The sequence below is a fragment of the Melospiza melodia genome, chromosome 30, assembly GCF_035770615.1.
Source record: "Melospiza melodia melodia isolate bMelMel2 chromosome 30, bMelMel2.pri, whole genome shotgun sequence".
NCBI lineage: Eukaryota > Metazoa > Chordata > Aves > Passeriformes > Passerellidae > Melospiza > Melospiza melodia.
This window is the reverse complement of record NC_086223.1, coordinates 751,276-887,296: the sequence shown is the minus strand read 5'-3', so window position 1 is coordinate 887,296 and position 136,021 is coordinate 751,276. Positions and strand designations below refer to the sequence as shown.

Here is a 136,021-nt window from a genome sequence, read left to right as displayed (position 1 = left end):
CAATTGCAGGCGGCTGAATGACAAAGTGCTCCAATTACCCCGCGCTGCGAGGCGGCCGCTCCCGCTCCCCCTCCCCGCCAGCCCGCCCTGGCAGCGCCTTCTTCCAGAGCCCTTCTCCAGAACCCTTTTCCAGACCCTTTTCCCAGAACATTTTCCCAGGCCCTTTTTCCAGATCATTTTCCCAGATCCTTTTCCCCAGCCCCCTTTTTCCAAACCCTCCTCCCAGCCCCTTTCCCAGAACATTTCCCCAGATCATTTTTCCAGCTCCTTTTCCCAGCCCCTTTTTCCTTTCCCAGAACATTTTCCCAGATCCTTTTCTAGCCCCTTTTCCCCAGCCCCTTTTCCCAGGCTCTATTTCCAGCCCCTTTCCCCATCCCCTTTCCCCATCCCCTTTCCCAGATCTTTTTCCCAGCCCCTTTTCTCACGCCCTTTTTCCAAACCCTTTCTCCAGAACACTTTTCCACCCCCTTTTCCCAGTTCCTTTTCCCATTCCAGGCAGGCAAGGAGGGATTGGAATACGGGGAACCCTCCCAGCACCCCAAAATGTCCCCTGGGAATGGTTTGGGGTGAGGCAGCGCCCACACGTGTGGGGCACATTTGGGGTTTTGGGGCCACGCTGGGCACGGCCCATGCCGAGCTCCTCCGGGGCAGCTCAGAGATCCCTGGGATGTGGTTCCAGGGGCTGGGAATGGGGCTGGGTGTGAGTGGTGATGGCGCTGGGCCATGGGGCACCCAGAGCATCCCATGATCCGAGGGATCCCAGAGCATCCCACGGTTCCAGGGATCCCAGAGATCTCACAGCTTTCCCTGATCCCAGAGCATCTGGCTGGTCCCAAAGCTTCCAGAGATCCCAGAGCATCCAAAAACCCCAGAGCTTCCCCGGATCCCAGAGCTTCCATCAATCCCAGAGCTTCCCCTGATCCCAGAGCACCCAAAGATCCCAGACCATCCCGCAATCCCCGAGTTCCCAGGGATCCCGGACCTTCCCCTGATCCCAGATCTACCTCCAACCCCAGAATTTCCCCCGATCCCAAATCTTTCCCCCGAATCCCGGATCTCCCATCTCCCCCACAGCTGCGAGCTGCCCCCTTGGGACGGGCCTGGCCGGGCCACCCGGTCCCACTCCAGGCCCACCCGCTCCCATTCCAGGCCCACCCGGTCCCATTCCAGGCCCACCCAGTCCCACCCGGTCCCACTCCAGGCCCACCGGGTCCCACTCCAGGCCCACCCGGTCCCGTTCCAGGCCCACCCGGTCCCTCTCCAAGGCCACCTGTCCCCTCCATCCCGGCGCCCCCGCCCACGCTCCCTGCGTTAGAGGCGATTCCCCGCTCCAGGTGCCGCGGGGCCCCCTCGTTCCGGGGGTTCCCTTCGGGGCTGGGGGCTCCGAGCCCCCCCGAGCCCGGCCAGGGGCACCTGGGCCGCCTCGGGCCGCGGAAACGCCGCGTCGTGAGCGCGGCCGGCGGCGACAAAGGCGCGGAATGAACGCCGTAAAGCATCCGGACAGCTGGCCCGGCCCCGAGGGCGCGGGCGGCACCTCTGGAAGCTCCGAGCGGCGTTTGGAGGCGGCTCGGGGGGGCTGAGGCCGGGCAGGCGCTGCGGGTGAGGACGGAGCCGCTGCGAGCGGGACTGGGGAGCTCTGGAGCGGCCGCACGGGGCAGGGGATGCTCCAGCCGGAGCCGAGACCCGAGATCCGAGACCCGAGATCCGAGATCCGAGATCCGAGATCCGAGCCAGCTCTGCCTCTCTTGGCCGAGCCCGCTCTGGGAGAGGCCAAATCCCAAATCCCGGCTCCCAAATCCCCGCTCGCAGCGATCCCCGAACTTTGGGCAGCTGCGGGAGCCGCGTCCGAGCCCCGCGGCTCCGGCTGGACCTGGAGGTACCGAGCGGGGTCCCGGGGGGTCCCGGGGGGTCGCGGGGGGTCGCGGGGGGTCCCGGGGTGCGGGCACAGCTGGGGGCGCACAGCCGGGTCCCCGATGTCCCCCCCGACACTCGCAGCCCCGAGGGGCAGAGCCAGCCCCGGAGGTGACCCCGGACCGGGCAGTGGCGATCTGGGGACATCCGCAGCGGCCGGGGGGGGGCGGAGGGCGATGCCCGGGGCGGGGAATGGTTGGGATCCATCCGGCCGGGACAGCTCCGATTTTGGGCACCCCGATGCCCAGGGGGTGACGGGGGGAGGAAGGGGAAAGGGGCCGTGCCAGCCCCGCTCCGCTCCGCAGCCCTGAACTCCGCCTTTAATACCCTGCCCGAGGGGTGTCCGGCTGCCTGAGAGCCCCCCTGGGACCCCCGGCAAATCCTGGCCCCCAAACAGCCCCGATCCTGCCCCAGCTGCGGGTCTGGACCCCCAAACAGCCCCCAGACAGCCCCGATCCTGCCCCAGCTGCGGGTCTGGACCCCCCCGGCCCCTCTCCCCTCTCTGCTGCCCCCCTGCCCTGCCCTGCCCTGAAGTTTTTTGTCTGGAGCACACAGCGAGGGCTCTGCCGGGGGCAGAAGGGGCTGAGCCGGAGCTCCGGGGCCGTTCGGAGCCGGGAAAGTCCGGGAGAGGTTCGGGGGTGCGTGGGGGGCGGCGATGGAGGTGCTGGGGGGGTTCTGTCCCCGCTGCCCTCGCCCGGGGCTCCGTCACCCTTTGCAGAGCCAGAGCCGGGACAGCGGCACCGGAGGGGCTGCGGGACCCCCATGCCCACCCAGCTCCCTCCGCACCCCGAGAGCTCTGCCCGGCTCTCTCCAGCCCCGCTCGGGGTGTCCCCATTCCTCACCCATCCCGGGACCCCCGAGCCCCCCGTGTGAAGCCCCCGGGCCCCTCCATCCCTTCCCCGCCCGGTGCCGCCGCGGGGACTCCCCGTGCCCCGGAGGCTCCGGTGCCGCTCCGGTGCCGCCGGGACGCTCCATCCCCTCCCCGCGGGGCTCGGGGGCTCCCCGGGCGCCGCTCCCGCACTCACCGCCCGCAGCAGCAGCAGCAGCAGCAGCGGCAGCGGCAGCGGCAGCAGCCCGGCCATGGCGGGGCAGCGGCGCCGGTGCCGCCCCCGGAGCGGAGCGGAGCGGAGCTGAGCGCGGCCGGGCTGCCCGAGCTCTGCCGCTCTCCGCCGCGGCGGGGCCAGAAAAGGCTGCGAGTCCCTCCCCTCCTCCTCCTCCTCATCATCATCATCATCACCATCCCCGCCCCCGGAGCATCACGGAGCGGCCGAGCCCGCACCCTCCGCCGCCGCCACACAAAGCCCGAGAGCCCCCGGAGCCTCCGAGAGCCCCCCCGGGACCCCCCGGGACCCCCCGACACCCTCCGGTCCCCCCGAGCGCTTTTGGGGTGCGCTCGCCCCGAGCCCTTCAGCGCCTCCATCGCTTTTCCTCCTGCGCTGTCTGTCCGTCCTTCAGCCCCTCTCCATCCCCGCCTCTCCCCGTCCGTCCGTCCGTCCGTCTGTGCGTCTGTCCGTCTGTGCGTCTGTCCGTCTGTCCGGGTCCTTGTGTCCCCAGCGGGGAGGGGTCGCCGATGGCACCGGGGTGGGGGGAACCAGCCCTGCTCCAGCCGCAGGCGACAGGGGACGAGGGACAAGGGACGAGGGACAAGGTCCCCACCCTGGGGACACCCCAGGCCTGTCCCAGCCCTGCGGGTGACACCGAGAGGCCCCAGGGGTGGGGGGGACACGGGCGGGGACTGAATTAAATCTTTGTATTTCTGCCCTCCGCAGCAAAGAAATGCCATCCGGACCCTGAAAGGTCCCCAAGTGCCACCTCCTTTGTCCTGAAATGCCAGGGCTGGTTCCCTGTCCCGGCTCTGAAATGCCAGGGCTGGTTCTGTGTCCCACAGCGCTGTGTCACCCCTGGCACGCTCTGAGATGCCAGGGCTGGTTCCCCGTCCCACAGCTCCATGTCACCCTGTCCCTGCTCTGAAATGCCATCCCACAGCGCTGTGTCACCCCTGGCACGCTCTGAGATGCCAGGGCTGGTTCCCCGTCCCACAGCTCCGTGTCACCCTGTCCTTGCTCTGAAATGCCATCCCCACAGCGCTGTGTCACCCTGTCCCTGCTCTGAAATGCCATCCCACAGCGCTGTGTCACCCCTGGCACGGCTCAGCGGGGTCACCCATCAATGCCAGGGGGTCACTGGTGCCACTGGGAGCGGCCCTGACCCGCTGGCACTGCCCCAGGGTGGCTCCTGTGGCTCCCGTGGCCGCGGCCCAGCGGATTTGGCCTCGCGTCCGTCCAGCTCCAGGTGTTTCCTGCCCGCTCCGGGCTCTGCAGGTGCTGCTGGGGCTCCCCAAACCCGGCAGTTCCCGGCCCTGCAGCCCCAGGTCCCGCTGGATTTCTGCTGGAAAAGCCAAATCTGGAGCCTCTGAGGAGCTCGGGGCCGGCTGCTCCCGGCTCGGCCTGGGAAGGGCTGCTCGGAATTCCCTCCAAATTCCCTCTCAGTTCCCTCTCAATTCCCTCTCTCACTTCCCTCTCTCAGTTCCCTCTCTCAGTTCCCTCTCTCAGTTCCCTCTCTCAGTTCCCTCTCTCCAGCTCCTCCGCGCGATTCAAGCCGAGCCAAGGCTGCCGTTTGTTCTCCGTCACGGGCGGAACATCTGCGAGCCACATGGAGCCGAGTTCACAGCCAGGAACGCCACGCTGGGGCCAGGTGGGACCGTTCTGGAGCTGCCCGGGGCTGCCGTGCCCACCCGGGATTGGGATGCCCACCCGGGATTGGGATGCCCACCTGGGTTATTCTGGGATGCCCACCCAGGGTGTGGTTGGGGTGCCCACCCAGGTTTTTTTGGGATGCACACCCGGGTTTTTTTGGGGATGCCCACTCAGGATTTGGTTGGGGTGTCCACCTGGGTTTGGTTGGGGTGCCCACCTGAATTATTCTGGGATGCCCACCCAGGGTTTGCTTGGGGTGCCCACCTGGGATTGAGGTGCCCACCTGGGGTTTTTTGGGATGCCCACTCAGGATTTGGCTGGGGTGCCCACCCAGGTTTTTTTGGGATGTCCACCCAGGTTTTTTGGGGATGCCCACTCAGGATTTGGTTGGGGTGCCCACTTGGTTTTGGCTGGGATGCCAGCCATAATCCCAGCGTTTTAACGGGGTTTTATGGGATCACTGATGGCACCGCAGCCCCAGCAGGATGGGAAGGGGTGACAGGACTGGCAGGGGACAAGGGCCACCATCCCTGGGGACATTCCTGGAGCAGACAGTGACAGGACTGGCAGAGGACAAGGGCCACCATCCCTGGGGACATTCCTGGAGCAGACAGTGACAGGGCTTGCAGGGGACAAGGGCCACCATCCCTGGGGACATTCCTGGAGCAGACGGGAGGCGGGGCTGGCCCAGCGGGGGAGCAGCCGCGGGATCCCACAATTAATTTACGGCAGCAAGTGGCAAATCCAGATGTTCTGCTCAGGCCCTCGCATAAATCCCCCCTCCTCCTCCTCCTCCTCCTCCTCCTCCTCCTCCTCCTCCTCCTCCCGTGCTGGGGACACCGAGGTCACGGCCTGCTGTTCCCGAGCCCCATCCCTGCCACCCCCGTGCCCGGTGCCAGCCTGGGAACCATCCCGGAAAATTCCCCAGCTCTGGAAGAGCCCAACCAGGTCTGCCCCATCCCACTGATCCCATCCCATCCCATCCCATCCCTGCCCTGGATGCAGCCTGGGGAAAGTGGGGAGTGCTCTGGGAAATCAGTTCCAAGGGGAGATTTTCCCACTAGGGTGGGGCTGTGATTCCTACAGGGATGGGGTCAGTTATCCCATGGAAATGGGGCTGTGATTCCATGGAAATTGGGTTGTGATTCCCGTAGAAATGGGGTCGGTTGTCCCATGGAAATGGGGCTGTGATTCTTGCAGGAATTGGGGCTGTGATTCCATGGAAATGGGGCTGTGATTCCCATAGAAATGGGGTCAGTTGTCCCATGGAAATGGGGCTGTGATTCTTGTAGGAATTGGAGTTGTTACTCCATGGAAATGGGGCCCAGCTGTTCCGTTCCTACAGGGATGGGGCGATTCTGGTGTGGGTGGAGCAGGGAAGGTGAATTGCCATTGGGATGGGGGATTGGGGGACTTGGGGCACATGGGGGACTCAGGGGACTCGGGGGACACGGGGGACATGGAGGACACAGGATTGTCCCCCCCGGTGCTGCCCAGGAGCTCCCAAGCTCCCACTGGCTTTGGGATGTGCCCCCAAATCTCCAAGCACCCCAAAAGCCCCAGGACAGGAGCGACCCAGCTCTCCCCAAACCCACTCCCATCCCCTCGGAGTGTTCCCCGTGTCCCTGCATTTCCCTCCCTGATTTCCAGGCCTGCAATTCCTCCCTCCCCGTTCCCTTTTCCCGTTCTCCCCGCGTTTCCCAGCCCATCCATCACCCTGCCGGCAGCCGGGGGGTCCGCACGGATCCTCGGGCCCTTATAAGGCGAGAGCCGGGCCGGGCTGGGAAAAACAAACCCCGCAGAGAAAGCAGGGCCGGGCAGCTCCCAAAACCGCGGGGAGAAAAGCCCGGGAGCGGGGAACGGGCACGGAGGGAGGACAGGACCACACCCAGCAGCGTTATCGATCGTTATCAGTGATTGATAACCCCTGCGGGGCCGGCTCTGCTTTGGGAGCCCATTGATCCCGGGGCTGCTGCTGCTGCTGGATCAGGAATTTCGCTGCCCGGAGGAAACGAGCGAGTGTCAGCGGGGATGAGCCGGCCAAGAGGAGATTTTTTATTTTCCTTGGCTCAGGGCTGCGCTTTTCGCTGCGTTTGTCTCTCGTTTGGGGGTGGGGATTGGTTTTAATTGACTCAGAGCTCGGCTGGAGGAGAACGAGATAAAGGAGGAACGGGAGGGGGATGAAGAGGAGGGAACAGAAATGAAATAAGAGACGAAATAGAAATTCAATAGGCAAAAAAAAAAAAAAATAGAAATAAAATAGGGAAAAATTAGAAATAAAATAGGGAAAAATTAGAAATGAAATAGGAAAAATTAGAAATAAAATAGGAAAAAAAATAGAAATAATTTTTAATTAGGAAAAAGATAGAAATTTATATTAGGAATGTAAATAGGAATAGAAAATAGGGAAAAAAAAGAAATAAAATAGAAATAAAATAGAGGTGAATTAGAAATAAAATAGAGATAAATAGAACAGAGATGAATGGAATGGAATGGAATGGAATGGAATAGAATATTCCCACTGGAAGGGCCCTAAAACAAACCCTCCAATCCCACTGTGCAGCCCAGGGCAGATCCAGTGCATTTCTGGGCAATTTCAATTCCAGCTGCTGGCTCAGCCGTGCCTCAGTTTCCCCCGTGGAAGTGGAGGTGGGAATTTCGCCTCTCCTGAGCCCCTTCCCAGCAGTGCCTGCCGCAGGAGGAGGGAGCTCTTTCCCCAGCCCTGATGAGGAAACTTAATTGCCGCCTTCATTACTTATGCAAATGAGCGGCGAGCATCGTCGGGAGCGGCGCCCCGGCCCCGCCGCTTCCACCCCCCCAATTACCGGGTCTATTTTAATTACCGCTTTCCCGGGGCAGCTCTGGGGGGACTCTCGGTGCGGGAAGGGCCGCGGGAGGGGCGGGTGAGAGTTTGCCAAGGGTCGGGAGGCGGCATCGATCGGGCCGGGATAATCGGATTGGGCCGGGCCCGCTGGAATTCTCCGAGCCAGCAAACAGCCGGGAGGAAATTGGGTAAAAGCAATTTTATCCTGGCGTGAGGGAGGGATTTGATGAGGGCCGGGACGTGACAGCGACGGGGAACGTGCCCGGGGGGCAGCGATCCAGGCGGAGAGGGGAGAGGCTCCTGGAGCAGCCGGGGCTGTCTGGGGGTTCAGAGAGGGATCCCAGGCTGGATCCATGGGGAGATGGATCCCTGAGAGCCCTCAGGGTGTGCACGGAGCTGTGGGGACGTGGAGAGGTCCCGTGATGGGCTGGGGGGGCTCTGCCTGCCCCATGGAATTCTCTGTCAGTGCCATGGAATTCTCTGTCAGCCCCGTGGGATCCTCTCCCAATGCCATGGACTGCCCTCTGATCCATGGATCCATCATCTATCCATGGACCCATCCATCATCCATCCATCATCCATCCATCATCCATCCATCATCCATCCATGGATCCATCCATTATCCATCCATCAATCATCCATCATCCATCCATCATCCATCCATCCATCCATCCATCCATCCATCCATCCATCCATCATCCATCCATGGATCCATCCATCCATCCATCCATCCATCCATCATCCATCCATCCATGGATCCATGGATCAATCCATCATCCATCCATCATCCATCCATCCATCATCCATCCATCCATCCATCCATCCATCCATCCATCCATCCATCATCCATCCATCCATCATCCATCCATCCGTCCATTCATGGATTCCATCCATCCGTCCATCCATCCATCCATCCATCCATCCATCCATCCATCCATGGATCCATGGATCAATCCATCATCCATCCATCCATCCATCCATCCATCCATCATCCATCCATCATCCATCCATCCATCCATCCATGGATCAATCCATCATCCATCCATCCATCCATCCATCCATACATCCATCCATCCATCATCCATCCATCCATCCATCCATCCATCCATCATCCATCCATCCATCCATCCCCATTCCCCCCCTGTCCTTTCCCGGTTTTCCCCTCTCCCTGTCCCTCCCCACCCAGGATAATCCAGGTCAGGCCCTGCTTCCCTTCCGTGGGCTGTGACCCCCAGATTCTCCATCCCGGTGGGCTCCGGGGGTCTCTCCCTGCCCGCTTTCGCCCCCGGGCCCTCCCGAGCCGCGCCCCGGCAGCGACGGCCGGGCCGGGGGCGCTGCCCTGCGGATCCCCCGCTCCCAAAGCCGCTCCCAAAGCATCCCAGCTCCCAGGCCGCCAGCGCCGGGTCTTTTACTGAGGCCTCTCGAGGTCCCATTTTCCCTGGAACCCATTTCCACGGCATGAATCACCGGGCGGAATGAACTCAATTAGTCCAGACAGAGGCAGCAGATAAATCAGGGTCCCATTAGGAAACCTGCCGGGTAATTTATGGCCCCGGGCGGCAGCGCTGGCTGTCTCCCTTCCCTGCCCATCTGCAGCCGGCTCCGGGACCGCGGCTCCCTCTCGGGACCGGGGATGCTCCGGGGATGCTCCGGGCCGGCCCTGCCCTGCCCGGCTGACCCAGATCGGATCGTGCTCCTTCATTCACCCTCCCTGCTCATCCATCCCGCGCCGGCTCGGGAGGAACCCGGAGCCTTCCTGGAAGTCTGGGCTGGAATTTCCCCGGTTCCCGCTCCTCGGGGCTGCTCCGGGGGCTCGGATCCCCCTCAGCCGCCGGGGATGAGGGCAGGGGGCCGGGAAGGAGCTGGGTGGGCTCGTTCAGGGAGGTCAGCCCGGATTTGGGGCTCTCACCCTTCCCTGGGGAGGTTCTCGGCGCTGGGCAGGAGCCGGAGCTGATTTAATCAATCGTTATCAATGGTTTATCAATCGTCATTACCGACCCAGCGGCTCCGGGCTCCTTGCAGTCAGGGAGGGACCGGGAGCTGCCGGGGACGGTTCCCGGTGCCAGGGACGGTTCCCGGTGCCGGGGACGGTTCCCGGTGCAGCAGCGGCGGCTCCATCCCCGCCCAGGGCTCGGGGGGCAGCGCGGGGGCTCCCCCGCATCCCTCAGCCAGGATTTCCCAATGGGGCTCAAAAAGGAATTTTTGCCTCCCGGGCAAAACCCGCGCCCGGTGCTCCAAGGGCTGGGAATGCCACAGCTCCTTCCAAAAAACGTTTAAAAAAAAAGGAAATGTCGGGGGCTGCCTTTCCCCGGGGACAGTTCGGGTGCGGGGCTCGATCCCCTCCAGGTGACCGGAGGTTTTCCCGAGGCTTTCCCTGCAGCCAAGGGCAGATTTTGGGGGACACAAACCTTACCCCATGGAGCCCTCCCTGCACCCCAAACTCGCTTTTTCACCTTTCCCCCCCTCGATTCTCCGAGCGCGCCCGGATCCATCCCGCCCCCTCCCACCCTAATGGGAGTCAGGGGGGATTTGGGGGATCAATGGCCGGCAATTAGCGCGCCCCGGAACCGGAGCGGGGCCGCCCGGGAGGCTCCCGGTGCCGGGGAATGGCAGCGCTGGGACGGAGCCATGCGGGAAGTGACGCCTGGGGAGCGCTGCGGGCGCATTTGGCACGGGAAGGGCCCGAGAAATGGAAGCGCCGGGGGGGCTCAGACGGGGCTGGGGCGGGCAAAGCCCCCCTGGGACACAGAAACCCCGCAGGCAGCGCGGGCCGGCTGCTGGAGGAGGAGGTGTGATGGGGATGGGGGGAAACAGGGGGTGGGAGCCCCCCAGGAGTGACCCCCGGTATCTGTGAGCCCCAAAGTCTGTGACACCCCGAATGTCCGTGAGCCCTGTTATCTGTGACCCCGGTATCTGTGACCCCCAATGTCCGTGAGCCCTGTTATCTGTGACCCCGGTATCTGTGACTCCCATTATCTGTAACCGCCCGATATGTGGGACCCCCAAAGTCTGGGACCCCCAAAGTCTGGGACACCCCCATTATCTGTGATCTCTATATCTGTGACCCCCCCCCAATGCCCGTGACCCCTGTTATCTGTGACCCCCATGTCTGTCACCCCCATTATCTGTAATGTCCCGTTATCTCTGGTCCCCCCAGTGTCTGTCACTCCCGTTATGTGTGACCCCCAATGTCTGTTACCCTCGATATCTGCGACCCCCTTATCTGTAACCTCCCGTTATCTGTGACCCCGATATCTGTGACCCCCCAATGTCCGTGACCCCATTATCTGTGACCCCCGATATCTGTGACCCCCCGTTATCTGTGACCCCCCCGTTATCTGTGACCCCCCGGTCCCTCCCTGCCCGCCCCGCCCCCGTTCCCAGCCGAGGGCCCCCCGCTGTCCCCCCCGTCCCCCCGGGGCCCTGCCCGAGGCACCGGAGGCACCGGGGGCTCCCTGACCCCGGCCCGGCTCCGGCTCCACAAAGCTCGGGATTGTTCCCCCCTGCGCAGACACAGGAAAAGGGGCGGGGGGCGTTCGCGGGCATTCCTGCGGGGCCCGGGGGGGCTGCGCGTCCTGGGGGGGGCACAGCGACCCCGTCCCGCCCCATTGATCCCATTGATCCCGCCCCACTGATCCCATCCCGCCCCACTGATCCCATCCCGCCCCATTGATCCCATCCCATCCCATCCCATCGATCCCATCCCGCCCCACTGATCCCATCCTATCCCATCCCATCGATCCCATCCCGCCCCATTGATCCCATCCCATCCCATCCCATCCCATCCCATCCCATCCCATCCCATCCCATCGACCCCATCCCGCCCCATTGATCCCATCCTATCCCATCCCATTGATCCCATCCCGTCCCTCCCGCATGGGAATGAGCAGGGAAACAGACACACGGACAGACACACGGACGCACGGACAGACACACGGACGCGGTCCCGGGGCGGGGCCGTGCCCGCGGCTCGGTGCTGAGCCCGGACTCACCCCTCGATCGATCCCGAGCCTCGGAACGGCACCGGGAGGGACCCTCCGGGCTCACCTGGGGGCTCACACACACCTGGCACTAATTGCGCGGAGTTAACGAGCAAAATTAACGGGCGGCACCGGGAGCCGCGGCACGGCCCGCACCGGGGCGGCGGGAACGGCTCCGGCCCCGCGGGCAGCGGCGGAGGCCGCACTGAGGGGGCTGCGGCCGGTGGGGAGGGGACTGCGGCCGGCAGGGCAGGATTGGACCCGACCTGGGCAGGATTGGACCTAAACCGGGCAGGATTGGTCCCAAATCGGGCAGGATTGGACCCGACCTGGGCAGGATTGGACCCAAACCGGGCAGGATTGGACCCGACCTGGGCAGGATGGGACCCAAACCATGGGCAGGATTGGACCCGGGGGTGGGCAGGATTGGACCCAAACCATGGGCAGGATTGGACCCGGGGGTGGGCAGGATTGGACCCGACCTGGGCAGGATCGGACCCAAATCGGGCAGGATTGGACCCAAACCCTGGGCAGGATTGGACCCGGGGGTGGGCAGGATTGGACCCAAACCCTGGGCAGGATTGGACCCGGGGGTGGGCAGGATTGGACCCAAACCCTGGGCAGGATTGGACCCGGGTCAGGCAGGATTGGACCCGGGCGTGGGCAGGATTGGACCCGGGTCAGGCAGGATTGGACCCAAACGGGGAAAATGGGTGATTTTGGGGGATTTTAAGGCATTTTGAGGGATTTTGGGGGTCCCCCCTCCGGGCCTGGTTTCCCAGCCCCTGTCCCCACTTTCTCTCCCCTCCAGGACATTGAACCCGGCATTAAACCCGGCACTAAACCCGAGCCCAACTCGGGAGGAAATCCAAAGCTGCGCAATCCCAGAGCCGCGGCCGGGCCGGGGCAGAGGCTCGGGCGCTCACGCAGGGGATCGGCTCAGGATTCATTAAGTTCATTAACTCCCTTTTAATTGCAGCCCTTGCTGAGGACGCCGCGTTACCTGAGGGGATGTGGAGTTTTGCGGGGGAATGGGGGGTTTGGGGAATGGGGGGTTTGGGGAATACGGGGTTTGGGGAGGATGCGGGGTTTGGGGAGGATGCGGGGTTTGGGGAGGATGCGGGGTTCGGGGAATGCGGGGTTTGGGGAGGATGCGGGGTTTGGGGAGGATGCGGGGTTTGGGGAGGATGCGGGGTTTGGGGCTGTGGGTTTTGGGGGGCTGCGCTTTTCCCTGACTCAGCCCCAATTTCCTTGGCGCTGACAATTCCCAGCTCCGGGAATTTTCCCGAGTAACGCGGCCGGTTCCAGATGGCGGAGTAAACCCGGTTTAGGGCCGGTAGACACCGGGGAGAAGCCCCGGCGAGCGGCGGGGACCCCGGGCCGGCAGAACGGGACGGTCCCGATCCCCCTGCGGGCACGGCACTGCCCGGCACGGCCCAGCCCGGCACGAGGGGGTTCAGCTCGGGGCTGTACCGGGTCAGAGTCACTCTCTCTGGGCTCCGGGACAATCCCGCTGCTCCCCGAACCCTCCGCGATCCCCCAAACCCAAACCGGGGCCGCACCGGGTCAGTCCGTGCTGGGATCTGGGACAATCCCCGAACCCCAAACCGGGGCCGCACCGGGTCAGGGTCAGTCAGTGCTGGGATCTGGGACAATCCCCGATTCCCCCGCGATCCTCAAACCCAAACCGGGGCCGCACCGGGTCAGTCCGTGCTGGGATCCGGGACAATCCCCAAACCCAAACCGGGGCCGCACCGGGTCAGTCCGTGCTGGGTTCCGGGACAATCCCCGATCCCCGTCCCCAGCCCGGGGCTGCCCGGTGGTCCCGGTGCCCCGGGGGTGTTTTTGTCCCCCCGGGCGGGGCAGGCTGGCCTTACAGCGCGGTAATGAATTAAGCCGCGCCGCGGGGCCGTGCGGACGGAGCCCAGAATGCGAACAGCCCTAACTCGATTTCTCTGACTTGCAAATCGCGGCGGGCGGCTCGGCCGAAATCACATTAGGGCCGTTTCCACCGCGGGCCGCGTCCTCGCTGGGCTTTAATGCAGTTTCGCTAATTGAATTGAAACGCTCCTTGAGCCTGGTTCGGGTTTGTGCCGGGCGCGGCGCTGGGCTGGGACCCCCGGGAAGGGCTGGGACCCCTGGGCTGGGCTGGGACCTCCGGGATGGGCTGGATTGGGACCCCCAGGATGGACTGGGACCCCCAGATTGGGCTGGGTTGGGACCCCCAGGATGGGCTGGGACCCCTCTGGCTGGGTTAGGATCCCTGGGCAGGGCTGAGACCCCCAGATTGGGCTGGGGCCCCCGGGAAGGGCTGAGTTGGGACCCCCAGATTGGGCTGGGCTGGGACCCCCGGACTGGTTGGGACCCCCTGGAAGAGCTGGGACCCCCGAGAAGGGCTGGGCTGGGTTGAGACCCCCAGGTTGGGCTGGGACCCCCAGATTGGGCTGGGTTGGGATCCTTGGGAATGGCCGGGACCCCCAGGAAGGGCTGGGACCACCGGGAAGGGCTGGGTTGGGATCCCAGGGCAGGGCTGGGACCCCCAGATTGGTCTGAGACCCCCGGGCGCGGGGCTAGGCTGGGACCCCCTGGGCTGTCCTGGGACCCCCAGGTTGGGCTGGGACCCACAGGTTGGGTTGGGACCCCCTGGGCTGTCCTGGGACCCCCAGGTTTGGGTTGGGACCCCCGAGAAGGGCTGGGAGCCCCGGGAACGCCGGGACCCCCGAAGGATGGGGTGGGTGGGAGTGGGCTCAGCGCCAGCCCCACACCGGATCCGGGGTGGCGCCCCCCCATTCCTGGCACCCCCCGGAACCCCCCCGGAACCCCCCCGTTCGTGCCGCGGTTCGGGAGCAGCGGGGGGAGGAGAAGAGGCCGCGCTTTGTTCCCGTCCCTTCCCAGCCCGGGGGGCACAAAGGGCCCTTCTGGGGCCGCCCGCGCTGCCCGCCAGGAAACGCCCCCCAAAAACGGCACCGGGGGCTGGGGGGGCTCGGGGAGGGCTCGGGGGGTGCAATCCCACAGCCACCCCCAGTAACGGGGTTCCAGTTCAATTTGGGGTGCAATCCCAGAGCCACCCCCCAATAACGGGGTTCCAGCGCAGATTTGGGGTGCAATCCCACAGCCAGTCCCCAATAACGGGGTTCCAGTTCAATTTGGGGTGCGCTTCTGCTTCCACCCCCCAATAACGGGGTTCCAGCCCAATTTTGGGGTGCAATCCCACAGCCACCCCCAGTAATGGGGTTCAGTGCTGGTTTGGGGTGCGGTTCTGCTGCCACCCCCAGTAACGGGGGTTCCAGCACCAGTTTTGGGGTGCAATCCCAAAGCCACCCCAATAACGGGGTTCCAGCACAATTTTGGGGCGCGGTTCTGCTGCCGTGCCCCGGTAATGGGGTTCCTGCGCGGGATTTTTTCCCGTTTTTCCCCCGTTTTTCGGCACTGCCGGAGCCAAAGGGAGAGCGCTGCTTCCCTCTAGCGGCTCCGGGCACGGGAGGGGACACGGCCGGGAATGTCCCGGTGTCCGCGGCCCGGGAACGACAAGGAGCTGCTGGAAAGGGCCCGAAAATGATTTTGGGGTGTGGAGCCGCTCGGGTGAGGAGAGAGAGGGAGCTGGGCCCGGTGAGACTGGAGGAGGGAAGGCTGAGAGCGGGAATATCCTAAATTTCTATGGAAATATCTGAAATATCCGTGGGGATCTGTCACTAGAGAGATTCCCACCGACGCATGGAAATAGCTCCGATATCCATGGAAATCTCTCATTTTGGAGAAGGGATCCCACCAATACATGGAAATAACTCAGATATCCATGGAAATCTCTCATTTTGGAGAAGGGATCCCACCAATACATGGAAATAACTCAGATATCCATGGAAATCTCTCATTTTGGAGCAGGGATCCCACCGACGCATGGAAATAACTCAGATATCCATGGAAATCTGTCATTTTGGAGAAGGGATCCCACCAATACGTGGAAATATTTCCAGGAGGTGTCAGACCCTGCTCAGCGGTGCCAGCACGAGGAGCAATGGCCAGAAATCAACCACAAGTGCCACACCTGGGCAGGAAGGAGGCAGAGCTGTCCATGGAGGGTGGCCGGGACAGGTGGCCAGGAAGGGTCTGAGGGGTCCCTTGGGCATTCCAACCCCACCCGTGTCACCTGCTCCAGGTGACGCTGCCTGGGCGGGTGACCCTGCCTGTGTGACCTTCAGAGGTCCCAGCTCGTCCTGGCGTTCTGGGAGCGGGCAGCGCTGCCCCCACAATGGTCCCCGTGTCCCCCACGTGTCCCGTGTCCCCCACGTGTCCCGTGTCCCCCACGTGTCCCTTGTCCCCGCACGCTCCCCACGTGCCTTCCCCCGCCGGGACTACATCTCCCAAGAGCCCTTGCGCGCAGCGCGCCGCCCCAGCCAATAGCGCGCGGCCTTGCTCAGCCAGCGGGGCGCCGCGGGGCACACCGGAATTCGTAGGCGGGCCGGCAGCGGGCGCGGCGGCTGGGAACTACATATCCCAGAGAGCCCCGGGCGGCGCGGGCCAATGAGGAGCGCGCGTCTTGCAGCGGCGCGCAGGCGCGCTGGAGGGGGCGGCCGCGGATTCATGTGGAGGTCAGCGGCGCGGCGGGAGCGGCGGCGGGAGGGAGGGCGGCGGTGGGTCCGGGAAAACCGGGGAACCGGGAAAACCGAGGGAAACCGCGGGAGCCGAGCCGAGCTGCGGCCTGAGCGGGGCGGGCAGGGTGGGCACAGCGAGGCCTTGGCCCTGGGGTGCCCGTGCTGGGGGCTAGCGGCCTAGGAGGGAGCGGGGAGGGGAGGCCTGGGGAGCGTGCGGGGCCGGGATGGGCGGGAGACCCGGGGGTGTGGGGGCACGGGAGAGCGGGGGAAGGCCCTGCAGGGGTCCGAGCCCGGGGAGGGTCACGGGAGGGAGGCCCCCGGGGCTGGCGAGACCCCGGTGTGGTTCGGGGCTCTGGGCAGGGGTCGCAGCCCGGCGCGGTTTTGTGGCCTGGGGCTCTGGGCAGGGGTCGCAGCCTTTCCGGTGAGGTTTGAGCGTTCTCTGGCTTTGCAGGAGGGCTCCGGAGCGGGGGCTGCAGCGCTGAGATGGCTGCCAAGGTGTTCGAGAGCATCGGGAAGCTCGGCCTGGGCTTGGCTGTGGCGGGGGGAGTCGTCAACTCCGCTCTTTACAACGGTGAGTGGGACAGCCCTGATCTCTTAGTGTTGTGTTTCTGTCCAGACCCCGACCTCTCAGTGCTTTTACTGCCCAGTACAAACAGACTGGGAGGTTCTCCGTCCAAAAGTCACGGAGCTGCTCTGTGAGGAGTAGACTGGGTTTGTTGTCCAAACCATGCTGTTAATTAAGCCGTGCTGTTAATTAAGTCCCCAAGCCCCAGGGCAGCAGCGCAGCAGCCCTGAGCGCTGTTTCTTTGCCCCGCAGTGGACGCAGGGCACAGAGCTGTGATCTTCGACCGCTTCCGGGGCGTGCAGGACGTGGTGGTGGGCGAGGGCACCCATTTCCTGATCCCCTGGGTGCAGAAACCCATCATCTTCGACTGCCGCTCGCGGCCCCGCAACGTGCCCGTCATCACCGGCAGCAAAGGTGGCTCTGGGGGCTCTGGGGACACCGGGACATCCAGGGGCTCCAGAAACGGGGACACTGGGTCTGGGGGCTCTGGGGACACTGGGACATCCAGGGCCTCCAGAAATGGGGACACTGGGTCTGGGGGCTCTGGGGACACCGGGACATCCAGAGGCTCCAGGGGTTTGGGGACACTGGGGACACTGGCTCTGGGGGCTCCAGCTCTGGGGACACCGGCTCTGGGGGCTCCAGGGTTTGGGGTTTATCCTTCTGCCCCAGCAGCTGTGGTCCCAAGGGCCAGACCCCAGCTCGTTTTCCATGGTGGGGGGGTTTCCTGGGAGCACCCCCTGCCCCTGCAGCTCCCTGAGGGCGCTGTGCTCCCCCTGCTGCAGACCTGCAGAACGTGAACATCACGCTGCGCATCCTGTTCCGGCCCGTGACGGCGCAGCTGCCGCGCATCTTCACCAGCATCGGCGAGGACTACGACGAGCGCGTGCTGCCCTCCATCACCACCGAGATCCTCAAGTCCGTGGTGGTGAGCACGCCCTGGGCCCCGCTGGCACGGAGCGCCCTGGAATCCTGCACTTGCAGCCTGGCTTGGGTGGGAGGCAGCTGGGGGCTCGTCCAGTGCCAGCCCTGCCGTGGGCTCCCAGCCTGGCCTTGGACGCTGCCAGGGGTGGGGACTCCAAACCTCCCTGGGAGGGTTTCCCTTTCCATGGGGAAATTCCTGCTGCTGTCCTCGCTGGCGCAGCCTGGGGCTGTGTCTGGTCACCGCCTGCTCCTAGCAGTGCCCATCCCATTCCCACCTGTTCTCAGCAGTGTCCATGCCCTTCTGAGGTGTCCGTCCCCTTCTGAGGTGTCCGTCCTATTCCATCCTGTTCCCAGTGGTGTCTGTCCTGTTCCAGCCATTCCCAGCAGTGTCCATCCCGTTCCATCCCATTCTCAGTGGTGTCCATCCTGTTCCGAGGTGTCCATCCCATTCCATCCTGTTCCCAGTGGTGTCCAGCGTGTCCCAGCTGTTCCCAGCAGTGTCCATCCCATTCCATCCTGCCCCATCCCATTCCCAGCAGTTTCCACCCCGTCCCACCCCGTTCCCAGCAGTTTCCACCCCATCCCATCCCGTTTCCTCCCGTTCCAGGCGCGCTTTGACGCGGGCGAGCTGATCACGCAGCGGGAGCTGGTGTCCCGGCAGGTCAGCGAGGACCTCACGGAGCGCGCGGCCACCTTCGGCCTCATCCTGGACGACGTGTCCCTGGTGAGCCCTGCAGGGCCCCCGGGGACAGGGGGGCACCCCTGGGTGGCCAGAGCGTGGTGGGCTGGACACTTGGACACGTGTGGCTGTGTTTGGAGGGACATCGTGGTCACAGCTCTGCTGTCGTCCCCGTGACCTTGGGCAGCCCGGTGGCCTCTGGGTGGCCTCAGCCCTTCCTGTGCAGGGTTTTGTCACCCCCCAGGAGCTGCTGAGGGGGATGGATCGGGCTGCAGGGGCTTTGGGGTTGGGGGCAGCTCCACAGGCAGCCCTGGAAGCACCACGAGGGACAATCCCCACTGGGACAGCAGGAAATCCCCACTGGGACAGCAGGAAATCCCCTCTGGTTCCTGTGCTGAGCTATCCAGGGAGGGAGCTCAGCCCTCCCAGCTCCCTTCAGAAATGAAATCGATCCTGCTGGGAGCAGAGGGTGGGCAGGAAGCCTCTGCAGAAGGTGACTTTGTTTCTGCCCAAGGGGACTTTGGACACTTTGTTTCTGGAGCTTTCCCCTCCGTGGGTGTGGGATCCCGGTGGGATTTCCTTCAGGGATCCCGGTTGGTTTCTGTGCCTATCCCGGTGTGGCCGTGGCACTGTCCCTGCCGTGACCCGGTCTGGGTTTGGTTTGTGCCCCCAGACCCACCTGACCTTCGGCAAGGAGTTCACGGAGGCGGTGGAGATGAAGCAGGTGGCGCAGCAGGAGGCAGAGCGGGCCAGGTTCATCGTGGAGAAGGTACCTGCTCCTTCAGGAGACTGGGGATCACCTCTGCCCTCCCCTTCCCTCTCCAGGGGTTTTTCCTTTAATATCCCGTCCCAGCCTCCCTGGAGTGCTGACCAGAAATGTTTTTTTCGTCAATATACAACACAAACGCAGCTGGAGAAGGCTTCTCCTTGCACCCCTCAGTGCTGATTGCAGCCATGCTCGCTGTTTGCTCCTGGCTCATCCCTGCTTGGATCCACTCTGGGTCATCTCTGGAGTGTCCAGCAGCACAGTGGGGTTTTCACTTCTTGTGTCAGCTCAGGTTCCAGCTGACTGCAGGCTCTGGGTTTGGGAGCTGCCAACGAGGATCTCTGGGTGGGACGGAGAGGCCGAAAATTGTTGTGGTCTTATTTCAAAAGTTCCACAGCTTCTCAGTGATTTCTCACGGACAGCTCCTCACAGCACTGACTCCTTCTTCATCACAGCACAGCCAACAAACTCCAACTCTAACCTCAACCGCCTCCCCACTGTTTTGTAGCACTCTTCTTATTGCTGTAGCTATTAAGGGCAGCCCTGTTCCTAATCTTTGGCAATGAGTGCAGCTGGAGCTCCTCAGGTGTGAGACCTTCTGCACTACCTTTATTTCCTTACATCCCATCCCTGCACAGAAAATCACCAAAATTCAGCTCGAAATTGCCTTTTTTTTCCCTTTTCCCACAGCAGGCAAACAGGTTATTTTCAATCCCACGGTTTAAAACTACAACCAAAGCCCTTTCACCTGCCCTGGCCGGGGGAAGCCCCGCGGGGCGGCGACGCTCTGTCCATCTGTCCGTCAGTCCGTCCATCCGTCCATTCCTGTTTCTCCCCCGCAGGCCGAGCAGCAGAAGAAGGCGGCGGTGATCTCTGCGGAGGGCGACTCCAAGGCCGCGGAGCTGATTGCCAACTCGCTGGCCACGGCGGGGGACGGGCTGATCGAGCTGCGCAAGCTGGAGGCGGCCGAGGACATCGCGTACCAGCTGTCGCGCTCGCGCAACATCACCTACCTGCCCTCGGGACAGTCCGTGCTGCTGCAGCTGCCCCAGTGAGCCCTGCCCGCCCGGGGAGCGCCGGCCAACGCAGGGGGCAAGAAATCAGTGCAATTTCCTCGCGGAGGAAACGGAAATTCGGAGATTGTGGAGGGATTTTTGGGGTGGTTTTTTTTTTTGGATGGGTAATCAAATAAAAGTGAACGCTCGCGACGCCAGGCCTGCGGTTCCTCCCCTGCGCTGCCCTCGGGGACTCTCTGAGTTTGGGAGTTCAGGAAAATTTGGGGATTCGGAAGGTGAGATTTGGGAATTGAGAAGGTGAGGTTTGGGAATTGAGAAAGTGAGGTTTGAGAATTCAGAGAGATTTGGGGATTCAGAAAGAGAGATTTGGGAGTTCAGAAAGTGAGATTTGAGAATTCAAAAAGATTTGGGAGTTCAGAAAGTGAGATCTGGGGATTCAGAAAGACATTTGGGGATTCAGAAGGTGAGATTTGGGGATTCAGAAAGAGAGATTTGGGGATTCAGAAAGAGAGATTTGGGGATTCAGAAAGAGAGATTTGGGGATTCAGAAAGAGAGATTTGGGGATTCAGAAAGAGAGATTTGGGAGTTCAGAAAGAGAGATTTGGGAGTTCAGAAAGTGAGATTTGAGAATTCAGAAAGAGATTTGGGGATTCAGAAGGTGAGATAAGGGGAGCTGTGAGAGGGTGAGATTGTGTAACCAGCCCTCAATAAATGTCACAGTCCCAAGGCTGGCACCCTGGCTCCTTGGTTTTCTTTGTGCTGCTGTCTCAGGAGAGGTGAGGGTGGACTGGGTGCTGGCAAAGAGAGGGAACAATCCTGACACCTGCAGAGCCTGGGGTGTGAGTCTGGCTGGATTTGTCATCAGGTGAGAGCACCTGGGGCAGCCTCTGGGGCACCTGGGGTCTGCTGGGCACTGGGACGGGCACCTGGCCCTGCTGCAGCTGCCCCAGGTGAGACAGGGACCAAACCCGGGACAATTCCTGCCCTGGAGGGAGCTGGAATCATCCCCCGGGTGAGACAGGGACCAAACCCGGGATCATCCCTGCCCTGGAGGGGCTGGCAGCTCAGGGAGAGCAGGAGATGGGGAGGAGTTTCCTCGCCTGTGTGATGTTTGTGCCCAAGGGGATTCAGCACAAAATGTCCTGGGAAAAACAGAGCAGGGATTACGTGGAAAAGAGCAGGAATGACATGGAAAGAGCAGGACTCACGGCCCAGGTCAGGCTGGGAGATGGGCAGCGACCCTCAGGGCCAAGCTGTCATTTAATGATTGCTCCAGCACGGACTTTAGAACTTCCCTGTGAGGAATCTGTACTTTGAAAAGGCAAAAAAAAAAAAAGCACAAAGCCGAGTCTGGCCAAAGGGGGATTTAATTTTTGGTGTTTTGTGCAGGGGCTGCTGGCTCTGATGGTGCAGTGGTGAGAAGGAACAGCCCCAGATGGAGCTGCCAGCGCTCCCCAGCACCAGGAGATGCTGCCGGGTGTGAGCTCGCTGCCTGCAGGCAATTAATCTTTAATTGTGCTTTTGCACCGGGAAAGGGAACAGGAATTTCCTCTGCAGCGACACAGAGGCCTCAAAGCCTCCGTGGTGGCTCCCAGGGCTTCCTGTGGCAGCACCCAGCAGGAAAATCCCTTTGTTCCCCTTCTGCTTCCCCTGCCGCTGCTCCAGGGCATGCTGAGCAGGTCTGGAGATAAACCTGGGGCTGCACGGCTGGGGCTGCACGGCTGGGGCTGCATGGCTGGGGCTGCACGGCTGGGGCTGCCAGCACCATCTGTGCCTCAGTTTCCCTTTCCAGGATCTTTGGGCGGCTCCGAGGGCTCTGCTCCTTCACCATCTGTGCCTCAGTTTCCCTTTCCAGGATCTTTGAGCGGCTCCGAGGGCTCTGCTCCTTCACCATCTGTGCCTCAGTTTCCCTTTCCAGGATCTCTGAGCAGCACCGAGGGCTCTGCTCCTTTGGGGACGGAGAAATCGTCCCAAAGGTGTCATGTCCAGGCTGTGCCCAAGGCAGCACTGACAGCGTCGGGGGGCCTCACAAATCACCAGGCACGGGGTGAAGGGCCAGGGATGGATGCTCCAGGAGGTTTCCCAAGGGTTCTCCTGTCAGATTTGTTCATTTCTGAGTGAGAAGATCTGTTCTTCTCTGAGTGAAGGGATCTGTTCTTCTCCAAGTGAGATCTGTTCATTTCTGAGTGAATGAGATCTGTTCATTTCTGAGTGAGATCTGTTCATTTCTGAGTGAATGAGATCTGTTCTTCTCCAAGTGAGATCTGTTCATTTCTGAGTGACATTTGTTCATTTCTGAGTGAATGAGATCTGTTCATTTCTGAGTGAGATTTGTTCATTTCTGAGTGAGATCTGTTCATTTCTGAGTCAATGAGATCTGTTCTTCTCTGAGTGAGATCTGTTCATTTCTGAGTGAGATCTGTTCATTTCTGAGATCTGTTCATTTCTGAGTGAGATCTGTTCTTCTCTGAGTGAGATCTGTTCTTCTCTGAGTGAGATCTGTTCATTTCTGAGTGAGATCTGTTCATTTCTGAGTGAGGGGACCTGTGCCCCTGAGCGAGATCAGCTCCTTCTGCGGGGATTTGTGCCCCTCACGTGAGGGGATCTGTTCATTTCTGAGTGAGATCAGCTCCTTCTGCGGGGATTTGTGCCCCTCACGCGAGGGGATCTGTTCATTTCTGAGCAATCCCCTCTCCCCCCAGGCGCTGCTGACCCCAGCAGAGCTCCCTGCGCCCCAGCAATGCCCCGAATCTGCTCCCTCAGCAGCCCCAGGGGCTCTGCCCGCCCCGCAGGTGGGGGCAGCGCGTTCTGCTGCGTCTGCAGCCCTCGGCCCAGCACGTTCTCCTGCTTCTGCTGTGCTTTTTCCAGCCTGACGGGCCCTAAGCTGCTTGGACAAAAACAAAACCTGGCTCGTAGGGGAGGCCAATGCCACCCACAGCTGAGGGGCTGAAGGGGCTCGGGAGGAAATGGAGATTTGTGTCACCTTTACCTGGCGCAGGAGGGGTTTTTAACTCTGGAGAGAAGGACCCCAGGGCCAGAGGTGAGCCGAGGAAATGGGGCTGACCAGGACCTGTGGCTCTGGGGCAGGAACTGTTTGAGCAGAGCTGCAGGGGCTGGGTTGGTTCCCCTCTCTCTCACTCAGGGATGGATGGGAAGATGAGTTCCTTGTTTTCCTCATGCCAGGAGCTCCAGGATATTTGTACCTGCTGCCGTTGGTGGCTGTGGTTGATGGCTCTGTGCTCCTTTGCTGCACGCTGTCCCTCAGATCCCACATGTGGAAAAGGGGCTGTCACTGCTTCTTGTGCATTCACCTCCCAGGGAACAAAAAAATCCCCAAGATTCTTCTTCCTTCCCTCTCCAAGGCAGGGAATCCCAGCACATCCTCACCCAGAGTTATCCAGCAGCAGCAGCAGCACCTGCCCCAACACCATTTTCCCTGCGGGAGCTGCACTGCACGTTGGGCTCAGATGGAGCAGTGTCCAGGCACCCCAAGGTGAGCACGTCCAGCAGAGACTGGGACAGCTCCCACTGGGTCAGCGCGTCCCCTTGTGCCCCAGGAACAGCTGGGCGAGGAGGAGAGCGGGGAGCATTGCTCTGCTCCCGCCCCGAGCCTGCCCTGCCCCTTTAACTCCATCCTGAACTTTGCCTCCCTGAGCCCGATCCCCGCTCGGCACGGGCAGCTCCGCTCTGGGCTTTGTCCAGGATCCAGAGCGAGTCAAACCCTCTGGAATTTGGCATTTGCGACGCCGGGGGAGCGAGGCCGCCGAGGTTTTTTTTTGGCAGAATCTCAAACCCGGCGCCCTCCGCTGCTGGGGGCGTTTGCAGGTGAGGAAACAAACCCCAGGTGGAGGTGGTGGTGGAGTGAAGGGTTTAGGAGAGGAACACGAAGCTGAGAGCAGCCCTCGGGAAACAGCAGCGCTGCCCTTCCCCCTGTGGGCTCCCGCCGCTCTCGCTAATTCCTCCACGGCTGCCAAACCCAAACCACAGCAGCGCTGTCCCCTCCTACACAGCCCCAGCAGCGGTTTTGGGGCTGCGGCCGAGGCTCGGCAGCTTCCCAGGGCAGCTGGCACCTGGAGAAGGCAGTGCCAGCCTGGTAAGGACAGCTCCGTGTCCCCCCATGTCACCCCACACCTGCCAGCAGCTACCTGCCACAGGTGCTGCTCCTTGTCACAGCGCTCACCTCACTCATCAGGGTGTAATCACCAAACCGCAGGCTGGACTCAAGTAGTTATTAGCGTGTTAAGAGGAGAGAAAGTTTGAGCAAGCGGCAGCTGGGGTTTGGCACTGACTGGTCTGGCTCCTGCAGAGCGCTGAGGGGCTCAGGGCTTCACCTGGGCCTGGCTTAGGGGCTTCAGAGCCTCACCTGGGCCCGAGGGGCAGCTCTGAGGGCAGGAGCCATCCCCGCCAGCCCTGAGAGCCCCGGGGCTCCGTGAGGGCTCGGCCCGCCTCACCTCGGCGAGCTAATTAGATCGGGCTCGCTAATTACCCGCGCGGAGCAATGGGCGGGATGGCTGAGGGAGAGCCGGGGCGCCCCCCGCTCCATCAACCCCCTCACACAACAGCTTTACCCCCGCAATCACCGCACCGCACTAATTAGGGTCCGGTCGCTAATTACCGGCGCTGGGTACCGAGCCCGCTCCCCTCCCCGCGCATGCGCACCCCCCGCCCGCCTCACCTGCGCCCCGCGCGCCGCCGCCTCAGGTGAAGCAGCGGCGGGAAAGGGGCGGGCGCGCGGGAACGGGCCCCGGCGGCGCATGCGCACAGCGCCGCCCCCTTCCCCCGGTCAGCGCGCGTCCCGCGGGTGCCCCCGTTCCACCCGTGCGCGCTCCCGCGCTCAGTGTGTGTCACCCCGCCGCCCGCCGTCACCCGTCCCGTGCGCGCTCCCGCACCTGCCGTCCCCGCTGCCCTCGGCCTGTGCTGCGGGGTGTTTTGCCCCCCTCCTTCCCCCCCGCCCCACATCACTGTCTGTTCCCTCCCCGCCTCCGCGCGCTCCCGCACACGCGCATTCACACACTCACTATACACCCCCCCCACCAAACCTTCCCGGCCCTTCAACCGCGGCCTCGGCCCGCGCGCGCTCCCCCGCCTGCTCCCCTCCCCCAAGCCCCCCGCGCGCGCGCGGTCCCGCCGCGCACCGGTCCGGGCACGGGGCGCGCCCCCGCCATCCTCCCCCCCCCCCCCCCCCCCCCCCCCCGCCTTAACGAAACCCGCGCGCGCGCGCCCCCGCGAGGACCGGCGGCGGCTGCGGCGGCGGCCACGTAGCGCTGCGGCGGCGGCGGCCGAGGGGCAGCGGGAGCCGCGTCCGCCCGCCCGCGGCGGCAGCGCCTGGGCCTGAGCGCCGGCCCCGGGCCGAGGCAGCGGCGGCGGCGGCCACCGGAGCGCGGGGGCCGAGCGGAGGGGCCGGAGGGAAGGCAGGGAGGGAGGGCCCGGCCGCCCTGCCCTCCGCCCTCCGCCGCCGCGCCCGCCCGCGCCCCCCTCCCCGCGCCGCCCGGCATGGACGGCGGCGGGGGCGGCCCCGAGGGCACCGGCCTGGGTGAGTGCGGGGCCGCCCGCGCGGCCGCCGGAGCCCCTTCCCCGTTCCTTCTCCCCGGGCCTGGCGGCGCAGCCCGGCAGCGCTAGGCCCGGCCCGGCGGTGGGCGGCGGGGGGAGCGGGGCACGGGCGGCTCTCGGCCCGGAGGGGAGCGGGGGCACCGGGGGAGCCCCGGGCAGCGGGAGCGGGCGGGCGGGCGGGGATGGGGCCGGGGGACTCTGCCCGGGCCGGGGGGTTCCCCTGGGGCTGGGGTCTCTGTGCGAGCTCCGGGGGCTCTGCCCGGTGTCCGGGGCTCTCACGGGGGTCGGGGGTCTCTGTGCGGGGTCCGGGGGCTCTGTGCGAGCTCCGGGGTCTCTGCCCGGTGTCCGGGGCTCTGCCCGGTGTCCGGGGCTCTCCCGGGGGTCGGGGGGCTCTGTGCGAGGTCCGGGGGCTCTGCCCGGGGTCTGGGAGTCCGGAGGTTCTGTGCGGGTTCTGTGCCGGGTTCGGGGGTTCTGTGCCGGGTCCGGGGATCGGGGGGCTCTGCCCGGGGTCCCGGGGCTCTGTGTGCCCTCCCGCGGGTACCGGGCCCGTGTCACCTGCCCGGGGGAAAGGAGGGAAGGTGAGATCCCGCAGCCGAGCGGAGGGAGGGCGGCAGCATTCCTGCAGGAGTGGGCTTTGCGGCGCGTCCCCTCGGCCCCTGCCCTGTCCCCGCCGGTGTCACCGCTCGGCTCGGGCCGGTGCCGTGCCCCGGCTTTGTGAATTCGGGAGGTTTCTCTCAATCTCAGCCTTTTCCTCCAGGTGTTTTCCCCTTCCCCGGCTCGCGGTGCGCTGCGGGCGCCCCGGGGTTGGGATTTTGGGAGTGATTTCTGAGCGCCTTCCGCGCAACTTTGTCAAGAGCCGAGCGGCTTCTCCTGGGGTTCACCAGAATTCCTTCAAGACCTTTAAAGGCAGGCGAGTTCGGTGGAAGGGAGAAATGCGAGGAACGGGAGTTTTTGGCTGGCACAGGCCGGGGATGATGGCGAGAGGAGCTTTGGGAAGCACCTGGGCTCTGCCCAGATGGAAGTTCTGTTCTGCTTCCCTCCCTTCGCCGCCTGATCTGTGCTAAAAAAAATGGATTTTTGAGATGGTTTTGTAAGGGCTTCGGGGCTGCCAAGCGTGATTTTCAAAGGGCTTTGTGTCTGTGCTATCCGATAATTTCCCTCGTGTTTATCAGATCTGATAATTTACCTGGCTTGGGCGTTCTCGCTCTGGTTTTACCTCTCCACCACCCCTACCTGTGTGCCAGGTGCGTTCCCCGCTGCTTTTGTGGCTTTTTACCCATCTCCTGCAGGGATGCAGAGCCTCATCCTGGGCAGGCAGCGCAGGAATTCCAGGTGTGACCCCAAAATCTGCGTGCAGCTGCCCTGGAATCCCAGGTGTGACCCCAAAATCTGGGTATGACTGCCCTGCAGTTCCAGATGTGGCCCCAAAATCTGGGTGCAAACAGCTCTGAGAGCTTTTCCAGAGGCTGTGTGTAGGAAAAGTGCAAATTCCTGGAGGCTTTTTGGGTTTTCCAGCTGTGTTTCCTGGGCTGCCAGGGGGTTGAGGGCTGGTTTAGAATTTTATAATTTTTATTTTCTGCGGGAGGAAGCTCAGAGCTGCAGGAATGGGGATTTGGGGCCGTTTGTTAAAACACCTTTGGAGTATTGATGTGATCGGAAGGGGCTTTGGCAATGGAGGTGACTGTGAGTTTTGAAGGGTTTAATTGACTTTATTCACTAATAATGATACAAGGAACCTTTAGCTGACGTTTCCAGAGGAAATCTTGCAGTGGGAAGGGAGGAAATTGGGGTAAATCATCCAAAACCAGAAGATATCGGGGTGCTGCCCCTGCAACCACAGAATGCGGAGATTTTACCCCAAGAGCTGCAACCTCACCTAAAAATGTGAAGTTTTTATCTCTGCAAAGTCTCTTGTTGTGCTCAGAGCAGGAGATTCCCTGTGGGGACGCCTTGGGAAGGGTTCCCTGTGTCTGAGGTGGATTTTTGCAGTAAACAGGAGGAGCAGGGACGTGCCCAGAGCACACCTGAGATGGCACAGGTGCATTTCAGGTGCTTACAAAACTCCTCTCCTCACTGACCTATTTCTCTCTGCAGCTCTCAGGGCCCTGGCCAAAAAAAAATAAATTAAATTAAATTTATTCCTGGTTCCACAAAAAAAAGAAAGAGGCAGAACTGAAAGGAAGCAGCAGGCAGCTGAGGAGAGGGAGATTTCTCTAATATTCTTGAATAATTATTATATTAAAAAATTTTATAATATATACAATATATAGCATCATATACAATATTAAATATATATGTACTGTGTATATATATATATTATATATATATGATATATTCATATATAATTTGATACATATATATATTATGTATCCCACACTATATACTGTATATTATAAATATACTATAATATACTATAATATACTATAATATACTATACTATACTATAATATAATATAATATAATATAATATAATATAATATAATATAATATAATATAATATAATATAATATAATATGTATTATTTATAATATATTATATTATATATGACATATAAAATTCAATATTTTATTTCTCCTGGTTCAATTCCCCAGCACAGACTCTCAGCCCGCTCTGCTCCCTCCTTGCCAGACCCAGGCATTCTAAAAGTCAATTTTAAAAGATAATTTCACTTTTCAAAACAGCATTCATTTACATTTTGCTGAATCTGCGCTGTTTGTCCTTTCGGGATTTTATTAAGTCGTTATTTGGGGGTTTCCCCCCCACAATAATGAGGGAAAAAATGGGAATTTTTTCTGCAAAGTTCATTTCATTCTCACAAAGTTTCACCCTTGAAATGTTAAAGCAGATCCAGGTGAGATCTCCCTGCTCAGTCCTGAGCTCCCTCGGGTGAACGGTGGCTGAATTTTTCCAGTGTTTCCCACCAAAAATGTGGATTTTTTAACCCGTTCCTCCCTGGATCCCAGCTGAAATCTCAAGGCCTTAAAATCCTTTTCAGCAGCTCCTGGATTGGAGCAAAATTTAAAGAATCTGCACCCCAAGGTGTGTTTTAGTGGGATCTGTCACGGGTTTGATGCCTCAAAGAGCTTTTTAATCAAAACCTGATTTTTTTAAACACATCCCCATGGAAACGAGGCCAATTCCATCCCAATTTGTGCCTTTTCAGGGAGTTTTCCCAGGATTTCGGGGCGGAATTCCTGACATTCTCCCCATCAGCACGGCACAAGAGACAGATTTCCCCAAAACCCCAATTCCCGAATTCCTGTTGTTTCCCAGCTGCTTTTGGACCTGGGATTTTGTGAGCTGCTCCTCCCTGGATTAAAAAAAAAAAAAAAAAAATAAAATAAAAACAGGGAGTGAAACCTGGCAGGTGCCAGCAGCAGCAGCAGCTCCTGCCCTTCTGACACCCTTCCCTCGGGAGGTTTCACACTGGGACTTCTCCCAGCAATTCCCAGAGCTTTTCCAGCAACTTCTGCTGGGCCTGAGCTCTTTGGAAATGGGATTTTTTTTCCCCCCTGGAAATGGAATTTTTCCCCCCTAGAAATGGGATTTTTTTTCCCCTTGAAATGGGATTTTTTTCCCCCTTGAAATGGGATTTTTTTTTTCCCTGGAAATTGGATTTTTTCCCATGGAAATGGGATGTTTTTTTTCCCCCTGGAAATGGGATTTTTTTCCCCTGGAAATGGGATTTTTTCCCCCCTGGAAATGGGATTTTTCCCCCCTGGAAATGGGATTTTTTTCCCCCTTGAAATGGGATTTTTTTTTTTTTTTTTCCCTAGAAATGGGATTTTTTTTCCCCCTGGAAATGGGATTTTACCCCTCCTAGAAATGGGATTTTTTTCCCCTCTGGAAATGGGATTTTTCCTGCCAGGGAAACTCCAGGTAGGAATTCCTAGGTGGCTTTGGGACAGGATATTCACACTTCATTTACACCTCTGCATATCCAAGGACACAGAGACACCTCCGGGGCCTCTTTGGGTGGAAAAATGCTAATTTCGGGCAAGAGATCTTGATGACAGATTTCCTTTTTGGGGTTTCCACAGTTCCTGGACCTCGGGGTCAGTGGTGCTCAATGGGAAATGCCTTTTTTTTTTTTCCTACTTCAAGAAAAACGTTGAGTTTGTGGCTGTTAGGTCTTAAACTCCTTTAGATTCAATAAAACACCCCAAGTTTATTGCAAAATCCGAGGGATTTTAGTGCTGAATTCCGAAATGAAAACCTCTGGAATGGATTTCTTCTCGTGGAGATAATGCTTGACAAAAATCCAGGAACCGCTGGCTGGAAAGGCTTTGTGTCTCCCAAAAATCTGGACTCAGCCAGATCGTCCCTCTTGAAAAATGGGAAAAGCCTGAGGCTTCTTCCTCATGGATTTTCAGTTTTAGTGGCAGGATTTCACAGATACATTTCTGGGGTTTGGGAATCTGATTTTCCATGAGCTTGTGGAAGACTTGGAGGGAAACTGCCAGCTCCGGACAGAGCTTGGGGGGGAAAAAAATAGATATATAAGTGTGCTGGGAATGGGAATAGGGTCGTTAGCAGCACTCAGCGCTTTGTTTTACATTTATTTTGCATTTATTTTGCATTTCCATGGGCTCAGGCAGCTCCAGCACTTCCCATGGAAATGCAAAAGCACCTGGATGTGCGGAGGCTCTAGGAGATAAAACTTCCCCACTTAAAAACAGATTTTCAGGGCTTTTTGCACCTAAAGCACAAGAAAGAAGGGATTGAGAGCTGAGGGAAATAATTGAAATAATTCCCTTCAGATGTGTTTTCCCACTGTTTGGGAATGGCTGGGCCTGTTCCAGGCACCTGTGCTTCCAACCGGGAGAGTTTATTGAGGCTTTTTTATGGCAATATTGCAGATTTATTGAGCTGTTATGGACCCGTTTGTGGAATTGTGGAATATCCTGATAAAGGGACCCTCAGGGGTCGAGGCCAATTCCTGCACAGGACACCCCAAAATTGTCATTTTAGCTCTCACTTTGTGTTTTCCTGGTGCAATCTGTGGTTATTCCCTGCTGGCTCATTCTCCAGAATTCACATGACCTGGGGATTTCAGAGTTTCAGTGGGAAAACATCTTCACACCCTCAGCTTTTCCTGAAATCTTTAATTTTCCTCACATCTTCAGTCAGTTTTTCCCTCACATCCTCAGTTTTTCCTCACACCCTCATTTTTCCTCAAATCCTGCTTCCCTCACATCCTCACCTTCTCCTGAAATCCTGTTTTTCCTCGTTTTTTTCCCACTTTTCCCTCACTTTTCCCTCACACCCTCAGTCAGTTTCCCTCCAGTTTCCCCCTCACACCCTCAGTCAGTTTCCCTCCAGTTTCCCCCTCACACCCTTAGTCAGTTTCCCCCCAGTTTTTCCTCTGTTTTTCCTCAGTTTTTCCTCACATCCTCATTTTTTCCTCAGTTTTTCCTCACACCCTCATTTTTCCTCAAATCCTGCTTCCCTCACATCCTCGCCTTCTCCTGAAATCCTGTTTTTCCTCGGTTTTTTCCCACTTTTCCCTCACTTTTCCCTCACACCCTCAGTCAGTTTCCCTCCAGTTTCCCCCTCACACCCTTAGTCAGTTTCCCCCCAGTTTTTCCTCTGTTTTTCCTCAGTTTTTCCTCACATCCTCATTTTTCCTCAAATCCTGCTTCCCTCACATTCTCACCTTCTCCTGAAATCCTGTTTTTCCTCGTTTTTTTCCCACTTTTCCCTCAGTTTTTCCTCACTTTTTCCTCCGGGCCGGCCCCGCTCCCCCGGGCCCAGGCCGGGCCGAGGCCTCCCCGGCCAAGCCCGAATCTCTCTATTTTTAGCGCCGGTAACACCAAAAAATGCGGTTTTTCTTCAGAAGCTCGGTGTGAAGTTGCTCCCACACACTCACCAGCTTCCTCCACCCACTCTTTTGTCTGCAAATTGTGCTTTTTTTTCTTCAGAGTTCGAGCTTTTCATGTCGGAGTCTTTGCAAACCTTTGATTGCTGCAGATATTCCCCAGGTTTGGGGCTTGATAAGCATCAAAAATCGCTTTGAAACTCTTGTTTCCTTTTTACATCTTAATCACGGCCTGCATCTCTCATTTGGCAGCGTGACTGGAATTTGTTCTGTGGAAAAATCTGCCTTGACAAAATTAAATTCACCTTTAAAACAACAAAAAGCGCTTGGGTGTTTTGGGATTAAAAACACCCAAACCTGCTTTGGGATTAAAAATTTAAAAGCGAGGGGGAAAGGTGTTTTAAGAGCGTTTTTAGGGCAGTATTTCAGAGCTGCTGTTTGTGCTAAATGGCCAAGGAGGTCTTTGCTTTTTATTTAAATAATGGTTTTGAAAGTTGTGGGTCCCTTGAGGGTGGCAGTGAAAGGTTCAAAGCCACAGCAGCCGCTGATGCTGCAGAGTGAAGTGGTTTCAGAGCAAACAGCTTTGATAATTCAGAATAAACCCCACTGTGGCCTTGATTTGAGGTGATTCCTCTTGATGAAAAGGGTTTTTTTTACACACAATATCCCATTAGAGAGCAGAGGTGAAATATTGGCAGGAATTTTTTGCCGTTTGGTAAATGGTGGAAAAGGTGAAATTTCCTTTTCCTGGCAAGTTGGTGCAGTGGAATTCCTGATTTCCTCCTGCAGCTTCCTAGAGATGCTTAATATGATGAGGAAATAATCAGGTATTTTCTACGTGGAACTGGGAATTTCCTGAATAATCCTGAGTAATCCATCCCACTGCAAAGAAAAGCTAAATTGGGATTCATCCTTCCCACAGCTTCCTGGGTGTAGTAGCGTTGGGAATTCCAGCTGGCCAAAACAAGTTTATTTTATATTTTTTCCCTCTGAATGTGAGTTGTGCCCACAATCCAGCATTAACAGCCCATCTCTGGGATTTCCTGTGGGGAAATGTGAGGATGGAGCAGTGGGAATGGGCCCTGCTGTGGTGCTGAGGCTGCAGTCCCTGCCAGGCACCTCCAGGAAATTAATTTGGAGTAATTTGGGAACCCCGGAGAAGTGCTTGAGTATTTTAATGAAGTTCATCACCAAACTGGTTATTTTTCCCTTTCTTTCCCCGGTGTGGCACTTCACAAAGATTCCCGTTATCAATATTAATAATTAATATTACTTATTCAGGCACTGGTTGCTTCATCTCCTGCCCAGTTAAAATGCACTCCAAAGGGGGGAAATTCTGGTGGAACAGAAATTATGGAATTCCCAGGCCAGGCTGGGATCATGGAAAGTGTCCCTGGGTGGGATTTGCTGTCCCTTCCATCCCACACTGGGATGGCTCTGTCCTTAATTCCCCTCCCCTGCACCCTCTGATCCCAGGAATTCCTGATGGCATCGGCCCAGCCCAAAACCTCAGGGAAAAAAAGGGAAAAAAAAAAAAAAAAAAAGAGAAAAAAGAGAAATGTGAGGGATGGATTGCTTTGTGTCCATGAGGGACCACGTGGCGCTTCCTGCAGGAGGAAGTGGCAGCAAAGTCCGGGCAAATTCCAGCTTGGAAAAACCGCGGGGGAAAACGTGGATGGGCAAAGTGAGGTTGTGCCGTGGGGATTGAAGGGAGGGAGAGACAGAGGAAGAATTAATTCCTCAAATCCCTCAAAATCCAGCATCTCCCGGGCTGGCTTAGTGCTGCCAGGTGAGAACTGGGAATTCCTCAGTGGAGGAGTTCCCCCGTGGCTGGAATGCGGCTCTGGAGCGTGTGAGGGTGGGCTGGGGGAGAGCTGGGGTGGTTTGTGGGGGCAGAGCAGAGTTTGGGGCCGTCGGTGCTCCCAGGAACCCAGGAGAAACAGCTGTGGTGGGTGGAGAGCATCCCTTGCCTGGATTTCCATTCCCTGGGAATCTCTGCTGGGAATTCTCCTGGTGCCTGCTGGTTTTGGGGCTGACAGCGCTCCCAAAATTCCAGCAGGAATGGTTGATGGGGAGTATTCCTTGCTGGATTTCCATTCTCTGGGAATTCTCCTGGTCCCTGCTGTTTGTGGTGCCATCACTGCTCCCAAAAATTAGAAATGGTTATGGCTATCTCTGGTGGATGGAGAACATCCCTTGCTGGATTTCCATTCCCTGGATTTCCTTCCCAGTCCCTGCTGGGAATTCTCCTGGTCCCTGCTGTTTTGGGGCCATCACTGCTCCCTGCTATTTGTGGGGCTGTCAGTGCTCCCAAAATTCCAGCAGGAATGGTTGATGGGGAGTTTCGCTTGCTGGATTTCCATTCCCTGGGGGTCTCTGCTGGGAATTCTCCTGGTGCCTGCTGGTTTTGGGGCTGTCGATGCTCCCAAAATTCCAGCAGGAATGGTTGATGGGGAGCATCCCTTGCTGGATTTCCATTCCCTGGGGGTCTCTGCTGGGCATTCTCCTGCTCGCTGCTGTTTGTGGCTCCCTGTCCCCCGAAAGGCTTCCCCGGGCCGGGCTGTCCCCATCCCCATTCATTCCCCACTGATTCCCTCTCTCCGCAGATGCGATGCTCGAGATTCCCTCTCTCCCTCTCTCCGCAGATGCGATGCTCGAGGGCTCCGCTCGGCATTCCCCACTGATTGATTCCCTCTCTCCCTCCCTCTCTCCGCAGATACGATGCTCGAGGGCTCCGCTCGCCGCCCGCGATCCCTGCCCGCCCTGCCCCTGCCGTGATCCCGACCCCGCCGCAGCCGCGCCCGCCAGGACCGAGCCGCGCCCGCCGGGCTCCGATGGAAGGGGCGCCGGGCCCGAGCAGCGCCGCCGGCAGCGAGGGCGCCCCATGAGCCCCCCCAGATGAGCCAGGCAGGCAAGGGGGAGCCCCCCGGGGCCGGCATGGCGCAGGAGGGGCCGCCCGCCTTCTACCCCGGCCAGGAGCTCGACCTGTCCACCAAGGTGTACAAGAGGGAGTCGGGGAGCCCCTTCTCGGTGCTGGTGGACAGCAAGGGCGGCAAGGGCCACCTCCACGAGAGGGAGGAGCAGCCGTTTTTCAGGGAGAGCAGAGCGGTAGGAGAGGTCCGGGCTGTGAAAGAAGACAGGGAAAACTCTGACGACTCTGAGGAGGAGGAAGAGGAGGAAGATGAAGTGACTTACAAAAGGGAGCAGATTATAGTGGAGGTAAACCTTAACAACCAAACCTTAAATGTGTCCAAAGGGGAGAAGGGTGTCCCCTCCCAGTCCAAAGAGACTGCTGTCCTTAAGAGCAGCAGTGAGGAAGAGGAGGGTGACAGTGGGGAAGAGGAGGCCACGGAGGACAGCAACGACTACGAGGAGAACGAGAGGCAGAAGAAAAAGGAGAAGAGAGTGGAGAAGGGCAGCGTCGGCCAGAGGAGGAGCAGGAGAGCCGCCGCGGCCGCCGCCGCCTCCCCGGCGCCCCGAGCCACGCGCGGCCGCAGGAAGGGCGCCGAGCCCCCAAGCGCAAGAAGAAAGCTGCCAAGGAGCCCAAGGCGCCCGTGCAGAAGCCCAAGTGCGAGGAGAAGGAGACTCTGACGTGCGAGAAGTGCCCCAGGGTGTTTAACACGCGCTGGTACCTGGAGAAGCACATGAACGTCACGCACAGGCGCATGCAGATCTGCGACAAGTGCGGCAAGAAATTTGTGCTGGAGAGCGAGCTGTCCCTCCACCAGCAAACTGACTGTGAAAAAAACATCCAGGTAGGTCTGCCGGCCTGCTGGCCAGGTCCCCACACCTCCTGGCGTGCCCTGGATCCGCCTGGTGGACGCTTCACAGGGGGAAAAAAAAAATCTCATTTTGCACGGCCCCATGTGCTGAGGCGGGCCCGGGCTCTGCCTTATCCCGCGTTTTGGGGTCTCCCAAAAGGAGGGGATGGCAGGGAAGGAGAGCTCAGCTGCTCTGAGCTGTTACTCCAGGAGTAAACTGTGAGTTGGGAGCGCAAAGCTCCTTCAGCAGGGTCAGAATCTGGAGGAAATGGTCCCAAAAATGTGAAGTTCTGTGGTAAATCCTCCTCCTCCTGCTCCTCCTCCTGCTGAGCGCCCGCAGCTCTCACTGAGTTTAGAATTCCGGGGGTTTCTGTGTCCTGAAATGCAATCCCACAGTGTGGAAAACCAGGTGAGCCTTCCAGGGGAAGCAGAATTCCAGGAGTTCCCTGGGATGGGCAGTCTGTGAGATCCCAGAGGCAGCAGCAAAGGATCTGAGCTGGGTTAAACCGGGGTTTAAACCCCTCTGAGACCACGAGAATTCCCAGAATGGTTCTGAAGGGCTGGAATTCACACCTGCACCCCCTTCCCGGCAGGAAACCCCGCAAATCTGCCTGAAGACACCAAAATCTCCATTTTTTTTTTTTTTTCTCTCCAGAAACCCTCATTTCCCCCAGCAATGGGAGGAGGAGGAGGCTTTGGGAGCTGTGGGAAGAGCTGCAGAATTCCTGCTCCCTCTGGGGCAGCTCCGTGCCAGGGAATGGGGCACTGCCGCCTTCCCTGGCGCCCCAAATCTGCTGGTTTTGCCTTATTTTCACCCTCCTCCTCCTCCTCCTCCTCCTGGAATCCTGGCTCCCGTTGGAGTTTTGGGCAGCTGGAATTTGTAGGGCAAGGAGGGTTTGTTGTGTGAGGGTTTGAGCACAAGAATTGAACGTTTTTCATTGTTTGTTTGCTTTCGGTGCTGGGCTGGGTTGGTGCTCAGCTCCCACTGTGTGGGAGACGTGGAATATTTATTGCAATTTCTCTTTTTCCCAGCTCTGGGTAACTCTGGGCTGTTTTTTTGGTTTTTTTTTTTCCTTAAGTTTCAGCTCAAGGAAGGATTTGTTAATATAAATTTAATTTTTGCAGCTTTGAAAGAAATGTTTTAAAAGTTCAGTGCAGCAGGGAGGATTTAAATGGGAATGTAAGAAAGGCCCCAGCAAGCAGGGGGTTCATTCACAGCATAAAATTTAAGCAGGAGTAAAAAAATTAAGGAATCAAAACAGGAATTTAAATTTAAGGAGGAATTCCTAAATATTTTAAACACATAAAATGGTGAAATATCCTGTATCCATCTACGCATGCGTCCAAAAGTGATAAGAAAAGGAGAAATTATAGAAATTATGGTTTAAAATCCGGAGGAATCTGGTCCAGAAACTTGCCAGTGCCAGCAGCACTGGGAGTCACCTCCATATCCAGGAATAAATCCAGCAGTTCTTGTTCTGTCCTGCCTTTGGGATGTGTTTTCCAGCTGCCTGTTGCTGTGTTTTTATTCCAGTTGCCAACAGGATTGAGGGAAAATCAAAATTTCCCTCAGTTCAGGGTTCGGTGTGCTGAGGGGGAGCTTTGTGCTGGCATAAAACTGGTTTGATTTTGGACTGAAATGAAAACCGAGGCTGCTCCTCCCAGTGTTTTCCTCCTGGGGACGGAATAAATCTGTTTTTCCAGGTAATTTCTGCTTTTTCACCCATCACAGCCGGCACCTTCAGGGATTCCTGCCCCGCTTGGGCTCTGCGTGGTTCGGAGTTTGAATCCTGGATTCTGGTGCGGCCTTGGCCCCTCCAGGGGCTCCTCTCTCTGTCAATCCAAGGATTTTGGGGTCGTTCCATGGAGTTTCTTTGCTCTCCAGGGTTTTTTTCCCTGCCAAGGGGGGATCCCAGCGGGTGCTGTGGGGGCAGAGCCCCCTCGGTGCCTGCAGAATTCCAGGTGGGAATTCCCAACCCTGCAGAGATCCCAGCGGAGAGAAAACGCGCTCCCAAACGAGCAGGACTCGTTAATTTGCTCATTAATCAGCGCCCAGCCCTTCTGAACGATGGGGAAAGATGGGCATTGCTGGGCTGGGAGCTGGAGACATCCCAGAAAACCCCAAAGATCCCAAAAAACCCCGGGACAAGGCGCGGTTCCTCCGAGCTGAAGATGGTTTGGTTTCCTCGCGCTCCGGGATCTCCACACGGGAATTTTGACTGAAGTTTTTGGGAAGAGCTGCTGGAAAAGAGGAAGAGCTGCCTGAGATCCTCGAGGGGATGATTGCCTGGACATTCCACACAGGAGTTTGGGGAAGGAATTCTCAGCCTCCGAGCGATACTTTGGGCCTTCCACGAAGGAAGAGAGCGCGGCAGGAGCGTCCAGCGGGATGGGAGCTGCTCCCCATGGAGATCCAGAGGGATGGGAGAGCCTGGAGGGGCCACACCTGGGTTTGGGGAGGCAGGAGGGGCTGGACGGGGCTTTGGGGGTTTATTGGTGTCGGCCTCCTCCAGCTCTGCTGGGTCCTTCCCTCTCCAGGAGTTTGGATTCTTATCTCTCCAAGGGTTTGGATTCTTATCTCTCCAAGGGTTTGGATTCTCCCTCTCCAAGGGTTTGGATCCTTATCTCACCAAGGGTTTGGATTCTCTCACTCCAAGGGTTTGGATCCTTATCTCACCAAGGGTTCGGTTCCTTATCTCACCAAGGATTTGGATTCTTACCTCTCCAAGAGTTTGGATTCTTATCTCACCAAGGGTTTGGATTTTCCCACTCCAAGGGTTTGGATCCTTATCTCACCAAGGGTTTGGATTCTCCTCTCCAAGGGTTTGGATCCTTATCTCACCAAGGGTTCGGATCCTTATCTCACCAAGGGTTTGGATTCTTATCTCTCCAAGGGTTTGGATTCTCCCTCTCCAAGGGTTTGGATCCTTATCTCACCAAGGGTTCGGATCCTTGTCACCGAGAATGTTTGGATTCTTTCCGCTCCAAGGGTTTGAATTCTTCCCTCTCCAGAGTTTGGATTCTTTCTGCTCCAAGGGTTTGGAATTTTTTCGGCACCGCGGTTTTGGATCTTCCCTCTCCCAAGGGTTTGGATTTTTCCACTCCGAGGGTTTGGATTCTTTGCCCTCCAAGAGTTTGGATTCTTCCCAATTCCAAGGGTCTGGATTCTTCCTGCTCCGAGGGTTTGGATCCTTCTCGCTGAAAATGTTTGGATTTTCCTGCTCCAGCAGTTTATATTTTTCCATTCCAAGGGTTTGGATTCTTCCCTCTCCAAGGGTTTGAGTCTTCCCTCTTCAAGGGTTTGGATCCTTCCCTCTGCAAGGGTCTGGATCCTTCTAACTGAAAATATTTGGATTTTGGCATCAGGAGGCACCAGAACACCATTACACACTTCCCTTGGTGTAATCCCAAAATTCGTATTTTCACTGCTTCCATTCCCCTCAGGTGTAATCCCCAAATCCACATTTTTACTGCCTCCATTCCCCTCAGGTGTAATCCCAAAATTCACATTTTTACTGTCTACATTCCCCTCAGGTGTAATCCCAAAATTCACATTTTTACTGTCTACATTCCCCTCAGGTGTAAATCCCAAAACCCACATTTTTACTGCCTCCATTCCCTTCAGGTGTAATCCCAAAATCCTCATTGTCACTGCCTCCGTTTCCCTCATGTATAAATCCCAAAATTCACATTTTTGGGCACCTTTTTCACTGCCTTCCCTCCCCTCAGGTATGAATCCCAAAATCCTCATTTTCACTGCCTCCCTTCCCCTCAGCTGTAAATTCCAAAATTCACATTTTCACTGCCTCTGTTCCCCTCAGGTGTAATCCCAAAATTCACATTTTTACTGTCTACATTCCCCTCTGCTGTAAATCCCAAAATCCACATTCCCAGACACGTTTTTCACCATTCTGGGGCCTTTTTTTTTGCCTCCATTCCCCTCAGGTATAATCCCAAAATTTTTACTGCCTCCATTCCCCTCAGGTGTAAATCCCAAAATCCACATTCTCACTGCCTCTGTTCCCCTCAGGTGTAATCCCAAAATTCACATTTTTACTGTCTACATTCCCCTCAGGTGTAAATCCCAAAATCCACATTGTCACTGCCTCCATTCCCTTCAGGTGTAATCCCAAAATCCTCATTCTCACTGCCTCTATTCCCCTCAGGTATAAATCCCAAAATCCACATTCTCACTGCCTCCATTCCTCTCAGGTATAAATCCCAAAATTCACATTGTCACTGCCTCTATTCCCCTCAGGTATAAATCCCAAAATCCACATTCCCAGGCACATTTTTCACCATTCTGGGGCCTTTTTTTTTGCCTCCATTCCCCTCAGGTGTAATCGCCAAATTTTTACCGTCTCTATTCCCCTCAGGTGTAAATCCCAAAATCCACATTCTCACTGCCTCCATTCCCCTCAGGTGTAATCCTTAAATTCACATTCTCACTGCCTCCATTCCCCTCAGGTGTAATCCTTAAATCCACATTCTCACTGCCTCCATTCCCCTCAGGTGTAATCCCTAAATTCACATTTTCACTGCCTCCATTCCCCTCAGGTATAAATCCCAAAATCCACATTCTCACTGCCTCCATTCCCCTCAGGTACAAATCCCAAAAATCCACATTCCCAGGCACGTTTTTCACCGTTTTGGGGCGTTTTTGTGCCAAACCTCCCCCCAGCCCAGGCCCCCCCTAACCCGGCTCCCTCTGTTTTCCCCCCAGTGCGTGTCCTGCAACAAATCCTTCAAGAAGCTCTGGTCGCTGCACGAGCACATCAAGATCGTGCACGGCTACGCCGAGAAGAAATTCTCCTGCGAGATCTGCGAGAAGAAGTTCTACACCATGGCCCACGTGCGCAAACACATGGTTGGTGAGTGGCTGGGCACGGGGGAAATTGAAATTTGAATTATTGGGGAAATTGAAATCGTCGGGGGAATTGAAATGTTCAGGAAAATTGAAATTATTGAGGGAAATTGAAGTATTCAGGGGAATTGAAATTTTTATTAGGGAAATGAAAACATTCAGGAGAGTTTAAATTATCGGAATTGAAATTATCAGGGGAATTGAAATCATCAGGGAAATTAAAATTATTGGGGGAATTGAAATATTCAGGGAAATTAAAAATTTTTATTAGGGAAATGAATATATTCAGGGGAATAAAAATTTTTATGAGGGAAATGAATATATTCAGGGGAATTGAAATTATCGGGGAAATTAAAATTATTGCGGGAGTTGGAATTATTGGGGAAATTAAAATTGGGGGTATTGGAATTATTGGGGAAATTTAAATTATTGGGGGAATTGAAATATTCAGGGAAATTTAAAATTTTTATTAGGGAAATGAAAATATTCAGGGGAATCGAAATTTTCAGAATTTAAATTATCGGGGGAATTAAAATATTCAGGGGAATTGGAATTATTGGGGAAATTAAAATTGGGGGAATTGAAATTATCAGGGGAATTGAAATTATTGGGGGAACTGAAATTATTGGGGGAATTTTAAATTATCAGGGAAATTAAAATTATCGGGGGAATTGAAATTATCAGGGGAATTAAAATTACTGGGGAAATTGAAATTATCGGGGGGATTGAAATTGGGAGAACTGAAATTATTGGGGGAATTTTAAATTATCAGGGGAATTTAAAATTATCAGGAGAATTTAAAATTTTGGGGAATTGAAATTATCAGGGAAATTAAAATTATCAGAGGAATTAAATTAATCCTTGAAATTGAAATAGGAGAAATTGAAATTATTGGGGCGAATTGAAATCATAGGGGGGGAATTGAAATAATACGGGGAATTGAAATCATGGGTGAAATTGAAATCACTGGGGGAAATTAAAATAAATAATCCGGGGGGAAAAACAGGGCTGGGAGAGCTGGGAATGTTCCCCTGGAGAAGGGAGGGATCCAGGGAGGGCTCAGAGCCCTGAATTCCTGTGGCCACCTTCAGCTCTCAGCATCACTTTCAATATCCTGAGTTCAATTAATTCCATCCCTGATGGGGACGGTTCGAGGCGTCCCTGGGAACGGATCCCCAGGGTCCTTCCAGCCCCAAAATTTGGGGATTCCGTGGAACCCAGCGCCGTTCTTGGCCCCAAACCCCCCCGGGCAGAACAAGGAGAAACCCAGCCCGTGCTCCCCAAGCGCCCCAGGAGCCCTGGCAGGCAGGGATTGTCAGGAATGTCCCGGTTTTCCTGGGTTGTGAGCCCTGTGTGTGCCGCAGCCCACACCAAGGACATGCCCTTCACCTGCGAGACCTGCGGCAAGTCCTTCAAGCGCAGCATGTCCCTCAAGGTGCACTCGCTGCAGCACTCGGGGGAGAAGCCCTTCCGCTGCGAGGTGAGGATCCGGGGGAAATCCATGGGAACGATCCTGGGAATGGGAATGGGATGGAATGGGGTGGGAATGAATGAGGGGCAGGAATGATCCTGGGAATGGCCCTGGATGGGGTGGGAATGAATGAGGGGCAGGAATGATCCTGGGAATGGCCCTGGATGGGAATGAGGGATGGGAATGGCCCTGGATGGGGTGGGAATGAATGAGGGGCAGGAACGATCCTGGGAATGAGGGATGGGAATGGCCTTGGATGGGGTGGGAATGAATGAGGGGCAGGAATGATCCTGGGAATGAGGGATGGGAATGGCCTTGGATGGGTGGGAATGAATGAGGGGCAGGAACGATCCTGGGAATGGCCCTGGATGGGGTGGGAATGAGGGAATGATCCTGGGAGTGGGAATGGCCCTGGATGGGGCAGGAATGATCCTGTTTTTGGGAATGGCCCTGGATGGGGTGGGAATGAGGGAAGGATCCTGGGAATGGGAATGGGATGGGGTGGGAATGAATGAGGGGCAGGAATGATCCTGGGAATGGCCCTGGATGGGAATGAGGGATGGGAATGGCCCTGGATGGGGTGGGAATGAATGAGGGGCAGGAACGATCCTGGGATTGGGAATGGCCTTGGATGGGGTGGGAATGAGGGGCAGGAATGGAATGGATGGGGTGGGAATGAGGGAAGGATCCTGGAAATGGGAATGGATGGGGTGGGAATGAGGGGCAGGAACGATCCTGGGATTGGGAATGGCCCTGGATGGGGTGGGAATGAGGGGCAGGAATGGCCATGGATGGGGTGGGAATGAGGGAAGGATCCTGGAAATGGGAATGGATGGGGTGGGAATGAATGAGGGGCAGGAACGATCCTGGGAATGGGAATGGCCTTGGATGGGATGGGAATGGGGGGCAGGAATGATCCTGGGAATGGGAATGGCCTTGGATGGGGTGGGAATAAGGGATGGGAATGGCCCTGGATGGGTGAGGAGTGAGGGATGGGAATGGCCCTGGAGGGGAATGAGGGATGGGAATGGCCCTGGATGGGTCGGGAATGAGGGATGGGAATGGCCTTGGATGGGGTGGGAATGAGGGGTGGTTCCATCAAAGTTTGAGAATTCTCAGCATGGGGAAGTCACTTAGGGGTCTCTGGAGAGACTGAGGCGTTAAATCCATGGGGTAAATCCATGGGGTAAATCCATGGGAACGCTCCTGGGAAGTGGGAATGGCCTTGGATGGGGTGGGAACGAGAGGCGTTTCTGTCAGAGACGGGGAATTCAGATCACCGAGGGGTGGTGCCAGCACAGGTCCCTGCTCAGGGGTCTCTGGGGGGATTGAGGGATTAAATCCATGGGGTAAATCAATGGCATAAATCCATGGGAATGCACCCAGGAAGTGGGAACGGCCTTGGATGGGGTGGGAATGAGGGGTGGTTTTATCAAATTTTGGGAAATTCGAGTCACCAAGTGCTGATCCCAGCACAGGCCCCTGCTCAGGGGTCTCTGGGGGGATTGAGGGGTTAAACCCACAGGGAGCTGGTGAGGAGCTGGTTTGGAGGGAGGCAGAGTCCTCTAGTGGAGAGAGGCCGGGACACCCACAGAAATCCATTTTTGCTGGAATAAAAACCATTTTTACTGGGTTGGGGTCCTGGATCTGCTCTCCTGCTGCCCCTGTCCCTGCCAGGCTTTCCCCACTCGATAATTCCAGCTTTCCCCTCACAATTCCAGCTTTCCCCACTCACAGCTTTCCCCACTCGATAATTCCAGCTTTCCCCACTCAATAATTCCAGCTTTCCCCACTCAATTCCAGCTTTCCCTTCACAATTCCAGGTTTCCCCACTCAATAATTCCAGCTTTCCCCACTCAATAATTCCATCTTTCCCCACTCAATAATTCCAGCTTTCCCTTCACAATTCCAGCTTTCCCCACTCAATAATTCCAGCTTTCCCCACTCAATAATTCCAGCTTTCCCACTCAATAATTCCAGATTTCCCCACTCAATTCCAGCTTTCCCCTCACAATTCCAGCTTTCCCCACTCAATAATTCCACCTTTCCCTACTCAATTCCAGCCTTCCACCCTTCGTTCCTTCTCTCACAAATCCTTTCAATCCCCCTTTTTCTCTGAGGCGTTTCTGCCAGGGCCCAGCTCCCTCCCAGCCCCTGCAGGGCTCATTCCCAGCTTCCCAAAGCCCCCAAATTCCCGTTTTTTTCTCCCCTGCAGAACTGCGACGAGAGGTTCCAGTACAAGTACCAGCTGCGCTCACACATGAGCATCCACATCGGGCACAAGCAGTTCATGTGCCAGTGGTGTGGCAAGGACTTCAACATGAAGCAGTACTTCGACGAGCACATGAAAACCCACACTGGTGAGGGCTGGGAGGGCATTCCCAGGGAATTCCCTCGGGGTTTGGGGTGTTCTCCAGCTGGGACAGCTTCCTTCCCTGCCTTGGCTCCCTGTCCTTGCTGGTGGGGCAGGCGGAGCTGGGGAAATGGAATTAATGTCTGGGTGTTTGGGGATGGAGAGCCCCTGGCTGGAGCCTTTTGGCCCTAAACCAAGCTGAGCCAGGATTTCAGAGCCTTTTAACCCTAAACCCAAGCTGAGCCAGGATTTCAGAGCCTTTTGGCCCTAAACCCTGAGGGGAGCCAGGATTTCAGAACCTTTTGGCCCTAAACTGTGCCAGGATTTGAGAGCCTTTTGGCCCCAAATCCAAACTGAGCCAGGATTTCAGAGCCTTTTGGCCCTAAACCTAAACTGAGGCAGGATTTCAGAGCCTTTTGGCCCAAACCTAAACTGAGCCAGGATTTCAGAGCCTTTTGGCCCTAAACCCTGAGGGAGCAGAATTTCCTAAACCCCCATTTGATCTCCAAAGGCAGTGGTGTTTCCCAGGGATCAGGTGATTATTCCAGTGGTTCTCCATGGCTCAGGGGGTTCTCCATGGCTCAGGTGATTTTTCCAGTGGCTCTCCATGTCTCAGGGGGCTCTCCATGTCTCAGGGGTTCTCCATGGCTCAGGTGATTTTTCCAGTGGTTCTCCATGGCTCAGGTGATTTTCTCAGGGAGGTTCTCCATGGCTCAGGTGATTTTTCCAGGGGTTCTGCATGGCTCAGGGGGTTCTCCATGGCTCAGGTGATTTTCCCAGTGGTTCTCCATGGCTCAGGGGGTTCTCCATGGCTCAGGTGATTTTCTCAGGGAGGTTCTCCATGGTTCAGGGGTTCTCCCAGGTCTGAGGTGATTTTTTCAGGGGGTTCTCCATGTCTCAGGGGGTTCTCGGGGGGGGGGGGGGTGGGGGGGGGGGGGGGGGGGGGGGGGGGGGGGGGGGGGGGGGGGGGGGGGGGGGGGGGGGGGTCTCCCAGGTTTGAGGTGATTTTTTGCATATGGTTCTCCACTGGCTCAGGGGGTTCTCCATAGCTCAGAGGGTTCTCCATGGCTTGGGTGATTTTCCCAGGGGGTGTCAGTCTCCACGTCTCAGGGGTGTCCCAGGATCCCTGACCCCCGTTTCCCGCGTGTCTCCGGCAGGAGAGAAGCCGTTCATCTGCGAGATCTGCGGCAAGAGCTTCACCAGCCGGCCCGAAGAAGCCAGTACGGCCGGTGCGAGCCGTCGTTGGCGACCGTGCGACGTGTGCGGGCAGCGCTTCCGCTTCTCCAACATGCTCAAGGCGCACAAGGAGAAATGTTTCCGCGTCACCAGCCCCGGCACCAGCCCCGGCCCCGCCGGCGGCGCCGCGGCCGCTGCCCGCGCCCTGCCCGGCCCTCCGGCCGCGGGGCTGCGCGCTGGGCTGGCGGCGCCGGCGCCGCCGCGCCCCGTGCCGCACCCCTACGGAGCGCTGGCGCTGCCGCCGCCGCCGCACGGGCACCACCACCACCACGGGCAGCAGCAGCAGCAGCAGCACCTGCCCGTGCCCCCCGTGCCGCACCTGCCGCCGCCGCCGCCCGCCCTGTTCAACAAGAGCGAGCCGCTGAACCACCGCGGGCACGGCCACGGGCACGGGCACGGCTGGGGACGGGTTCCTGCGGCACCTGGACAAGGGCGGCCCCGCGCAGCCGCACTGACACCACCCGGCACCTGCATCCAGGTTTGGGAGCTGGTCATGGAGCCGGGAGGGGAGAGGGAGCTGGGAGGGGATGGAGCTGCTGGCACCACGGCCGTGGGCACGGGCACGGCTTCCTGTGGCACCCGGGACAGCTGCACTGACAGCGGCTGGCACCTGAGAGCCAGGTGCCTGGAGCTGGGATTGGATCAGGCATGAAATTGGACCACCATGGTCGCGGGCACGGCTTCCTGTGGTGCCTGGACAGGACCAGCCTGGCACAGCTGCACTGACACCAGCTGGCACCCAGGCTGGGGAGCTGGCACCCAGGTTTGGGATCTGGGATGGATTGGGACTTGGGCACGGCTTCGTGCAGCACCTGGGCAGGACCAGCCTGGCACAGCCACACTGACAACAGCTGGCACCTGGGATCCAGGTGTGGGATCTGGGATGGGATTGGACTGCCATGGCTGAGGGCACGGCTTCGTGCAGCACCTGGACAAGGCCAGCCTGGCACAGCCCCTCTGGGATCAGGGGCTGGCACGGAATTGGGCTCTGGGGTGCAGGTTTGGGCTCTGGATTCCCATCTGGGGTGCAGGTTTGGGCTCTGGATGGCATCGAGACCCTGAACCCCACAGCAAGGGCTTCCTGTGGCACCTGGTGAGCCCAGCCTGGCACAGCACACTGACACGGGCTGGGGTCAGGGACCTGGCAGCCAGGTTTGGGATCCTGCATCTGCTCTCCTGCCGCCCCACGTCGTGCTTGGGGTCAGGGTTTGGGATCTGGGAGGGGATGGAGCCCCAGAACCACCACGGCACCCCTGGACAAGGCCGGGCTGGCACAGCCACACGGACACGGGGTGGGATCAGGACTGGGGTCGTGGGTCTGGGATCTGGGATCCGGGATTGGGATCTGGATCTGGGATCTGGGCTTGGGATCCAGGATTGGCATCTGGGCCTGGGATCCAGGATCCAGGATGGGATCTGGGATCTGGGATCTGGATCTGGGCTTGGGATCCAGGATCCAGGATGGGATCTGCCCTTCTGCAACCCATACCGTGCTTGGGATCTGGGTCTGGGATCCAGGTTCCAGCTCTGGATCCACTCTGGCTCTGGGATCCGGTCGGGCTCTGGGATCTGGGTTCCAGCTCTGGGATCCGGTCGGGCTCTGGGATCTGGGTTCCAGCTCTGGGTTCCACTCTGGCTCTGGGATCCAGGATCTGGGTCTTGGATCCAGTTCTGGGACCTGGCTCTGGGATTCAGGATCCGACTCTGGGATCCAGTCTGGATTTGAGATCCATTCTGGCTCTGGGCTCTGGGTTTCAGCTCTGGGATCTGGGTTCCAGTTCTGGGATCCATTCTGGCTCTGGGTTCCAGCTCTGGGATCTGGGTTCCAGTTCTGGGATCCATTCTGGGATCTGGGTTCCAGCTCTGGGATCTGGGATCCCTTCCAGCTCTGGGATCCATTCTGGGCTCTGGGTTCCAGCTCTGGGATCCATTCTGGCCCTGGGATCTGGGTTCCAGCTCTGGGTTCCAGCTCTGGGATCTGGGATCCAGGATCCAGCTCTGGGATCTGGGATCCATTCTGGGATCTGGGTTCCAGCTCTGGGTTCCAGCTCTGGGATCCATTCTGGCTCTGGGCTCTGGGTTCCAGCTCTGGGATCTGGGTTCCAGTTCTGGGATCCATTCTGGGATCTGGGTTCCAGCTCTGGGATCTGGGTTCCAGGATCCAGTTTTGGGATCCATTCTGGCCCTGGGATCCCCTCCCACCTCCCACCCCTCTCCTGGCCCAGCTCTGCCCCCTTTGCCCCCCGGGTCCCCCCTCTCCTCTCGAGGACCCCCCAGGACTGAAATGCCCAATTTGTGTTTTCCCGGTGACTTTTCTAAACCCCGGCCGGCCGCCGAGCCCGGTGGAATTTTCTAATTTCATATCAGCTGACGAGGTTTGCTTGGCTTTTATATCCTGGCCCTCTCCTCAAAGAGGAGGCGGGCCCGGGCTCTTTGTACTAATGGGAAAGGCTGTGAGTTAATTAATACAGAGCATTAATGATCACTGTGTACGTAATGATTCCTTTCAGCACCCCGAGCTCGGAGCGTTCACCCAGAAAAAGCAAAAAAAAAGGAAAAAAAGCAAAAAAAAAAAACATAAAAAAATCCCCTCCCGTTGTTTTTGTGTAGCTCTCCTAACACACTTCTTTATTTTACTACAGAAATTATTTTAGAGGTTTTTGTATAGATCCTATTTAGTAGAGTCTGTTTCTAAAACAAAAAAAGCCAAAAAAAAAAATTGATGATGATGATAATAATAATAATAATAATTGTATTTCCATAACGGTGTAATTTTTTCAGTGTAGCTGCACCTCTGTTGTACAATAGAGAAATTTTTATAATCAGCCCCAATGTGATTCCTCAAAGATGCTTTTCCCAAATTCCCCAACCCCAGGACTCCAAGGTGCTTCGGAGAAGAGAGGAGGAAAAAAAAAACCCAGAGGTCTCTGGAAAATTCACCCCAAACCCGGTGAGATTTCTGGATTTAATTTATTTTTTGGGCTTTTTTGGGGGGTATTTTTGTTATTTTTTAAACTTTCTTTGCCTTTTCCCCGTTTTCTCTTCAGCTGTCGGGGTCAGATGTTCCTGCTGGATGTGGATCCAGGAGTGAATGGACGGAAATTGGATTGGGAGGGAGATTCTGTCCTGCAAATTGGGGGAATTTGGGAATGGGAGGTTCGGGAAAAAAGGGAGATTCTGTCCTGCAAATTGGGGAAATTTGGGAATGGGAGGTTCGGGAAAAAAGGGAGGTTCTGTCCTGCAAATTGGGGAAATTTGGGAATGGGAGGTCCGGGACAGAGCGGGATCTGCCAGCAGGGGGAGGCGGAGGCTCCGATGAATCTCCGGATTTAGGGAATTCCTGGGATTCCTGAGAGGGGAATGCAGTGGGATCAAGGAATTCAGGAATTTCTGGAATTCCTGAGAGCAGGGAATGCAGTGGGATCAGGGAATTCAGGAAATTTGGGAATTTCTATAGAGAGGAATGCAGTGGGATCAGGGAATTCGGGAATTTCTGGAATTCCTGAGAGCAGGGAATGCAGTGGGATCAGGGAATTCAGGAAATTTGGGAATTTCTATAGAGGGGAATGCAGTGGGATCAGGAATTCAGGAAATTTGGGAATTTCTATAGAGAGGAACGCAGTGGGATCAGGAAATTTGGGAATTCCTCGGAGCAGGGAATTCCAAGGGAGGATCAAGAACGGGGAATTTCCAGAATTCCCGGAATTCCTGCCCATTTTTTGGCACATTTTGGGATGGAGCTGTCCCACAGCCCCGGCTGTTCCCGGGCAGCTCCATCCCAGGAATCCAGGATGGTTTTTGGGGCCAGAATTGGGGATTTTGGGCTGGGACCCCTCGGGACCCTCAGGTTGGATTTTCTCCCCCCTGGATCCAGGAATTCTCTCCCCCTGCCAGAGCAGGGCCCAGCAACCCCCAAATTCCTGGGAATTCTTGGGAATTTCTCCTTTTTGTGCCGCTTTCCCACCCCAATCCCACCAACCCGGGGATCCCACAGGGAGCTCTGCCCTGCTGGTGGATTTTGGGGTTCATTTTCAGCCAGGAAAGGCGGAATTCTCCCCCAGGACAAAGCTTGGGTTGGTTTTCCATAACACTGGAAATTCCAGGCCCGTTTTGGGCCCAAACCCTCGGTTTTGGCTGAGCTGAAAGCCCCTCCTGATGAAAGAAATGCCATTTTTAAACCATTTCCTCCTGGATATTTAAATCCCCCTCTGGCAGGAAAAAATTCCAATCCTGAATTCCCAACGCTGCAATTCCCTGGAATTCTCTGCGTTCCCCCCTGCAGCCTCCAGCGGTGCCACAATTCCCTGCCCAGGATAATCCAGAATAATCCCATTTTTAAACACTGAAAAACCCCCAAAATGAGCCGCCAACAATTTGTGTTTCTGGTTTTCCAAAGCCGTTTTTCCTCCTCAATAAATCCTCCAGCGTTCCAGGCCGCTCTTCCAAGGATTTCCAGAATCTGGGATGGTTTTTTTGTTTTCTTTTCCTGCTCTTCAGCTCCGCTCTGTATCGGATCATTCTGAGAATTTATGAACTTCCTTTCTGTGGAAGAAGATTAAAAATTCCAAACCCCTCTTGCCGGTCTGGCCGTGCCGTGAGATGCTGGGATCCTTTCCAAGGAATAAAAAATGCGGGGAAAACGGGGGAAATTTGGTTTAAAGGGCAGGAAAATCAAGGCTGGGGTTGGTTGTGGTTTTTAATCCCTCGATTTCAATTTTTGCTGCACCCACGGAATTCCACAGGGAGGGGAAACTCCAAGGGTGTTCCCTCCTTTCTGCACCTGTCAGTTCTGCTTTATTCTCCCAATTCATTTCGCTTTCTTCTCCTATTTTATTTTGCCGCTTTTTCCCCCCGTTTTATTTTGCTTTTCCCCTATTTTATTTGGCTTTATTTTCCCACTTTACTTTGCCTTATTGTCCCCATTTATTTTGCCTTCCCCCCCCCCATTTTATTTTGCTTTTTTTCCCTGTTTTATTTCGCCGCTTTTTCCAATTCTATTCCTCTGTGGAACCCGCGCTTTTCCCGGGAATTCCTCCCCGAGAGTTTGGGATTTAACCCGGCAATTTGGGATTTAACCCCAGCCTTTGGGATTTAACTCGAGAATTCGGGATCTAACCCGAGAATTTGGATTTAACCCCGAATTTGGGATTTACCGAGTTTGGGATTTAACCCGAGGGTTTGGGATTTAACGCGGGAATTTGGGATTTAACCGAGCCACGTTTTAGGGAGGCGGAGCCGGGAGAGGGCGGCGGAGCTGCCAAATCCCAAAATCCGGGACAAAGCTGGAGCCAGCGGGGCTGGGAACGGCTCCGGTTTCTGTCCGGGACTGGGAACGGCTCCGGTTCCTGTCCCGGGGCTGGGAACGGCTCCCGTGGGTGCCCCGGAGCTCTCAGGAGCGCCCGGCCCGGGAATCCGCAGGAATTCCCAGAAATTCCTCCTCTTTGTGCCGCTTTTCCCTCTCCAATCGCACCAAATCCAGCGATCGGTCCTCGCCTGCTCCCCGGGGGGGAAAATCACCGGGAGCGTCCCTGCCAAAAACCCGGGATGGGCCCGGGTGGATCCGGGATAATCCCGGGATGGATCCGGGATGAGTCCGGGATAATCCCGGGATGGATCCGGGATGGATCCGGGATGGTTTTGTCCCGGTGGAAGCCGCAGGAGCCCCCGGGGCAATTCCCCCTTTGGATTGTCCCGCTCGGAGCGGCCCCAGGGCGGGGAAATGTCCGGGGGGAGCCGGAGAGTCCCGGGCTGGGGAGGGGGAAGAGGATTCCCGAAAGGAATTCCCTGACAGGATCCCCTAAAAGAATTCCCTGACAATATTCCCGAAAGGATTCCCTGACAGGATCCCCGAAAGGAATTCCCTGACAGGATTCCCTAAAAGAATTCCCTCACAGGATTCCCTGATTCCCTGATAGGATTCCCTCACAGGATTCCCTGATTTTCTGGAGGGATTCCCTGACAGAATTCCCTGACAGAATTCCCTGCAATGATTCCTTGCAATGATTCCCCGACAGGATTCCCTGACAGAATTCCCTGCAATGATGATTCCCTGACAGAATTCCCTAAAACAATTCCCTGTCAGGATTCCCCGACAGAATTCCCTGCAATGATTCCCTGACAGAATTCCCTGACAGGATTCCCTGCAGGATTCCCTGCAATGATTCCCCACAGGATTTCCTCACAGAATTCCCTGATTTTCTGCAGGGATTCCCTGACAGAATTCCCTGTCAGGATTCCCTGACAGGATTCCCTGCAATGATTCCCTGACAGAATTCCCTAAAACAATTCCCTGTCAGGATTCCCCGACGGAATTCCCTGTCAGGATTCCCTGCAATGATTCCCCACAGGATTTCCTCACGGAATTCCCTGATTTTTCTGCAGGGATTCTTCCCCGGCGTTCCCCGGCCCGGAGGGACCCAGGGCAGGTCCCGGATGGCCCCGAGCTCCGCTCTGCGACACAAATTCACCAAAAGCGGCAAAAAATCCCCGACTTTGGGGCTCGGGACAGCGCGGCACGACCGCGGCTCCTCCCGGCCGCTGGAATCGCGGCCGCGCCTCTGCATTCCGGGACGCTTTTCATTAAAAACCACCCGAAGCGCCGAGCGCTGTCCCGCCGGGTTTGGCTGTCCCGGGCGGTCCCGGTGTCCCGAGGTCGCCGCCCCGGTATTTTTGGTGGTTTTTGCTGATTTTGGTTTTTTTTTTTTTTTTTTTGGTGTTTTCGGTGTTTGTTTTATCTCGGCGGCTCCTGCGGCCCCCCGATAGCGCCGGGGCCCGGGCGGGGCAGCGCTGGCACCGCCACCCTGCAATTCCCGGCCCGCTCCCCGCAATTACCGGGGGGCCCCGCCCGTGCCCGCCGCTATTTTGGGGGACAATCCGGGCGTTTTTCTCGCTCGGCGCCGCTCCTGGTTTCGGGGGCAGAACCTCCCCCTGCCCAGACGGGCTCGGTTACACAAGCCCGGAGCGGGCCCGGGGGGGGCACCGCGGTTTTTGTTGCTTTTTCCCGATTTGGCAACTTTGGGCAGCTCCCCCCGCCCCTCGGGAAGGGGGCGCGGCCTGCGCTGGCCCCGCCCCTCCGCGGCGGGGAGGCTGCGCCGCCATTGGCCGCGCGGGCGATGACGTCGGCGCACTGCGGCGGCTCCGCGCGGCCCCGGTGGCGTCGCTTTAAAGGGGCCGCGCTCGCGGCAGCGCCGGCGGCGGCACCGGCCCCGAACCGGCCCCGGAGCGGTCCCGAACCGGCCCCGGAGCGGCCCCGAGCCCGGGCTGCCCCCGCGCCGCCCCCGCACTCTCCGGCACCGGGGCGGGCCGGGCGCTCCCGGCAGGTTCCGACCCGGTAAGGAGCGAGAGGCGGCACCGCGGCGGTACCGGGAGATGCCGGATCCGCAACAGCTGCTGCCGGTACCGGCGGGTGTCCCCCCGGCTGGACCCTGCCGGGATGGGATGGTGCCGGTACCGGGATCCTGCGGGAGCCGAGCGGATGGTGCCGGTACCGGGATGGTGCCGGTACCGGGATGGTGCCGGCAACGTTGGACCTGCCGGTACCGGGGCGGCTCCTGCCCGTACCGGGGAGTCCTGTTTCGGTTGGACCCTGCCATGACTGGGGCCGATGGTGCCGGTACCGGGGCGGTCCCCACCCGGTTGGACCCTGCCGGTACCGCTGCGGCCGCTGCCGGTACCGGAGGTGCCACCGGGGCACGGAGCGGCCGCGATTCAGCCCCGCCGGTACCGGGAGGAGCCGCGGAGCTCGGGGAGGGGCCGTGCCGGTACCGGAGCCGCTGCCAGCCCGGTGGCACCGGGGGATCCCCGGCGGGATCCGGGACCGGGGCTGGATCCCCCGAACCGCCGCGCTCGGGGCCGAACCGGGGCTGCGGTAACGCCGCAATTCCCGGCGGCAAAAACAACCCCGGTGAAGCCGGAGCAGCCCCGTTACCCGAGGTGACCCGGAGCGCTCCGCCCGTGCCCGAGCCCGGGAACTCGGGGGGGACCCGGGGCTGGCGGGACCCGCTCCGAGCGCTCCTTACCGGGAATTCCCGTTAATTCCCGTTCATTCCCGCATTTCCCGCTCTTTCGGGTTCAGTTCCAGCGGCGGCGCGATCGCGTCCCGGTCCCGGTTTCCCGGGAATTCCGCCCCGGAGCTGGAGCTCGCTCCAGGGCAGGAGTCGGGTCGGAGTTCGGGAAAGACGCGAACGTTCGCGCACCGAAATTTGGGGTTCAAACCCTCCGGAGCGGGTACGGGCAGAGGGCGCCGGGGGCAGAATTCTCCCGGTATCCCGGCACGAACCGCACCGGGAAACGATCCCGGCATTTCCCGGCGGTGAAACCTCGGTCCCTGAGCCGCTTTCCCGTTTGTTTCCCGCGTCCCTCCGGCTGCGCTTTTCGGGGGAAAACGCGGCCGCTTCGCTTCCCGGGGAGCCCCTTTCATTCACGGGAAGGCGCTGGCGGCTGCCCCGTCCCGCACCGAAATTCGGGATTCGCTCCCGCCGGGATTTCCCTTGCCGCACCGAAATTTGGGATCTTCTGCGACCGGATTTCCCTTCCCTCTCCCCAATCCCGCACCGAAATTCGGGATTTTCTCCCGCCGGGATTTCCCTTCCTTCTGCCCCATTGCAGTCGGGAATTGCAGAACCCCTGGCCGAGCTCTGCTTTGCTGGGGAGGGATTTCCTTGCCCGTATCCCGAGGATTTTGGGGGTTTTTGGGATACCCGGAGCCCCCCCAGCCCTCCGAGGATTTCAATCCCGAAATAACCCACGGGAACCCAATCCCTAAATAGCGCTGGCTCCGCTTCTGGGGCCTGTTTGGATCCCGTTCATCGCCAGTTTGGGACAGGTTTGGGGCGGGTTTGGGATTGGTTTTGGGACAGGTTTGGGGGCTGATTTTGGGGTGGTTTTGGGCCGGGTTTGGGGCTGATTTTGGGGTGGGTTGGGGCCGGTTTTGGGGTGAGTTTGGGGCCAGGTTTGGGGCTGATTTTGGGGTGGTTTTGGGACAGGTTTGGCACTGTTTTTGGGACAGGTTTTGGGCTGATTTTGGGGTGGTTTTGGGACAGGTTTGGGGCTGTTTTTGGGCCGGGTTTGGGGCTGATTTTGGGACAGGTTTGGGGCGGTTTTGGGACAGGTTTGGGGCCGGTTTTGGGACAGGTTTGGGGCTGGTTTTGGGCCGGGTTTGGGGCTGTTTTTGGGGCCGGTTTTGGGACAGATTTGGGGCCGGTTTTGGGACAGGTTTGGGGCTGGTTTTGGGACAGTTTTTGGGCCGTTTTTGGGGAGCAGCTCCTGCAGCCGCATCTGGGGATGCTCCGAGCTCCTGCCCCTGGAACTTTTCCCAATCCCTCGGGCCCAGAGGTTTTTTGGTTTTTTTTGGGGCAGTTTCTCTCCCCGTGCCCACCCCAGTGTCCCCAGTGTCCCCAGGGCTCTGTCCCTCCCTCCCAGCACCACAGACCCTCCCTGAGCCTTCATCCCCAATTATTTCCTCGCTGCTGGCAGTGACCAAAGCAGTGACCAAAATTCCAGTTCCTCTTTCCTGTTCAATCCCTTTTTAAATTTTTTTTTCCCTTTGGAAGCCGCTCCCAGCCCGGCTGTGGCGTTTTTTTGGCTCCAGATCCTGTCTGTAAATAAACCCTGCAGTTCTGATGGGCTTTTTTTAGCAAATAAACACGCAGCGTGCGGCTCCAGGCCTCACAAAAAAGGGATTTTTCCACAATTCCCAGCCCGGGCTCCGTTTCCCTGTGCCAGGTGCCGCAGGGTTTCTATTGCAGCCGAGTCACGGATGGAGTTTGTGCCCGAAATAGCCGGGAGCGGGCCGGGCTCCAGCGCAATGCCCACAGATCCCCTTCCCGCAGAGCCCCGCCATCCTCCCGGCCCGGCAATTCCCCGATTTCCACCCGCAAAGTGAATTTTGGGAAGGGCTCCCTCGCCGGGGACCACCAGGGGTCGGCAAAATTCCGCTTTGGTTTCACTCCCGGAGAATTTCTGCGTTTAGGAATTACCCCGGGAGAAAATCGGGGTGGAGGGGGGAGTGGAGCAGGGCCGCTCTTCCTGGGTTTTTTGTTATTCCCAAGTTCTTTTTTCTTTTTTCTTTTTTCTTTTTTCTTTTTTCTTTTTTCTTTTTTCTTTTTTCTTTTTTCTTTTTTCCCTTTCCTTTCCTTTCCTTTCCTTTCCTTTCCTTTCCTTTCCTTTCCTTTCCTTCCTTTCCTTTCCTTTCCTTTCCTTTCCTTTCCTTTCCTTTCCTTTCCTTTCCTTTCCTTTCCTTTCCTTTCCTTTCCTTTCCTTTCCTTTCCTTTCCTTTCCTTTCCTTTCCTTTCCTTTCCTTTCCTTTCCTTTTTTCTTGCAGTTTTTCTCTTCCCGTTTTTATTTTCCTGCCGTTCCTCGCTGCCCTCTCGGGCAATCAGGATTTCTCAGAGATTTTAGTCTCCCCTCGTTCCCCAGGCTGGACAGAAGCTCGGGGGCTCGGGAATTGCCCGGGATTGATGGAATTGCCCGGGATTGACGGAATTGCCCGGGATTGACGGAATTGCCCGGGATTGACGGGATTGCCCGGGATTGACGGAATTGCCCGGGATTGACGGAATTGCCCGGGATTGACGGAATTGCCCGGGATTGACGGAGTTCCCTCTTTCCCGCAGCCCTGGGCCCGGGATGGTGCCAGCATGAGGAGGTGCTGCCAGGCCGTGGGGCTGCCGTGCCTGTTCAAGGTCAGTGCCACCGTGCCCGGGTCACCGCTGCCACCTCGGGGGCTCCCCAAATTCCACAAGAATTCCGGAATTCCGGCCTGGAGCGGCCGGGAAGGGCTGAGGGGAGCGGGGGGTGCCAGGGCTCATGGGGTTCGTGATTTGGGGTCCCCAGGGTGGCCCAGCCCTGCTGGACACCCCAAAATCCACCCCGGGCACCCCTTGGGCCTTGGGAGCGGGAACATTCCCCGCCTTGTTCCACCCTCTGGGGCAGGAACGGTCCCTAAAATGCCCCTGGGACCCCTCACGCTGTCACCCCTGTCCCTGAGGTGGCACTGGACCAGGCTGGGCTGTCCCTCTGTCCCTCCCGTCCCCCTGTCCCAGCTCAGGTGTGCCCAGGTGTCCCCCCTGTCCCAGAGGTGGCCCTGGAGGAGCAGACTGTGCTGTCACCCCCTGTCCCCCTTGTCCCCCTGTCCCAACCCAGGTGTGCCCAGGTGTCCCTCCCTGTCCCAGAGTTGGCACTGGACCGGGCTGGGCTGTCCCTCTGTCTGTCCCTCCCGTCCCCCTGTCCCAGCCCAGGTGTGCCCAGGTGTCCCCCCTGTCCCTTAGGTGGCCCTGGAGGAGCAGACCGTGCTGTCCCCCCCAGGTGTCCCCGCTGTCCCAGCCCGGTGTCCCCGGTCCGAGCCCTCCCCGGCTGATCCCGGAGCTTTTCCCAAGGCCGGAAATTCGCTGATCCCCTCCCGGCACGGTGACCCGCGGTGCCCTCGGGCCGGATTAGCCCGGGCCGATCCCGTTACGGGCAGGATGAGGCTTTGGGGCCGGGCTGGCACGGGATTAAACCCCTCCCGGCCCGGGCTCGGGGTGGGGCCGCCGGGTCCCGGGGCCAGCGGGGTTTGTCCTGCCTGGCAGGGACTGGGAACGGACGTGACAACAAGAGCCAATGACAGCGGGGTGTGTCTGTCTGTCTGTCTGTCCCACACCCCAATGACACCGGGGTCTGTCCCATACCATAATAACACCAGGTTCTGTCCATCCCACCCCGAATAACACTGCTGTCTGTCTGTCTGTCTGTCCATCCCACACACCAATGACACCGGGGTCTGTCTGTCTGTCTGTCCGTCCCACACCCCGATGACACCAGTGTCCATCCCGCCTCCCAGTAACACCGGTGTCCCTCTGTCTGTCTGTCCATCCCACACCCCAATAACACTGCTGTCTGTCTGTCCATGCCGCACCTGAATTACACCACCGTCCATCTGTCCATCCCACCCCCACCGACACCGCTGTCCGTCTGTCCATCCCACGCCGCAATAACACCAGGTTCTGTCCGTCCCACACCCCCAATAACACCGGTGTCTCTCTATCCCACTCCCCACCGATACCGCTGTCTGTCTGTCCGTCCCACACCGCAATAACACTGCTGTCTGTCTGTCCGTCCCACACCCCAATAACACCGGTGTCTCTCTATCCCACTCCCCACCGACACCGCTGTCTGTCTGTCCGTCCCACACCACAATAACACCGGGTTCTGTCCATCCCACACCGCAATAACCCCGGGTTCCGTCCATCCCACACCGCAATAACCCCGGGTTCCGTCCGTCTGTCCGTCCCCGCGCAGGGCGTGGGCGCGGCCGGCCCGCGCGCGCGCCGCGTTTCCTGCTGGTGTTTGACTTCGACGAGACCATCGTGGACGAGAACAGCGACGACTCGGTGGTGCGGGGCCGGGCGCTGCCGGAGCGGCTGCGGCAGAGCCCCGGGGCCGGCGGCTACAACGAGCACATGCGGCGCGTGCTGGCCTTCCTGGCGAGCAGGGCGTGCGCCCCGCCGAGCTCCGCGCCGCCTACGAGCGCATCCCGCTGGCGCCGGGCGTGGCCGAGCTCTTCCAGCTGCTCTCCAAGCACCGGGAGCTCCTGGAGCTCGTGCTCATCTCCGACGCCAACACCTTCGGCATCGAGGCCAAGCTGCGCGCGCGGCCGGCGCCCGCTCGTCGCTCTTCCGCAAGGTCTTCAGCAACCCGGCCGGCCCGGACCGGCGCGGCGTGCTCACGCTGGGGCCCTACCACAGCCACGAGTGCCCGCGCTGCCCGGCCAACATGTGCAAGGCCAAGATCCTGGCCGAGTACCTGGCCGAGCGGGCGCGCGAGGGCGTCGAGTTCCAGCGCGTGCTCTACGTGGGCGACGGCGCCAACGACTTCTGCCCGGCCGGGACGCTGACGGCGGCGGACGTGGCGTTCCCCAGGAAGGGCTACCCCATGCACAGGCTGATCCAGGAGAGCCAGGAGAAGCAGCCCGGCGCGTTCCAGGCCGCCGTGGTGCCCTGGGAGTCGGCGGTGGAGGTGGCGCGGTACCTGCAGGAGCTGCTGCGCAAGAAGTGCTGAGCGAGGGAGGCGGCTCCGGGCCCGGCTCCGTTCCTGGGACGTTCCTCTGCCTTTCCCGGCTCTGTTCCCGGGATGTTCCTCTGCCTTTCCCGGTTCCATTCCCAGCTCCGGGCCCGGTTCCGTTCCCGGGATGTTCCTCTGCCTTTCCCGGTTCCATTCCCAGCTCCAGGCCCGGCTCCGTTCCTGGGATGTTCCTCTGCCTTTCCCGGCTCCGTTCCTGGGACGTTCCTCTGCCTTTCCCGGCTCCGTTCCTGGGACGTTCCTCTGCCTTTCCCGGCTCCGTTCCTGGGATGTTCCTCTGCCTTTCCCGGTTCCATTCCCAGCTCCGGGCCCGGTTCCGTTCCTGGGATGTTCCTCTGCCTTTCCCGGCTCCGTTCCCGGGATGTTCTCCCGCCTTTCCCGGCTCCGTTCCTGGCTCCGGGCCTGGCTCCGTTCCTGGGACGTTCCTCTGCCTTTCCCGGCTCCGTTCCCAGGATGTTCTCCCGCCTTTCCCGGTTCCATTCCCAGCTCCGGGCCCAGCTCTGTTCCCAGGATGTTCCTCTGCCTTTCCCAGCTCCGTTCCTGGCTCTGGGCCTGGCTCCATTCCTGGGATGTTCCTCTGCCTTTCCCGGGATGTTCTCCCGCCTTTCCCAACTCCATTCCCGGGATGTTCTCCCTCCTTTCCCGGCTCCGTTCCCGGCTCCGGGCCTGGCTCCATTCCCAGGATGTTCTCCCACCTTTCCCGGCCCTATTCCCGGCCACTGAAGCACTTTCTGCCGGCCCTGGCCCTGCCCGGCCCCTGCTCCCTTTGCCGACCTGGTGGGGATTTCTGGTGGAGTTTTTTTGCTTCCTTCCCCTTTTGACCTCAAAAGAATTCCTAAATATCCAGCAGCCACCTCCCCACGGGCTGGGCACGTCCTTGCTCCTGCCATCCTCCCCTGGCCGTGGGCTCTGATCCCACTGGGAATTCCACCTGGGAAATCCCTGCTCCCTGGGCTCCTGTCCTGCTCCTGATCCCATTGGGAATTCCATCTGGGAAATCCCTGATCCATTGGGAATTCCACCTGGGAAATCCCTGCTCGCTGTGCTCCTGATCCATTGGGAATTCCACCTGGGAAATCCCTGATCCCACTGGGAATTCTGCATGGGAAATCCCGGATCCTGGGGGCCCCTCCTGCCCCAGGGAGGGTCAATCCCCCTGACCTGGGCACCCCCGAGGTGCCCCAATCCCCCCGGGGTCACTTCTGGCACCGGGTCCCCAGAGGCCAAACCCTCCCCTCCTTCCCACCGCAGTGTTAATTAATTAATTAATTCCCCCTTCTAATTGCACTCTTCAGGGCCACCTCCAGGGGCTGGCTCCTCCTGGATCTATCCCGGGTTTATCCCGGGTTTATCCACAGCCTTACCGGCCCCCGAGGGCGGCCCTGGCTCCCCCCCAGACCCGGCAGGGATCGACCAAAGCAGCCCCGGGTTTGTTCCTCCCCCCTCGGACTGTGCGGAACTCAAAGCCATGGAATTAAAGACACGAGTCTGTGTGAGACGGACAGAGCTCTGTATTGCGGACAGACAGACAGACAGACAGGAGCCTGGCTGGGACACAGCTCTGAGCTGCACCGAGGGGGCTCCTGCTCTGGATCCTGCTCTGGATCCCAATCCTCGGGCCCTGGAGGTTGGGGGATGGCGCTGGAGCGGCAGGGTGGGCAGGGCACGGACAGGACACAGACAGGGGATGCTCTGGGGTGGAATTTTGGGGCTGGAGCATCCCTGGAGCAGCAGGGTGGGGTTGGGGATGAGCAGAGGATGGACAGGGGATGCTCTGGGGTGGGGTTTTGGGGCTGGAGCATCCCTGGAGCAGCAGGGTGGGACAGGGGATGGGCAGGGGATGAACAGGGGACGCTCTGGGATGGGGTTTTGGGGCTGGAGCAGCAGGGTGGGGTTGGGGATGAGCAGAGGATGGACAGGGGATGCTTTGGGGTGGAATTTTGGGGCTGGAGCATCCCTGGAGCCCACGGGGACAGCGAGCTCTGCTCTGTGCCCAGAGTTCTGTTCTGGGTTGGCATCCAGGGTTGGGATCCAGAGTTGGGATCCAGGGTTGGGATCCAGGGTTGGGATGTAGGGCTGGGATCCAGCACAGGGATCCAGGGCTGGGATCCAGCACAGGGATCCAGGGTTGGGATGTAGGGCTGGGATCCAGGGCTGGGATCCAGGGTTGGGATGTGAGGCTGGGATCCAGCACAGTGATCCAGGGTTGGGATCCAGGGCTGGGATCCAGGGCTGGGATGCAGCCCGGGGATCCAGGGCTGCCCCCAGGATCAGCTCCCTCCCTGCCGCGTTCCCAGCTCGGTGTCCTCGGTGTCCTCCTGCCGCGGGTCGGGGAGCGGGGACACCTCTGTGGGATGGGGACACGGACATGGAGCCACCTCTGGGGACAGGGACAGGGACATGGAGCCACCGCTGTGGGATGGGGACACGGACATGGAGCCACCTCTGGGGACAGGGACACGGACATGGAGCCACCGCTGTGGGATGGGGACACGCACACACGGAGCCACTGCAGGGCTCAGGAGTGGCTGTGGCACCGCTGGGCATGGCAGGGGCTGGGCCAGGGGGGACCCAGGGGCTTTGGGACCCTCTGTGTCTTTCTACAGCGGTTTGGGACCCCCTGTACCCTTCTTTGGGGGTTTGGGACCCTTGTACCCCTCCCCAGGGGTTTGGGACCCTCTGTACCCTTCTTCAAGGATTTGGGACCCTCTATAAGGGTTTTGGGACCCCTGTGCCCCTCTCCAAGGACTTAGGACCCCTGTACCCCTCCCCAGGGGGTTGGGACCCTCTATAAGGGTTTTGGGACCCCTGTACCCCTCCCCAGGGGTTTGGGCCCCCCTGTACCTTCCTACAGGCGGCTCTGCGGGGCCCACGGGGGCTCCTCTGGGTCCGGTGGCGGCGGCAGGGCCGGGTCCCCAGGGTCAGGCTCGGCCGGGGGCGGCGGTGGCAGCTCGAGGTCGTCGGGGGCTGCGAGAGCCCAGAAGGGGTGAGGGGCTCGGGAGGGACGGGGACGGGGCACACGCTGCCCCCCGAGCCCCCGTCACCCCCCCGGGCACCGGGCACTCACCTGGGGGAGGGGGCAGCAGGTGCCCAGGGAGGGGCGGCGGAGGGGGGATGGCAGCGCCAGGCGGGGGGTGGCACAGGAGGGGACGGTGCCATCGAGGGTGGCACAGGAAGGGACGGTGCCATTGGGGGTGGTCCTGGAGGGGACGGTGCCATCGGGGGTGGCACAGGAAGGGACGGTGCCATCGGGGGTTGCCCTGGTGGGGATGGTGCCATCGGGGGTGGCCCCGGCAGTGGTGGCGGGGCAGGAATTCCGTCCCCAGGAGCTGCCGGAGTCCCGCTGGAGCTGGGGGGGGAAGCAGCAGGGTCAGGGTGGGGGTCCCTGTGTCCCCACCCTGAGCACAGGCACTGACCCGTGCCAGGACAAGGTGGCGCCGTGTGGCACCTGCAGCTGGGCAAACCCTTCCCCATCCCCTGCCCCATTGCCTCCCACCCCGTGCCCCATTTGCTATCTTTCCCGTAATTTCTATAATTCCCACAATTTCCCATCATAATTTCCCATCATGATTTCCCATCATAATTTCCCATTATTTCCCATTGTTTCCCATAATTTCCCATTATTTTCCATCATTTCCACTGTTCCCCCTGTCCCTAAAGGACATCCTTGCCCTGTCAGGGCAGCAAATCCCCCAAACCCCCGTTTTTCCCCCAAACCCCGTTTTTCCCCCAAACCCCCGTTTTTCCCCCCAACCCTGTTTTTCCCCCAAACCCCCATTTTTCCCCCAAACCCCGAGCACGGGAGCCGCCCCGGTACCTGGGGGGCAGCGGGGAGGAGCCGCAGGAGCCGCTCGGGAGCTTCCCCGCGGGAACCACGGGCGGCTGCACCGGCTCGGGGACACGGCTGCTCCTCCTGAGGGGGTCACTGGGGTCAGTGGGATTGATGGGATGGGATCGATAGGATCAGTGGGATGGGGTCAGTGGGGTCAGTGGGGTCAATGGGATCAATGGGATCAATGGGATTGATGGGATGGGATCGATAGGATCAGTGGGATGGGGTCAGTGGGGTCAATGGGATCAATGGGATCAGTGGGATCAATGGGATTGATGGGATGGGATCAATAGGATCAGTGGGGTCAGTGGGGTCAGTGGGTTGGGATCAATGGGATCATTGGGATCAATGGGATCAGTGGAATGGGATGGGATGGGATGGGATCAGTGGGATAGAATCAATGGGATCCATGGGATTGATGGGATGGGATCAATGGGACCATGGGGACCCATGGGATCAATAGGATGGGATCAGTGGGTTGGAATGGGATCAATGGGACAAGATGGGACAGGACGGGTTGGGATCAGTGGGATGGGATCAATGGGATCCATGGGATTAATGGGATGGGATGGGATCGGTGGGATGGGATCAATGGGATCAATGAGATCCATAGGATCAATGGGTTGGGATCAGTGGGTTGGAATGGGATCAATGGGATGGGTTGGGATTGATGGGATGAGATCAATGGGATGGGATCAATGGAATCTATGGGATCAAGGGGATTGATGGGATGGGATGGGATGGGACGGGATGGGATGGGATGGGATGGGATGGGATGGGATGGGATCAATGGGATGGGATCAATGGGATGGGATGGGATGGGATGGGATCAATGGGATGGGATCAATGGGATGGGATGGGATGGGATGGGATGGATGGGATGGGATGGGATGGGATGGGATGGGATGGGATGGGATGGGATGGGATGGGATCAATGGGATGGGATGGGATCGGATGGGATGGGATGGGATGGGATGGGATGGGATGGATGGGATGGGATGGATGGGATGGGATCAATGGGATGGGATCAATGGGATGGGATGGGATGGGATGGGATGGATGGGATGGGATGGGATGAGATGGGATGGATGGGATGGGATGGGATGGGATGGGATGGGATGGGATGGGATGGGATGGGATGGGATGGGATGGGATGGGATGGATGGGATGGGATGGGATGGGATGGGATGGGATGGGATGGGATGGGATGGGATCAATGGGATGGGATGGGATGAGATGGGATGGATGGGATCAATGGGATGGGATGGGATGGGATGGGATGGGATGGGATGGGATGGGATGGGATGGGATGGGATGGGATGGGATCAATGGGATGGGATGGGATGGATGGGATGGGATGGATGGGATGGGATCAATGGGATGGGATGGGATGGGATGGGATGGATGGGATGGGATGGGATGGGATGAGATGGGATGGATGGGATGGGATCCACACCACATGCCACCACTCCCTGGTGACCCAGCAGTCCCAGTCTCACCCCAGTGTCCCCGCAGCCTGGGCCGAGGAGGATTTGGTGCTTTTGCGAGCCAGGGTGCCGGTGCGGGACAGCTGCGTGCTGGTGTCCTGCGGCACGGGACACGGGGACACACGGACACGGGACACACGGACATGGGGACACATGAACACGGGGACACACGGGGACAGGGACACATGAACACGGGGACACACGGGGACATGGGGACACACGGACACAGGGACACACGGACACAGGGACACACGGACACACGTGGGTGCCATCCCTGCCCCAGCAAGAGGCACCGGGGCCCGCAGGAGGCACCGGGGCGGCCCCGAGGCGGCAGCGGCACCGTGGGAACCGCGGCAGCGCCCGCCCCGAGGCCTCCGCGGGGTTTCCGGTGTGGGGGAGGATCCGTGGGGCTCAGAGGCCTCTGAACCCTTTTGTGGGCACCTTTCAGAGCTGGCAAAGGCTCCACGGGGCTCTGAGGCTCCCAAACCCCTCCTGTGGGGTTTCCAGAGCTGGGAAAGGCTCCATGGGGCTCTGGGGCTCCCAAACCCTTCCTGTGGGGGATTTCTGCAGTGGGGAGGGTCCATGGGGCTCCCAAACCCCTCCTGTGGGGATTTCTGCAGTGGGGAGGGTCCATGGGGCTCCCAAACCCCTCCTGTGGGGGTTTCTGCAGTGGGGCAGGGTCCATGGGGCTCCCAAACCCCTCCTGTGGGGTTTGCAGAGCTGCCGAAGCCTCTGTGAGGTGCCAGGCCCCCAAAGCTGAGCGGGCACGGACAGACCCCATTTCTCCATGGAGGAGGGGTCAGAGCCACCCGTGCCCCCCTCAGGGGACACTGGGGACACCAGGGACCGAGGAACGCCACCCAAGGGCGCCCACCTTGACCCCGTGGCCCACGCCGTCCAGCGCGCTGAAGTTGAGGGGTCTCCGGTAGTAGGGCTCCGGCACGGGGGGCTCCGGCGGGGGCAGAACCTTCTGGAAGCTCAGGCACCTCCTGGCGACGGTCAGGGCGCCGATCTCGCGCCGCGACACCTTCTCCTTGTGGATGTCCACGCTCTGCCGAGGCGACGCTGTCCCCAGAGTGCCAGCCCGGGCTCGCCCCCCAGCCCCGGGTGCCACGGGGCCCTCGGCAGCGTCACCAAGCTCAGAGTGCCCACAGGACCCCTCAGCAGCGTCCCCAAGCAGTGTCCCCAAGTTTTAGGTGTCCACAGGGCCCCGCAGCAGTGTCCCCAAGCCCTGGGTGCCCATTGGGACCCCTCAGCAGTGTCCCCAAGTTTTAGGTGGCCACAGGGCCCCGCAGCAGTGTCCCCAAGCCCTGGGTGCCCACAGGGCCCTGCAGCAGTGTCCCCAAGCCCTGGGTGCCCATTGGGGTCCCTCAGCAGCGTCCCCAGGCTCTCTGTCCCCAAACTCCAGGAGCCCACAGGACCCCTCAGCAGCGTCCCCAAGCTCAGGGCGCCCACTGGGAGATTTGGGGACACTTTGGGCCGGGCGGGTGTGACAGGGAAAGCCCCGAGGCCGTTCCTGGGGCTGGCCCCGCATTCCCAGCGCTCGGGGGGCTCTGCAGCCCCTCGGAGCCGCCCACAGCCCCCGTGCCCAGCCCTGCCCGGTGCCCTCGGTCCCACCTGTGCCACGCAGGCGACATCGGCCTCCAGCTGGCGCAGCTGGGCCGCCTGCAGGTCCATGAGGCGCAGGAAGGCGCGGGCCAGGCTGCCGACCTGGTAGGTGACGCTGGCCAGGGACTGCGTGCTCAGCGCCATCGTCTCCTGCAGCGCCCGCCGCTTGTCGCCGGCCTGCGGGGACACGGCCCGGGGCCGTGGGACGAGGAATCACCGCCGAACCCCGGGGATGGACACAGCCCGGGGCCGTGGGACGAGGAATCACCGCCGAGCCCCGAGTGGGGACACAGCCCGGGGCCGTGGGACGAGGAATCACCGCCGAACCCCGGGGATGGACACAGCCCGGGGCCGTGGGACGAGCGCTCGCCGCCGAAGCCCGAGGGGTTTCCTTCTGCTTTCCAAATGCCTCAACTTCCCCCGGGCCCGGCGGCGGGGGATGCGGGGATTGCCCGGGATCCCACCGGGAATGAGGGCCGGGATTGCACCGGGAATGAGGGCCCGGGGTCCCACCGGGAATGAGGGCCCGGGGTCCCACCGGGAATGAGGGCCCGGGGTCCCACCGGGAATGAGGGCCCGGGATCCCACCGGGAATGAGGGCCCGGGGTCCCACCGGGAATGAGGGCCCGGGATCCCACCGGGAATGAGGGCCCGGGGTCCCACCGGGAATGAGGGCCCGGGGTCCCACCGGGAATGAGGGCCCGGGATTTCCCGGGATTTCACCGGGGTTCCACCGGGAATGAGGGCCCGGGGGCTCCAGGGGTCCCCGAGTGCCCGGCTGAGCCTCGGGCCAGCCCTGGGGAGGGGGCAGCCAGAGAGAGAGGCTGCGTGTGGCACGGCCGGGGCGGCAGCGGCAGTGCCAGGGCTCTGAGCCGTGCTGAGCCGTGCTGAGCCGTGCCGGGGCTCTGAACCGTGCCGGGGTTTGCTCTCAGCCGTGCCGGGGCTCAGCTCCCGAAATAGCTCCGCTCATTTCCCCTCGGTTCTGCCCCGCCGCCTCGGGGCCGGCAGGAGCCACGGCCCGGCCCGGTGGGCACACGGGGAGCCCTGCCCGGCTGCGAGGGACAAAATGGGCATTTTCCTCCTGATTTCATCTCCTAAAATCCTGTTCCGGTCCTCGGTGAGCCAGGCAGGGTGAGGAGGACGAGGAGGGCAAGGAGGATGGGGATGAGGATGGGGACGGGGATGGGGAGGAGGAGGAGGAGAAGGAGAAGAAGGAGGATGAGGATGAAGAGGACAAGGAGGACGAGGAGAAGGAGGATGAGGAGGATGAGGACAAGGGGAATGGGGATGGGGATGGGGATGGGGATGGGGATGGGGATGAGGATGGGAAGGATGAGGATGAGAATGGGGATGGGGTGAGGATGAGGATGAGCACACCAGCACAGCTTCACACTCGCCCTGCACGCACAGGCCCCGCCAGGTGCCCCCTCCCAGCCCCTGTGCCCCCCACCCGTCCCCAGCCCCCTCCCAGGGCTTCTCCAGCCTTGCCAACCCCCCAGAGAATCCCCCTGCACCCCAAACCCGCCGGGCGCTGCCGGGGGGGGCACAGGAGCAGCCGGGGCACCCAGCGGAGAGCGGCGGGACCGGAGCCAGGGGATGCTCGGGGCAGCCGGGCCCCGCTCCAGCACCGCCCCCGGCCCGGCCCGGCCCAGCACGGCCCGGCTCGGCCCGGCCCTCACCTGCAGGTAGTTGCTGTGGCAGTACTCGGCCACCCTGAGCAGGTTCCCGTGCTGCTCCCGCAGCCGCTCCCGGCCCGCGGGGATCTCGCTCAGCCGCAGCCGCTCCAGCTCCGACATCGCCCCGGTCCCGGCCCGGCCCCGGCCCGGCCCCACTTCCTCCCGGGCGCGATTTGAAGGCGCTGCCGGTGCTGACGCAGGGCCCGCGGGCGCCGCCGTGTCCCCGTTCCCCCCCGGGACACCCCGCCCTGCCCGGGACAGCACGGGAGGGCGGCGGGGAGGATGGGAAGGGTGTGAGGCACGGGAACCGGCATGGAGCGCCGGGAGGGAGCCCACGGGGATCCCGAACCCAAAAGGATGCGGACCCCTAAAGGATCCCGACCCCAGGAGGATCTCGACCCCAAAGGGACCCTGACCCCAAAGGATCCAGGCTCCAGAAGGATCCAGACTCCAGAAGGATGCAGATCCCAGAACGATGCAGACCCCAGAGGCATCCAGAGCCCAAAAGGATGTAGATCCCAAAAGGATCCCGACCCTGAAAGGATCTTGACCCAAGAAGGATCCTGACCCTAAAAGGATCCAGACCCCAGAAGGACCCCGACCCTACAATCACCCTGACCCCCATCTGTGCCACTGGTGAGCCCCGGTGAGCCCCACGGTGCCCGGTGAGCCCCAGTGGGCCCCGGTGAGCCTCAGTGAGCCCCGGTGGGCCCCGGTGAGCCCCTGTCAGGGCACAGCGCGTCCTTGGCCGGGCGCGTTCCCATCCCCGCAGGAAATTGGCGCTCGGGAAGCCCCGGCGGCCCCGGCTCCGCTCCCGCCCCGCCCCAGGTGCTGCCCCGGCGCCTCCCGGGCTCCGGCCCAGCCCCGGCCCGGCCCTTCCTGAGCCCATCCCGGGGGAAGTGATGGATTTCCTGCGATCCCGCTCCGATCCCGCTCCGAGCGGCACCGGCGGCTCCCGGCCCGAACCCCGAACAAACCGGGGGGAACCGCCGGGACCCCCGGGGTCAGTGCGGGGTTAATGCCGGGGTCATTCCCGGGGTCATTCCCGGGGTCAGTGCCTGGGTCATTCCCGGGGTCATTCCTGGGGTGAGCCCTGGGGTCACTCCTCTGGTCAGTGCCTGGGTCACTCCTGGGGTCACTCTCAGTGGTCACTCCTGGGGTCACTCCCAGGGTCACTCCTGGGATCGTTCCCAGGGGTCACTCCCGGGGGTCATTCCAAGGGTCATTCCCAGAGGTCACTCTCAGTGGTCACTCCAAAGGTCACTCCCAGAGGTCACTCCTGGGGTCATTCCCAGGGATCACCCCGTGGTCACTCCCGTGGTCACTCCCGTGGTCACTCCCGTGGTCACTCCCACGGTCACTCCAGTGGTCGGTCATTCTCAGTGGTCACTCCTGGGGTCACTCCCAGGGTCACTCCCGTGGTCAATCCCGGGGTCACTCCCAGGGTCACTCCCGTGGTCAATCCCGGGGTCACTCCCGTGGTCACTCCCGTGGTCACTCCCGTGGTCACTCCCAGGGTCACTCCCAGGGTCACTCCCGTGATCACTCCCAGGGTCACTCCCAGGGTCACTCCCGTGGTCACTCCCGCCTCTCGGGCAGCCCTCGGCCACTCCGCGGGCAGTCCCGGGGGTCTCCCCGTCTGTCCCGGCCGGACCCCCGGCCCCGCTGCCCCCCCGGCCCGATGATCAGGCCGGGCTTTGTGGGCCGGGCCGGGCTTTGGGGCTAATTCCCAACACCTGACCGGCTTAGGCCGCTGAGTCCATTATCAGCTTAGCGGCAAAGACATCTGCTGCCGGTACCCGGAACGGCAGAGCAGCGGCTCCTGTGCTCCCCTGTCTGTCTGTCTGTCTGTCTGTCCTGTCCCCTCCCGTCCCGTCCCTCCATGGGGCTCTGAGCGGCCCCGGCGCGCACAGGGGCGGCCCCCGGCCCCCAGGTGAGTTCCTCTGCCCCTCCAGGCCCATTTGGGCACCAGGAATTGCCCCCTCCTGGGTTTGGGGGCTCCGGGGCTGGCGGTGACCCCAGGGATGGAGAGGAGCACGGGGCGTGGGTCCCATGGGGGGTTTTTTTTTGGGAAGAAGAGTTGGGTTTTCCCAAATTCCACGATCCCAAAACTTCCAGGGGAGTGCAAACAATGAAGGAACCGTGCTGTAAAAAGCCGGAGGAAAGGAAAGCTGCAATGTGTTTAATTCCTCAGGAAGGTTGGGAAGTGTGCCAGGCGCTGCTCAGGGACACTGGGGGGACACAGCCCCCCTCAGCAATAACCCCAATAACCGGCTGTGCCCCAGTTCCAGGGCACCATGGCCCAGGACATGACCGAGAAGGAGCTGCTCAAGATGGAGCTGGACCAGCTGAAGAAGGAGGTGAAGAACGAGAGGCAGATGGTGAGTGCCTCACTGCGGCCAGGGCAGGACGGCCGTCCCTGGGGGAGGGAGAGAACCCCAGGCACTGAAATCCACCCACGCTGGCCCTAAAACGCCGATCCTGCCCCTAAAGCCAGGCAGGAGCACTCACACACTGCCCCTAAAGCTCTGGGATAACCTGAGACACTCCGGGGCTTATTTGGGATGCTCTGGCACAACCCAGGGGTGGTTTTGGGGTTTCTGGGACACCCCAGGGGTGGTTTAGGGATGACCCAGGGGCGGTTTAGGGGTGCCCCACCCCAGGTCCATGTCCTGCTCCCCCGCCCCAGCCCCAGGCTGGCCCCAGTGCAGATCCCCTGGTGTGCATCCCCCCGGTTGGGTCCCCCAGGGCAGATCCCCAGGGTTGGATCCTGGCTGGGCATCCCCCAGTGCAGATTCCCCAGTGTGGATCCCCTGGGGTTGGATCCCCAGGGTTACACACCCAGTTTGGATCTCCCAGTTCAGATCCCCGGGGTTGGATCCCCCGTTCAGATCCCCAGTCCAGATCCCCAGTTCAGATCCTCAGTTCAGATCCCCGGGGTTGGATCTCCGGTTCAGATCCCTGTTTCTGTTTCCCCAGTTCAAATCCCCAGGGTTGGATCCCCCGTTCAGATCCCAGGTGCAGAGCACCCGGTGCAGATCCCTGGTTTAGATCCCCTGGTGCAGATCCTCCTGTTCAGATCCCTGGTTCAGATTCCTGGTGTGCATCCCCCGGTTCGGATCCCCGGTTCAGATCCCCAGGGTTGGATCCCCCTGTTCAGATCCCCAGTCCAGATCCCCAGTTCAGATCCCCGGTTCTGATCCCCAGTTCAAATCCCCAGGGTTGGATCTCCCAGTTCAGATCCCCAGTTCAGATCCCTGGTTCCAATCCCCAGTTCAGATCCCAGGTTTGGATCCCCCAGTTCAGATCCCCAGTTCAGATCCCCAGTCCAGATCCCCGGTTCAGATCCCTGGTGCAGATCCCCAGTTCAGATCCCCGGTTCAGATCCCCAGTTCAGATCCCCGGTTCAGATCCCCGGTGTGCATCCCCCGGTTCAGATCCCCAGTGCAGATCCCTGGGTTTGGATCCCCAGTTCAGATCCCCGGTTCAGATCCCGGTGTGCATCCCCGGTCCAGCTCCCCTGTTCGGATCCCCGGGTTTGGATCTCCCAGTCCAGATCCCCGGTTCAGATCCCCCAGTTCAGATCCCCGGTTCAGATCCCCAGTGGAGATCCCCAGGGTTGGATCCCCAGTCCAGATCCCCAGTTCAGATCCCCGGTTCAGATCCCCGGTGTGCATCCCCCGGTTCAGATCCCCAGTCCAGATCCCCGGTTCAGATTCCCGGTTCAGATCTCCAGTTCAGATCCCTGGTTCAGATCCCCGTGTGCATCCCCCGGTTCAGATCCCCGGGTTTGGATCCCCAGTTCAGATCCCCGGTTCAGATCCCCGGTGTGCATCCCGCGGTCCAGCTCCCCTGTTCGTATCCCCGGGTCGGATCCCCCCGGTTCGGATCCCGGTTCCGTTGCCCCCGCACTGTCATTATGTGCCCCGGGCAGGTGTCCAAGACGGGCAAGGAGATCAAGGAGTACATCGAGTCCATGGCGGGCGAGGACCCGCTGCTCAAGGGCGTGCCCGAGGACAAGAACCCCTTCAAGGAGAAGGGCGGCTGCACCATCAGCTGACCGGCACCGCCGGTTCCTCCCGCTTCCCCCTAGTCTGACCTCGGGCAGCACCGAACCGACCCTAGCGCCAAGAAACGGGACAAAAAGGAGAAATTTTAACAAGGGAAAAAAACCACCCAAACCCCACCCCCGCTGCCGCCGGGGCGCCGCGGCTGAGCTTCGGGTTCCCACGAGCAAAAAAAAGCGAAACTTCTGCATTTTCAGCAGCCTGAGCGAGAGGGGGATGGGGGGGAGAGAGAGCCCCGAGCCCGGATTTGTCCTTTATCCCAAAATCCCGGAGCTCCCTTCCATAGCAATTCCGGCTGGGATGGGCTGGGGAGGATGGAGATGGCACCAGCACCTCCTCCAGGTCTCTGCCCCTGTGGAAAACCTCTGGAAAATCGGCTCGGTGTCACCCGGAGCCATCCCCGAGCGCTCCTGCTGCTCCCTTTTGGGTTTTTTTGGGGTAAATTTAATCCCTGCTTGACAGGAAAACCCCGAGGCACAGCCAGCTCCTGAGTTCAGCGGGGTGGGTTTGGCTGTTTGGAGCTGTTTTGCTCTTTTAAAAATCCAATCCAGGATTTGTTTCTATTTAATCTCGGGGAAAACTCTCCCAAAGCTGCCCCAATGCCACCGACCCCAAAAGGGAGGCAGCAATAATTTGAATTTTGGAGTCCCTCGGGGTGATGTCTCCAGCCATGTCCCACTCCTCCTCTCCTCCCAGCCTGGTTAAATCCCAAGGAAATCCCTCTGGATCCCATCTGGAGCATTTTTCTACCCCCAAAATCCCAAGGAAATCCCTCTGGATCCATCTGGAGCATTTTTCTACCCCTAAATCCAAGGAAATCTCTCTGGATCCCACCTGGAGCATTTTCCTGCCCCCGGATCCCTGCTCAGCCTCACCACGGGGGCAAAGGCGCTCCAGACGCCCTAAAAACGGGAGGAGAAGACGGAAAAATGTGGATTTTCCTCAAGCAGGGAGGCCCCCCTGCAGCCAGAACCCCCTCCCTGCACTCCCTGGCCCCCAAAAACCCCAAAACTCCCCCAAAAACCCCAAAACAGCCCAAAAATCGAGGTGGTTTTGTTCTTTCTCGCAGACGCTCAATAAACCCGCCAGCACCACCACGGCCTCTGCTTCTTGCAGGAAATACTCTCCAAAAAATAGAATTGATGGGCTTTATTTTCACTCTAAAGTGGATTCTTATAATTTATTTTATTTTATTTTATTTTATTTTATTTTATTTATTTTATTTCAGACCTCACAGTCCCAAGAGCCGGTTTGTGACTGACATTATTCTTTTAATGCTCCAATACTCTTTTTTTTTTTGCCTTTAAAACACACGTGCTCAGTGGGGCTGAATCCTGCTTTTTGGTGGGGTTTTTGATGGTTCTGCCGGGATTTTTTTGGATAGAATCCTATTAGGATTTTTTTGGGTGGGATCCTATTTTTTGATGGAGTTGGTTGGTGGGGTTTTTTTGGGGGGTGATGGAGCTGAATGTGAGGTGCTCCATAATTAATTTGGAGATTAAGAAGCAACCCAAAGGTGCTGCTTCTTCTCCTGGCCACAGCTCCATGACAAATCCAGGCTATTTAGGTTAAAAAAATAAAAATAATAGTATATTCTTGGCCTTGAGGCAATCGGCTCCTCCGGGGCCTGAGCTGCCCCTAATCCGGGGCGATAACCGGGCCGCGGCCGGAGGGGATTGACCCGTTAATCGATGTTAAAGGGCTGGGAACGTGCGTCAGAGCCGGCTAAGCGGCCTCTGAGGGGATTCGGGACGATGCCGGCCCCACAGCGCCTCAGGGGGAGCGCCCTGAGGGCTCAAACCCGCCATGAGAGCTCCGCCATGAGGGCGCCGGGAGGCGGAGGGGGAGGCGGGCCAAACTGCGCTCTCAGCCAATAGCAACGCGGGATTGGCAGAGTGACATCCGCTCAGCCAATCAGCGGTGGAGAACGGAGGGCGTGAACCCGCTCCGGGGGGATTGGTGAAGTGGGAGGGGGCTACAAAGGAAGGTTACAGCCAATAAAAATGGAATATTGGGAGAGTGACAGCAGATATAACCAATCAGCGATGGAAAACGGAGAGCACAAAACCCCCTCGGGATGTACGGATTGCGGAAGAAGGAGGCGGTGCAAAGAGCGCTCTCAGCCAGTAAAAATAGGAGTTTATGAGAGTGACAGACCGAACAGCCAATCAGCGTTGGAAAACAGAGACGGCGAGTCTCCCCGGAGGGCTCCCGGCCTCGCCGGTAGAAGGCGGGGCTAAGCGCGGAGCCAGCCAATAGAAATACAGGATTGCCAGAGTGACGTCCTGCTCACCGAATCAGCGGTGGAAAACGGAGAGTGCCCTCCGGCTGCCATCAGCCGCCTTTCTCCCGCGCCTGCGCCGTGAAGCGCGGGAGCCCACGCACAAAATGGAGCGCGGCGAGCTCCGGTGCGGCCCCGGCGCTCTCGGTGCGACCCCCGCAACTCTCACCCTCATTCGGTCCTTTCCTGTCCCCTCCTCGGCCCCGGGGCGGCGGCGGCAGGCAAAAAGAAACACGAGGTCCCACCGAGATTTGAACTCGGATCGCTGGATTCAAAGTCCAGAGTGCTAACCATTACACCATGGGACCGCTGGGTGTAGCGGGAGGCGCCGCGCGCCCTCCCTATCCCTCCGCCCGCGGGAAATAGTCCCGGAGCCGCTGCCCCGGAATTCCGGGAATTCGGGAATTCGGGAATTCCCAAACATCCCCGGCCCTCAGAACCGCCTGGAACCCCGGTACCGCCGCCCTTCCACCCGCTGGGCCAGCCCCCAGCCCCGCCGCTCTGACTTCCGCCTTTACTTTTGTGTTTTTAAACTTATTTTTGGATTTTAAATTTATTTCTGCCTTTATTCCTCTGCGGTTTTCTCCTTACTTCTCCCCCTTTCTTTCTCATTTTTCTCTATTTCCCACTTTATTTATTTTCCACTTATTAATATGTTTTTCCTCTATTCCGCCTTTCTTTCTCTGTTACCCTTTTATTTCTCCTTTTCCCACTCACTTTCCCCTTATCTCCTTATTTTCCTTCTTTTTCCCTTTATTTCTTTTCCCCTCTCCATTTCCCTTTATTTATTTAATTTTCTCTTTTAACTTTTCCCCATTTATTTTTCCACTGCTCCGTGTTCCCCTTAATTTCTCTATTTCCCTTCCATTTTCCTCTTTATATCCCTTTTCCTCCTCTAGTTCCTATTTATTTCCCTATTTATCTTCTATTCCCCCTTTTCTTCTTGCTTCCCCTTATTTTTTCCCTTCTTTTTTCCATTTTTCAGTTTTCTCCTCTATTTTCCTTTATTTCTCTTCCATTTCCCCTCTATTCCCTAATTTCCCCCTTTTATTTGTCCCTTTTCCCTTTATCACCTCCATTAGTTCTCTTTCCCCTCTATTTTTTCTTTATTTTCCCCTCCATTTCTTTTTTTGTAATTTCTCCTTTTATTTTTCTTCATCCCATTTTTCCTTCTTCCCTTTATTTTTCTTCTTCCCCATTTCCCCTTTAATTTTCCCCTTTTCCCATTTCTTTTCCTATTCTCCCTCCGTTTTTTCCTCTATTTTCTCCCTTTTAATTTCAAATTCCCCCTTTATTTTTTCTTCCCTCCTCATTTTTCCCTAATTCCTCAATTTCCCCCTTTTCCCCCTCCCCAATCCCACAAATCCACACAAACACTTGGAAATTTTTTTTTTTGCTTCTTTCTCTGTTTTTGCTCTTTTATTTTTCACAGCGAAACAGTGGAAATAAAGCAATTTATGGCCCAAAAAAAATTAATAAAATAAGGAAAACCCTCCTCCCTGGAAAAAGAGCAGAGCCCACATCCATCCCAAATCCAGGACAAGGGAAGGACGTGGATCAGGAGAGGTTAGAGGGGCAAAAAAAGGTGAAAACAACTCAAAAAGGAGGCAAAACAACATCCCAGAAATCACGATTTTTACCTAAAGAGCCTGAAATTTCCTGGGAAAAGCAGCGCCTTTGGATGCTCCCAAAATTCAGCTCCATCCCCGCTCCCCCCCTGCTGCCATCACCCCCCAAAAAAAAACCCCCAAACCGTTGGAAAAATAGAAAAAAACCCAAATTTTAAATGTGGATTCCCCCAGCCCTGAGGGGAGGCCGGAGGGGTGAGAGGGAAGGAGGAAAAATCCAAGGAAACAAAAAAAAAAAAAAAAAAAAAAAAAGGAAAATTGAGTAATAAAAATAAAAATAAAAATAAAAATAAAAATAAAAATAAAAATAAAAATAAAAATAAAAATAAAATCAGTCACAGCCCGAATCTGGGGCTGGTGAGGTCTGGAGCTTTCAAGGACTCAAAAATCACTTTCCTCAATGGAAAGCAATCCCATAAATCCTATTTTTTTTAATCTTTTTTTTATTTTTAATCCTATATTTTTGTAAAGAACGTTTTCTTTGGAAAAGTGTAAATTTTTTCATTTTTTCTTTTTTTTTTTTTAAACATTTTAAATTTTTTTTTTTTTTAATTTAATTTTCCTTTCCTCCCTAAAACTACGCCCAGGGGAGTCGCCCCTACCTAGAGTCACCTATGGCTAAGAGGTAGATCAAAAATCGGGATTGGGTGGGAATGAGGATTCCTGGGATCGCTCTTGGGATCATCCCCAGGTCCTTCCTGGGATTATTCCCGGGATCATTTTCGGGATTGTTCCTGGATCATTCCTGGATCATTCCCGGGATCATTTTCGGGATTGTCCCTGGATCGTTCCCAGGATTGTTCCTGGATCAATCCCGGGATCATTTTCGGGATTGTTCCTGGATCATTCCTGGGGTTGTTCCAGGATCATTTCTGGAATCATTCCTGGGGTTGTTTGGGATCGTTCCTGGGATTGTTGCCACGGTCATTCCTGGGATCATTTTCGGGATCGTTCCTGGGATTGTTCTCAAGATCATTCCTTGGATCGTTCCTGAGATGGTTCCTGGGATCGTTCCTGGGATCATTCTCGGGGTTGTTCCAGGATTGTTCCTGGGATTGTTCCTGGATCGTTCCCGGGATTGTTCTCAAGATCATTCCTTGGATCATTCCTTAGATTGTTCCTGAGATCGCTCCTGGGATCATTCTCGGGGTTGTTCCAGGATCGTTCCTGGGATTGTTCTCGAGATCGTTCCTTGGATCATTCCTGGGATGGTTCCTGGGATCGTCCCTGGATCGTTCCCAGGGTTGTTCCAGGATCATTCCTGGGTTCATTCTCAAGATCGTTCCTTGGATCATTCCTAGTATAATTCCTGGGATCATGTTCGGGACCATTCCTGGATCATTCCCGGGATTGTTCCTGGGATCATTTTCAGGATCATTCCTGGATTGTTCCCGGGATTGTTCCTGGATCATTCCCGGGATCATTCTCAAGATCATTCCTGAGATCATTCCTGGGGTTGTTTGGGATCGTTCCTGGAATCATTACTGGCATCATTCCCGGGATCATCCCTGGGGTCATTCCTGGGATTGTTCCTGGATAATTTCTGGGATCGTCCCCAGGATTGTTCCTGGATCATTCCTGGGGTTGTTCCAGGATCGTTCCTGGGATCTTTCCTGGGATCAATCCCAGGACCATTCCTGGGATAATTTTCAGGATCATCCCTGGGATCGTTCCCGGGATCATTTTCGGGATCATTCCTGGGATTGTTCCCGAGACCGTTCCTGGGATCATTCCCAGGACCATTTTTGGGATCGTTCCCAGGATCATTCCCAGGATCATTCCTGGGATTGTTCCTGGATCATTTCTGGGATCATTTTCAGGATCAATCCTGGGATTGTTCTTAAGATCATTCCTGGGATCATGTCCGGGATCATTCCCAAGATTATCCCTGAGATCATTCCTGAAATCATTCCCAGGATTGTTCCTGGGATCATTTTCGGGATCATTCCCAGCTCTGCGGGCGCTGCGCGTTCCGGACTCTCGGGATCATCTCCCGCTCCCCTCCCATTTCCTGGAATTTCCCTGATCCCAAACCTGGACTAGAGGGGTCGTGGGCTAAGGCTGAGTTTCCTCCTGCAATTCCATGGAATTCTGGATCCGAGTGAGGCCAGATGTCTGAGGAACTGAAGGGATCCGATCGCAGATTCCTGAGGCTGAATTCCCGCCCTGGTTCCGACTGATCCTGCGGATTTCCCGGCATCAGCCGTGGGAGAGGAGACGTTCCCTGCTTGGGATCAGCTCTTCCCACCCTGAAAATGCCCTGCCCCAAAAATCATCCCATTCCCAGGATCCCAAAAACCATCCCAAATGCTGGGATTACAAAAATTCATTCCACTCCTGGGATCCAAAGCCATCCCAATGGGATGGGATCTCAAAAATTCATTCAATTCCCAGGATCCCAAAACCATCCCAATGCTGGGATCCCAAAAGTTCATTCCACTCCTGGGATCCAAAGCCACCCCAATGGGATGGGATCCCAAAAATTCATCCCATTCCCAGGATCCCAAAAACCATCCCAATGCTGGGATTACAAAACTTCATTCCACTCCTGGGATCCAAAGCCATCCCAATGCTGGGATCCAGGATCCAAGAATCCATCCCAGAAATCCTCCCCACGTTCTGCTGGAGCGCCCCAAAATCCTCGTGCTCCGGGAGAACTTCCCAAAGCCCCTTGGATCCATCAGAGCATTCCCAAAACCCAGCAGAACATCCCAGCCCGGCTCATCCCGTGATTTTTTCTTTTCCCATCTCATTCCACGATTTTGGCTCCTGGGAATTCCTCTCCCACAAAAAAAACCCGGGAATTCCGGCCCGAGGATGAAGAGCCGGGATCCAGCAGGTGCTGGAGGCTTTTCCGGGGGATTCTCGGGAATTCTCCCACCCCGCCGCCCTTCTGGAATGTTCCAGAGCCTTCCCCGTGGCTCCTCCTCGGAACAATCCCAAAATTCCTCCTCCGGTGGGAAGGTCCCTGCGGCTCTGAGGTAGCTCTGGGTGTGTGATCCTAGCTGGAAGCGCTTCCCAAAAAAACAAAAAAAACCAGGAAAAATTCCAGGAGGGAAGAGCCTCGGGATGGTTCCGGAATCTCATCCGCCAGAAAAAGTGGGAAAAATCCAAACAAGCTTTTCCCTGAATTCCGCTTTTCCCGGATTTCTTGGAGCAGGCGGAGGAGTCCTGCGGGGCTGGGAATTTTTCCTCCTTTTCCATTCCAAGCCAGATCCATCTCATTCCTATTTTTCCTGCTGGTTTTTTGGGGAATTTTTCCTCATTTTTCCCTTCCAGTCTGGATCCACCTCATTCCCATTTTCCTGCTGTATTTTTGGGAATTTTTCCTCGTTTTTCCATTCCAAGCTTGATCCGTCTCATTCCCATTTTCCTGCTGTTTTTGAGGAATATTTCCTGTTTTTTCCATTGCAGTCCGCATCCACCTCATTCCCATTTTCCTTTTTGGGGTAATTTTTCCTGGTTTTTTCATTCCAAGCTTGATCCATCTGATTTCTATTTTCCTGCTGGTTTTGGGGAATTTTCCCTCATTTTTCCATTCCAGTCTGGATCCATCTCCTTCCCATTTTCCTCCTGGTTTTTTGGGGATTTTTTCTTGTTTTTTCCATTCCAGTCTGGATCCATCTCATTCCCATTTTCCTGCTTTTCCCAATTTTCCAATTTTTTCCCAGAAAAAAAGCAGGAGATGCTCCGAGGTCTCTTCCTCCCCACGAATCTCTTGGCTATCAATGAAATTTCCTCTGGGAATTCCGACAGCGCCGGGAATGGGAGAAGGGCGGGAAAAGCACCAAAGATTCCCTGAATTTTTGGGATTTTAGAAATCCCAGAGATGGGATTTGGGAATGGCTGTTCCCGGTTTTTAGGGCTGAGATGGGAAATTTTGGGATCTTTGAGGTCGGGATTTGCCGGGAACGGGAATTTCAAGTATTCCAAGCCGCCTTTCCCTGACAAAAATTCCAGAGAAAATCGGGAAAACGCCCCCGAGGGACGGGAGCTGCCGAGCCCAAATCCGGCTCCTTTCACCCCAAATTTTTTTGGGAATAAAAACCCAGAGGGGGATCCCACATTCCCCAATCCCGAATATGCGAGGTGGGAAAGTTGTGGGGTAATGGGATTGGGGGAAACAGCACCAAAATTGGCTCGTTCGGATCATTTTGGGATATTTTTTTGTTGAATGTTTCGTCCAAAAATTGGATTTTCCCGCAGGGACAAAACTATAGGGAAAACGGGATTGTACCAAAAGAAAAAAAAAGGATTTTACCAAGGAAAATTGGGATTTTGTCAAGAAAAAAAATGGATTTCGTCAAGAAAAAAGGGATTTTACCATGAAAAATTGGGATTTCACCCAAAAAAAGGGATTTCACCAGGAACAATCACCCTGCGGAGGTTTTGGAGCAGGCAGAGGTTGGGAATTCTCCTCTGCCTCCTCCCTGTGCGTTTGTAGGGAATAAAAATTGGCTCCCACTTAATGAAGGAATTCATTAATTAATTTCTCTCCCTCCTCCTCCATTTTTTAAAATTATTTTTAATATTTTTAAGCTTTTTTTTTCCTTTTTTCTAAAAATTATTTTTTCCTTTTTTTAAATAAATTTTTATTTTTTAAAATTACTTTTTTCCTTTTTTTTCCTATATTATTTTTTTCCTTTTAAAAATTACTTTTCCTTTCTTAAAATTATTTTCCCCCTTTTTTAAAATCAATTTTTTTCCTTTCGTTAATTAAGAGTAGTTAATTCATTTTCTTTTATTCATTTCTTAATTAATTTTTTTTTTTCCCCTCGGTAAAACGGAGGCAAAAAAAAAAAAATCTCTTTTAAAATAAATTTTTTTGTGGTTTTTGTGTTTTTTACAATTTTTATTTTAAATTTCACAGCACCATAGTGGAGAAGATGGATCGACACCACTCCCCTGGAATTCCGGGAAGGTCGGGACCACCTTGGGATTCAGGGATCTTTAGGAATTTTCTATCAAATATAGAAAAAAATCTCTTTATGGCTTCCGAGAGTGTGAAAATAAAACCAGCACAAAAAACCCCTTTTTTTTACCCCATTTTGCATAGAAAATGATGCCCAGGAGTGGAAAAATTCCCAAAAAATCCGTGGATTTTGCTGGATCTGATTGGGAAAATCCTTTCAGCCAGCGCCGGGTTCAGGTTTGGTTTTTACCCCTCGAAATCCCCGGAAAAAAAATCAAAAATTAAAATTAAAACTAAAATTTTTTATAAAGAAAAAAGATTCAAGTTTTTCCTGCTGGGAAAACCAAATTTGGAATTTTCCCGGATTTTTTTTGGATGCCTGAGAGCTGAAATTCCTCAGCTGGCTGGGAAAAAGGGCACAAAAATTCCATAAAAATTCCATAAAAACATCAAAGCTGAGGAAGCTGCTGCCATCTTTTCCACTAGGTCCAGAATTCCCGGCGTTCTCTCAGGAACTCCCGGATTCTTCCATATTAAAAAAAAAAATTCCAAAAAAAATTTCTCTCTTTTTTTTTTCTCTTTTTCATTAAAAAAATAAAAATCTTCCCCGTTAGCACCTCTTATATAAAATATCAGCGAAAAGCCCCCCACAAAAAAACCCCCAAAAATAAAGTGAAAACAACCCCAAAAAAATCAGAATATTCCATAGCTGAGGTAATCACACCTGAGGTAGCTTTTTTTGAGCTTTTTTGTGGTTTTTTTGTCATTCCCGGGGTTGGTTTTTGTTTTTTTTTTTTGCCCTGGATTGGCAGAATTCCAGGGAATTCCCTCTGCCGCCTTCCCTTCCCTAAATCTGCTTTTCCTGCTGTTCCAGGAGGGGTTTTGGAGGATTTTTCCCCCCAAAATTCCTGCTGGGAAGGGCTGGGCTCCGTGAAATCCACGGCAAAAGCGTCCGGGCCGGTTTTGTCCCAAATTCCCGATTTTTACAACTCATCCCAATTTTCCTCCCGTCACTCCTGGCCCTCAAAATTCACCCCAATTTCAATGATTTTATCCGAAATTCCCATTTTTTTTAAACCTCATTTGGGAACCCTTCCATTCTCCTTTTCCCTTCAAAATTCTTTTTCTTTCCACGTTTTTCACATTCTGCCCCAAATTCCCACTTTTTCACATCCCCGTTTTCCGTCCACCATTCCTGTCCCTCCAAACTCAGCCCAAATTTTCCCTTTTCTCCCAAATTCCCGGTTTTTTTTTCTCTTGGGGTCATTCCCAGCTTTTCCTCCAATTCCACCCCAGTTTTCCTTTCCCGCCCTCCCCTTCCCGTTTTGGGGGAAAACCCTGGAAAACCCCCGATTTTGGGGCTGGAATTCCTGGAGCCCAGCCCTTGGTGGGAATCAGCACCTTCGGACCCTTCCCAAAATATTCCCAAAATCCCAAATCCTTTCCACCCCCCCCAGAGTGCCGGGAATCAGCGCCCGCTGACGTTCCTGAAATCCGCTTTTTCCCCTCTTGGGAACAGGGATTTTCCTGCAGAAACGAGGAATTTGGGCATCTCTTTTTTTTTTCCTTTAAATCAGGAAAAAAACGTTTCAATTTTAGCCCTCGATCTCAAATTTTTTTGGGAATTTTTTTCCACGTTGGAGGGGTTTGGGAACGAGGAGCCCCAGATTTAAGCGGATTCAGAATTCCAAGGAGATTTTCCTGGTTTTGGAGTTCCCCCCAGTCTCTCCTGCACGTAATTCCCAAATTCTGATGGCGCAGATGAGGAATTTTTTTTGGGGGGGGGCAGAGATGTGATTCCCAATGGAATTCCCAATCCTGCTGGGGGATGGAATTCCCAATCCCTGTGGAAATGATTCCCAATCCCTGCGCATTCCCAATCCCTGTGGAAATTATTCCAAATCCCTGTGGAAATGATTCCCAATCCCTGCGGATTCCCAATCCCTGTCTATTCCCAATCCCTGTGGAAATGATTCCCAATCCCTGCCCATTCCCAAGCCCTGCCCATTCCCAATCCCTGCAGATTCCCAATCCCTGTCTATTCCCAATCCCTGCCCATTCCCAATCCCTGCACATTCCTGATCCCCATGGATTCCTGATCTCCGTGGATTCCTGATCCCCGTCCATTCCCGATCCCTGTGGATTCCCGATCCCTGCACATTCCCTGTCTCTCTGCACATCCCCAATCCCTGCGAATTCCCAATCCCTGTCCATTCCCAATCCCCGTGGATTGATTCCCCTTCTCCCTGTGGATTCCCTGTCTCCCTGTCTATTCCCCATCCCTGCCCATTCCCGATCCCCACGGATTCCCGATCCCTATGGATTCTCCCTGTGGATTGATTCCCTGTCTCCCCGCGGATTCCTGCTCCCTGCCCATTCCCAATCCCTGCACATTCCCAATCCCTGTGGATTGATTCCCTGTCTCCCTGCTCATTCCCAATCCCTGCCTATTGATTTCCCGTCTCCCCATGGATTCCTGCTCCCTGCCCATTTCCAATCCCTGTGGATTGATTCCCCGTCTCTCTGCACATTCCCTGTCTCCCTGTCCATTCCCGATCCCTATGGATCCCCTGTCTTCCTGCGGATTGATTCCCCGTCTCCCTGTCCATTCCCACTCCCTGTCCATTCCCAATCCCCGTGGATTGATTCCCCATCTCTCTGTGGATTCCCAATCCCTGCCCATTCCCGATCCCCGTGGATTGATTCCCCGTCTCCCTGTGGATTGATTCCCCGTCTCCCTGTGGATTCCTGATCTCCCCACAGATTCCCAATCCCTGTGGATTGATTCCCCATCGCCCTGTGGATTCCCGATCTCCCCACAGATTCCCAATCCCTGTGGATTGATTCCCCGTCTCCCTGTGGATTCCCGATCTCCCCACAGATTCCCAATCTCCCTGTGGATTCATTCCCCGTCTCCCTGTGGATTCCCGATCTCCCCACGGATTCCCAATCCCTGTGGATTGATTCCCCGTCTCCCTGTGGATTGATTCCCGATCTCCCCACAGATTCCCAATCCCTGTGGATTGATTCCCCATCTCCCTGTGGATTCCCGATCTCCCCACGGATTCCCAATCCCCGTGGATTGATTCCCTGTCTCCCCGTAGATTGATTCCCCGTCTCCCTGTGGATTGATTCCCCATCTCCCCGTGGATCGATTCCCCATCTCCCTGTGGATCCCCGATCTCCCCGCGGATTCCCGCTCCCCGTCTCCCTGCGGTTGCTGATTCCCAGGCACTTGCAGCCCGGCCTGGCCGTGCCGTGTCCTCGTTCTCCCGGGATTTGGGATCCCTATTTCCTCCGGGATTGGCTCTGGCCGCCCTGGCCCTTCTGGTGCTGCTGCTTCACCTGCGCCAGGATGTCGCGGATCTTGCGCTGAGCCATCTGCAACAAGAAACGGGGATCCGTGGAACGCTGCCGTCCCACCCCGGCCCCGTCCCAAACCTCCTGCGAGACCCCTCTGGCTCCAAATTCCCACCCAAATCCAGCCCCTGTCCCAAGGTTCTCACGTGGTTTTTTTGGGGAATAATGGATGGGATTCACGGGATAACGAGCAAAAATGTGGGGTCTGAGCAACACAGCTCTGGAGAACCCCTGGAAAACTCTTGGAGAACCCCTGGAGAACCTCTGAAGAAATCCTGGAGAACCTCTGGACAACCCCTGGGAAAGTCCTGGAGAACCCCTAGAGAACCTCTGGAGAATCCCTGTAGAAACTCTGGAGAAGTCCTGGAGAAACTCTGGAGAAGTCCTGGAGCATTTGTGGACAAGCCCTGGACAACCCCTGGAAAAGCCTTGGAGAACCCCTGGAGAACTCCCGGAGAACCCCTGGAAAACATCTGGAGAACGCCTGGGGCGTTCCTGGACAAGCCCTGGAGAACCCCTAGAAGAACCTTGGAGAACCCCTGGAGAACCTCAGGAGAACCCCTGGATCCCTCCCGTCCCACCTGGTGTCCCCCGGCCGTACCTGGCTGGCGTAGAAGTGCCCGATGATTTTGACGATCACCTGCTCGTTCTCGTCCGGGGTCTGCTCCCGCGGCACCACCACCTCGGCCGCCGTCAGGTTCTGCAGCTCGTTCACCTGTGGGACACCCGGGATGGACCCTCTGAACTTCCCGCCTGCTCCATCTCCCGGGAATCCCGTCCCCAACATCTCCCGGGGATCCCGTCCCGGTCCCACTCACGGTCTTGCCGCCCTTGCCGATGACGCGGCCGGCGGCCGAGGCCGGCACTCGGATGTGCGTCTCCAGCTTCACCTCCTCCTTGGGCCCGAAGAAATTCTCCTCCTTCAGCTTCCCGTAAATCCTGCCCTGAGCCTGGAGAGGGAGCAGGGAGTCGGGAATGTCCCACTGTAAACCCCATCCCGGGATTTGGGATCCCATAAAATCCTGGTTCGTTGGAATTCCAAACCCCACTCAGCCCCCAGGAGCAGAGAGTTGGGAATGTCCCACCCCAAACCCCATCCGTGGATTTGGGATCCCATAAAATCCCGGTTCGTTGGAATTCCAAACCCCCTCAGCCCCCAGGAGCAGGGAGTTGGGAATGTTCTACTCCAAACCCCATCCGTGGATTTGGGATTGGGCTTCCCGTAAATCCTGCCCTGTGTCTGGAGAGGGGAACAGTCAGGAATGTCCCACCCCAAACCCCATCCATGGATTTGGGATCCCGTAAAATCCCGGTTCTTTGGAATTCTAAGCACATTTAGCCCCTGGGAAACCCAATCTTGGAATTCCCCATTTGTGGATTGGGGCTCGGTTGGGGTCACCCCCTGCCCTCCTTCCCAGGGTCACCCCAATGTCCCCAACGTGGTGACACCATCTCCAGGTTTGGGCTGGGGCATCATCCCGTAAAATCCCGGCTCATTGGAATTCCGAACCCGTTCAGCCCCTAGGAGAGCCAATCCTGGAATTCCCCAGGATGGGGATTTGGTTGGGGTCACCCCCTGCCCTCCCTCCCAGGGTCACCCCAATGTCCCCAGAGGGGTGACAGCAGTGACAACCTTGAACTGCGCCTCGGGCGGGCCGGTGATCACCACCATGCGCACCTTGGAGTCCGGCGTCTCCGGGGGCGCGATCTGCAACGGGACAGACACGGATGGACATGGGATGGACACGGTGGACACGGGATGGACACGGGTGGACACGGGATGGACACAATAGGCATGGGATGGATGGACATGGATGGACACGGGACAGACGTGAATGGACACGGGATGGACATGGGATGGATATGGATGGACATGGGATGGACATGATGCTACAGTCCTGCCCAGGCTTCCCGGGGTTCTTCTCAGAATAAAACGGGACAGCTGGGCCCACCAAGGGCCACCGAGGGTCACCGAGGGCCACCAACGGCCACCGAGGTCACCGAGGCCGTGCCCACCTTGATGGAGGCGCTGGCGAAACGCGAGAGCTGCTTGATGTGCTGGCCCTTCTTGCCGATGATGGCGCCGACCGCCTGCGCCGGGATGAACACGTGCACGGTCTCCTGCTCGGGGGGCTGCGGGACGGGAGCGGGGCCGGGGTCAGAACTGGGGTCACTGCCACCATTTCAGGGCCAGGGTCACCCTCTGGGGTCACTGTCACCATTTGTTTGGGGTCACTGTCACCATTTAGTGTAGCTGTCACTATTTGGGGTCACTGTCACCATTTGTCACCATGTAGGGTCGCTGTCACCATTTAGTGTAGTTGTCACCATTTGGGGTCACTGTCACCATTTCAGGTCACTGTCACCATTTAGGGTCGCTGTCACCGTTTAGTGTAGCTGTCACTATTTGGGGTCACTGTCACCATTTGGGGTCAGTATTTTTGGGCCAGTGTCACTATTTGGCGTCACTGCCCACCCCGGGGTCTCCATGGGAATGTCCCCACTATTTGGGGTCACTGCCCACCCCGGGGTCTCCATGGGAATGTCCCCACTATTTGGCGTCACTGCCCACCCCCGGGGTCTCCATGGGAATGTCCCCACTATTTGGCGTCACTGCCCACCCCGGGGTCTCCATGGGAATGTCCCCACTATTTGGGGTCACTGCCCATCCCTGGGGTCTCCATGGGAATGTCCCCGCTATTTGGGGTCACTGCCCATCCCAGGGCTCCATGGGGATGTCCCCACTATTTGGGGTCACTGCCCACCCCGGGGTCTCCATGGGAATGTCCCCGCTATTTGGGGTCACTGCCCACCCCGGGGTCTCCATGGGAATGTCCCCACTATTTGGGGTCACTGCCCATCCCAGGGGTCTCCATGGGAATGTCCCCACTATTTGGGGTCACTGCCCATGCCGGGGTCTCCATGGGAATGTCCCCATGGTCACTGCCCACCCCCGGGGTGTCCATGGCAATGTCCCCACTATTTGGGGTCACTGCCCACCCCGGGGGCTCCATGGAATGTCCCCAGCCCCGGTCACTCACCAGGAAGGAGCTGTAGGGAGCAGCCCCGGAGACGCCGCTCGGGGGCGGCGGCACCGCCGTGGAGGAGGCCGGGAAGAGCCCGACGGCGGCCAGGTTCAACCCGGGGATGAGGTGGGACTGCAGCTGGGGGACAAATGTGGGGATTGGGATTGGGGGAAAACAAATATGGGATATGGGATTGCAACTGGGGGGACAAATGTGGGGATTGGGATTGGGATTGGGGGAACCAAATATGGGATATGGGGACTGCAGCTGGGGGACAAATGTGGGGATTGGGATTGGGGGAAAACAAATATGGGATGTGGGGATTGCAGCTGGGGGGACAAATGTGGGGATTGGGATTGGGTTTGGGGGAACCAAATATGGGATATGGGGATTGGGATTGGGGGGAACCAAATATGGGATATGGGGATTGCAACTGGGGGACAAATGTGGGGATTGGGATTGGGATTGGGGGAACCAAATATGGGATATGGGGACTGCAGCTGGGGGGACAAATGTGGGGATTGGGATTGGGGGAAAACAAATATGGGATGTGGGGATTGCAGCTGGGGGGACAAATGTGGGGATTGGGATTGGGTTTGGGGGGGAACCAAATATGGGATATGGGATTGGGATTGGGGGAAACCAAATGTGGGGATTGAAACTGGGGGGACCAAAATGTGGGATCAGGGGATTGGAACTGAGGGCAGCCAAAGTATGGGATCAGGGGATTGAATTGAAGGGAATTTAATATGCGATATGGGGGTTGGGACTGAGAGAAACCAAATATGGGATATAGGGATTGAATTGAGGGGACCAAAATGTGGGATCAGGGGATTGGAACTGGGGGGATCAAAATATGGGATATGGGATTGAATTGAGGGACCAAAATGTGGGGTCAGGGGGATTGGGATTGAGGGAAACCAAAATCTAGGATCAGGGGTGATTGAACTGAGGGCAGAAATGGGATGGGGGATGAGGCAGGATTGGACTGAGAGGAGGAATGGCATTGGGGACAAGGCGGGATCATGCCGGGGATGAGAGGGGCTCTGGTTTATGGGATCCCCTGCAGGATCACGCCGGGGTTGAGAGGCTCTCTGGTTTGTGGGGTCCCCACAGGCCGGCCCCACTCACGCTCATGGCGGCCACGTCGTTCTCGTAGGCCTCGCGCACTTTCTTCATGATCTCCTGCTCGGCGCGGCAGCAGCTCTCGGGACAGCCCTTGACCGTGATGGTGCGCTCGGGGTTGTACAGGGTCAGCTCCTGCAGCCTGGGGACAGCGCCCGTGGGACGTGGGGACACCCGGGGCACCCCAAAGCCAGGGGAGGGCACCCCAAAGGGGACAGGAGAAGGGAGCACAGAAAACCCAACACCGAGGATTCCCGAGAGGACTTTGGGGGCTGAAACCTCTCCCCCACCTCCATCCTCATCCTCCTCCCCAGTCCTCCTCCTCCTCCATGGGGACACACCCCTGGGGACACCCAGGGCACCCAAAGCCAGGGGAGAGAACCCCAAAGCGGATGGGAGAGGGGAGCACAACACCGAGAGAACTTTGGGGCTGGAACCTCTCCCCTCATCCTCATCCTCCTCCAATCCTTACGAGGAAATGGTGATTTTGGTCTCGGTGTCCTGCTCCACCTTCTTGAGGTTCCGGCCCTCTTTGCCGATCAGGCGCCCCACGAAGTTGTTGTGGGCCAGGATCTTCAGGGGGACCTCGTCAGCCCTGGAACGGGAATGGGAACGGGGGAAAAAAACCCCACAGGAGGGATTAGGGCAGCTGGGAAAGGAGGGAAAACCCAAAGGAGGAAAACCCAAAGGGAGGGAAAACCCATAAAAAATTATTATGGGATGTGGGAAAGGAGGGAAAACCATAAAAAATGATTATGGGATGTGGGAAAGGAGGGAAAACCCATAAAAATGATTATGGGATGTGGAAAGGAGCAAAAACACAAAACAAGGGATTATGGGAACTGGGAAAGGAGGGAAAACACAAAAGGAGGAATTACGGGATTTGGGAAAGGAGGAACGCCAAAAGGAGGGAAAACCCAAAACTAGGGATTGTGGGAACTGGGAATGAAGGGAAAACCCAAAACGAGGGATTATGGGAACTGTGAATGAAGGGAAAACCCAGAAGGAGGGAAAACTCAAACCAAGGGATTATGGAACTGGGAATGAAGGGAAAACCCAAAATGAGGGATTATGGGATCTGGGAAAGGAGAGAAACCCCACAGGAAGGATTATGGGAACTAGGAAAAGGGAAAAAACCCAAACCAAGGGATTGTGGGATCTGGGAAAGGAGGAAAACCCAAACCAAGGGATTGTGGGATCTGGAAAGGAGGGAAAACCCAAACCAAGGGATTGTGGGATCTGGGAAAGGAGGGAAAACCCAAACCAAGGGATTGTGGGATCTGGGAAAGGAGGGAATACCCAAACCAAGGGATTACTGGATCTGGGAAAGGAGGGTTTGGCACAGAGGCCGGGGGAAGCCCAAACCCCGAGGCCTGGAGCCCCCACACCCCAAATTCCTGGGGCGCAGGGCGGGAGGAAGCCGGGTGGGCTCTGGGGCTCTCACGTCTTGGTGTCCTTGCCTCCTTGTGCATGATGTCCAGGATCATCCTGCAGGCGGCCGAGCAGCCCTCGGGCGTGGAGTGGATGCTGATGGCCTTCTCGGCCGCGCCCGCGTTCTCCTTGCGGTGCACGTCGATCCTGAAAACCGCGGGGAGGCGCTGGGAGAGGCCCCAGAGCCTCCCCGGAATGGGACAAACCAGCAGGAGGAGGGAGAGTTCTGGAGAACCTCTGGGGAACCCCTGGATCACCCCCGGAAAACCTCTGGATCACCCCCAGAGAACCTCTGGAGAACTCCTGGAGAACCTTTGGATCATCTCTGGAGAACCCCTAAAGAACCCCTGGAGATCCCCTGGAGAACTTCTGGATCACCCCTGGAGCATTCCTGGACAAGCCCTGGAGAACCTCTGGAGAACTCCTTGAGAACTCTTGGATCACCCCTGGAGAACTCCTGGATCACCCCTGAAGAACTTCTGGAGAACTTCTGGAGAACCCAGGTGACCCCCTGAAGAACCCCGGGAGATCCCCTGCAGATCTCCTGGAGAACTTCTGGATCACCCCTGGATCACCCCTGAAGAACTTCTGGAGACCTCCCTGAAGACCCCCTGGAGAAACCCTGGCTCATCCCTGGAGAACTTTTGGAGAACACCTGGAGATCCCCTGGACACCCCTTGGAGAACCTCTGGAGAGCCTTTGGATCACTCCTGAAGAAGCCCTGGAGAAGCCCTGGATCACCCCTGAGGAACTTCTGGAGAACCTTTGGATCACCCCTGGAGAACCTTTGGATCATCCCTGGAGAACCCCTGGAGAACTTTTGGAGAACTTCTGGAGAACCTTTGGATCATCCCTGGACCACCCCTGGAGAACCCCTGGAGAACTTTTGGAGAACCTCTGGAGAACCTCTGGATCCCCCCTGTCTCCCCCAGCCCACCCCACGGTGAGGGACTCACTTGGACTGCGTCTGCTTGGTGATGTTGCGGATGGTGGCGCCCTCCTTGCCGATGATGGCGCCCACGAACTGCGTGGGCACCAGGAGCCGCAGGGGGACGTCGGGGGGCGGCGCCTTGGTGGGGGAGCCCCCGCGGGCAGGGGGGACCCCGGGCGGCCCCGCCGCGCCCCCCGGCCCCGGCCCCGCCGCGCCGGCCCTGCTCGGGCTGCTCGTCCGGGATGTAGGAGACCTTGAGCGCGTGGCTCTCCAGCTGGTGCCCGTTCAGCTTCAGGATGGCCCTGGGGACACCGGGACACGGGGGTGGGTTTGGGGGGACACCGGGGAATGGGGCTGGGGTTGGGGGACACTGGGGAATGGGGCTGGGGTGGGGGACACCGGGACACCGGGGTGGGTTTGGGGGACACCGGGAAATGGGGCTGGGGTGGGGAGAAACCCAGGAAGTGGGGTTGGGTTGGGGGGACACCGGGAAATGGGATGGGTTTAGGGGGACACGGGGAAATGGGGCTGGAATGGGTTGAGGGGACACCAGGAAATGGGGATGGGTTTGGGGGACACCGGGACATGGGGTGGGTTTGGGGGACACTGGGGAATGGGGCTGGGTGGGGGGACACTGGGGAACAGGGCTGGGGGGATACCAGGGAATGGGGCTGGGTTTGGGAGAAACCAGGAAATGGGGTTGGGTTGGAGGGACACGGGGAAATGGGGCTGGGGGGACACCGGGAAATGGGGATGGGTCTAGGGGGACACGGGGAAATGGGGCTGGAATGGGTTGAGGGGACACCCAGAAATGGGCTGGGGTTGGGGACACCGGACATGGGGTGGGTTGGGGAGGACACCCAGGAAATGGGGCTGGGTTGGGGTGACACTGGGAAATGGGGATGGGTTTAGGGGGGGACACTGGGAAATGGGGCTGGGGGGGACAGGTGGGGAATGGGGCTGGGGGGACTCCAGGAAATGGGCTGGGTTTAGGGGGACACGGGAAAATGGGGCTGGGTGGGTTGAGGGGACACCCAGGAAATGGGGCTGGGGTTGGGGGACACCCGGGACATGGGGTGGGTTGGGGAGGACACCCAGGAAATGGGGCTGGGGTGGGTTGGGGGGACACTGGAGATGGAGCTGGGATGGGGAGAAACCCAGGAAATGGGGTTGGGTTGGAGGGACACTGAGAAATGGGGCTTGGGGGGGACAGGTGGGGAATGGGGCTGGGGGGACACCGGGAAATGGGGATGGGTCTAGGGGGACACGGGGAAATGGGGCTGGAATGGGTTGAGGGGACACCAGGGAATGGGGCTGGGGTGGGGGACACAAGGAAATGGGGTGGGTTTGGGGGACACCGGGACATGGGGTGGGTTTGGGGACACCGGGAACAGGGCTGGGGTGGGGGACACCAGGGAATGGGGCTGGGGTGGGGAGAAACCAGGAAATGGGGCACTCACTGCCGGGTCTGCTCCCGGTTGGCGTAGGTGACGTTCACCACGGCGGTCTCACTGTCCGTGTTCACTGCGGGAATTGGGAAAGAAATCGGGAATTTGGGAACGGGAATCGGGAATTTGGGAACAGGAATCGGGAATTTGGGAAAAGAGGCACAGATCAGGTTTTTATTCCTCCCATCCCTGAAAAAGGGCCAGAAATTCCCAAAGCCCAGGGTTCATTCCCTGCAGAAATCCCAAAATCCAGGTTTTATTCCTTCCTCTCCCTGAAATGGAGCAGAATTCCAAAATCCAGATTAAATTCCCAAAATCTGGGGTTTACTCCCTCTTCCTGCCGAAACGGGGCAGAAATTCCCAAAATCTGGGGTTTACTCCCTTCTCCCTCTGAAATGGGGCAGAAATTCCTGAAATCTGGGTTTTATTCCCTTCTCAGGAGCAGAAGCTCCCAAAATTCAGGTGAAACTCCCCAAATCCGGATGAAATTCCCCAAATCCGGATGAAATTCCCCAAATCTGGGCTTTCCTCCCCTCCTACCCTGCTCGCAGCTCTCCACGGTGCCGTACTGGGCCAGCAGCCCATCCAAAACCTGGGGAAAAAAAGGGAAAAAGTGGAAAATCAATCACGGTTCACACCGGGATATCGCCATCCACGCCTCGGGGTCATTAGGATCGTTAATAATTCCATCAGGATCATTAAGAGTTCCCGAGTAATTACGGCTGGGGAGCTGCCCGGAGCCAGCGGGAGGGGAGAGCGGAGCAGGAATTCCCAGCGGGAAGCGAGGATCCGTTTCATGCCCCGTACAAAGGGAACGAAATCACAAATTAACGGAATTAACGGGAATTAATGGGAATCGCGGGATCCGGGGTGGGCTGCGGGTGGTGTCGCTTTCCCGGCATGGCCAGGGACGGCCTGGGGTAATTAAGAGCCAATTAATGACGGGGAGGAGGGAAATCCAGCTCTGGTGCTGCCCTCACCTCCCATCGCAGCTGCGGCGGAATGTTCCGGATCTGGATCTTGCGGCTCCTGCAGGGGTGGAAAAATCGGGATTGGGCACGGCCGGGGATCGGAGCCAGCCCCGAAATTCCAGGTGGGTCCCAGGTCGTTGTGGGGCTGGAATCGCCCCACGGTTCCACCAGGAGTGGAATTCCAGAATCCCTCTGGGAGCAGAATTCCAGAATCCTGCTGTGGAGAAATTCTGGAATCCCTCCGGCAAAAGAATTCCAGAATCCCTCTGGAAGTGAAATTCCAGAATCTCTGGAATCCCTCCTGAAAAAGAATTCCAGAATCCCTCTGGAAGTGAAATTCCAGAATCCCTCTGGGAGCAGAATTCCAGAATCCCGTTGGGAGGGAAATTCTGGAAACCGTCCTGAAAAAGAATTCCAGAAGTCCATAAAACCCCCCAGGAGCAGAATTCCAGAATCACTCTGGAAGTAAAATTCCAGAATCTCTGTAATCCCTCCTGAAAAAGAATTCCAGAATCCCTCTGGAAGTGAAATTCCAGAATTCCTCTGGAGCAGAATTCCAGAATCTCGTTGGGAGGGAAATTCTGGAATCCGTCCTGAAAAAGAATTCCAGAATTCCATAAGACCCCCAGGAGCAGAATTCCAGAATCCCACTGAAAGCAGAATTCCAGAATCATCCTTGAAGTGAAATTCCAGAATCCCCCCAGGAGCAGATCTCTGGAACAGAATTTCGGAATTCCTCTGGGAGGAAAATTCCAGAATCCCTCTGGAAGCAGAATTCCAGAATTCTCCCAGGAACATAATTCCAGAATCCCTCTGGGAGGGAAATTCAGAATCTCTCCAGAAGCAGAATTCCTCTGGGAATAGAATTCCAGATATTCCTTTGGGAGGAAAATTCCAAAATCCTTCTAGGGAGTGAAATTCCAGGATCCCCCAAGTTGGGAAACTCCAGAATCCCCCCAGGAACAGAATTCCAGAGTTCCTCCAGGAACGCAATTCCAGAATCATTCCAGGAGTGGAATTGCAGAATTCCTCTGGGATCAGAATTCCAGAATCCTTCTCCCTCCCGGTTCAATCCCGAGGTTTAACGGGAAAGTTTCTCCCGGAGCGGTTTCTCATCCCAGCACAGATCCCAAACCGCTTCCCAATCCCCCCAGAATCCCTGGATTTCCCCTCCATCCCAATCCCTGGATAAACCGGGATCAAAGCCGGAATATTCCGGATTTTGGGGAATTCCGCCCATCTGGGAGCGGCTGGGAAAATCCCAAACCTGGATCCTGCCCGGTGCCTCTCTCTGGGAAGGATCCCAAAACCCCGGAATTCCCGGCTAATTGAGCCTCATTGTCTGGGTGATTGACAGCTGTCAGTCACACCTCGCTCAGATTTACGATTCCTGGCATTCCGCCCGCCCTGGGGAATTCCCTTCTTTATTCCCTTTTTTATTCCCTTTTTCATTCCCTTTTTCATTCCCTTTATTCCCCATTCCCAGCCCCTGCACAGCTGGAACAATTCCATCCAAATTCCATCCAAATTCCATCAAATCCGTCGGGATTTTCCTGCCCGGGGATCCCAATCCTCTCCAGGGAATTTGGGGCTCCTTGGGTCAATTTTGGGGAGATTTTTATGGGAAGAGGAGCCAAAATTCCCCTGGGGAAGCAAACACAAACCCCAGAAATTCCCATCTCAATATTCACCAAATGCCCCCAAATTTCCCCTCGGAGGTCCCGGCCGGGCGGGATCCAGGAATTCCAGGGAATATTTGGGATAGGGATGGACGGCCCTGGAGAAAGGGAAAATCCCAAATTCCAGCCCCTTCTCCCAACCTCTCTTCCCTCCAGCTGGGAATTATTTGGATTGGTTATTTGGGGTCGATTAATTAGGATTGATTAATTAGCATCGTTAATTGGGATTATTGAACAGGGAGCTCCCTGCGCATCCAGGGCTGATCCACGGCTCCGGAATTTTGTGGGTATTGAGGCCAAGCCGGAGCTCAGCTGGCGAAATTCCAGGAAAATCGCGGAATTGCGATGGAGAGCGGAACCTCCACTGCGCCCCTCACCCCCAAAAACCCAGAATTCCCAAAGTCTGGGGGCTGGGAATTGGGAATAAACCCAACATTGGGGCAGCAAGGAGGGAAAAATCGGGAATTCCTCTGGATCCCCTCGGCAGGGAGGGAGCAGGAGCCGGCGTTTCCCTGTGGGGCAGGTGGATCCCAAATCCCAAATTCCCAAACCCCCTCCAGGATCCAGGGAATCCGCAGTCTGGGATTTCTGGGGGCGCTCGGAGCCCGTGAGGACAGGTGGATCCAAATCCCCTGGAATCCAGGGAATTCCATCAGTCTGGGATTTCCAGGAGCGCTCAGAGCCCGTGAGGACGGGTGGATCCCAAATTCCAAATTCCCAAATCCCCCAGGATCCAGGGAATCTGCAGCCTGGGATTTCTGGGAGCGCTGGGAGCCTGTGAGGACAGGTGGATCCCAAATCCCAATTCCTAAATCCCCCGGGATCCAGGGAATTCCGACAGTTTGTGATTTCTGGGAGCGCTCGGATCCTGTGAGGACAGGTGGATCCCAAATTCCAAATCCCCAAATCCCCCAGGACTCCAGGAATCCGCAGTCTGGGATTTCTGGGAGCGCTCAGAACCTGTGAGGACAGGTGGATCCCAAATCCCGAATCCCCGAATCTCCCGGGATCCAGGGAATTCCGTCGGTTTGGAATTTCCAGGAGCCGCTCAGGGTCGGGCGCTGATGGGATCGAGGGGCTTTGATCCCGCTCTGATCCCCACCGTGGGATGGAAATCTGGGAGCCTTTCTGGGAACGGGACACCAGGAATTCCCGATGGGAATGGGATGTGAACAATTCCCTGTGGGAATGGGACACCAGGAATTCCTGATGGGAACGGGACACAAAGAATTCCCGATGGGAATGGGATGTGAACAATTCCCTGTGGGAATGGGACACCAGGAATTCCCGATGGGAACGGGACACCAGGAATTCCCTGTGGGGACGGGACACAAAGAATTCCTGACAGGAACGGGACACGCGAGGAATTCCCCGTGGGAATGAGAGACAAAGAATTCCCAATGGGAATGGGATGTGAACAATTCCCTGTGGGAATGGGACACCAGGAATTCCCTGTTCCCAACAGGAACGGGACACCAGGAATTGCTGACAGGAATGGGAACAGAACGTGAGGAATTCCCTGTTCCCAACGGGAAAGAGACACCAGGAATTGCTGATGGAATGGGAACGGGACATGAAGAATTCCCTGCGGGAATGGGATGGGAGGAATTCCCAAAGGGAATGAGGCACCAGAAACTCCCCGTTCCCAATGGGAAAGGGAATGGGACACCAGGAATTCCCAGTGGGAACAGGGCATGAGGAATTCCCAACGGGAACGGGACACAAAGAATTCCTGATGCAAAAGGGACGCCAGGAATTCCAGCTCCCAATGGGAACAGGACACGAGGAATTCCCTGTTCCCACCAGGAACGGGATATGAGGAATTCCCTGTGGGAATGGGGCACCAGGAATTCCCTGTTCCCACCAGGAATGGGATATGAGGAATTCCCTGTGGGAATGGGGCACCAGGAATTCCCTGTTCCCACCAGGGAACGGGGCACCAGGAATTTCTCCCCTTCTCCATAAAAACAATTCCTTGAAATCGGCGGAATCCCTAAGAAAAAAAAAGGCAGAAAATTCCAAATCCCTCCTGGATCAGAGGCAGCCCCCGCTCCCAAACCCAGCAAAGCTGGAAAAGAGGTGGAAAACCCCCCAAAAAATCAGGGAAAACCCAAAAAAATCAGGGAAACCCCCCCAAAAAATGAGGGAAAACAAAAAAAAGCTAGAAAAGGAGCGGGGATCCTCATCCAACCGGAATTCTCCCCAGAATCCCTGGAAAAATCCCTGGAAAAATCCTTGGAAAAATCCCTGGAAACTTCAGCACCGCTGGGAACTGGGCCTGGAAGGGGCAGAAATTTCCTTTTTTTGGGGGAATTTTTCATTTGAATCCCAAAATTCCCAATTTCCAAAGGAGGAATTTTGCCCCCATTCCCTCCCTGGATTTGTCTGCCTGAGCTTGAGCCCAAATTCCGACAGAAATCCCGTTGGAAATCCGGGATCAACCCCAGAAATTCGATTGTTTCTCCTTTTCTCCCCCAAATTCCTCCCCTGCGGCTGCAAAATTTCCAATTTTCCCTGAAATCCCCAATTTTTTTTTGAAGGTTTTCCCCCACATTTTCCACAGGGAAAGAAGGAAATAAAGGAATTTTCCTCATTTTTGGCCATTCCCAAATGGAATTTTCTCTCCCTGAGATCCGGAATTCCCGAAGTTTCCAACCCCAGGGGTGAAATTTAGGGGAAAAATCATCAAAGATTCGTTTGAATTTTTTGCTTTTTTGGGCTAAAAATCCTCAAACCCCTCAGAATTCCCAAAGTTTTTGTTCCCAGAAGTGAAAATCTGGGAGCAGCTGGAAGCTCGAAGGAATAAAAGAATTTAAGTTTTAATTTTTTTCCCCTTTTTTTTGCTCCTCAAAATTTCAATTTTCTGGATTTTTTTGTTGTTATTTTTTTAATAAAACTCCCAACCCAGCCTCGTTTGAACGGAAATATCAAAGTTTTAAAATTGGATAAAAGCAGAATTTCGGCCCCAAAATCCACCTGGGTTCTCATTTCTCCATGCAAAAGATTTTTCCAATTTTTGGGTTCATTTTTAGTCCCATTTCCAGCAAATCCAACCAAAAAGATTTTTCCAATTTTTGGGTTCATTTTTAGTCCCATTTCCAGCAAATCCAACCCCAAAAGGGGATTAAAAAAGCAAATTTTGGGGTGAAAAGTGACCAAAAAAAGGAACCTCAACCCGGATTTGAATATTTTTTCGTTGGGAACAATTAATTCCAGGATTTTCCACGTGGAAAATGAGGATTTTCCTGGTGGGAATCCCCAGATTTGGAGGAAAATCCAAGGGAATTTTAGGACTTTTCCAGCATTTTTCTGCCCTGAACTGAATGTTTATGCCACTAAAATAATTTGAAATATTAATTTTTTTATAATTTTAATTAAAATTAATGTCATAAGCATGACCCCGGGAGGAGCTGGGGTTGAAAATCCCATTTAATTCCCATTTTTGGGTTAAAATCCATCCCAAATCCACTCCCAACCCCAAAATCCCAACCCCAAAAAAATGGATTTGGAGTTTTTATTCCCTTAAAAAAAGAATTTCATTTAAATGAAATTTAAAATTTTCCCCGGTGATTCCAACAAGGAGAATTTTGGACGTTTTGGAGTCGGAAATTTCGAGTTTCTCCCCAATTTTCCCATCAACAGAATCCAAGGAAAAACGGCTCCCAAAACCCACCAAAACACTCAAAACGACCCCAAATTAACCCCAAATCTCATTTTTGCTCACAAAATCCCATTTTTAAACAACACTTCTTCACAGTTAAGACTTTTACAGAATTCTGCTGCAATAATTCCCCAAATAATGAAAATAATTGGGAGAATGCCAGGAATTAATCCCAAATAAATCAATTTATTCCTCTTGGAGCCACACACCCCAAATCTCCTTTTTGGTGCTGTTTTGAGCCTTTTTGGGGTTTTAAAATTATTTTTGAATATTTTGTTTAAGAGAGGTTTGAAAAGTTTGGGATAAACGAAGAGGAAAGAATTCCCTGGGGGATTTTTTTAGGCATTAATGAATTAAAACCACCCAAATTGAATTTTTTTACATCATTATTTCCACTTTAACCTAAAGAAAAAAAAGAACAATTTGGGGGGTTTTTTGGTGTTTTTTTTTTTCTTTTTAATAAATTAACTGGGAAGGGCAACCCCGCTCCTGACTCGTTTTCCCACATTTTTAAAGGGATCAAAAAAGAGGGAAAAAAAAAAAGGAAGAACCTGAGGTTTTGGGGGAGGGGAAAGGGGAGGAATTTCACTCAAAATTCTCCCCTCTTTAACCCTTTCCTGCTCCCTGCCCTCCCAACTGGGAATTCCAGCCTGGAAAACCGAAATGGGCATTCAAAAAACCCCAAAAAATTAAAAATAAATAAATAAATTAAATAAAATAAAAATTTCGTGTTTTGAGGCGGAGTCTCCCCCCTTTCCCCGGGATTGGAGCAGCCAAAATCCCCCAAATTCACCCCCCAAAAATTCCATTTACAGCTCCCAAATCAGGGGAAATGCCCCCAAATCGCTTTTTCCACATCCAAAATCACCAAATCCCTCCCCGGAGCGTCCGGGGCGCTCCCAAAATCCCCCAAAATTCCCCCAAAATCTCCCAGGAGGGCGGGGAGGGAAAAGCGGCGCTGGCCCTTTAAGAGCAGCCCCGGAGCGGGGGGCGCGGATTTTAACCCCAAAAAACCCAAAAAAATCCCCCAAAAAATCCCCAAAAAACCCCAAAAATCCCCAAAAATGGGATTTTCCAGCCCAATCGCAGCAGTTTGAGGGACGCTCGGAGGGAAAACGAACACAAGTCCCAAAATATTTTCAAGAGTTTTTTCCCCTCCCTTTTCCCCCAGCGATTTAAATCTTAAATCCCCAAGGAATATTCTCATTTTTAGGGAATTATTTTGGGGCAAAAAAAAGGGGGAAATCTGCTCCTCCCTCCCCAAATCATTCATTTTCCAAAGTAATGGGAGGGGAAAATAAGATTTTCCAGGTTTTTAAAAGGGATTTTTTTAAACTTTTCATGGAATTCCATCCCAATATTCCGCCCCATCCCCGGACACCGAAGCCACAGCAACAAAAACCATCAGGGGAGGGAGGGAAAAAAATTAATAAAAATTATAATTATTGCCCAAAAATCCGGGAATTCGGGCCGGGAAAACGGGGCTGGAGTTGGGATCGCCCTTTTTGGGGTCAGCCCCCTCCCAAGTTTTGGGAATTTTGGGAATTTTGGGGCGAGGTCAAAGGGGGGCGATCCCAAAACGGGGCAGGGAAGGGTCGGGAAAAGGATTTGGGGAAATTTGGGTTGGGATTTTGGGGAGTTTGGGATGGGATTTGGGGAATTTGGGGCCGGGATTTGGGGGAATTTGGGGCTGGGATTTGGGGAAGTTTTGGGATGGGATTTGGGGAATTTGGGGCAGGGATTTTGGGAAGTTTTGGGATGGGGTTTTGGGAATTTGGGGTCAGGATCTTGGGGAGTTTTGGGCCGGGATTTTGGGGAGTTTGGGATGGGATTTGGGGAAGTTTTGGGATGGGAATTTGGGAATTTGGGGCCGAGATTTGGGGGAATTTGGGGCTGGCATTTTGGGAATTTGGGGCCAGGATCTTGGGGGAGTTTTGGGATGGGATTTGGGGCCGGGATTTGGGGGAATTTGGGGCTGGCATTTTGGGAATTCGGGGCCGGGATTTGGAGAAGTTTTGGGATGGGGTTTTGGGAATTCGGGGCCGGGATTTGGGGAAGTTTTGGGATGGGGTTTTGGGATTTTGGGGCCGGAATTTTGGGAATTGGGGGCCGGGAAGAGCCGGAGTCGCTCCCTGCCCTCCGTTCTCCCCTTTGGAAAAGGCGCCTCCGTCACGTGGCGATGGATTCGGCTCCAACGTGGAATCTTTGGGATCGGGAATTCCGGGAATTCCGGGAATTCCGCGGCTTTTGGGGGGCCCGAAAATCGCAGGGAAAAAAAAAAAGGGGGGAAATTCCGGGAAAAAACCCCAAAGGCGGCGGGACGGGGCGGATTTGCCGGGAATTGGGGCAGGAATTTGCAGAGCGCTCCCGGCTCCAGCCGGGAACAACAAAGGCCGGGGAAGATGGAGAGGGATGGGATGGGCTGGGCGGGAGAGGCAGAGCCTGGGAAACCCCAAAAGCGCCGCTTTTCACCCCAAAACCCCCGCAATTCCGCCAGGATTCCACCCCCGCCCTCCCTCGGCCGCCGCCTGCTGATTTTGTGATTTTATTCTTTTTACCCCAGCAAAAATCACTTTTTAAATCGGATTTTTTTTTAAAAATATTAATTTTTTTAAAATTTTTTTTTTTTAATTTTTCCTTCTCCCAAAACAAAGGATTTTGCCTCATTTCCCAGCCCGGGCTCCAAAAGGAGCTGGGAAATTCTTCCACAAGTTTGGGAATCCCAGCCCAAATCCATCCATCACCTCGAGCAGCGCGTGCAGAATTCCTTATTTCACCTTTTCCCCCCCTTTTTATTTAATGAAAAACTCGCAGATCGAGTTTTCTTGGAAAAAATATCAATTAATTCATGAAATGTTTAATGAATTAATCAAACTCAGCTGGCTGGGGGCAAATCCCAGCCCAAAACCTCCGACACTTCTTCATTTTTCACATTTTTAGGTGGAAAATTTTGACTTTTTCCTCTCCTACTTTCCCCCCCCCAACACAAATTAGTAATTCTGACGATAAGCATTAAAAATCAATTAAAAACCGATTAAAAATCAATTAAAACTCCACCTTTACCTTTGCTTTTTGGGCACCGAGTGCTCGATCTCCAGCTGCTTCCCGTGGAGCTCCACTTTCCCTAAAAACAAAACCCGGGGTTGGAAAATCTGCGGGGGAAAACTCGGGGGGAAAAGGGGAATTTTCACAAACGGGAATTTCCCCTCGGAATTTTTCCCAAATCCTCCCGAATTCCGCCCAAACCCAAAGATCACGAGTGGATTTTCACGGAACGCGAGGTTCCAGGGGGGAGTGGCGCCTCTGGAATTGTTCCTTGGGAATATTTCAGCCCCGGAGGATTCCAGGGATGAGATTTTTGGGGGTTTTTTGGGGTTTTTTTGGGTTTTTTTTGGGGTGGATTTGGAGATTTCCCCCCCATTTTTCTTTCAGCCCTCCAGGAAAAGTCTTTGGGGAGAATTCCCTCCCTTTTTCCCCAGCGGAAAGCTCCGAAATTCGGGATTGCTCGGGGATGGATTTTCTGCCGGAAAAAATGGAGCGGGATTCCCTCGCTCGGTGATTTGTAATTTTATTTATTTTTAGGAGGGAAGAGCGAAGAAGAATCAAAATCGGACGGGGGGAAGAGCCGATGGAGATGGAGAGAAGGGGGGGAAAAAAAAGATTTAAAAAGCCTCAAAATTCCCGATTTGCCCCCAGATTCGCCTCTTTCCGAAGCGTTTCCCGGCTGCTCCCAGCATGGCGACCTCGCCCCCGGACGGGCAAAGTCCGCGGGGCCGGGAGCGGCTTTGGGGGGACCCCCGGGTGGGTTTGGGGACCCCCAAAGAGGAGGGGGCGGCTTTGGGGGACCCCCAAAGGGGCGGCTTTGGGGTCGCTCCGCGTCCCCGTCCCGGGAAGGGACAAAATTCGGGGGCGCGGCCCCGACGGGAGGGGCTGGGGGTCGCGATTGGGGGGTCCCGAGGGGTTTGGGGGGTCCCGAGGGGTTTGGGGGTACGGGGGGGACAGGAGGGCGAAGGGGTTGGGATGGGTTTTGGGGCTCGGGATTTTGGGGATTCGGGAGGGATCGAGGGGTCTGAAGGGGTCGGGGTTTGGGGGGGATTTGGGGGAGCCAGGAGGGATTTGGGGGGTCGGGATTGAGGGGCTGGGAGGGATCGAGAGGGTCGGGATTTTGGGGGGGATCGAGGGAATTGGAAGGGATGGAGGGGTCGGGATTTGGGGGTTTGGGGGTTTGAGATTTGGGGGTTTGGATGTGTGAGAGTTTGGGGGTTTGGGATTTCGGCGTTTGGGGGTTTGGGATTTGGGGATTTGAGGGTTTCGGGGTTTGGAGGTTGGGGGATTCGGGGGTTCGGGGGTTTGGGATTTGGGGGTTTGGAGATTTAGGGGTTTGGGATTTGGGGATTCGGGGGTTTGGGATTTGGGGATTCGGGGGTTTGGGATTTGGGGATTCGGGGGTTTGGAGGTTTGGGATTTGGGGGTTTGGAGGTTTGGGATTTGGAGGTTTGGAGGTTGGGGGATTTGGGAGTTTGGGAATTTGAGGGTTTCGGGGTTTGGAGGTTTGAGATTTGGGGTTTCGGGGGTTTGGGATTTGGGGGTTTGGGGATTCGGGGGTTTGGGGTTTTGGGATTCGGGGATTTGGGGGTTTGGAGGTTTGGGATTTGGGAGTTTGGGATTTAGGGGTTCGAGGGTTTGGGGATTCGGGATTTGGGGTTTTGGGAAGGGCTCGGGCTGCCCGGGCTCCTCACCCGAGAAAGTTTCGATGGCTTTCATGGCCCACTGCTCGTCGGGGCAGTCCACAAAGGCATAGCCGGACTTGACGAGGAACTGGCCGCTGAAGGAGATCTGGTGCTCGGCGAACACTTTCTCCAGCTCGGCGGCGGTGACGCCCTCGGGCAGGTTCCCGATGTACAGCTTGTTCATGGCTCCGGCCTGGGGGTCCCGGGGGGCTCGGGGGGCTCCGGGGCGGCTCCGCTGCGCCCCCCGAGCTGCGCCCCGGCTTTTTTTTGACCCGCGGGTTTGGTTTTTTTGCCTTTTTGTTGTTTTTTTAGGTTTTTTATTTTCCCCCCCTTGTGCCGAGCGGATCTCGGTGCCGTTGGGGAGGGGGGCGGCGGCCGCTGGAGGAGGAGGAGGAGGAGGAGGAGGAGGAAGGAGCGGAGGGGAGGGGGCGGCCCCGCGGGCAGGGCGGCGGCGCCGGTGGCTGCGGGGCCCCCGGGCGGCCCCGGGGCGGCACCGGGAGCGGCACCGGGAGCGGGCGGGGGGCGCGGGCGGGGGGCGCGGGCGGGGGGCGCGGGCAGAGCGCGACCGTGGAAATGTTTGCGGGGGGAAGGAGCCACGTGGTGATGCGGGAGCGAGGGGGGGGGGGGCAGGGCCGGGGGGAGGGGCCGCGCCGGGGGGAGGGGGCGGCCGAGGCGCTCGGCTCCTTCGTTTATTTATTTATTTGCTCGCTTATTTATTTATTCGCTTATTTATTTGTTTGTTGGGGCTCCCGTCCGTTCCGCGGGACGGGGATCGCGTCCCAAACCTCCCCGACCCCCCCCCCCCCCCCCATCCACGGGGGGCTCGCTCCCATCTGCCGCCCCTCCCCCCCCCCGCCCCTCCCCCCCACGCCGCCCCCTCCCCTCCCCTCCCCCCGAGGCTCAATGGGATTTTCTGGGTGTAAAAAGCTCGGGGGCATCAAAGGGGCCGGGAGGGCCCTGGCGCCAGCGCGGCCGCGCCCCCTCCCCACCCCCCCTATCCCATCCCATCCCACCCCCCCGGGGCTGCCGCGACCCCCGGGCGGGCACAAAGCGACCCCCGAGCCCCGCCCGCGCCTCCCCCGCTGCCTTTTCGGGAGAGTTTTTATTTTTAGGTCGGAGCTGGGGTTGGAAATAGCAGCGAGCCCACCCCGAGCCCACCCCCCGAACCGACAGCCCCGGGCTCCGGGGCTGGGCTGGGCTGGGCTGGGGGCTCCGGGGGCATCGGGGACACTGGAGCTGGGCTGGGGGCTCGGGGGACACCGGGGCTGGGCTGGGGTCTCGGGGGTCTCTGGGGGCTCCGGGGATTGCGGGCCAAGAGCTTGGGGGGGTCTGGGACACCGGGGTTGGGTCGGGGGTTCGGGGTGCTCCAGGGTTGGGTCGGGGGCTCGGGGGGTTTCGGGGGTTCCGGGGCACCGAGATTGGGTTGGGGGCTCGGGGGTCTCCGGGGCTGGGTCGGGGGCGCATTCAGGGACGGGGCCGGGGTCTCGGGGGGCTCCGGGGCTGGGCCGGGGGCTCCGGGGATTTCGGGGGCTCTGGGACACCGGGGTTGGGTTGGGGGCTGGGGGGGCTCTGGCACATTGGGGTTGGGTTGGGGGCTCCGGGAGTATCGGGGGCACCGAGGACTGCGGGCCGGGGCTCGGGGGCTCCGGGGTATCGGAGGCTCGGGGGGCACCGGGTTGGGTTGGGGGCTCGGGGGTCCGGGGGGGTGTCGGGGGGCTCTTGGGGCTTTGGGGAGCTCTTTGGGGTCTCCGGGGTTTTGGAGGCTCCGGGGTTTTGGGGTCTCTTTGGGGTCTCCGGGTTTTGGGGTCTCCGGGGGTTTTGGGGTCTCCGGGGTTTTGGAGGCTCCGGGGTTTTGGGGCTCCTTGGGGGTCTCCGGGGTTTTGGGGGGCTCTGGGGCTTTGGGGTCTCTTTGGGGTCTCCAGGGTTTTGGGGGCTCTTTGGGGTCTCCGATGGCGGCTCCCCCGTTTCCCCCCGAGCCGGGCGGGAGCGGCCCCCGCGCTGTAATTAATGAACCCCTAACGAAGGCAGCGCTTAATGAGCGCGGGGCTTAATGAGCTCCGCTCTTAATGAGCGCGGCCCGCCCCGCCCCGGGCCCGCCTGCCGAGGGAGCGGGAAAACCCGGGAAAGCCTGGAAAAATGGGGGAAAATCCTGGGAAAATGGGGGAAAAAGCCTTTTAAAAATAGGGGAAAAATCCTGAAAAATGGGGAAAAAATCCTGAAAAGATGGGGGAAAAGCCTTTTAAAAATAGGGGGAAAATCCTGGGAAAATGGGGAAAAAAGCCTTTAAAAATAGGGGGAAAATCCTGAAAAAAATGGGGAAAAATATCCTGAAAAAATGGGGGAAAATCCTGAAAAAATGGGGGAAAATCCTGAAAAAATGGGGGGAAAAGCCTTTAAAAAATAGGGGAAAAATCCTGAAAAAATGGGGAAAAATCCTGAAAAGATGGGGGAAAAAGCCTTTAAAAAATAGGGGGAAAATCCTGAAAAAATGGGGAAAAATCCTGAAAAATGGGGGGGGGAAATCTGTAAAATAGGGGGGGGAAATCCTGAAAAAATGGGGGGAAAATCCTGAAAAATGGGGGGAAAATCCTGAAAAATGGGGAAAAAAGCCTTTAAAAATAGGGGGGGAAAATCCTGAAAACATGGGGGACAATCCTGAAAAAATGGGGGGAAAAAATCTTTAAAATAGGGGGGGAAAATCCTTTAAAAAATAGGGGGGAAAAATGGGGGGAAATCCTGAAAAGATGGGGGGAAAAGCCTTTAAAAATAGGGGGAAAATCCTGAAAAATGGGGGGGAAAAATTTAAAAATATATTAAAAAAAAAAATCCAGGAAAGTGTGTGTGGGGGGGAATATTTTAAAAATGGGGAAAAAATCTAAAATAAATTGGGAAAAATAAAAAAAAATTGTGGAAAAACTCTTTAAAAATATAGGAAAAAGTCCTAAAAACACGGGGGGGGAAAAGCCTTATAAAAATGTGGACAAATCCCTAAAAAATGTAGAAAAATGCCCAAAAACAAGTAGGAAAAAAAATCCTAAAAAATATGGAAAAATTCATAAAAATTGTAGGGAAAAATCCTAAAAAAAAAATGGTGGGGAAAAAATCCTAAATAATGTGGAAAAGGGGTTTGGAAATGTGGGAATTTTTTTTAAAAAATGTGGGACAATAAAAGTTTGAAAAATACAGAAAAATGCAGAAGAAATCTTGGAAAATGTGGGAAAAATCCTAAAAATTGTAGAAAAATTCCAAAAAATGGGGAAAATTCCCAAGTTGCCCCTGGAGGGTTCATTTTGGCTCAGGTTGGTTCTGGGCCCAACCCCCAAAAAATCCGGGAGGATTTTGGGGTTCCCTCAGTGCTGCCCCCGTGGGACACGCTGGGTTCCAGGGATATTTTATTTTTATTTTTATTTTTATTTTTATTTTTATTTTTACTTTTATTTTTATTTTATTTTATTTTAATTTTATTTTTATTTTTATTTTTATTTTTAATTTTTATTTTATTTTATTTATATTTTTATTTCCCCCCGGCTAAGGGGAGAATTCACCGCCCAATAAATCAATTTAATCAATTTACTGTCACTCGGGACACCCAAAAATGCCATTTTCAACCCCAAAGGAAATCTCATCCAAAGGAATCCCGAAAATCCCGGGATTTGTGGGAAAACCCCTCCGGCTGGAATCCCGGGAATTTTTGGGTTTAATTCTGGGAAATTCGGGATCCCAGAGCTCCAAGCCCATCCTGGTTTGTGGTGGGCAATTCCCAGATGAAAAAATTAAATTAAAAAAAAATATTAAATTAAAATCCCTGAAAATCCAAGTTTAAAACCCTTCAAAAATTCAATTTAAAAAGAAAAAAAAAATCGAAGTTCAAATTAAAAAAAAAATCTCGAAATTGAAATTAAAACCTCAGCATTCAAATTAGGAAAGCTAAAACTGAAATGAAACCTTCAAAATTCAATTAAAAACCTACAAAATTGAATTAAAAACCTACAAAATTCAATGAAAAGCTCAAAAATTCAATAAAAACCCCTCAAAATTTATTTATATATTATTATATTATATTATATATTTATATATTTTTATTTATATATAATTTTTATTTATATTTTATATTTTTATATTATTTATATATTTTATATATTTTTATGTATATATAATTTTATTTATATATTTTTTAATATATTTTTATTATTTTTATATATTTTAAATATATTTTAAAATAATTATTATTATTATGGCAGGGATTTTCCTGCCGTTTTCCTGAGGTTTTGGTGATCTCGGGAGGGGGGGGAAATAATCAAAAATCCAAAATATGGGGAGGAAGGGAGGGAAGGATCCATCCCCAATCCCCGGGGTCCTTCCCAATCCCGCTTCCCCCATTCCCGCTCCCGAATCCCTTCGGAATCCGCCTCCTCCCGAATTTCCCCGAATTCCCGGAATTCCAGCCCCGGTTTGGGACAATTCCTGTTTTTTTGGGGAATTCTCGGGAATTCCTGGGATGGAGCCGGGGGTTGTAACAGGGTTTGGGACAATTCCCGGGGTTTTTTTTGGGAATTTTTGGGATTCCTGGGGCTGGGGAGGGATGAGATGTGCGCCAGGATTTGGGACAATTCCCGCTTTTCTGGGGATTCCTGGGAATTTCTGGGATGGAGTTGGGGTTTGCAGCAGGATTTGGGACAATTCCGGCTTTTCTGGGAATTCCTGGGGTTTGCACTGGGATTTGGGATAATTCTCAGTTTCCTGGGAATTTCTGGGATGGAGTTGGGGTTTGCACCAGGATTTGGGACAATTCCCAATTTCCTGGGAATTCCTGGGAATTCTTGGGATTCCCGAGAAGGAGCCGGGGTTATTTCCAGGATTTGGGACAATTCTCCCTTTTCTGGGAATTCCTGGGGTGCAGCTGGGGCAGGGGGAGGGAGGGGTTTGCACCGGGATTTGGGACAATTCCCGTTTTTCTGGGAATTCCTGGGAAGGGACGAGGTTTGCCCCTGGATTTGGGACAATTCCCGGGGTTTTTTGGGGACTTTCTGGGATTCCTGGGGCTGGGTTCGCACCGGGGTTTGGGATAATTCCCGTTTTCCTGGGGATTCCCGGGAAGGAGCCGTGGTTATCACCAGCTTTTGGGACAATTCCCGCTTTTCTGTGAATCCCCGCGAACCCCCGGGGTTCCCGCCGCGCACATCTGGCGCTCGGTGCCGCCTCTCTCCGTTCCAGATGTTCCGGGGTCACCGGCAGCGGCGGGAATCGCTCCCACGCCATTAATTGCCCCCTAATGAGGGGGAAAATCGGGAATGTTGCCCCGCAGCGATGCCGTTAATGGGATCGCTGCCCCGGCGCACGCACCGTGAAGATCCCGGGATAACAATTCCCGCTCCCGCTGCTCCCGGTGCTCCCGGTACGGCCGGGCCGGGGCTCCCGGGCGTTAATTGGCCCGGGGGGGGGGGGGGGGGGGGCGGTAATTAGCGCCTAATGGCACTAATGAGCAATAACGGCTTATCGGGGAGCGGGGCAACGGCGGGGCGCGGGGTATCCGCGGAGCGGGAATGGGATTGGGAACGGGGAATGGGAATGGGGGTGGGATATGGGGTATCCGTGGGGTGGGATTGGGGTACGGGATATGGGATATGGGATTGGGAACGGAGAATGGGAATGGGGGTGGGAATGGGAAATCCAGGGAGCGGGGTGGGATTGGGGTACGGGATATGGGATTGGGAACGGGGAATGGGAATGGGGTATCCATGGGGAATGGGAACGGGGAATGGGAATGGGGATGGGAATGGGAATGGGGTATCCATGGAGGGGGAATGGGATTGGGAACGGGGGATGGGAATGGGAATGGGGTATCCATGGAGCGGGGTGGGATTGGGGTACGGGATATGGGATATGGGGTATGGGGTATGGGAGTGGGGTATCCATGGAGAGGGAATGGGATTGGGGAATGGGAATGGGGGTGGGAATGGGGTATCCGTGGGGTGGGATTGGGGTACGGGATATGGGATTGGGAACGGGGAATGGGAATGGGGATGGGAATGGGGTATCCGTGGAGCGGGGTGGGATTGGGGTACGGGACCTGGGCTATGGGATTGGGATATGGGGTATGGAAATGGGGTATCCATGGAGTGGGAATGGGATTGGGAACGGGGAATGGGAATGGGGATGGGAATGGGGTATCCATGGAGCGGGGCGGGATTGGGGTACGGGATATGGGGTATGGGATTGGGAACGGGGAATGGGAATGGGGATGGGAATGGGAAAGGGAAATCCAGGGAGCGGGGTAGGATTGGGGTACGGGATCTGGGATATGGGGTATGGGAGTGGGAATGGGAATAGGGATGGGAATGGCGTACGGGATCTGGGATCTGGGATATAGGATATGGGATATGGGAATGGGGTATCCATGGAGCGGGGCGGGATTGGGGTACGGGATATGGGATTGGGATATGGGGTATGGGAATGGGGTATCCATGGAGCAGGGTGGGATTGGGGTACGGGATATGGGATTGGGATATGGGATTGGGAATGGGGTATCCATGGAGCGGGGTGGGACTGGGGTATGGGATCTGGGATATGGGATTGGGATATGGGAATGGGATCTGGGAATGGGGTATCCATGGAGCAGGGTGGGATTGGGGTACGGGATCTGGGATATGGGGTATGGGGTATGGGAATGGGATCTGCGAATGGGGTATGGGATTGGGAATGGGACCTGGGATTTGGGAATGCAGTATCCACGGAGCAGGGTGGGATCGGGGTCTGGGATATTGGGTATGGGATCTGGGAATGGGGTATCCATATTAATCCCAAAATGAGATTTGGGAATCCCAGACCCAGACTTGGGAATCCCAAACTGGGATTTGGCAGTCCCAAACTGGATCTGCCCCTCTCTATCCCAATTTCCTCTCGGAGATCCCAATTTCGGGTAGGGAAACGCTGGATTTGGGGTGGCAGATCCCTGAAATCCAAGGATCTCCCCGGAGAAGGAGCAGGCTGGGGTTTTTCCATGGCAAAAAGGGAATTCTGGGGTTTTTCCGTGGAGCTGGAGCCGCCCCGCGAATGCCCCGATGCAGAAATGTTTAATTGCCATTAATGTCAATATTTTCCGAGGTGATTTCCGGCTGGGAACGGCCCCAATTCCCGGCTGGATTTCCTGGATACCCTCGGGAGTCGGGATAAAAACGGCCCCGAGCGGCCCCGGGGCTGCAGAGCCGCTGGAACCCGCACGGGGAGGTGAGAAATTCTGGGGGAAATGGGAATTTCTGGAGAAAATGGGAACTACGGGGAGAAATGGGAATTCTGGGCGAAAAATGCTGGAGTTGTGGGGGGAATGGGAATTCCAGGGAGAAATGGGAATTCTGGGGGAAATATTGGAATTCTGGGGTGATTTTTGGGCATGATGGAGCTGGAAATGCTGGGATTGTGAGGGGATTTCTGGGATGTGAGGAGAGGGAATGGAGCCTGGATTTTAGGGACTGGCAGTGCAGGATTTCCCTGGAAGGGAGGGAGAGCTGTCCCCAGTTCCATGGATTATTAGAAATCCTTTTTTTTTCTTTCTTTTTTTTTTTAATTTTTAAACCCTTGGAAATCTTAGGATTCTGTCCCATCACTGTCAATGGGATGTTTGCCATAAGTGATGTTATTATTCCACATCCCAAATTTAATCCATCCCAGAAAATCCCCCAGGAATCAGATCAGGAGGGGACGATGGGGATTTGATGGGGATTCCCTGAGGGACATTCCCATTCCCATGTTCACATTCCCGTTCCCGTTCCCATTCCCATTCCCATGTTCACATTCCCGTTCCCATTCCCATTCCCGTTTCTGTTCCCATTTCCATTCCCATTCCCGTTCCCATTTCCATTCTCGTTCCCGTTCCCATTCCCGTTCCCGTTCCCATTTCCATTCCCGTTCCCATTTCCATTCCCGTTCCCATTTCCATTCCCGTTCTCGTTCCCATTTCCATTCCCGTTCCCGTTCCCATTCCCGTTCCCGTCCCCATTCCCGTCCCCATTCCCGTTCCCATTCTCGTTCCCGTTCCCATTTCCGTTCCCGTTCCCATTCCCGTTCCCATTCCCGTTCCCGTTTCCGTTCCCATTTCCGTTCCCGTCCCCATTCCCGTCCCCATTCCCGTCCCCATTCCCGTTCCCATTCCCATTTCCGTTCCCGTTCCCGTTCCCATTCCCGTCCCCATTCCCGTTCCCATTTCCATTCCCGTTCCCATTCCCGTTCCCATTCCCGTTCCCGTTCCCGTTCCCGCTCCGGGATGGAGCCGCGGGGTTGGGAGATCCCAGGGCCGCTCCCGCCGGGAATTCCGGAGTTCGGGAGCGGAGCGGGACGGGCTGGGAAGGGGGAATTTGGGATGGGAGGATTTGGGATGGGGGATTTGGCCGGGAATGGGGGGAATTCTGCGGGACGGGATCGCATCCCGAGCCTCCCCCGTGCCGCAGGTGCCGGTGGTCCCGGAGATCGCGATCGCTGTCCCGGTGGTCCCGAGGGAATCCCGATGGCCGGGGAGCTGAGGATGTCCCTGCGGGCGCTGCCGCTGCTGCTGCTGGCCGGGCTGGGCGCGGCGTGCGCGGAGGAGAGCGCGGGGTGAGCGCGGACCGGGAACCGGGAACGGGGAACCGGGAACGGCCCCGGGGAACGGGGAACGGGAACGACCCCCGGGACCGGGAGCCTTCTCCTGCCCCTCGGGGCGGAGCCCATGGGTGTGGGGCGGGCTCCCTGGATCAGCCCCAAATCCAGGGAATCCGCCCCAAACCCATGGGATCAGCCCGTCTGTCCCCGCTGTCCGTCTGTCCCCCTGACCCCTCTGTCCGTCTGTCCCCGTGACCCTGCTGTCCGTGTGTCCCCACTGTCCCCCTGACCCCCGTGTCCATCTGTCCCAGGGCTGTTCCTCCTGTCCGTCTGTCCCCCTGACCCCGCTGTCAGTGTGTCCCTGTGGCAGCCCCGCTGTCCGTCTGTCCCCTCTGTCCCCTGACCCCGCTGTCCGTGTGTCCCCTCTGTCCCCCTGACCCCTCTGTCCGTCTGTCCTTGCGCTGTCCCCACTGTCCGTGTGTCCCCCTGACCCTCCTGTCCGTCTGTCCCCACTGTCCCCCTGACCCCCGTGTCCATCTGTCCCAGTGCTGTTCCTGCTGTCCGTCTGTCCCCCTGACCCCGCTGTCCGTGTGTCCCAGTGGCAGCCCGTCTGTCCCCGCTGTCCATCTGTCCCAGCCCCTGTGTCCCCTCTATCCCCCTCACCCCGCTGTCCATCTGTCCCTGCTGTCCCCCTGACCCCTCTGTCCATCTGTCCCAGCGGCAGCCCGTCTGTCCCTGCTGTCCGTGTGTCCCCGCTGTCCATCTGTCCCTGCTGTCCCCCTGACCCCTCTGTCCGTCTGTCCCAGCGGCAGCCCGTCTGTCCCTGCTGTCCGTCTGTCCCTGCTGTCCGTGTGTCCCCGCTGTCCCCTGACCCCGCTGTCCGTGTGTCCCAGTGTCAGCCCGTCTGTCCCCGCTGTCCGTCTGTCCCGCCGTTACTCCGAGGCCACCCTGGCCAGCGATTACAGCCGCACCATGGACCACGTGCTGCGCAAGAACTTCGTGGAGTGGCTGCTGGCTCGGCGCGAGAAGAAAAGCCAGTGAGCTCCCCAGTTCCTGGATTCCCAAATTCTCCAATTCCACAATTCCCAAATCCCTGAATTCCCCTATTCTTGAATTTCTGAATTCCCCAGTTCCCAAATCCACAATTTCCAAATTCCCAGCAGCCCCCAATTCCTCAATTCCCGAATTCTTGGATTCCTGAATCCTCAATTCCCACATACCTGAATTCCCAAATTCCCCAGTTCCAGAATCCCCAATTTTCCCAATTCCCCAAACTCCCAAATTCCTAAATTCTCCAATTCCCGAATTCCCAATTTACCAATTCCCAAACTCCCCAATTCCCAATTTCCTCAAATCCCCAATTCCTGAATCCCCCAATTCCTCAATTCCCACATTCCCCAATCCCCCGAATTCCAAATTCCCTAACTCCCACTTTCGCCAATTTCCTCATTTCCCCAACTCCCAGATTCCTGAATCCCCAATTCCCCAAATTCCCCAACTCCAGAACACCCAAATTCCCAAACCCCCAACTCCTCAAATTCCCCAATTCCAGGATCCCCAAATTCCGCAATTCCCAAATTCCCAAACCCCCAATTCCCCAAATTCCCCAACTCCAGAACACCCAAATTCCCAAACCCCCAACTCCTCAAATTCCCCAATTCCAGGATCCCCAAATTCCGCAATTCCCAAATTCCCAAACCCCCAATTCCTCAAATTCCCCAATTCCAGAATCCCCAAATTCCGCAATTCCCAAATTCCCAAACCCCCAATTCCCCAAATTCCCAAACCCCCAATTCCAGAATCCCCAAATTCCACAATTCCCAAATTCCCAAACCCCCAATTCCTCAAATTCCCCAATTCCCCAATTCCCGAATCCCTGAATCCCCAACCTCCCAAAATTCCCAATTCCCTGTTTCCCCCTCTTTGCCATTGGGATTTTCCCATTTTTTTCCCCATTTTTCCCCCAAATCCCCATTCCCATCCCTCCCTCCGGGATTTCCGCCACAGCGGGATCCTGGCACCCTCTGCTGGATTTTTGGGATCATTTCGGGAATTTTCCCGTTTTCCCACTTTTCCCTGTCCCAGTGACGGCGCGGAGCTGCTCAGGAGGGAGGCGGAGACCCCAAAAGGGGCCGGGGATGGGGAAAATTCGGATTTGGGGACCCCGGGAGCCAAAGCGTTCCTGGGGTGGCTCTGGAAAAACCGGGACAGGCAGAGGTGAGGCCGGGATTTGGGGTTTTTATGGGAATTTGGGTTTTTTTAACGGAAATTTTGGCTATTTTTGGTGGTTTTTTAAAGGAAATTTAGGCTATTTTTGGGGTTTCTCTATATGGAATTTGGGGGAGCAGTCGGGTTTTTAATGGAAGTTTGGGTTATTTTTGAAGGGTTTTTTTTTAATGGAATTCAGGGATTTGTTGGGTTTTTAATGGGAATTTTGGGATTTGTGCAGAATCTGGGGTCTTTTTGGAGGTTTTTTACGGAATTCGGGGGATTTGTTGGGTTTTTAATGGGAATGTGAGGGATTTTTGGGACTGGTTTAATGGAATTCAGGGATTTGTTGGGCTTTGTACAGAATTTCAGGGTGTTGTGGGGTTTTTAATGGAACTGGGGAGGATCTGTTGTGTTTTGTACAGAATTTGGGGATTTTTTTGCTGTTATTTTTATGGAAATTGGGGATATTTGTTACTTTTACACTTTTCCATAAAAACACCTCCAGAAATGAGGGTTTGGGGTGGGGGACAGGAGCCGATTTTGGGGTTCCCTGAGGATTTTGGGGCCAAACCCTCAGAAAACCCCATCCCAGCATTCCCAAAACCCAAAGAATTTCCCCATTTCCAGACGAAATCCAACTTTTTGGGGTCTTTATCCCAGCAAGAAAATATTAAAATTGAATGTAGGACTGAGAGAAGGAGATGCTAAACCAGGAATTTTTTCCCCTTTAATTCTGTTTTCAGATAATTAAATTTCAAAATACTTATTTTAAAATAAGTATTTCTAAATATAAATTAAAATTTAAAAAATTTTTTTTTGCAGTTTTCCAGCTCTGGAAGGCTCCGAGGGCCTGAGGGAATTTTGGGAGCAGGAATTCCTGACGTGGCTGCTGTCGGGCGAGTTCTGCAGGGCCACGTGAGTCCCCGAAATCCCAAAAATCCCCCCAAATTTAAGGGTTTTTTTGTGATCACATTCCCAAAGAAGCCTTGAGGGGAATTTTTAGGAATTTTGGGCTTTTTTTCCCTAGCAGGGCCGCGTAGCTCCAGGATTTCCATGGAATTCCCACAGGCACGGCGGGAGGAGCAGGTGGTGAAATAAAGGAGAAATAATAACAAAAATGACAAATAGTAATAATAATACAGGAGTTATTATATAAAAATAAAGGAGTTTAATCCCGAGCTGAAATGCGACGTTTCTGACCCCACAGAACCCTGCCTGGTCCTACAGAACCTTCTCTGATCCCAAAAAACCCTCCCAGATCCCACAGAATATTTCTGGTCGCACACATCCTCTTTTTAACCCCACAAACCCTCTTTTTAACCCCACAAACACTCTCTGACCCCACAAACCCTTTTTAACACAAAAAAAACCCTTTTAACCCCACAAACTCTCTCCTCACCCCAAACCCTCCCTCACGGCACTGGCCCCGCCCCTTCCCGCCCACCGCCAGATTGACACCTGCCTCACCCAATCAGCGACCGCCACCGCCCTCAACCCACCAATCACCACCCTCACCCCCGCCCCTCCCCCCCTCCTCCTTCCCGCCATGCCCGGATGCGGGGAGGCGGGGTTTCCTCGGCGCCCGGCCAATGGGGAGGGCGGGCGCGGGCGCGCGCGCGCGGCGGCAGCCAATGGGCGCGGAGGACGCCGGGGGGGACACGGCCAAGGTGACGCTGCCCACAGAGCCGCCGCCGCCGCCGGCCCGAGCGGACCCCGCGCAGGTGGGACCCGGCCCGGCCCTGCCCGCCCATCCCGGGGCTGCCGCGGCTCCCGGGGCTGCTGGGCAGGGCTGCGGGCCCGGCCGGTGCTCGCTGGGGTCGTGCCCTTCGCTGCCCGGCGGGCGGTGGGGCCTGCGCTGCCCTCGGGGGTTGCGAGGGCGCTGGTGTGGGAGGGAGGGCGGGAGGAGCCGACCGGGACAGGCACCGAGCGGGGATTAACGGGAAGGACACGAGGCCGGGTGAGGGCGGAGGGACAGCCGGGGACACGGAGGGGACGGGGAGGTTAAAGCCTCGGGGACACGGGGGTTAAAGCCTCGGGGACGCGGTGCGGACAGGGTGGGGTTAAAACCTTGGGGACAGGGTGGGGACAAGTCGGGACACGGAGGGGTTAAATCCTTGGGGACATGGTGAGTCAAAACCTTGGGGACACAATGGGGTTAAAACCTTGGAGACAGTTCGGGACATGGTGGGGTTAAAACCTTGGGGACAAGTAAAACCTTGGGGACACAGCGGGGTTAAAGCCCCGGGGACACAGCGGGGTCAGTGGGACAAAGCCCTGGGGACACAACCTTGGGGACAGTGCCCCGGGCGGGGGACAGGGGTGGCCTGGTCACAGCAGCACCGGCAATCCGTCCCGTTTGTTTTTGTTTAAGTTTATTTACAATTTCTGCGTCTTTCTGTGGCAGATCCAGCACCATGCAGGCTCCCGTGGCTCTCCTCGGCTCCCCAGCGCTGGTAGGTGCTGCCCTGGCAGGAATTGGGGATTTGGGGATTTGGGAATTGGGGATTTGGATTTGGGGGTTCCTCCCCTGTCTGAGCTGGATCCCGGCGGTCCCAGCCTGGCTCTGAGCAGGGAGGGAGGGGACAAGGTGACCTCTGGTGACACGTGTGAGTGGCTGGCACCGAGCTCAGCCCCGGGGCTGGGAGCAGCACCAGAGCAGGGTTCCCTTGGGTGGCTCTGGAATCCCTTTTTTTTTTTTTTTTTTTTTTTTTTTCTGGGAGAAAATGGGGGGGAAAATGGGAATAATGGGATTTCTGGGGCTGGCACCTGGCCGTGCTCGGCCTGGGTGGTGTGGGGTTGGTCCAGGGGGCTGGGACAGAAACACCTGCATTGATAAACCTTCATTGGCCAATTTTGGGGTGTTTTAGGGGGGTTTCAGAGCTCCATAAAACACCTGCATTGATAACCCCTCATTGGCCAATTTTGGGGTGTTTTAGGGGGGTTTCAGTGCTCAATAAAACACCTGCATTGATAACCCCTCATTGTCCAATTTTGGGGTGTTTTAGGGGGGTTTCAGCGCTCCATAAAACACTCGAGGGTCTCCTGAGGGTTGGGAATGCTGAGCTGTGCTGGCAGGGAGCGGCTGCAGGGTTTGGGTTGGGGTTTAGGGGAGGCTGGGGGTGGTTGGGCCGGGCCGTCCCCGTGTCCCCAGGTGTCCCCAGCTGTCCCTGTGCTGTCCCTGCAGTTCCGCTGCTGCTCCAGGGCTCTGGCCAGGCCCGTGTCCGTGGCTGTGTTCAGCAGGCCTGAGGAGAGCGCGCAGGTGAGGCAGCCTGGCCTTGGGCCTCATCCCCATCCTTCATCCTTCATCTTCCATCCTCATTCCTGTCCTCATGCTCATCCTCATCCTCATGCTGTTGGGTAGGACTGGCGCCCCCATTCCCATGCTAAGTGCCAGCCCCTGTCGTGTCCCCATGTCCCCGAGCTGTCCCTGCCCGTCCCTGTCGTGTCCCCGAGCTGCCCCCGTGTCCCGCAGGTGTCGCTGGCCTTGCGGCAGTCCCGCAGCTCGCCGCTGTCCCTGTCCCCGTGTCCCTGGTTGTCCCCATGGCTGTCCCCGTGTCCCCATGGCTGTCCCCCGTGTGTCCCGCAGGTGTCGCTGGCCGCGCCGCAGCCCCGGCGGCAGTTCCGCAGCTCGCCGCTCTCCCGGGACATCGACACGGCCGCCAAGTTCATCGGGGCCGGCGCCGCCACCGTGGGCGTGGCGGGCTCGGGGGCGGGGATCGGCACCGTGTTCGGGAGCCTCATCATCGGATACGCCAGGTGGGACACGGGTAGGGGGACAGACAGAGGGACAGGGACAGACAGGGGGACAGGGGATGGGCACCGTGTTCGGGAGCCTCATCATTGGATATGCCAGGTGGGACTGCCCCCAGAACCAGGGTTTGGGGCCATTCCCTGGGGTTTGGGGCCATTCCCCGGGGTTTGGGGCCATTCCCTGGTATTTTGGGCCATTCACCGGGGTTTTGGGCCATTCCCCGGGATTTTGGGGCCATTCCCTGGGGTTTTGGGCCATTCCCTGGGATTTGGGGCCATTCCCCAGGATTTTGGGGCCGGCTCTGTGTGGGTGTGTGGAACAGGATGGGTGTTAAGGGCTCGGGATGTCAATGGGTGTGTGGTGCAGCATTCCCTTAAAAATTCATCCCCCGTTCCCCTAAAAATGGTTCTTTAAAATGGTCCCCGTTCCCTTGAAAATTAATCCCCCATTCCCTTGAAAATTAATCCCCCATTCCCCTAAAAATTATCCCCTCTTCTCTTAAAAAAACCCCCATTATTCTATTAAATTAATACATTATATTAAAACAATCAATTTTCCTCTTAAAATAATCCATTTATTTAAATGATCCATTCTTCTCCTAAACAGAATCCGCTGTTCTTTTAAAAACAATGCACTCTCTTAAAACAGCTATTCTAATAGGACAGTGTTATTATCTCAACATAATCTATTCTGTTAAAATAATCTCATTATTCTATTAAAATAATTATTTTGTTATGGTAATCCGTTCTGTTAAAATGATTCTTCTCTTAAAATAATCCACTGATATTCAGTTAAATATTCAATTAAAATAATCCAATAATATTAAAAATAAAATTAATTAAATATTAAAAGATAAAATTAATTAAATATTCAAAATATAATTAATTAAATATTCAAAAATATAATTAATTATTCTATCAAATGAATCCGTGACTCTGCTGATTGTGTGAACGCACCCTCCAACTGATTGCCACCTTCCCTCTGGAGCTCTGCTGGCCCTGGAAGGAATTGGAAGAGATTTCCTGGTGTCGTTCCCTGGTTTGGGGCATTGTTCCCTGTTCCCATTCCCATTTCCACTCCCCATTGCCCCGTTCCCCATTCCCTTTCCCCATTCCCCTTCCCCATTCCCGTTCTCGCTCCTTTTCCCGTTCCCATTCCCCATTCCCCATTTTCCCATCCTCATTCTCACCCTATTCCCATTTCCAGGAGCCCGTCCCTGAAGCAGCAGCTCTTCCCCCCCATTTCCCCATTCCCATTTCCATTTTTTCTCACCCCATTTCCCATTCCCATTTTCAGGAACCCCTCTCTGAAGCAGCAGCTCTTCTCCCCCATTCCCATTTCCCCATTTTCCCATTTTCCCATTCCCATTTTTCTCGCTCTGTTCCCATTTTCAGGAACCTGTCCCTGAAGCAGCAGCTCTTCTCCCCCATCCCCATCCCCATATTCCCATCCCCATTCTCTGTTCCCATTGCAGGAACCCCTCTCTGAAGCAGCAGCTCTTTTTCCCATTCCCATCTTCTCATTCCCATATTCCCATCCCCATTTTCCCATTCCCATTTCCCCATTCCCATTTTCCCATTTTTCTCACTCTGTTCCCATTCCCAGGAACCCGTCCCTGAAGCAGCAGCTCTTCTCCCCCATTCCCATTTCCCCATTTCCCCATTCCCATTCCCATTTTTCTCACTCTATTCCCATTCCCAGGAACCCGTCCCTGAAGCAGCAGCTCTTCTCCCCCATTCCCATTTCCCCATTTTCCCATTTTTCTCACTCTATTCCCACTCCAGGAACCCGTCCCTGAAGCAGCAGCTCTTCTCCCCATTCCCATTCCCGTTTTCCCATCCCCATTTTCCCATCCCCATTTCCCCATTTCCATTTCCATATTCCCATTCCCATTTTTCTCACTCTATTCCCACTCCAGGAACCCGTCCCTGAAGCAGCAGCTCTTCTCCCCCATTCCCATTTCCCCATTTCCCCATTCCCATTCCCATTTTTCTCGCTCTGTTCCCATTCCAGGAACCCGTCCCTGAAGCAGCAGCTCCTCTCCCCATTCCCATCCCCATATTCCCATCCCCATATTCCCATCCCCATTTTCCCATCCCCATTTCCCCATTTCCATATTCCCATTCCCATTTTTCTCACTCTATTCCCACTCCCAGGAACCCGTCCCTGAAGCAGCAGCTCTTCTCCCCCATTTCCCCATTCCCATTTTTCTCACTCTGTTCCCATTCCCAGGAACCCGTCCCTGAAGCAGCAGCTCTTCTCCCCCATTCCCCATTCTCATTTTCCCATTTTTCTCACTCTGTTCCCATTCCCAGGAACCCGTCCCTGAAGCAGCAGCTCTTCTCGTACGCCATCCTGGGCTTCGCGCTGTCCGAGGCCATGGGGCTCTTCTGTCTGATGGTGGCATTCCTCATCCTCTTCGCCATGTGACATCCCCGGGGACAGCCCCTGCTGCTGCTCCCGCTCTCCTGCCAGTAAACCACGGATTTCTCTACGGAATTCCCAGTTTTGGGGCCTTTCTTGCCTTTGTTTTTTCGCTTTCCGGGGGGAAAGGTTCGGGGTGGAAGATCCCGGCTGTGGGGTGGGAGTGGGAAGGTGGAGTTAAATCTGTAAAAAAAAAATCTCCCCAAATCTGGGAAAGCAGAGGTTGGGGTTGGGTGTTGGGATGGAATTCCCATAGGAACCCACAGATTTCTCTACAGAATTCACTGTTTTGGGGCTTTTTTGCCTTTGTTCTGCACCCTCTGGGGGAGGTTTGGGGTGGAAAATCCCGGCTCTGGGGTGGGAATGGGAAGAGAGGAAAATGAAGATGAAGTCAACTGAAATCTGCAGAAATCCCCCCAAATCTGGGCCCTCTGAGAAAGCAGAGGTTGGGTTTCGGGGCTGGGATGGAATTCCCAGAGGAAACCACGGATTTCTTTATGGAATTCCCTGTTCTGGGCTTTTTTTTTGCCCTTATTTTTCACCTTCTGGGGGAAATTCGGGGAAGAAAATCCCAACTGAGGAGTGGAAAGAGAAGGTGGAGTCGACTCAAATCTGCAGAAATCGCCCCAAATCTGGGTCCTGGGCAAACCAAGCTCCATGAGGAGGGGTTGGGGTGGATATTGGGGAGAATTCCTGGGAATTCCTGGGGTGTCCCCAATCCCCTTTGGGATTTTGGGAGAGGCTGAGCTGAATTCCCACCCCAATTCCCTTTGGGATTTTGGGAGAGGCTGAGCTGAATTCCCACCCCAATCCCCTTTGGGATTTTGGGAGAGGCAACCGCGCCTGGGAGGAAAGGGAGCCCGGAGGGAGCTTGGCTCGTTACCTGCTTGGAGTAATTAAATTAATTAACGCAGCGGCCGCTGCTGGGCCCAGAGCCTGGGGCAGCGGCTGCGACCTTGCTGGGAATGGGGACACGGGAATGGGAATGGGACACGGGGAGTGGTGGCTCTGTTTGGGGACATTGCTGGGAATGGGACACAGGGATGGATGGAATTCCTGGAGGGTCTGAGGAGAAGTCACTCAGAAATCTCCGGGGTTTGGAGGAGGGTTTGGCTGTGGAGACGGGAGGGACTGGGAGAGGGACAATTCCCCGGTTGGCATGGTTCCAGAGCAACAACAGCAACAACAACAACACTGTTACCTGGGCTGGGTTACAGTAATCCTCCGGGAACGGGATACACCATTCCCGGGATACACAATTCCCGGGATACACAATTCCCGGGAATGGGATACACAATTCCTGCGATGCACAATTCCCGGGATACACAGTTCCCGGTGTCCCCGGGATGGGATGCAGCCCTGGCACAGCTGCCCGGGCCCCTGGAGGGGCCGAAAGCCCGAGGAGAGGTGACACTTGGGGACACGGTGTGCAGTGGTGATCCTGGAACCAGCGAGAGGGAAAGGATCCAGCGGGATCATCGCATCCCAGGGAATATCCCAAATGGGAACGGATCCAGCGGGGTGATCCCAAATGGGAACGGATCCAGCGGGGTGATCCCCAATGGGAACGGATCCAGCGGGATGATCCCGTCCAGCTCCCGGCCCTGCCGGACCCTCCCCAGTCCCACCCTGCTGTAACTCTGAGCCTTGTCCCACCGCTCCTGGAGCTCCGGCAGCCCCGGGGCCGTGCCCGTTCCCCGGCCAGTGCCGATCCCGGAGGATCTTCCCACCCTTTTTGCTCCTATAATCCCGCCGTCCCCCCAAAACCCCGAATTCTCCAAATTCCCCAAAACCCCGAATTCCCCGAGTTCCCGTTTCCCCCTCCCGCCCGCCAGGGGGCGCTGTGTCCGTGCCTCCCTGCCCGCCCCCCCTGCGGAGGAGCCGCTCCCGCCGCCGCTCGGTGGTGCCGGGGGCGGGGAGCGTGGGCGGCGCGGGGCCGCTCTGGCCGCGCGCCTCGGTGGTGCGGAGTCCCGGAAGCGGCGCGGGCCGAGGCCGCAATGGCGGAGAGCCCGGCGGCCGAGGACGCGGCCCCGGCCCCGGCCGCGGTGCTGGCGGCGGGCGGCGGCGGCAGCGGCTCCCCGAGCGCCGCCGGCTCCGCGGGCACCCCCGGCGTGTTCATCCCCGCCGAGCTCTGGGCGGCCGCGGGCTTCGGCGCGGCCGCGGCTCCCGGCACCGGCGTGGCCCCCGGTAGCGGCGGCGCCCCGATGGCGGCGGCGGCGGCGGGGGCCGCGCTCCTCACGCACTCCGCCTTCTGGGACCCCACGGTCAGCGGCGACTGGGACAGCGAGCGGCCCAGCCCGGCCTGCCTGCTGCGGATCAAACGGTGAGCGGAGCGGAACCGGGACCCGGCACCGGAACCGGCAGCGGCACCGACAGCGCGGGGCCCGGGCGCGGAGCGCGGCGCGGGCGTTCGGCTCGGCCCCGCGGCCGGTAACGGGCCCTGCGCCGCACCGGGTACCGGGCATGGGACAGCGCCGCGCCCTGCCGGTGTCCCGGGACAGACACGGGGACTGGTCCCGGCCCTTCCCGGTGTCCCGGGACAGACACGGGGACAGGTCCCGGTCCTTCCCGGTGTCCCGGGACAAACACAGGGACAGGTCCCGGCCCTTCCCGGTGTCCCGGGACAAACACAGGGACTGGTCCCGGCCCTTCCCTGTGTCCCGGGGCTCTCCCGGACAGGTTTGGGTTGGGAGGGTCCTTGGGCAGCTCTGTCCAAGGGAATTCCCGCCCAGGATCTCCTGAAATTCCCTGCCTGGGGAGAAGGGAAGGATTCCCGGGAATATCCCGGGAATATCCCGGGAAAGGCTGGGCAGGGACAGGTGAACCCTCCTGCCTCACCTGAGGGAACCGGGCAGGAGCTCCCGGCGGAATTCACGGCCGGAATTCCGTTGGATTTTCATTTTTGTTGGAGTTCCTGGTGCTGGAGGTGGGGAAACTCCAGGGGGGGAGAGTTCCTGGAGGGATTCCAGGGGGATTCTCAAGGATTCCAGGGGGGAATCCAGCCAGGATTCCCGAGAATCCCAGTCATGATTCCCGAGAATTCCAGCCGTGATTCCCGAGAATCCCAGTCATGATTCCCGAGGATTCCAGCCAGGATTCCCAAGGATTCCATGCCTGGGCTGCCTTTGGGGCTGTGCTCAAGGATCTCACCCAGAGCCGGGACCAAAGCTCCCCAGTCCCGGTTTAAATCCCGGTTTAACTCCCGATCCAGCCCCATCCCGGCCCATTCCCGGCTCATTCCCATTCCCCTTTCCCAGGGATATCATGTCCATCTACAAGGAGCCGCCCCCGGGGATGTTCGTGGTGCCCGACCCCCACGACATGACCAAGGTGAGGAGCCCTCGGGGGCCCCCAAACCCCGGCTGGAATCGCCCTGGGCAGGGTCTGGATGCCCGGGATGGGATCCAGGGCTTTGGGAATGCCGCAGGGTCTGGGAATGCTGGAGGGCTTGGTAATGCTGGAGCCGTGGAGAGTCTGGGAACTCCAAAGAGTTTGGGAACGCCGGAGTGTTTTGGAACGCTGGAGGATCCGGGAATGCTGGAGTGTTTGGGAATGCCGGGGAGTTTGGGGAATGCTGCTGGAAGGTTTGGGAACGCTGGAGGGTCTGGGAATGCTGGAATACCGTGGAGAGTTTCAGAGTGCTGGAGGGCTTGGGAGCTCCAAAGGGCTTGGGAGCCCTGGAGGGTTTGGGGAATGCTGGAGCCGTGGAAGGTCTGGGAATGCCACAGGGCTCGGGACCCTCAGGGCTCGGGAATGCTGCAGGGTTTGGGAAATCTGGAGGATCAGGGAATGCCGCAGGGCTGGGGAGCCGCAGGCTTTGGGGATGCTGCAGGATTCAGGAACGCCGCAGGGTTTGGGAATTCTGGAGCATCTGGGAATGCCGCAGGTGTGGGGAATGCCGCAGGGTTTGGGAACACTGGAGCCATGCAGGGTTTGGGAGCGCTGCAGGGTTCGGGAATGCTGCAGGTGTGGGGATGCTGGAGGATTTGGGAATGCTGGAGGGTTTGGGAACACCGCAGGTGTGGGGAATGCTGGAGGGTTTGGGAATGCTGGAGGGTTTGGGAGCGCTGCAGGGTTCAGGAATGCCGCAGGTGTGGGGAATGCTGGAGGGTTTGGGAATGCTGGAGGGTTTGGGAATGCTGGAGGGTTTGGGAATGCTGGAGGGTTTGGGAACGCCGCAGGTGTGGGGAATGCTGGAGGGTTTGGGAATGCTGGAGGGTTTGGGAATGCTGGAGGGTTTGGGAGCGCTGCAGGGTTCGGGAGCGCCGCAGGTGTGGGGAATGCTGGAGGGTTTGGGAGCGCTGCAGGATTTGGGAACACTGGAGCCGTGCAGGGTTCGGGAGCGCCGCAGGTGTGGGCTGTCCCCGCAGATCCACGCGCTGATCACGGGCCCCTTCGACACCCCGTACGAGGGCGGCTTCTTCCTGTTCCTGTTCCGCTGCCCGCCCGACTACCCCATCCACCCGCCCCGCGTCAAGCTCATGACCACGGGCAACAACACCGTCAGGTTCAACCCCAACTTCTACCGCAACGGCAAGGTCTGCCTCAGCATCCTGGGGTAAGCGGGGCTTAGGGTCTGCCTCAGCATCCTGGGGTGAGCTGGGCTTAGGGTCTGCCTCAGCATCCTGGGGTGAGCTGGGCTTAGGGTCTGCCTCGGTGTCCTGGGGTGAGCTGGGCTTAGGGTCTGCCTCGGTGTCCTGGGGTGAGCTGGGCCTGGGCTAAGGCTGAGCTCAGGCTCTGCTCTCAAGTGAGCACGGACAGAAGGACAGCCCAGTTTAGGCTGTGCTGGGGAAGTCTGGCTCCCGGGTCAGGCCCAGCCGTGCTCGCCAGGTCTCTGGGCTCTGCCAGAGGTGGGGACGGTGCTCTAGGTTAATTAGTGGCTCGGTTAATTGTCCCAGCACGTGGACAGGCCCGGCCTGGAGCCCGGCGCAGAGCATCTCGTCGGTGCTGATCTCCATCCAGTCGCTGATGACAGAGAACCCGTACCACAACGAGCCCGGCTTCGAGCAGGTCAGGCTGGGCTGGCACTGGCACTGGGACTGGCTGGGATTGGGATTGGGATTGCAGCCTGGAACTGGGATTATAGCCTGGGATTGACTGGGATACGGGCTGGGACTGACTGGGAACCCAGGCTCAAACTGGGACACAGGCTGGGATTGACTGGGATTGCAGGCTGGGAGTGACTGGGAACCCAGCCTGGAACTGGAATTACAGCATGGAACTGGGATTACAACCTGGGACTGACTGGGGTTCCAGGCTGGGAATGACTGGGGAACCCAGCCTAGAATTTGGTTTATAGCCTGTAGCTGACTGGAATTCCAGCCTAAAACTAACTGGGATTGCAGGCTGGGATTGACTGGGAACGCAGCCTGGAACTGGGATTACAAACTGAAACTGGCTGGGATTCCAGCCTGGAACTGGGATTACAGGCAGGGGCTGGCTGGGATTCCAGCCTGGAATTAACTGGGATTATAGCCTGGAATTAACTGGGATTATAGCCTGGAATTAACTGGGATTGTAGCCTGGAACTAACGGGGATCCCAGCCTGGAACTAACGGGGATCCCAGCCTGGAACTAACCGGGATCCCAGCCTGGAACTGGGCTCTGCCCTGTCCTGACCCTCTGTGTCCCCAGGAGCGGCACCCCGGGGACAGCAAGAACTACAACGAGTGCATCCGGCACGAGACCATCCGCGTGGCCGTGTGTGACATGCTGGAGGGAAAGTGCCCCTGCCCCGAGCCCCTGCGGTACGGACGGACACGGGGACACGGGGACAGACAGGGGGACAGCTCCAGGGGGACCAGGGGACGTCAGGATCCATTCCCAGCCGTCATTCCCGAATTCCCGGGAGCGGGCCCTGCACAGGGAGTGTGGGAGTGTGCAGGACGAAACATCCTGGGGGAAACATCCCCAGAAAATGCCTGGGAGGAGGGAGGGGAGCGCAGCTGCCGTGGCCAGGTCCCCAGGCTCTGTCCCCTCGGGCTGTGGTGACCGTGTCCCCTGTGTCCCCATGGGCCGTGGTGACTGTGTCCCCTGTGTCTCCTGTGTGCCCTGTGTCCCCATGGGCCGTGGTGACCGTGTCCCCAGTGTCCCCTGTGTCCCCATGGGCCGTGGTGACCTTGTCCCCTGTGTCCCCTGTGTCCCCTCGGGCCGTGGTGACCGTGTCCCCTGTGTCCCCAGGGGCGTCATGGAGAAATCCTTCATGGAGTACCTGGACTTCTACGAGGGCGTCTGCAAGGAGAGGCTGCACCTGCAGGGCCAGACCATGCAGGTGAGGGGGACACACGGCTGGGGCCACGTGTGGGGCACAGCTGGGGACACAGCTGGGCACAGCTGGGCGTGGGGCTGAGCCTGGACAGATGTGCAGCGCCGGGGGAATTCAGGGACGGGATCCACGTTCTCCTGGGGGAGTTTCAGAATCTTGTCCGGGGGAATTTCAGGATCCTGTCCGGGGGGAATTTGAGGAGACAGAAGGAATTTCAGGATGCTCTCCATGGGAATTTCAGGATGGGGGTCTTCTCCAGGGGGAATTCGAGGATGGGATGTTCTCCAGGGAGAGTTTCAGGGTCCTCCCCAGGGGGAATTTGAGGAGACAGAAGGAATTTCAGGATCCTCTCCAGGGAAATTCCAGGATCCTCTCCAGGGGGAATTCAAGGCATCCTGTCCAGGGGAATTTCAGGGTCTTGTCCTGGAGGAGTTCAAGCATCCTCTCCAGGGGGAGTTCCAGGATCCTTCCCAGTGGAATTTCAGGATGGGGATGTTCACCAGGGGGAATTCAAGGATCCTCTTGAAAGGGAATTTCAGGATCCTGTCCAGGGGGAGTTCCAGGATCCTTCCCAATGGAATTTCAGGAGATCCTCTCCAGGGGAATTTCAGGATCTTGTCCAGGGGGAGTTCCAGGATCCTTCCCAATGGAATTTCAGGACCCTCTCCCCCCAGGCTGGGATTTCCCTGTGGAATTCTCCCCATCCCTTCTCCCAGAGCCCCCCACCCCTCACTCCCGTCTGTTTTCCCCCATTCCCCGCTCACTCCCTTCCGTTCCCCGCTCACTCCCGTCCGTTCCCCGCTCACTCCCGTTGTTTCCCCGCTCACTCCCGTCCGTTCCCCGCTCACTCCCGTTGTTTCCCCGCTCACTCCCGTTGTTTCCCCGCTCACTCCCTTCCGTTCCCCGCTCACTCCCTTCTGTTCCCCGCTCACTCCCGTTGTTTCCCCCATCACTCCCGTCCGTTCCCCGCTCACTCCCGCTGTTCCCCGCTCACTCCCGTTGTTTCCCCGCTCACTCCCGCTGTTCCCCCGCTCACTCCCGTTGTTCCCCCGCTCACTCCCGCTGTTTCCCCCCTCACTCCCGTCCATTCCCCCCTCACTCCCGTTGTTTCCCCGCTCACTCCCGTTGTTTCCCCGCTCACTCCCGTTGTTTCCCCATCACTCCCGTTGTTCCCCCGCTCACTCCCGTTGTTCCCCCGCTGCCAGGACCCGTTCGGGGAGAAGCGCGGCCACTTCGATTACCAGGCGCTGCTGGGGCGGCTGCAGGCGCTGCGGGCGCGGCTGCAGGAGCGGCAGCAGCAGCAGGACAGCGCCGACATGGACTCGGAGAGCAGCTCCTCGGAGGCCGAGCCCGAGCCCCCGGGCTGCCCCCGCGCCTAGCGCGGCCCGGCCCGGCCCGGGACTGCGGCACAGCCGGGCCGGGGCGGGAGAGCCGCGCCCGCGCCTCCTCCTCCTCCTCCTCCTCCTCCTCCTCCTCCTCCTCCTCATCCCCGCCTTCGTCCCCGCCTCCATCCGCCCCGAGGAGAATTCCCAAAACAGAGACAGAGCCCAGCTCGGGACAGGCTCCTCTCGGACAAAGGTACTTCCTGGCATGTGGCATCAGGTTGTTTTTGGGGTTTTTTGGACAACACCTGCACTGGTTGGGGTTTTTTTTTTTTTTTTTTTTTGTTTTGGTTTTGGGGTTTTTTTTGTTTTTGTTTTTGTTTTTTTTTGTTTGTTTTGGTGTTTTTTTCCAGGTTTTTTTTTTTTTTTTTTTTTTTTTTTTTTTTTTTTTTTTTCCTCCGTTCGATTAAAGAATGAGCTCTAGACTGCAAATCCTTGCGAGCTTTTGTGCTCCGGGGCAGGGAGGGAGCGCTGGGACGGCCCCGGGCGGGGCTGGGGGAGAGCTGGGGCCTCCCTGGTGTCTCTCTTCTAGGCAGACCAAAGATAGAGGAATTCTCCCTGCTGGAATCTGGGGCTCCCTCCCCAGAGCTCTGCTCCAGCCCTGCAGGGGCCCCTTTGGAGACTTCATGGGAACTGCAGGAATCCATGGATTTGTGCGCCCTGGAGGTTTGGGCAAAGGGAGGATGAGATCAGGTTGTTGTTTGCGTGATGTTGAATTCAGCCTTTTTTGGGAGGGGTTCTCTCCTGCTGGAGCCGTGCTGGAATTCTCTGCTTCCCCCCTGGGGCCGGTGTCACCTGCAGTGTCCCCTGCTGTCCCCTCGCTGCCTGCGCCGCCCCAACACGCGGGGACGATTCCAGCTGGGCTCTGGGACAGACAGACTCGCTCCTTTGCCAAACCTTGTGAGATTCTGCCGGTTTTGGGGCTGCCGAGAGCCCCTTTTTGGGAGATGTGTGCTGTGGGTGGCACGGGGAGGTGGCAGTGGCAGTGCCACCCTTCCCCAGCCCGGCCTGGAGGTGACAGTTGCCACCGGAGCGGGAGCTCAAGGCTTCACTTTTCATTGTAGGGACACGAAATTGCACAAAATCCCGCCCAAAACCCTGCCCAAAATCCACCAAATTCTGCCCAAAATCCTGCCCAAAATCCACCAAATCCTGCCCAAAATCCTGCCCAAAATCCACCAAATCCTGCCCAAAATCCCGCCCAAAATCCACCAAATCCTGCCCAAAATCCCGCCCAAAATCCACCAAACCCTGCCCAAAATCCTGCCCTGCCCCATCCCCTCCACACCAGTTGGGCCCAGTTTGGATCCTGCTGGTGCTGGGAGAAGTTCCCAGCCTGGATCCTCATCCCGAGGGGCAGCAGGAGCCCAAATCCCACAAATCCCCCGGGAGGATTCGGGATTGCAGCAGCAGCAGGAAGGTGGGAAAGGGGGAATTTTCCTGGCTGGAAATGGGGAATTTTCCTGGTGGGAAATGGGGAATTTTCCTGGTGGGAAATGAGGAATTTTCCTGGCTGGAAATGGGGAATTTTCCTGGCTGGAAATGGGGGATTTTCTGGTGGAAAATGGGGAATTTTCTGGTTGGAAACAGGGAGTTTTCCTGGTGGGAAATGAGGAATTTTCCTGGTTGGAAATGAGGAATTTTCCTGGTTGGAAATGGGGAATTTTCCTGGTGGGAAATGAGGAATTTTCCTGGTTGGAAATGGGGAATTTTCCTGGCTGGGAATGGAGGATTTTCTGGTGGAAAATGGGGAATTTTCTGGTTGGAAACAGGGAGTTTTCCTGTTGGGAAATGGGGAATTTTCCTGGTTGGAAATGTGGATTTCCCTGGTAGGAAACTGGGAATTTTCCAGGTAGAAAATGGGGAATTTTCCTGGTTTAAAATGGGAATCTTCCTGCTGGGAAATGGGGAATTTCCATGGTGGGAAATGAGGAATTTTCCTGGTTGTAAATGGGGAATTTCCCTGGTGGGAAATGGGAATTTCCAGGTGGGAATTTTCCCTGGTGGGAAATGAGGAATTTTCCTGGTAGGAAATGGGGATTTTCCTGCTGGGAAATGGGGAACTTTCCTCGTTGGAAATGGGAAATTTCCGTGGTGGGAAATGAGGGAAATTTCCGTGGTGGGAAATGAGGGAAATTCCCGTGGTGGGAAATGAGAATTTCCGTGGTAGAAAAATGGGGAATTTTCCTGGTTGGAAATGGGGAATTTTCCAGGTGTGAAATGAGGAATTTCTGTGCTTTTCCCAAAACCTGGGGAATTGTTTCCCCTCTCTTTTCCCAATTCGGGGCTGGTTTGGGTTTAACCCTTGAGGGGAGGCTGAGCTGCCACCCCCGGGGAGGGGACAGTGCCACCTCCTCCTGTCCCCTCTGTCCCCTGGGGAGCTTTTCCAGCATTTTCAGGGCTGGGAATTCCGTGTCCCACCCTGTGGGGTGTCCCTGTGGGGTGTCCCCAGCCCTTGCTGGACCTTTGGGCAAATGGAATTTGTGGGGCTGGAACGGAGCTGGAACCAGCACTGCACACGAGGCCCTGGCAGATCCCTGCTGGTTTCTGTTGTACAGAAGAATTCCAATTATTCCAATTATTCCCGTGATTTTTTTTTTTTTTTTTGTTTGGGGTTTGTTTTTTGGGGAGGGGGTTTCTGGGTTAGTTTTTTTTTTTTTTTTGGGGGGGGGGGTTTTTTCTTTGTGCAATAAAGTTTTGTTTTGGCAGAACGGAGCCTGTGCTGTTCCTCGGTGGGGATTCTTATGGAATCACGACGACACCCCGGGGCAGCACTCCCAGTTTTCCCAGTGCCAAAATCCCATTTCCCGCCGCAAATCCCCCTCTGAGGCTCCACCCTCTCAGCTCCTTTTCCTCCTTTTCCCCAATCTGGGGCATTTCCACCCAAAGCAGGCAGCGATTCCAGCAGGGTCCATCCCGCAGAACCTCCCAAACTCTGGAATTTTTGTACAAAGCTTTTATTACTCCCAGTCCTGCTGTCCCCAGGAGGGATTCCCAAGGATTCCCAGAGGGATCCCAGGAGGGATTCCCAAAGATTCCAGGAGGGATCCAAGGGGAGATTCCCAAGGATTCCTGGAGGGATCCCAGGAGAGATTCCTGAGGATCCCAGCTGGGATTCAAGGGGAGATTCCCAAGGATTCCAAGGGGGATTCAAGGAGAGATTCCTGAGGATCCCAGTAGGGATTCCTGAGGATCCCAGGGTGGATTTCCAAGGACTCCAGAAGGGATTCCAGCCAGGATTCCTGAGGATTCCAGAAGGGATTCCCACGGATCCTGGGTGGGAATTCCAGCCGGGATTCCGAAGGACTCGAGGAGGAATTCCCAGATTCCCAGGAGGGATTAAAGGGGAGATCCCTGAAGATCCTGGGAGGGACTCCAGAGGGGATTCCAGCCAGGATTCCTGAGGGTTCCAGGAGGGATTCCCACGGATCCTGGGGTTATTCCAGCCGGGATTCCGAGGGTCCCGGGGTCATTCCCGGGTGTCCCGGGGTCGTTCCAGCCGAGATTCCGAGGGTCCTGGGGTCATTCCCGGGTGTCCCAGGGTTATTCCAGCCGGGGTTCCGAGGGTCTCAGGTCCCGGCCGCGCCGTCCTGCCCGTGCAGCTCCGAGAAGAGCGCGGGGAGCCAGAACTGCGGCTCGGCCGGAGCCTGCGCGTCCAGCCAGGCCATGCCCTCCTTCAGCAGGTGATCCTGGAGTGGGAAAAATGGGGAAAAAATGGGGAAAAACGGGATTGGGAATGGGAATAATGGCATTGGGAGCCAGCCAGGCCATGCCCTCCTTCAGCAGGTGATCCTGCAGGGAAAAACGGGGAAAAAATGGGATTGGGAATGGGACTGGGAGCCAGCCAGGCCATGCCCTCCTTCAGCAGGTGATCCTGCAGGGAAAAACAGGAAAAAATGGGGAAAAATGGGATTGGGAATGGAACTGGCACTGGGAATGACTGGGGATGGACTGGGATGCGCCGAGTTGCCGTTGCTGTTCCCATTCCCATTTTCCCAGTGTTCCCAGTTCCCATTCCCAGTGTTCCCAGTCCCACCTACCAGCACCTGCTTCGCCCTCTCCGTCTCCCACTTGAGGCTGTCCCGGATCTCGCTGACTGTCACAAATCCCTTTTTCTGGGGGAAAAAAAAAACGGGAAAAATCAGGAAAAATCAGGGAAAATCCCTCAGGGCTCCACTGCAGGGCCGCAGTGTGCTCCATGCCCAGCCATTCCCAGTATTCCCAGTTTATCCCATGTTCAGCCAGCTGCAGCACCACGGTGTGCTCCATGTTTTCCCAATCCTATTCCCAGTTTATCCCAGTTCAATCCCAGTTTATCCCAGTTTGATCCCCACCTCGGCCAGCTGCAGCACCACCGTGTGGCCCATTCCCAATCCCAGTTTATCCCAGTCTATCCCAGTTGTTTATCCCCACCTCGGCCAGCTGCAGCACCACCATGTGCTCCATGCCCAGCCATTCCCAATCCCAGTTTATCCCAGTTTATCCCAGTTTATCCCAGTCTATCCCAGTTTCCCACCTCGGCCAGCTGCAGCACCACTGTGTGCTCCATGTTTTCCCATTCCCATTCCCAGTTTATCCCAGTCTATCCCAGTTTAGTTCCCCACCTCGGCCAGCTGCAGCACCACCGTGTGGTCCATGTTTTCCCAGTTTATCCCAGTCTATCCCAGTTTAGTTCCCCACCTCGGCCAGCTGCAGCACCACCGTGTGGTCCATGCTCAGCTCGGCCGGCACCGACTGCACCAGCACCGTCCCCCCCACGGGGATGATCCCGAAGCCGCTGCCCAGCACCTTCAGCTTCCGGATGGCGCGCAGCAGGTCGTCCCTGGGACAGACGGACGGACGGACAGACAGACTGACATCCCAGATCAGGACAGACAGACAGACACACAGACTGACTGACACCCCAGATCTGGACAGACAGACAGACAGACAGACTGACTGACACCCCAGATCTGGACAGACAGACAGACAGACAGACTGACTGACACCCCAGATCTGGACAGACAGACAGACACACAGACTGACTGACACCCCAGATCTGGACAGACAGACAGACAGACAGACTCACACCCCAAACCCGCTGCCCAGCACCTTCACCTGCAGCAGGTCCTCCCTGGGACGGACGGACAGACAGACAGACACACAGACTGACAGACTGACACCCCAGATCTGGACAGACAGACAGACAGACAGACGGACACCCCAGATCTGGACAGACAGATGTTGGGCTTTTAGGGGAAAACCACCCTGGGGTTTGATTTTAGGGGAAACCCAACCCCGGGCAGGAGCAGAGCTTTGGGTGCAGCTGTGGCTCTGGGCTGGAACAGCTGGAACAGCTGGAACTGCGGCCCCGGGGACCCCAGGGATTCCTGAGGGGTTCCTGAGGGGTTCCCAGGGGGTTCCTGAGGGATTCCTGGGGTAATTTTGGGGGGTTCCTGAGGGATTTTGGGGGGTTCCTGAGGGATTCCTGGGGGATTTTGGGGGGTTCCTGAGGGATTTTGGGGGGTTCCTGAGGGATTTTGGGGGGTACCTGAGGGATTCCTGGGGGATTTTGGGGGGTTCCTGAGGGATTTTGGGGGGTTCCTGAGGGATTTTGGGGGGTTCCCGCCCCACTCACGCGCTGACGTCCTGCGCGAATTTGCCGCGGCCCTTGAGCACCTGCAGCTGCAGCTCCTCCAGCGGGATCAGCCCTGCAGCACGAGCCCAGGCGGGGATCTCAGGGGGCTTCATGGGATTTTTTGGAGATTTTCGTGGGATTTTTTGGGGGGATTTTTTTGGATTTTTAGGGGGTTTTTTTGGGGGGATTTTAAGGGGATTTTTTTTTTTATTTTTATGGCAATTTTTTATTATTTTTGGGGATTTTAATGGAATTTTTGGGGAATTTTTAATGGCATTTTTTTGGGGATTTTTTCTGCGATTTATTAGCAGATTTTTTTAGGCTTTTTTTTGGGGATTTATGGGGTTTATGGGTTTTCTGTTGTTCACCTCCGTTCCCAGTGTGAATTGCTCTTTTGGGATGAAGAACATCCCCGCTGGGAATCCTGACCCTCTGGAGATGGCCGGGATCCCTCGGATTGTTCCCTGCTCCCACAGAGTGATGGGACCGGGCGGGGATCCCCGGGATCAGAGAACGGCAGATCCCTGGCTCCGTGGATCTTTGGGATCGGGGATGATGGATCCCTGGGGTCAGGGAACGGATCCCTGGCTCAGTGGCTCTCTTTGATCAGGGGATCTCTGGGATCAGGGCACGGGGATCAGCGGATCTTTGGCATTGGTGGATCCCTGATATCAGGGCAGATGGATCTCTGGGATCAGTGATGATGGCTCCCCGGTGCCCAGCCCGGTGCCCAGCCCGGTGCCCACCTCCGTTGCGGTGCCGCAGTGCCAGGCACACCTCGATGATCTGCACCCCCAGCTCGTAGTAGAAGTCTCCGACCCCGAGCACCTCGGCCCAGAAGCCCTTCCCAGCTGGGGGGGGGCAGGGACAGGGACAGGGCTCGGATAGGGGACCCCCGAGCCCCCCGGGACACTGGGTGGGCTCTGTGCCCCCCATTGTCCCCAGTGTCCCCCCATTGCCCTGCCATTATCCCCCTCCTGTTCCCCCCTTGTCCCCACCACTGTGCCCCCATTGTCCCCCTGCTGCCCCCCCGTTGTTCCCCTGTTGTCTCCCCATTATCCCCCTGTCTGTCCCCTGTCCCTGTCCCCCTGTCTGTCCCCCTGTCATCCCCCTCCTGTCCCCTATTGTCCCTCCTGTTGTCCCCCACCATTATCCCCCATTCCCCCCCTCATTGTCCCCCTGCTGTCCCCCCATTATTCCCCCGTTATTCCCCCCATTGTCCCCCCCTGTTATCCCCCTGTCTGTCCCCTCATTGTCCCCCTGTCTGTCCCCCTGCCATCCCCCTCCTGTCCCCTATTGTCCCTCCTGTTGCCCCCTGTTGTCCCCCACCATTATCCCCCATTATTCCCCCATTCCCCCCCTCATTGTCCCACTTTGCCCCCTCCCGTTATCCCCCTGTCTGTCCCCTCACTGTCCCCGTGTCTGTCCCCTCACTGTCCCCGTGTCTGTCCGTCTGTCCCTGTCCCCCGCCCGTGCTCACAGGCCAGCGGGTCGACGCCGATGGCGGCGCACATGTGCTGGAACTGCAGCCGGAACTCGGGGCTGCGCCGGATCTCCTGCTTGTGCTTGCTGGCGAAGGCCTGCAGGTGGGTCCGGAACGTCTCCAGCTGCTTCGACATCTGGGGCACACGGACAGACAGACAGGCAGACAGACGGGCAGACAGGCACGGGACACCGGGATGGGGACAGGGACGCGCACGGGGAGGGGACCCCGGGCCCGCGGAGGGATTGCCCACCTGCGCCAGCTGATCCTCAGCCAGGACCGTGCCGCGCTCCTTGTACTTGGCCTGGGGAGAGACACCGTGAGGGCACGGCCGGGCCGGGACAGCCCCGAGCCGGGATAATCCCGAACCGGACCGGGACAGCCCCGAACCGGGACAATCCCGGACCCCGAGGATCCCGACCCGGACCGGTCCCGCCCGTGGCGCTGCCGCAGTTTCTCCCCGCGGGCTCCGAACCCGAGCCCGGCTCTGGGGGTCCCCTCAGAGCTGCCACCCCCCGGACCGAGCCCCGACCCCTCCCGGGCCCCGCTGCGCCCCCGTTCCCCGGTGTGTCCCCGGTCTGCCCCGCTGTGCCCCTGTCCCGTTCCCTGTCCCGTTCCCAGCCCTGTCCCGTTCCCTGTCCCGTTCCCATTCCCGGTGACCTCCGTCAGTTTCCTCCGGGCGATCGCCCCCGCCCCCACCCCCCGCCGGTGCATCCCGGCCCCGCCGCCGCCGCCGCCGCGGCGGACACGTCATCGGGCGCGACGGGCTGCGTCATCGGGCGCGACGCGTGACGCCTCCGGCGCGCCGCGTAAACGTCATCGAGCGCGACGCTTGGCGTCATCGAGCGCGACGCGTGACGTCATCGAGCGCGCCGCGTGCAGTCAGGGCTCCGCCCCCCGCGGGAAAGATGGCGGCACCGCCGGGAGGGAAAGGGTTAAAGGATAAAGGGTTGAAGGATAAAGGGTTGAAGAATAAGGGGTTAAAATGCTAAATGGCATTGTTATCACTTTTAGTCTTTGAATTTCAATTTTAATTTTATTGGTGTTATTCTTATCATTGGCGTTGTTATTATCATTCTTTGCGTCTGTGTGTTGTTTATATGACGTTGTACTGCGCTGTGTCCCGCTGTGTCCCGCTGTGTCGCGTCCTTTTCACGCTGTTGTCATTTTGATTTTTTAGTTTGGATTCCCCGTCCCGCTGCCGCTGCCGCTGCCGGCCTCTCCTTCCGTTTGCACGGGAATGTCCCGGCTCGGCCGGCAGAGGGGGACAGACACCGGGACGGACGGACGGACGGACAGACAGACACCGGGACGGACAGACAGACAGACAGACAGCAGGAACGGGACAGACAGACAGACAGACAGACGGGGGAACGGGACAGACAGACGGACAGACACCGGGACAGACAGACAGACAGACAGCGGGACAGATAGACAGACAGACAGACAGTGGGGAATGGGACAGACAGACAGACACTGGGAACGGGACAGACAGCGGGAATGGGACAGACAGACGGACAGACAGACAGACACCGGGACAGAGAGACAGACACTGGAACAGACAGACAGACAGCAGGAATGTGAACAGGACAGACAGACAGACAGACACGGGGCCGGGCAGCGCCGCTCCCAAACCCGGAGCCCAACGCGAACATCCCTGACAATTCCGATTTCCCCTCCGGGTCCCCTCCATCCATCAGCCCAGGGCAAAGCCCCAAAATGCCCCAAATCCCCCCAAATCCCCCAATTCCCCCAAATCCCCCAAAGCCCCCAAAATCCCCCCAAAATCCCCCAAATCCCCCAACTGCCCCAAGCCGCGGCGTTCCCGTCCCTGCCGTTGGGGTGAAGCCTCCGGGGCTGCTCCGGGAAGGGCCCGCGGTGACAAACGGGACGCGGAACTGAAATTACGGTCAGGGATTCGATTCATCGTCAGCGATTCCATTCATCGTCAGCGATTCCATTTATTGTCAGCGATTCCATTTATCGTCAGCGATTCCATTTATCATCAGCGATTCCATTTATCATCAGCGATTCCATTCATTGTCAGCGATTCCATTCATCGTCAGCCAGGGACAAACGGGGCACGAAATTCAATTTATTGTCAGCAAAATCCTTGGGAAGGAGCCGCAGCCTTGGCTCCACGGCTGCACACAAATCTGCTGCCAAAAATGAACATTTTGGGCTCTCCTCTGAATTATTGGGCACCTGGGGGAAGGAAATTGAGCTTTGTTTATTATTTTTCACGTTTTTATTTTATATTTAGTTTTATAATGTGTCTATATTTATTTTATTAGTTTTTATTTTACTTCTCTTTATTTCTATATATTATCTCAATTTGTAATTTTTTTTATTAGTATTTATAATTAATAATTTATTTACAATCTATAAAAATATATTT

The 136,021-nt window shown here is 56.8% G+C and overlaps 9 protein-coding genes and 1 non-coding gene across 13 annotated transcripts; 6 read left to right on the top strand and 4 right to left on the bottom strand.

Annotated features, from left to right (window-relative positions):
- Window positions 1-15,912: 15,912 nt before the first annotated feature.
- On the top strand, window positions 15,913-20,688 carry PHB1 (prohibitin 1). The gene is made up of 7 exons (XM_063179111.1): window positions 15,913-16,000; window positions 16,455-16,574; window positions 16,821-16,982; window positions 17,354-17,496; window positions 18,100-18,216; window positions 18,845-18,940; window positions 19,780-20,688. Exons 2-7 carry the CDS (start codon window positions 16,487-16,489, stop codon window positions 19,990-19,992), a joined length of 819 nt encoding a protein of 272 aa, XP_063035181.1. The 5' UTR covers window positions 15,913-16,000; window positions 16,455-16,486; the 3' UTR covers window positions 19,993-20,688.
- A 6,092-nt stretch (window positions 20,689-26,780) lies between these two features.
- Window positions 26,781-45,498, top strand: ZNF652 (zinc finger protein 652). Its single transcript, XM_063179110.1, is given in 10 exon segments — window positions 26,781-26,878; window positions 26,921-26,939; window positions 34,039-34,134; window positions 34,137-34,836; window positions 34,839-35,077; window positions 39,807-39,954; window positions 41,312-41,427; window positions 43,634-43,778; window positions 44,929-45,413; window positions 45,415-45,498. Coding segments are annotated over 10 exon segments (2,079 nt in total). The 5' UTR covers window positions 26,781-26,795; the 3' UTR covers window positions 45,463-45,498.
- Window positions 45,499-54,356: 8,858 nt separating this feature from the next.
- Window positions 54,357-58,464, top strand: PHOSPHO1 (phosphoethanolamine/phosphocholine phosphatase 1). The gene is given in 6 exon segments (XM_063179112.1): window positions 54,357-54,927; window positions 55,621-55,689; window positions 57,284-57,301; window positions 57,304-57,463; window positions 57,466-57,629; window positions 57,632-58,464. Coding segments are annotated over 5 exon segments (798 nt in total). The 5' UTR covers window positions 54,357-54,927; window positions 55,621-55,644; the 3' UTR covers window positions 58,043-58,464.
- Window positions 58,465-60,278: 1,814 nt separating this feature from the next.
- ABI3 (ABI family member 3) lies at window positions 60,279-66,798 on the bottom strand. The gene is made up of 9 exons (XM_063179113.1): window positions 66,670-66,798; window positions 65,000-65,167; window positions 64,257-64,433; window positions 63,395-63,480; window positions 61,881-61,976; window positions 61,313-61,412; window positions 61,113-61,197; window positions 60,908-61,051; window positions 60,279-60,410 (listed from the first exon to the last, which is right to left on the bottom strand). Exons 1-8 carry the CDS (start codon window positions 66,784-66,786, stop codon window positions 60,912-60,914), a joined length of 969 nt encoding a protein of 322 aa, XP_063035183.1. The 5' UTR covers window positions 66,787-66,798; the 3' UTR covers window positions 60,279-60,410; window positions 60,908-60,911.
- Window positions 66,799-68,672: 1,874 nt separating this feature from the next.
- Window positions 68,673-71,504, top strand: GNGT2 (G protein subunit gamma transducin 2). The gene is made up of 2 exons (XM_063178782.1): window positions 68,673-69,047; window positions 70,601-71,504. The coding sequence occupies exons 1-2, from the start codon at window positions 68,964-68,966 to the stop codon at window positions 70,724-70,726; spliced, it is 210 nt and encodes a 69-aa protein (XP_063034852.1). The 5' UTR covers window positions 68,673-68,963; the 3' UTR covers window positions 70,727-71,504.
- Window positions 71,505-73,250: 1,746 nt separating this feature from the next.
- Window positions 73,251-73,322, bottom strand: TRNAQ-UUG (transfer RNA glutamine (anticodon UUG)). The gene has a single exon. It is a non-coding gene; the product is annotated as a tRNA-Gln (tRNA).
- A 9,520-nt stretch (window positions 73,323-82,842) lies between these two features.
- On the bottom strand, window positions 82,843-102,100 carry IGF2BP1 (insulin like growth factor 2 mRNA binding protein 1). Its single transcript, XM_063178742.1, is given in 17 exon segments — window positions 82,843-82,935; window positions 83,516-83,629; window positions 83,733-83,864; window positions 84,548-84,622; window positions 84,931-85,047; window positions 85,956-86,078; window positions 87,072-87,207; window positions 87,538-87,660; window positions 88,510-88,525; window positions 88,528-88,643; window positions 89,453-89,613; window positions 89,615-89,729; window positions 90,888-90,951; window positions 91,416-91,467; window positions 91,856-91,904; window positions 100,250-100,310; window positions 101,926-102,100. Coding segments are annotated over 17 exon segments (1,722 nt in total).
- A 12,219-nt stretch (window positions 102,101-114,319) lies between these two features.
- Window positions 114,320-118,951, top strand: LOC134430967 (ATP synthase F(0) complex subunit C1, mitochondrial-like). Of its 3 annotated transcripts, none has more exons than XM_063178880.1 (5): window positions 114,320-114,422; window positions 115,106-115,154; window positions 115,886-115,960; window positions 116,288-116,457; window positions 118,058-118,265. In XM_063178880.1, exons 2-5 carry the CDS (start codon window positions 115,116-115,118, stop codon window positions 118,248-118,250), a joined length of 477 nt encoding a protein of 158 aa, XP_063034950.1. In that variant the 5' UTR covers window positions 114,320-114,422; window positions 115,106-115,115; the 3' UTR covers window positions 118,251-118,265. The 3 variants fall into 3 exon arrangements, with proteins under 3 accessions (XP_063034950.1, XP_063034952.1, XP_063034951.1); XM_063178882.1 differs by lacking the exon at window positions 118,058-118,265 and adding an exon at window positions 118,768-118,951 and having other exon boundaries at window positions 114,328-114,422; XM_063178881.1 differs by lacking the exon at window positions 114,320-114,422 and adding an exon at window positions 114,574-114,658.
- Window positions 118,952-120,873: 1,922 nt separating this feature from the next.
- On the top strand, window positions 120,874-128,771 carry LOC134430925 (ubiquitin-conjugating enzyme E2 Z-like). Of its 2 annotated transcripts, none has more exons than XM_063178819.1 (8): window positions 120,874-121,199; window positions 122,134-122,206; window positions 123,247-123,434; window positions 123,775-123,886; window positions 124,511-124,623; window positions 125,057-125,147; window positions 126,347-126,719; window positions 127,060-128,771. In XM_063178819.1, exons 1-7 carry the CDS (start codon window positions 120,874-120,876, stop codon window positions 126,518-126,520), a joined length of 1,077 nt encoding a protein of 358 aa, XP_063034889.1. In that variant the 3' UTR covers window positions 126,521-126,719; window positions 127,060-128,771. The 2 variants fall into 2 exon arrangements, with proteins under 2 accessions (XP_063034889.1, XP_063034888.1); XM_063178818.1 differs by having other exon boundaries at window positions 127,056-128,771.
- Window positions 128,772-129,464: 693 nt separating this feature from the next.
- Window positions 129,465-134,337, bottom strand: LOC134430974 (vacuolar-sorting protein SNF8-like). Its single transcript, XM_063178889.1, has 8 exons — window positions 134,284-134,337; window positions 133,877-133,927; window positions 133,621-133,759; window positions 132,887-132,991; window positions 132,141-132,213; window positions 131,204-131,345; window positions 130,564-130,638; window positions 129,465-130,212 (listed from the first exon to the last, which is right to left on the bottom strand). Exons 1-8 carry the CDS (start codon window positions 134,335-134,337, stop codon window positions 130,093-130,095), a joined length of 759 nt encoding a protein of 252 aa, XP_063034959.1. The 3' UTR covers window positions 129,465-130,092.
- Window positions 134,338-136,021: the final 1,684 nt, after the last annotated feature.

What these genes read in the sequence shown, in the direction of transcription:
- ABI3 (XM_063179113.1), bottom strand. Translation starts at nt 66,786, where the DNA reads ATGTCGGAGCTGGAGCGGCTGCGGCTGAGCGAGATCCCCGCGGGCCGG. An exon ending in CAGGCTGCGGGGACACTGGG is followed by an intron (nt 61,977 to 63,394) that starts GTGAGACTGGGA and finishes TGACCCCCTCAG; the next exon opens with GAGGAGCAGCCGTGTCCCCG. An exon ending in TCCTCCCCGCTGCCCCCCAG is followed by an intron (nt 61,413 to 61,880) that starts GTACCGGGGCGG and finishes TTCCCCCCCCAG; the next exon opens with CTCCAGCGGGACTCCGGCAG.
- LOC134430974 (XM_063178889.1), bottom strand. Translation starts at nt 134,337, where the DNA reads ATGCACCGGCGGGGGGTGGGGGCGGGGGCGATCGCCCGGAGGAAACTG. An exon ending in CGGCGTCGACCCGCTGGCCT is followed by an intron (nt 132,992 to 133,620) that starts GTGAGCACGGGC and finishes GCCCCCCCCCAG; the next exon opens with CTGGGAAGGGCTTCTGGGCC. An exon ending in TTCGCGCAGGACGTCAGCGC is followed by an intron (nt 131,346 to 132,140) that starts GTGAGTGGGGCG and finishes CGTCTGTCCCAG; the next exon opens with GGACGACCTGCTGCGCGCCA.
- PHB1 (XM_063179111.1), top strand. Translation starts at nt 16,487, where the DNA reads ATGGCTGCCAAGGTGTTCGAGAGCATCGGGAAGCTCGGCCTGGGCTTG. An exon ending in CAACTCCGCTCTTTACAACG is followed by an intron (nt 16,575 to 16,820) that starts GTGAGTGGGACA and finishes TTTGCCCCGCAG; the next exon opens with TGGACGCAGGGCACAGAGCT. An exon ending in TCCTGGACGACGTGTCCCTG is followed by an intron (nt 18,217 to 18,844) that starts GTGAGCCCTGCA and finishes TTGTGCCCCCAG; the next exon opens with ACCCACCTGACCTTCGGCAA.
- LOC134430967 (XM_063178880.1), top strand. Translation starts at nt 115,116, where the DNA reads ATGCAGGCTCCCGTGGCTCTCCTCGGCTCCCCAGCGCTG. An exon ending in GGCCTGAGGAGAGCGCGCAG is followed by an intron (nt 115,961 to 116,287) that starts GTGAGGCAGCCT and finishes TGTGTCCCGCAG; the next exon opens with GTGTCGCTGGCCGCGCCGCA. An exon ending in CTCATCATCGGATACGCCAG is followed by an intron (nt 116,458 to 118,057) that starts GTGGGACACGGG and finishes TCCCATTCCCAG; the next exon opens with GAACCCGTCCCTGAAGCAGC.
- LOC134430925 (XM_063178819.1), top strand. Translation starts at nt 120,874, where the DNA reads ATGGCGGAGAGCCCGGCGGCCGAGGACGCGGCCCCGGCCCCGGCCGCG. An exon ending in CCCTGCCCCGAGCCCCTGCG is followed by an intron (nt 124,624 to 125,056) that starts GTACGGACGGAC and finishes CTGTGTCCCCAG; the next exon opens with GGGCGTCATGGAGAAATCCT. An exon ending in TGCAGGGCCAGACCATGCAG is followed by an intron (nt 125,148 to 126,346) that starts GTGAGGGGGACA and finishes CCCCGCTGCCAG; the next exon opens with GACCCGTTCGGGGAGAAGCG.
- GNGT2 (XM_063178782.1), top strand. Translation starts at nt 68,964, where the DNA reads ATGGCCCAGGACATGACCGAGAAGGAGCTGCTCAAGATGGAGCTGGAC. An exon ending in TGAAGAACGAGAGGCAGATG is followed by an intron (nt 69,048 to 70,600) that starts GTGAGTGCCTCA and finishes TGCCCCGGGCAG; the next exon opens with GTGTCCAAGACGGGCAAGGA.